The following is a 143,094-nucleotide window of genomic DNA, read 5'->3' on the forward strand; positions in this document are numbered from 1 at the left end:
GTTAAGCGACATGGGTCGCACAAGGAAACTTTGACACAGACACACACATACACAGATACACACACACTGTCCATTGACAAAATGGTGTCAATTAGAGTAAAATATTTGTTTACAGAGTGTTTCGTTTTGCGAACTGTCGTTCGGAGATTTCTTTGTCACAGGCCAACACGTAACAGCTCGCAGCGATAAATTTAGTTATTAACAGACAGCTCGTTGTGACAGAAATTTGTCGTCGTAATGAGCACCTGCAGTGCGACTGTCCTACTTTTGAAAGCAGAAACTAAAACTGCTCTGCTAATTTTCCTTCACGCTATCGCGTCGCAGTAGCTTATGGTCCCTGTAACGTTGTTAAGTATTGAGTCCGGACCCAAATTATCCTGTCAACTATAAGAGACGCACACGAATGATGTAAATACGATTTTGTGAAAAATTTCATAGTAAGAATTAAGTCTCCACCTCTGTTTAACACGTGACCCAGGCCTTTAGGGAAAAGGAAGGACTTAAAGAAGACAAACATAATTTTGATCCATTGAAACGCTAGGTATAGCGCTACTTACGAACATCTCTCGGTACACTCGGTAGCACAGGATGGTGTCAATGTGTTCGTGGTGTAGGCGTTCTCTACAGACATCAAGCACTTAACTGAAAGCAAAGAAATGTAGATAATGTATATAATTGAGCCGTGTACATCACTAGAAAAGGCGAAGAAAAGTCCAGTTCTCCGCCGGTGACGGTCAGGTTTTTCATTTACAATTGGTTAGTTTAGTTACCATTGACCGGGCATGTTGATGACAACGTGTGACTTGGCCAGTGCTAGCCTATGCTGTAGGGTAAATCAACATCATATCAGGGGGCATGTTGGTATCTACGCTCTAAATTAAAACCGCACCGTGAGACCAGAATTATTTCTCTCACGGAGGAGGAATCGGACCGGTGCTTATCAGGCGCGTCTGTAGACCAATTCAGGTGTGGATAAGTGGTGTAAGCGCTCTATGGTAATATAGAAAGACAGACTGAGATACAGAAAAAGGAGGTCAGGCAGGCAGGCAAATACCAGTAAAGTGACTGACAGACAGACAGACAGACAGACAGACAGACATGCAAAAGACAAACAGACAAATATCAAATCCTCACTCTTCGGAGAAAACGATTGACATGACAGTGGTCAATCGTAATATAATAAAAAACATATGAAGATAAGAAAAAGAAGACTAGAAAAACCGTTTAGCACTATCCACTGTACCTATGGTATAGGCATTGATTGAGTAAACAGTTAGAGACAAACAGGAAATCGTTGCCCATATCCGTAGATTTCTATTTAGCAATACTTGATCATGCAAAACTTGCAAAAATAACAATTAATACTTACACTGCGTGTGGTCATTGACCCAGCAAATATTGTACTTATTGTTATAATTGAACCTGTGATCTACGCAATTACATTGATCGACCACGTGATCATTATAACAGCTTTTTTCGCAAGCCTGTGGAAAAGAAATACATAGAGTCTGTATGTATGTTCCTATTGTATTCACATCTATCTATCTATCTATCTATCTATCTATCTATCTATCTATCTATCTATCTATCTATCTATCTATCTATCTAGTCACCAATCTATTCATCCATCCTTCATCCATGCATCCACCCATCTGCCCGTACGTACAATATTTATTTGATTATCGGCAGTCTCGCTTCTTTCGAGGGAGCACAAGTGTTCGAAATTGATACCAAAATAAAAGACCAGTTGAGAAGAAATTCGACATATCACCTTTTTCAGCTGTATTGATCAATTGATTACCATTACACTTACAGCTTAACAGTGCATCAGGCGTCAATTATTTCATGATGTCATCTAATTCAGACTGGAGCTTTGTGAAAGGCAATGATATTATCTGCCATCATTCGACACTCACCTGTTGACTATAGTCAGTTCCGAAGACTTCGCTGAATATATTATTGAGAGTGTGGCTATCTTTGCAATCACCGTAAGGAGATCCTTGCCTTTCTATTGACACCTGTTCATCAGAATAAATGGAAACGATAGCATTTTATATCTACCTATACCTACCTATCTAGTACCTACCTACTCTGTACCTACCTACCCGCTCAACTATCAACACACCCATCCGCCTATCTATCTATCAATCTGTCTGTCTGTCTGTCTATCTATCTATCTATCTATCTATCTATCTATCTATCTATCTATTAGTATCTATCTATCTATCTATCGTATATCGATACATTTCTATCGATATATCTCTATCGATATATGTCTATCGATATATCTCTATCTATCTATCTATCTATCTATCTATCTATCTATCTATCTATCTATCTATCTATCTGTCCGTCTGTCTATCTGTCCGTCTGTCTGTCTGTCCGCCTGATACCTGTCTCTCTATGGTGTATTTCTTGGTTTTGACACCCTTTCTGATAACTTATGTCTCTTCAAGAGCAGTATATTGATCTTCATTATTGCTACTTATGTGTCGTCTGTAGTATTATGTGCATAGTTCGCGCCTCGAAAATGACAGACTTTGACTTTTGCTAGAATTTTCTTCAAGCAAGTTTTCAACCATTCTCTTTCAAAATCACGAATAATAAGCTTCACCGGAGGTCGCCATCCAAATTTTGATACTACAGAAACAAAATGCCAAACATTATCTAGTATCTATCTATCTATCTATCTATCTATCTATCTATCTATCTATCTATCTATCTATCTATCTATCTATCTATCTATCTATCTATCTATCTATCTTCTATCTATCACTATCTATCTATCTATCTATCTATCTATCTATCTATCTATCTATCTATCTATCTATCTATCTATCTATCTATCTATCTGTGTGTCCTAAGTAATAAGTCAAATTTTGTATGACCTTTCTCAGACCAACACTGCTTTCTCGACCTGGGCTGATGCTAAAACCGTTGTCCTCCGGGAATGGCATGATGCTCTGCGGGTGTACGAGAACACGCACACCGGCCGATTCAGTGACGCTCCGCACGTACTCGCTCTGCTCCACATAGAGCTTCAGAGACAAGCCTGTCAGATTTCAAGTATTCAAATAAAACTGTCAATAGAGGACAGCCGTCGGAAGGATTCAAAATATACTGTCAAAATACACCCACTTCACTCATTGCACTCCAATAAACATATGATGAATGTAAATGAAAGACCATAGAAACTTTTTTTCAGATGATCTGTGACGAAACAGAGATCTATCGTCCTAAACAGTGTCCCTCACCGAGAGCAGAAGAAGCTGTGTGCATAGTCTTACTGTCATACGCCGCACTGTATGCGATTTGGATGTGTTCTCTTGGATTTGTTAACGACACAAAATCAAAAAAGTCCATGCTTATGCAACGAAGGTAACATGAAAATCCTCCCGCTGGAGGCTCATAGGATATTTTGCCTCTAGTTTTCCGTAGGGGACTGTTCTATGTGTTGTATATACTTTACGTATCTATTTTTTTTATTATTTTATTATTTCTAATTATTTCGATGCAGTTCTTGCTTCAGTTCGCGATTCCTCTAGATCACAATTTACCACTTACCGTAAAAGGGACCCGGTCTACTCGTCTGCAGACGAACTCCATCCCTCCCCGAGTTGAACGTGTAGCAGTTGCCATAAACTGGATTGAAAAATGTCGTAAAGTTACTGAAAAGAACCAGAGGAAACAGGTTGGTACTTAGCGTGACATCGCTGATGTACAACCCGGACGGAGAACTACGCGAAAACGTGTCTTTAGAGCCAAGGTCAACCATTCTTTGATGTCCAGGGAGGCATACAATTCTCCGAGTCTCTACACTATTCTTAATGTTCACTGAATGAAAACGGGAAAAGCGATTGAGTCGAACAATGGATTGAAAAAGATAAAAAACGAAGGAACTCCTCACTGTGAATGTAACATATCTGATAATCAGTGCCACAGCACCCATGGTACTGTTTGAGATGGCGTTTTGTCTCTGGAATCACCTGGCCGACAAATAGGACACGTTTACTGTTCAATGTTTCAATATCAGGGGTGTGTAAAGTGACGAATTGACCGTTCTGCACATTGGATTTATAACTTAGGATGACATTTCCCCACAAATGATAGGGTTGTATACGCTGGTGTGTATGAACATAGAAATGTATGATGTAGTCGACGATTCGTCAGGAAAAAACTTTAAAAAACTTATTTGTATATAATTTCCAAATTTTAGTCAGCTGCAGCCTGGCCCACAAAGCGAGTACAATCGAACGGCAAATGTGTAATAGATGAAGCGTACTTCGGCCCGCATGGATAACCTTGCCAGGTGCACTCGATGAGCAGATCACTGAGTTGGTGTCCAAGGGAAAGTTTTTCTGAATAGTTGAGCGAGGCTATGTAATCGTAAATCAGCAGAATGGTGTGGAAGCCCGAGTCCCGGGCTTCGTAGTCGATATCCATCGTGTCCCAGTTCATATAGTCAAAATCATCACCCTGTATAATGGAAAAGTGACGAAGTCAGTCACGGTAAGGTAAAAGAATGGAAATTGATGGACGGGGGTGTGTGAACACAGAACATTGAAACGTCAAACTCAGAGGAAGATTGTACGTGTATATGAATTCACAATGAGAACAACTCGCAACTCGACGGTGTTACAAAGTCACGTATGAACAAACCAGCGATTGCACACTTGGATAACTGAATGAATGAAGGAAGGAAGGAAAGGGGAAGGAGTGAACAAATATACCAACGAATGGAAGGGCGGGCGGACTTACGGACTGGTGGATTTATGAAATATGGATATAGATAGAAGGGTTGATGGACGGACGATCGAACGGGCGGTCTGACAGGCTGATGGACGGAAGAACGAGCTAGCTTTAAATGAATGAATGAATCGAAAAACTGAAGAAACGAGTGAAGAAAAGATGGATGGATGGATGGATGGATGGGATGGATGGATGGATGGATGGGTGGGTGGGTTGGTGGATGGATGGACGAACGAATGAATGAGCGCATAAACGAATAAATAACCAGAATAAATGAACAAATAAATGAATGAATGAATGAATGAATGAATGAATGAATGAATGAATGAATGAATGAATGAATGAATGAATGAAGACGGAATAATCATTTGATTCGTTGACTGAAAAGAAATTAAATCCCATGGGATACAAATGCACGGGTTATTTTACTAAAGAATGAGTTGTTAAATCTGAAGTGCGCTACTTATGAGATGCTCAGAAAATGATGAGAGATATCTCCGCAACGGCGCATGCAGTCAAATTCAAAAAAGCTGTTGGGGAGTTAATATGGACATGGGCAATACAAAATCAAAATAGAGATATCCAAAAGATGTTTCGTTCAAGAAGACCGGAAAGAACATTCATCGTATTCAGAAGGCGCCCCGGCCTCAGAGAATTAAATATCTTTAATGGATGGGGCCTGGGAAGGGCACCATAAGCGTGATAAATGAAGATCGGATGATTTGTCGCCTTCAAGTTTTATTATTTTTTTCTCACATCCAAAACCAATAAATTGAAATTAACAGACAATTATCTTCACTCTTTCGTCGAATCGCAAAATCCATTAGCGAACTTATTGAATTCGCTTCATTCACAGTCCCTTTGAGCAGTGATCTGTTCAACCGATGGATCTTTTATGAAGGTGGACTGTGTGCGGTGAGAAGCTGATTTACCCTATTCTTTCTAATTAACGGTTTGATGGACGTTTCTTTTCTATGGTTGACTCAAAGCTCATTATCGTGAGAAATCAAAGCGGAAATGTATCCTCATCAGATTCTCCATCTATAGGGTATATTCTAAAATGTTGATTTTAAAGTCTTTATTGTGTACATGTACATTTATGACTAAATATCGCTACCTGTTTTGAACTGATTTGTATCCTCAGTTCATTCCACGCTATTTTGCGATCAACTTTTTTCAAACATTACTTAATACTGATGTTATGACAGTGGCGGGCTCCATGCACAGCGATTGACAACATTAAGTTTTAATATTTCTTTCCATTTGCTGAGAGTAACCATAGCAACAAGGTATGGCCATTGCGTAATGTAGTACAGAAGTATCCCTTTGTTTTGAACGTGGAAGTGCAAGAACTTGTTGTCATTTTCACGATTCCATCACAAAGAATTCGGTACAAGCAATGTAGCTTAAAATATTGAAATATCAAAAAGGCAAGATGATTTCTCTCTTTGTAAAGAACTAGGAAAACAAAATGACGACTAAGCTGTTTTTCTTGGCGCGTCTGATAAAGATATCGTTGTGTACCTTCATTGCTTGGTCAGCAACCGACTTGTCTCGTCACACTATCGAAACTGCGGAGATCTCCACTAGGAAACTGAAATGCTTTAGTCTTAATCACCTTTCTGTATCTTTGAAGACTGAATTTTTTCATTATTGCAGAAAGTAAGATTGGAACACTATTTTTTCTTATCACGTTTTTTTGCCTGTGCCAATTGCTAAGTATGTCATGAGCACGGTCATCCATTTAAAGAGTCTGTTTTCAGAATCAAATTCGATATCTATGTCAGGAACCATTGGACGAACCCTCTGGCCTTATTCACCTAAAGATAGAATGCGTCCTGGCTAAAGACATCCGGAATCTCAAACTTTTATAACACTTTACAATTCTTTTTGCTCTATCGTTTGTGGGGGTTCATTTTGAATCTCACGGATTAACTAATGTTTCCAACGGCTAATTTTTGTGAAAATTAAAAATTTAATTTTCATCATAGAGTTCACATGGGGATAGCTATCGCAGTTCACTCCCATCTTCCATCAGGATGTCACCATGCAAGAGGTGAAGAGATGGTCGGCATACACGAGCAGTAGAGAGACTCTCAGTCGTCAAAGTTAACACCGGTTTTGGTCTTTCATTTAGAAGTTACATATCGACAAATGTGTTTAAAGACTCCTATACTAAACCTAATATCTCATTATATACCCTTCCAACCTAATTATAAATGCAAAAGATGTTACAACACACTTTCTCAACTTAATTATAAATGCATATTCTAACTCATTACAGTATAATTCAAGCGGAAACAACATGTGTTAAGCGAAAACAACAGATGTTACAAGCGGATGTCTACGCCTGAACTTCAACTTGGTTGTGTTGACATCTGCTTGTAAACACTAAATTTAACATGTTGACATCTGGTCGATGACTTTTTGGATATTTGTCACAGTTTCAAATTAACACATAACTGCTGAAATTCATGAAGTCGGCTTACGCAAAATGTACCGATGGCTTCTGTATACATAAAATATTAACCTTTGTACTGAATAAATCGACGAAAGTTCTGGAGGAGTGAGTCATCTCCGTATAATATGCCGGCCATTTTGAATTTCAAATATCGACAGATTCAATTAAGGATTCGAAGTTTGTTTCCATACCACGAAAATACCTTTTTTTCTTGATTGAGAAAGAGAAAAGAAGTTCAACTTTTTCGATTTCGAGGCGTGTTCTACCTTAAGGACCAGCGGAATTAGCAATAATATGGAAATTGAGACTATCAGGGCCAATCAAATTTATGTTTACAATACAATATAATATTTATTGTCCCATTTTGGGCAATTAGGATTGCGACAGAGAATCAGTCCTAGCAGCGTAGTAGTTGGCGAGGTTGAATATCACAGTGAATACATTGGTTAATGCGGACATAAGAGATTGAGACTGAAATTGCAACAGTCATCAAGCCATTTATGAATAGGATGTATGACAAAATATATCGAACTATACAATTTCTTTAAGCTTTTATAATGCTAACATTCGTTTGAGGTAAAACTCCTTTTAGTCTCACGTGCTCTAAATACATTTCCCAATAGTATTGGAGGAAGCATATTTCGTCAATATGGGAACTTTAAATATCGGCTCTGGCAACTTAGTATTATTGACATGCATAGATGTTTCTTAGCATTATTGACAAGCATAGATGTTTACAAAGAAATTCAACAACAGTCGGTTTGCAAGGGACCTAGCATCAAATTGCTTTAGTACCCTATGAATGAAAAGGAGTTTCCAATTCGAAAAAATACTACCATATTCAGGGTCGATAACTAAAGCTGACGCACGACAAGAGTAATGCCTTCGGGGTTTTTTCAGGGGTGGGGGGGGTGGGGGGTAAGAGCTCATTTTATTTTGCGATCATCAAAAGCGCATAAGGACTTTCGCATTACTTCCTGACCTTGTTCTTCTCCAAGTATTGAACAATGAAGAATAGGCCGAGACAAAACCGTCTGCAGCCTTGGATGTAAATGCGTGTACAACTCAAAGCCTGATCAGGAGAGGCGCGACCGACTAGCACATCAAGGCAGAACAAAAAGAGAGGATTAAGAAAAGAGAAAAGACTACTGACTTACACAAGTATTTGTATGTGGCTTTAAGCTGTCTGATGGTACCGAGTGCGACTTTAACTGCAAGCACGCAATACCATCTTCACGTTTATAGAGAACAGAAAGACCACAAAATACGGAGACGAAAAAGAGAAAGAGCTATATACGGAAAAGACGCAAAGGTCAAATGAAAACTGACAAGTTGACGCTTTTTCGCCACTGCAAACTTGAAATGTGTCAAACAATTTCTTCCATAGAAATATATTAAAATGTTATATCGCCTTAAAAGATAATTAATCGTGGATTGACCTTGAGTAATATGTAGTCACGGTATTGTCCTCTGTGGACATGTACAGTATATGGGATCCGCCTGTGTGCATGTAAGTAAAGGCATTTTTTCTTTTCGCATAAAAACTTTCGTTTTGAGAGGGCAGGGAGGGGGTGTCTACTAAAAGGAAGGAATTACCTTTGTCACGCGTCAGCTTTAATTATCGACGGCCCCTTTAAAGGCAGTGGACTAATGCGATTCTGTGCGCGATTGCGTCACCTGTTGTCCGATACAATAGCAAATTAAATGTGCACATGTAACTAGAAATTAGAGTTCAGTGCTGGCATTTACTTTTTTAGATGAAACAATAAAAAAATTACCAGACTATTGACCAAGAAAATAGTAAAGTAATTTGCATATATATTGACTAGCACGGCAATTGCCAACACCATTGACTTCGTTCAAGTTCCGGAAGTTCTGTGAAATTGATTAATTATTGATACCTTATGATGTTTACTCTAAAATCAATTTGTCTAAAGAAATTGACTGAAAAAGGTCAGTTACGGCGTAAAAGCTTTTTATTAATAAACGTTTCTAGCTTTGGCGATGGCGTGACACAGTGAAATTAATATTTTATCGATATCAACTATGACGCGAATGTAATGAAATAAGTGTATGTGATTTCTTTTTGAAGGGAGGATTTTAAGTCTACCGTAACATACAATCTTGATCCGCCAGGGAAATTTTATTTCGATACCGTTTAGAAAATATTAGTATAACAGAAAGTGCTTGTATTACTGTAATATTTTGTGTGACGTCATAATTTGTACACAGGTAGAGTATGTGTGTGTTAAGAGAAGTGCTCGAGTTATGGATTGAAGCAATTATGAATTTTGAGAAGACTGCACACATAATATATTTGTCAATATTTGATGAGGGGCTATGTTTGCTCTCTGTCGACAATATTAAGTTAACACTTAACGACGAGACATTTCCTTTAAAGCCCCATTTATGACTCAATGGCTTCAATTTTTTGTCCATGTAGTACACGAAGCGAAAGTATATGTAGATGTATTTAAACCAAATAAGTTTCCTGTTGAGGTAGAGCTGCACAAGGGAATATTTCTCATCTAAGATGACAAGGAAACCCCCTAATACTATACATTTCCAAATGGCAGAGTTAAAGTTTAGTAGTTTAGTATGGTAGCAATGCTTTACTCGAACGATGACGGGGGTATATATTTAGGGTAAAAAATAACAATTTTGGTGTAAATGATAAAAAACCCTTTATACTATTTTCCGAAATATAATATTTCACTTGAAACAAAAGTATATATAGAAAACAAAACGACTATGTTATTTTGCATTATCTATCCTCATTCTAAAAATGGCATGCTTTGAAAGACTGGCAATCAAAAAGTGATAAAAACATGACTAGCAAAATTAAAATTCCTCTTATTCAAAATGTGACAATTGTATTGCCAAACAATATCGTCGTTTTATTATACAGCATTTAAAAAACATAATGTGAAAATATAAGAAAATTTGACACCAGAGTGAAGTTAAGTTGTCTTTTGAAGTCTTGAAATTGGGAGAAAAGAGAACCAGGAAATAAGGTAATTTACATACATTTGCATAAATTAACACTTCTTTATCACGCAACTTAAGACTGCTTGACGAGCAAAAATGTGAACCAAACCAATAATTTACTCTTTGGTAAATAAATTACTTAAAATTAGAATGAATATTTGCAAAAAACAAAACAAAACAATTCTGAGCTAAATACGCTGTGTTGGGTGCGGCACCCCTTAAATAACAAAAGTCTCCTTTCATGAAGTCGGGAAAAGTTGTTAATTTTGAATGTATCGGGAAGGCTTCAAATTATCTCCCTAGAAAGAAGGGGTCGCCCCGTCTGCGACTGCGCGTGCGGGATCGATACAACGGGTCTGATGCTATGCACAACATGTCCCAATCATTACGTGCACATCAAAATTTTAAAATGGCGGCTGCACTGAAACTTGTGACCGCGGCGGAGGCAGCTTCGTATAAACGGAAGGACACAACGAAAGTTTATTCGGAAAAGTTTTACGCTGATTGGAAAGCTAAAACACCGGTGAAGTATTCACATTCATCAAATGCTGAATTTCAACATTGCACGACATTCATCACCACTTTCTGGGAAGGGGCAATGTTTATCAATATGAAAGTTGCGCAGCTGCGGACGGGACGACGCCTTCCTCTTAAACATATGCAGACTTACACTCGCTGGTGAAATATTGTTCCCGACGATATGATAAACTGCTGATGTTACTTATGTACCTCTCCACGGCATAGATTGGATAGTATATTGCGTCACCCGTGAGAAAGAATCTTACCCCAGGACAGCTTATTGACCAATTATGCCTTCCTTAACGAATTAATCAATTCCCTGAAGGAGTTTACGCATGATTAAATCACCAAGATTATCAATGTCAATGTCAATTTTTGTAGAACTTAAATTCGCGTTTGAGACTACATCATTCATGTTCATTACCGACACTCGTAACTCGGCATTCGTATACCCGTGTGCACAAAGGAAGTGACGACCATTTGAGGGGCGAGGACACAGCATAAATGACTAATTTGTTACGGGGTTGTAATACCTTAGTTTATCTCGCTCCAGAGGGTCTATGGTTTATGGCAGGACTTGCCATAACAACGGAGCCATAATCCCTTATTAATAGGAGTAAAATGCGACCGAACAAATGAAGATAAGTAAGTGCTTTCCAATAGTTTCTAACATTACAGCAGATATACTCTGAGAGAAATCTGGACAGTTTCATTGCCATGAAAGATCACCTTTCAAGTCGCTACAACATGTGCTAATGAGGGTTGCAATACTTGTCTGCGGAGTTTTATGTAGTCTCTGTTTACCTTGCACACCAAGTAAGTTTCCCTAACCTCCTGACCCCTCAAAATAAACACCAGCCGTTATATTCTCTATATCACTTGTTTCTATGACAACGTCAACGATTCGTACAGGTCATTGTGATGACCTCACTATTGCAAAATCAGATTCCAATTTAATCTCCTCTAGTCCATACTTGACAGATGAAACCGATAAATGCCTTTCGGGAAAACTCCATGAGGCAGGGGAAAGGAAGTGCCTCTCATGAACGGGACACACCATTCTTTGTGAATTGGCGTGATGGTATCCTATGAGTGCTCCCGTGTTCGCGTCAACCCAACATTCATTGCGGTAATGATTTCATTTGTTGACGGGAAATGAGGCCAGGGTGACAGAATTACAACAAGGGTGACAATAACCTTTGAATAAATATTCCGAATAATTGCAACATTCACCAAAATTGGCAAACTAACTCTAGATTTGGAAAGCTACTCATTATTGCGCACAGGTAGATGTAGGTGAAAACAGGCCAGCGAATCAGTGTCTTTAAATAAAAGATAGGTGAATGTATAAAACCCACCTCTTTCTGGAAATACAAAAACATTATTTTGCCCAACATCGTCACTAAATCAACGTGTCTGGGTTATTTTCAAACTTTATTACGCAACTTTTAGTTTCAAATTTTGTTATGAATTTGATGTGTGCATAGATAAATAACTTGTGTGATGGCAACTTCAAATTAAACTAAAATACCATATTTTGAATACAAATCTATCTCTTTTGCTTTATCTCTTCTGAAATGACGAATTCCGGAACACGTCAATCCGTGAATATAGTGACAGTCATATATTAGGCCCAAGATTTACACGGTACGCACTTTGCCGCGAGATATTTGTGCCCGAGCGCAAAAAAGGCGCCAACATTCCAATGGGTAGTAATACTGCATCACAACATAGACATTCTACTCGGAAATAAAGAATAAAGCTACACAACACACTAATAACACTGAGTCACTTTATATGTCAGAAGTGTAGAAAGGACACTTTGAATGAATCAAAATTGCTTCATTATGGAAAGTGGATTATAAGAATATCACAGTTTTATGTAAATCGATGTCTCGTCATTGGACACTGCGCTGTTCTGCGTGCATCTCGAACTCTAATGAAATATGTGTTGATAATTTCATAATCAAGATATGTCCATCAGCCACCAAAGATAGAGATGCGTCAACTTCTAATGAGTGCAAACGTTTCGATGATTTATTTCTGGGAGAGGAATGCTGACATCGACAGTTGTGGTTTTGTTAAACTGGTGTCATCACATCGCATACGGCGCGCCAGCGTCAATCAAAGAAATTATCGAACTTTAATAAGTTCCGAAAAGACGTCTACGCTTTTTGTCAGTAAGTCTGCACACAGCGATATTTGCGAATATGAGGACCCCTATAATCTGTACGAAGAAATCTACACTAATGATTCTCACCTGACAGAAAAATAATATTCAAGAAAAAGATGGGAAAATGGGCGACTATTAGTAACTGCTGTTACTGTCTAAATCATACGTACGTCTGTTGTAGGAGGGCTTGCCGTGGTGCTCCCCGTCTGTCCAGGTGTGTTTCCTGATGGCATCGTATTTGGCATCCCGGGCAGCATCCCTTCCCAGCCAAGAATATTCAGCATTTGTTCGTTTTTCATAACATTCGACAGCTTCACCGGATTTAAGTTACAGATCGTCACCGCCGGGAAATCGATCGCACTCTCGAATTTTATCTGCAGGCTAACGTCCACCTCGCGTTTGTAGTAGTTCTGTAAGAGCGTCGTTACCTGCCACGTGAACAGTGATAATGCGGCCAGAAACACCATGGACCAGAAAATCCGGCGGTAAGCGTTTCTAGCCGATTGGATTCGCGGTACCCCGTGACATGTTGTGTTCTCCAGTAACTCCGACCCCAACTCCTTCAGTTTCACCTCTTGGTACCCGCTGGCGTCGGCCTTCGCTGGCCCGCTGTCGCGGATATCCTCGGTGAAAGTGTTCATTCCGGTCACGCCATTCCCATACCTGTACTCATCCATGGTTTGTGGTGGGACCGTGGCTGAAGATCTCCAATTGACCGCGGGTATACAGACCACGCTATAAAATACTGACAGGACACATCGATAATATTAGTCAATCCGAGACACAGTTAATATCACAAGACTTCAAACTTCAATACAGGAGAGATAAGCGCCGTAGGATGTCTCAATCAGCAGAGACCTCAAAACTCGAAACTTGCCGCGTCGACTGCAGTGCGATTTGTTTGTGGCGAGGTAGGGATCGTCAAAGCAAAACGAAGCGCACACAATAGCGTAATTTGAAAGGTTATTATACCGGATGAATCACACCTACAGGGTCAGCCTTATGTACAATTCTCTTGTAGCTCTCACCTTCGAAGTGAATGCCAGGCCGGTCACGCCATGGCGATACCATGACCGCAGCGGTACATCAGCGGAAAGTATGCAATGATGACTTTGACATTGAATGTACGGTAGCCTGATTAATATTCATGAAAATAAGTGGCCTCGATAATGAGCAAAGATTTCATCGGTGTTTAAATTGCTTTTGTATCGGAAAGTGGGGTTTTCATCGATCACAGGTCACAATATGATAACAACTTTGCCACGGGAGGCATTTAGGACTGAAGATTTTCATGCTAAACACCAGAAGTAGGTCAGTTGGTTTCTTTCGTGACTATAGGAAATAATAAGCATTATACAGAAGAAGGATTAAAAAGGAGGAAAAAAATCACCATGGAAGATGTTGCTGTCAAAAAATGACTAGAGACCGTGGCTTCAATCATGTTTTAAAATCCCTAAAAGTCTTGACAATAAATGAATCGTGTGTATCCAAACACAATCTTGATCACGGCGCCGTTCTCTCTGCTACCGTAGATGACTTTGCAAAGAAGCAGCCATTTTGTCCACTGATTGAGAAAATCAGTTCTTGATTCGATTTTTATTCGATTGTTTTAATTACAAGTTTCAAAGGTTCAAAGGAAAAGACAAAATTGAAGATTATACAATCACATTAATTAACAGAGAAGAGAAAGGGAAGATATATCTTGTCAATTAACGTAACAATAATTTTCGATGCATTAATCGATATCGAAAACCTAATGTCGTCGAACAGAAAGAATAATGACTTTGTAATAGTCCCTGGAGATCGCCGACCAGCTGAGGGAAGTAAAAAGATTATGTATTTCATACGAATAAATAAGTAAGGAATCGAAGAATTGTCTTGAAAACGATACAGTATACCTAAAAATGCGCGATCTAGGAGAAGCTTAGACCAACTTGCAATCTTAAATCACTTTCACGTGTAATTAATACAACAAACAAAAGAAAAGATAAAAAAGAAAATGATGGATTATCTAGTTGGTGTCATGTCTTGTTTAGCTGTTTTGCCTCCAGTGCTTCAAACCAAGTTTTGTCAAAAAAATTGTTTGTGAATAAGAAAATCGCACATGCGCAGACGTAACGACCGTCGTTTTGGTGAAATATTGCAAAACCGATTGAAATCAAGAAAGACCTGTAATTTTCACAAAGCTTACGTCTTGGGTGAAATTTCGTGTAAAGGAGAGTATGCTTAGTTTTTGTGCTCTGAACGTGGGATCAGCTTTTTCACAATGGAAATACCTTAGCACCTCCACAATTTCGTAATTTCTACCATAGACAGTGTCTATGTTTCTACAGATAACAACACACCGTCGACAAAATATTACTTGCCGTCCCAAAAATCAGCAGAGTATGTTATACACTCCTTGAAGAAGACTTAATGCAGGAACAGTGCAAACGCAATTATATGAAATGTATCGGACAAAATATATATTTTGTAAGGGTATAAAATCGTGTATGAAATCCGTCTTCCCCAACATTGCCAATCTATTTCCTGCATCTGTCCTCGTGCAGATCGAGACGAAGTGTGTCTTTATGGTGTGTAAACATGGCTTTTCCTCATTATACCATTCAGTTGAATTCATCCATCACATTAGCCTAATTGATTGATTGAAATATTGTTCAAGTAAATTTGCACGTTATAAAAGCCTCTTAAGATAACGATGCGGTATGTACCTCTCGATTGCAACTCAGTTGAGTCACGATAGAAAGTAGAAATTTTTGGTGTCCATAGTCGCAAATATATGTGTGATCCGTGACGGTTCTGCAGAACGCATGCGCAGAAATTAAGAGAGTTATTAGCATTTTGTAGATTCTGACGGAATCAAAATATTTTTGTTACAGAATATTTTATAAATAAAACAACCGCTGAAGATACAAAAAGTATCATATTGAAACAGAGAGTAAGAATTACTAAAACTGTTAACAGATGGGATTGGTTACAGCTTTTGGTTTTGACCAGGGCTTAGGAAAGTAACCCAGGGTCGCTCAGTACAACCTATTGATGGCTAACACACACATCAGTATGAGATTTACACCGGTTTCGCTACAAGTAGCGAACCTTATTATTTCTGAGGTGACGGACAAAACTGGAAACTCTTTGGCATCCTCTCAACCGAGACTCTTGTGAATGCTCGCTGACCCGCATCAAGTTCTTTTTTTAATAGGGTTGGGTTTATCATCGCGTCGTCGGCTCCAGTTGTCTTGAAGGTCGTCTTTGTCCATGGCTTTGTTGTAAGGACTACGGTGTCATTGAAGACACGTCAACGACAAAGGCAATTCACGTTTGGTAGTCCGTGGACAGATCGATATTCATTACATTTTTGGAAAATCGAACAACCGACGGGGTGTACAACTGACTCCAACGTCCAAGAAGTACGTCGCTGTCACGATTTCTTATAGGTATTCGTAGTGTTGAGATATCGAGAATATTGGGGATTTGGAAATACATCGTATAAGAATGTGCTCAGTACTTGACGTTGTGCTAGAAGATCATCAAAATTAGCGCTCGGTTAGCTATGTAAGTCCCATCTTCGAAGAGCGCCCTCATTAGATGGAGCCTGTTTTCCCTTTGGGTTTTTCCCTCTGCTTTCAGGGAAGAAATCGGTCTAAAATACCGAGATAACTGACATGAACAAATTTTAATGTCAGCTGAAGTTTATACAGTGTCTTTTCGTCACTGAAAGTAAACATGTATGTCCTTGTCTGATTTTATCGGCTGAACGGTTCAGACTAGAATATCATAAAAAATTCCTGGTCACGCTATGTGGTGTACAGAGTGGTGATGACGGCCTGGCTTCCTTTGCCTTATCTTTCTTCCTTTTCTAGCCAGTCGCTATACTATCAAAATTGGCCCAGTTATACATATTTGTTTAAAACTTTCATTTCAAAGTTGAACTAAGTAAAGTAGCGTGCACAATTCTGGAAATGTCATAACATTTGGCAAATGTTCGGGTTTGTTTCTCAACTCGTTTTATGTTTTGATGTGCTTTGCAAATCTGTAAATTGCAATATGTGTCAGACGTGAAATATTTTACACCTTCTGTAGCTCTTTCCGAAGTGAAATGGTTTATGGTAAAGAAGAGGGGTCTGGAGTCCGGCATATGTGCGTAGAGGATAAAATTTCCCTTCTCGGGCGAAGAGATAGAAATTATGACCACAGTCACCTGTTTACTAAAATTCCGCTTTGCGCCTACGCGCCTCATAGACGTGTTTATATATGCCTTCTTCTCAGCATTCTCGTGAGCCAGAGCAATAATTTCCGCTCCGCTGACCTACGCAAAAATCAAGGGTAGCGCTAAGCTGTTGCCGTAAAGAGGCGCGTAGTTTACGATGATGTCTTCTCAGGTATATATACACACGTCTATTGGGCGAGTAGGCGCAGAGCGGAATTTCAGAAAACAGGTGACTGTGGTTACGATACTACCACCATACCCTGAGTAATCCAAGTGATATGATCAGCTACAAAAATGATTTTATGAAGTTTATCATATCCTTGCATGGTGTTTTTAAGTTCATATTGTAAATGTTGTCGCTGTTATTTTGAATTTTATTGTAGGAAATTTCTATTTTTCTCATGTCTACAATTTATGATCGGAAAAAAGAGCATAAAAATTAAATACGCTTCACAACAGCATGACACAAAGGTTTTCTGCACCAACATTTCCACTCGACGAAGCTTAATACTGTCGCGTGGTGGCCATGTTCATAGCTCTCGGTGCAGTCGCCAGGCGTTGTGTATGAGGGACCACACCCCGGGACCACACTTGAAGTTGTGGTTCAGTGTGTGTGGGTGTGTGTGTGTATACTAACCTGGTCTTAACTGTGCAATCATTGTTCTAGCTCCATTTTAACTCATTTAAAAAAAACTTTTGTTCGATTAATGTCATTCGGACACGTCTCTAAGACGAAGAATTAACTGAGGGACAGTTAATGAAACTGTTCATGAAGGTATCCGGAAGTGGTTTGGCGGCGGGAAGACATTTATTATATTCTCTCATCGGGCGGAGAAGAGGTCTTCACTTTTATGTCAGAGGACGGGGAAATATTTTTGTTTTATCAGAAAATCATGTGTCGATGAAAGGGCAGAGGGGAACTTTTGCCATGAGAAGAGAGTACAGAGGAGTTCGTGTGATGGTGGGGAGGGACACTTAGGAGTTTTGGGCATTCGACATTGTGGGTATATAGGGGAGGTTTTCAAATTATGATGGGCGGGCGGTTGCGAACAGCTTTCACTTTCCAGTCCAAAATTTTAGTTTGTCCAAAATTCTTTAAATGCTATATTTATGCTTAAAAACACTAAAATACACCGTTGGTTACATTTTTTGTAATATTCCGGTTGGCTGCAGCTGGTCATTGATGAAAGTGCCGTTCCGGCCATGTCCTGTGGTTCAAACGGTACGAGATATGATGTACAACAGAAAGTTTGCGTAATTGATTTCCATTGTTGATTCATACTTATGATCTCTCAGCGTTATTGACTGAGCCAAGTACTATAGCAGTGCATCCTCGAAGGGCTTCGATATGTTTAATGCTGTCATTTACCAAGTAAGTTACTCAGCCGACTTCGCTAAAATCGGCATGGTTTCATGCTTTGCTTCTTTTCTATCCAAATTTAGGAGATTGTTGGAATTTCCTATTTGCGATGATATCACAATAATAGGTATATAAGGAAGTAAAACACATGACCGGAAGCTTACATGCCAATAAGAAGTACTTCTCCCTGATTTTGTACTTATGGCTATGAATAGATGCATGTTTTACCCTGAAATACTATAATTCGTGAGAGGGTCATAAACGACTTAGCACATGTGCACGACAAACAGATCGGCGACATGAAGATTGAGTTGTGTAGAGAACGACTAATCCTAGCGTTGAAAGGAAGTGCCCTCTACGGTCGGAACACATAAAATTACTCTTTGTCTCATTTTTTAAAAGTCTTTATGGACCAATCAGAGAGACGACTTCCTGTTGGAATTCGAGACTGAGTTCTTCTACACTCGATGTTTGCAGACGAAAACAATTCATGTAGCCGAGGTTCTTCTGACATAAATTTCTCGGTTTATTCTGGTAAATCTTCTCCTAAAGGAAGGGTATGGTGATTTCCACGACAATCGATGAACCCCAAAGTACTTAAAACACCCCTTAAAAACATAAGCATTGCCAGTTCCTTGTTAAAATTTCATATGTGTTTAACAAGGACCCAAGTCCCATGCAGTTTTACTTTTTCATCGCAAAGAGTACAAAAGAAGATTATGTCGAGCTTCTGATCTGCGGCGGTTTAAATTGTGCGGTCTAGATCCAGCCTTCTCTTTAAATTATTAATGGTTATTACTGTAGTTTTCCAAAGAACTTTAGTTTTTTCGATTGTGTTCAAATCTTTCACATTTCAGTTCCATGAAATATTGACGCCAAGCGCACTATAGAAGGCAAAGTGAGAGAAAATAGACGAGTTAGCGGTCGCTCCTGAAATCAAAAGAACTTCGGCGATAAAATATACGTTGCCTGATAAAAAACCTATTTTAATTGATGGATCTGACAGACAATAGCTGTTAAGTAACATATTGCGATGTAACAGTGAGAAAGTTGCTAGTTCAATTGGACCAGGTCATCTGCGAGACAGCGCACGAGCCGCATTGTGTCAAAAGGGGAGAATCTGTAAACTTGAATGTACGCCTAATTTTTTTCTGTGTTTACCATATTCTCTGAAGAAGACCTCGGGTGGCAAGACGAGAAGTAAAATGCTCGAGTTGACGAACATTTTCGCTGGCCCAGTGACGTTTCTTCGAGCAGGCGCCCTCCCTCAAAACACTTTTTGTTAGGGAGACTGTACAGTGCCGACTCGGACCTATATAGCCAAACTGTGAAACAAGCGTGGAGATATTTCTCTGTGTTGTTGTAGAAGAAAAAATGAAGCAATTGTCCTACTCCAGAATAAAAATGATGCACGGTGTTCAGCAGACTCAGTAGGCCTGCAGTGGGCCCAAAAGTTTATGTGATATGCCTGTACAGTAAAACTCAAGTGTACAAACGCGTATAGAAGTACACTGATATCTGTGCACGTTTGTGCTCGTCCATTCGAATTCAGGCTTTTAACTTTTGGAAAAAGTAACTTTGGTTTCTCCTGTAGCGTTTTTTCCATACAGATTGGAAAGAATGGCGATAGAGTTTATTTTAAATGTGACGAAATCGCAGGAACACACTTTCCCTGGAGTTCATGTTTTCATGACTGTGCCATGCAGAATGTGAATAACGCTTATAAATACGATGTTTATGCCAACCGCTTTGAATTGATAAATACCCCTGAGTTTAAGGTAGAATTCGCCCCGCGGACAGATATTTGGACTCTCAAAATTTTACAATTCTTTTCTGATCTACCACTTGTTGGGGCTCATTTAAAGCTCTCGGAATAACTTTAGATAATTCGAATTCGTTTCTCTATTCCAAATTTTGCACGGTGGCTCCTGATATTTATGATCATTGACTCCATAAGAGAATGGTTAAATGATTCACTCAGAAAAGTTTGAGCAATCATTTAATTCTTCAACTTTCGAGGCGCATATATCCTTAATACATATTCTATCACACAGAATCTGTTGTCCGATAACGTTATCGGTTTCGCTATATCAAGCACGCGGGGAACGAATGGTTTGATGAAGGGCGCCACCGTCTTCCCCAGGAGCCTGTAAGCTTACCCCGTTCGCACGACGTGCAAATGAAAGGGCAGTGACTTTTGAACATCAAGAAGGGCACAGATTATGCATGGAAAATCAAACAAACATATGTTGATACTATATTTCTCTTTTGTTATAAAAATATAGAGTTACATTAATGAGTCAAAGAATTACAGCCGAAAGCCATACACAGAATTTACAAAAGGTTGTGAATTCTTTCGTAAATTTCCATGATACCAGGTCTAGTATGTTTTGTCTTTTCTATATGGTAACGTATGGTAAATTTTTTTTTGAGTATACGTAAAATTCAGATTTGTGTGTTTGTTCCAGATATCCCATATTTATGTATGCTCCATTTTCCTGATAATATTAGAAGTTGCATTACAATGTTATAATGTCAGTGTGACTGTGTTTTCAAAGGAGTCACCGAAAATTATGATTGGTGTTGTGATTTGAATCCTTTCTCCAATGGCTCTACAAATTGCACTTTTAATCTTTTCCCAACATCTTCCAGCAATATTACAAAATAAAAATCTGTTCTAAAGAATCTTATATCTTGACACTTTTTAATGTTAACGATTGGTTTTATTCAACGTTTACTTGTAGTAAATTAAAAACTCCATTTATTGTGATGAGAATTGGGCCAGACAGACACCGGGACACTTGAATCCCTAAATGATTGTCCCGATAGTGATTCATGAGTCAACGATAACATTTCATCCTGTACTGAATACTTTGTGTGAAGGTTATATTTCGACGTAATTTACCGGAAAAAGAGAAGATTCCAAATACACCTGCTTTCTAGAACGAAAAAAATGAAAACATTATTAAACGTTGCTGCTTATGGGGCTTTGTAGGACAAAATGGGAAAGAGCTTAGGGCATAGACGATGAGGGGGTACATTTCACTTGATCTAGGAATTTGAAAACAAAATTCAACATGAAGATCTGAACTAATTGATGACGAGAATTTTGAGATGAATACCAACAGTGTTAAAAGGACAATACACCATTGTACATTTTGGCGGCGGCTACGCCACAGCACTCCAAGGATGAGAACGCGGTAATTCACTTCTCACCTGGGACATCTGGCTACTTTGCCCGTAAGAGGATTATATCCTTCTTGACCCTTCCATTGAAAGTATGGGGAAAATGCATACAATTTTCCCCCATCCTTCCGTTCAAGTGTCCTGTTGTCTGTCTGGCTCAATTCTCATCTATAAATCAGGGACGCTCGCCGATATTTCGATAAGAATGTGTGAATGGACTGTTCACATCACGTTTTATACGGACATTTGCAAAGCGTTGCTATTTTCATACAACTATGCCAAGTAGCGAGTGACGTTCAATGATTGATGTCTGTAGTGCCTTTATTAGCATGAAGGCCTCGGGAAACGAATGGCACTGGCGGTGGCTTTCTGGCTGTCGCTTTCAAAAGTGACGAAAAATAACTAGCTTTAATTTTGTCGACTTAAAAAGTGCAACAATTTGGAAATTTTACATCAAAAGCATTTATGTCCAAGACGGAATGGCAGGCACGGCATTTATCGAGTTCGATGTAGTGTTTCTATTTAGCTGAAATTTACGGTGATAAAACAGATTGGTATGTCCAGAGGGGATTAAGAAGCCGGTCATTTTCGATTGGCAGTGACAGATGATGTTTGGTGGATCGCATTGGCTGTGTAATGGTTTCCCCATTCAATTGCACCGACGAAACGGAAGGAAGACGGCTCTTTCACCGGTCTTTGAGAGGAAAAGAACTCCCTGATACTATCTTGGTCCGATAAAGAATTCCAAACCGCCTCGCTCTGACGTCACTGCAGCTGCGTCGCTAAAACCGCGATTCGTGCCTGTTAGAGTCGTATGCGGTAAGGGCAACGTGAGAACCGGTTTGACGGGGGCTGGCAAGAAAATTCCCCGGTGATTTACAAGCTTACCGTGATGCATCATTAAACACCAGATCGACACCACAACCTTCACTTCTGTTTTGGCTTTATCTGTCGACACTTTGTTTAAAGTTTGCAGGGCTCAAGCACGAAATGTGGGGTCCCTAAAAACAGCGGGGGAGTTTGACCGTTCCTCTCTCAAACCACAACAAGAAGACCCCTGCCTTCAAAACATGTGCTAAGTTCGTCTCTCGGTAAACAAACGTCTCGTCACTCTTCTGTCTACCTTTCCCTCCTTGACCACTTCACGAACTCACGACAGAATGTACCGCGGTGAATATACGTCACACACCCTTGATTCAAGCACACGGTACAACGCTTGCGACCGTCTGCATGCCACACGTCCCTGACACGGGTGACAGAATCTCATTGACTGAAATCACACTTTCTATGACCCTCTTCCCAAAACGCTGAATCTCGAGCGAGGGCAGTCAAAAACCTAATCGATATCCAGCATTTGCTACCTATCATCTACAGTTTTTGACTGTGTGTGTGTGGTTCAAATGTTTAGGGGTTTCGCTTGTTGTGAAATGATCAGTATGCTTGTCGGGTTCTGGCGCGATGACATTTGGAGTGCAGCAATTTATCTGCAGGAGGAACTCACCCCTTTCTCAAATTTAGACCCAAACTATGTATAGGAACTCCGACAGAGATTTCTGTGGATCTCGCCCGGGAACTTCGGACACAGGTCACAATCAATCAGTGCATGCGCCATCCTTAGTCGACTGTTCATTGCCGCTTTTGTTTTTTACTCCAGTCCTTCAACGAGGAACTACGTAAACTTGTGGCGTCTAAAAATGAAAGCACGCCAGCGTAAATGTTTCCCTACGTGCGACCTTCCGTGATCACGTTGATATATCGCGACAAATACATTTAATTTACAAGAAAAGTAGATTAGTCAACTGAGAAGTTTAAATGCCAGCATCAACTTTTATTGCGTGTGTCCCTCTGTGATTCATCGTCTCACACCCTTAGCGTGACCAAGGCGAATAACTTACAATTAAACAAAAGATCAAAGCTGGGTAAATGTTGACTGTAAAAAAACCGTGATCAATTTGTCTTAAGTTGTCACAAGAATTTATTGGTACAGATAAGATAGCCTCCAACCTAGGCCGTTGCTGCACGTAACTGAGTTATTTTTCACAATTATATTGCAATCTCTTTCGCGCTAATCTCGCCAGAACACAAACGGAATTTACAGGCCGTGCACTCCTAACTTCTTGTTATGTCCACAATCAACTGTTACGAGGCGCGTTTCCAGGGATACGGCACTCCCGCATTGTGATGTTGACCGTGAAATGGGAGGGTCATAATGGATGGGGCATGTTTTCAGTACACTGGCCTGTGAAAGGGAGCCATTGTAGACGCACTCAGTTCGCTTTCATATTGGGTGGTACAATGTGTATCGATGGGTGCTCCCATGTTTTCACTTTTCAAAGAAGAAACTAACACTTTCCCTCCTTTTTTTCGGGGGGGGGGGGGGCAAAACATTCACCAACGCCTCCTGCCCTCAGAATGCATTCTCCGTATCCGAGATACCGTCGAATTGGGCCGCACTGATGCAGTGTGGATTTTCTAAGTGGTCGTAAAAACAGGATGGTGCAATTTTTTTCGCCCACGTGTTCATTTGGTTACGTGCTATGTCGTGGAGTGATATATCCGCGACTTCTGAACCGGGTTCTCCTCGTGTTTGCAAACAACGACCATTCGTATCTGTTTGAATGTGGTCATCCTGTCGGCCTGTCTGCGACTGAAATAAACCAAATCATACCCAACCCTTACGTTTCCCAATCGGGACAGAAGCTTTTTAAGTTATATGCCCGGATGACTGGCCATGCGGGACTTTTATAATTATTATACGTAACGGAACCTGAAGTGCTTAACACGCTGCGAATATATCATACTTCCATTGCTTAAAAACGAAATAAATACAGGGGCCGTTCAAAGCACGTCAAACCGACCGCGATGAATGGTATGGAAGGCGGACAATCACCCGAGTCACCGAGCAACCATCGCATTTAATTCCGAAACAACACAAGGAAAAAAGCCACTTTCATCTCATAGAAAGCTTCCCTATTGACACGGCACATGGTATTACTTAGATTCAAACGATTGCTTTCGTTCTTTCCGGTCGAGTTCGCCATGTTTTCAATTACTTTTGGAGGACACGGGGGGATGGCTTTCTCACTGACAAGCACGAACCGTAGGAATAAAACACGGCGGTGCATATGCAACAGCCGCAATAAGCAGTGATATTCATATCTTTGTCCGGATTTCTGACGCCAGCGGTCACGAATTTTTTTCAGGAAAGACCAGTAAATATTAAAGTCGAGTTATTTCAGTAATGTGCAAGTGTCGCGAAGTATATCATTTTCAGATTTAACGTGACGTATCTCTGGAATCGGCTTGGCTTGGTTCAACTGCGGTTGAAGTGTTACTAGGCTCGGCTTGGGGCAGCACGCAGCTGGTTCCGCTGACCAGTGTCCGTCAACACTGCATCGACAGCAGAAAAAGCTGACAAGTCGTGCATGATACTGCATATTAATTGCAAAAAAGGCAAACTTTTTTTACAATTTGTGTCACGTTTTGCCAAACGTTGCCCCAGGCATGTTTCGTCAGCATGACGTAATTGTCTTTTTCTTCTTTGCTCATCTTTTTTTTTGCCAACATACGTCCTGTGATATACAAGTCTCAATACAAATCAAGACGAACATTTTCAGCTGTTGATCCATGTGACGTAATTCAGCAAAGCCCTTTCTGGAGAGCACCATGTGCCCAACGAATCCCTTATTAAAAAGTCGGCGATTACTATACGTTCTACCACGTCACCTGACCGTTTGACCTTTGAAAATGCCAGGTCCATTAATGAAATAACTCCAAGTAAAACCCTTGCGTTACCATAGTTATTTAATAGTATCTGCATTTAGAGCTTTGAGATCAATCACGTACATTTCCCCCCGTGGTTGAGTGAGTCTGCTTATTGCCATGACAACATCACGAAAATAATTATTTTTAAGAGCAAAGTTCAAGGGAAGGACCAGAAAAGGTTATGTTTCTACGGTGATAAAGTGGCCGAGTTATAACGAATCCTATCAATGGTAAATATATTTTATCTAATATCTTTTCAATAGTTGAAATTCATACAGACATCCGTTTATGTGACCATATTATCACATTAAATGACAGTAACACCTGGGTCATCTCTTATAAAGTCAAAATAAAAGAACAAAATACGTGACTGGGTTACTTATTTATGACATTTAGAACTAAATATGGTACGTCCGCCGATTCAAAACTTTGTTCGTTTCATTATTGGGGGGGGGGATTATATGGCCATAGGGAACAGTGTAACATTTTGCATCCCCCCCCCTGCAATTTCACATAACTTTTGCCAAGGCTGATCGAGGTCAGCATGTTTGAAGTAAGGTAAACTGGGAACACGCTTAACAATTTTCTTGACCTAGGAATGATTATTTTGATTAAACGTATAGCAATGTGCCAATTAGTTTATATTGCTTGATGCAACGACTATTGTTTTAATGATGTCACAATTAGTGGTCAATTAAACCTCTACAGAGCTCATTCCTATGTACGTAAACTGTTGAAAACTTGATTCACTTCAGAGTCGTTTTGACTTTCTGCCTCCACAATACGTGGCTGGATTACTGGAACGCGCGCTTGTTTTGGCATGTAACAAAGGTTGAAATGTCAAGAATTTTTCGAGAAAAAAAACACAGGATATTCGTTCAGGGGGGACAATACTCTTATTTTATCTATTCAATGACTTTAGATTGCACAAGTGTTTTTTTCCTGGGTTTTCGCTATCCCTTTTATAAACATACAGCAGTCGAACGTGGTTAAGGTAATGTTTGATCGTGGGACTGACAGTCTAAGCTTCTCAAAGTTGTATATAAGAGATGAAAGTAGCCTTTTTTCCCATCCTTGAATATTTCATCTGGTTATACTTGGTCCTTGACAAGGGGAGAACGGCCCTTAATGGGTTAACTTTCACACGTTGACTTTAGGCAAAACTGTAAACATCGGCCCCCGTATGATTTGTTGTACCAAATACAGAAATGTATCTTGTCCAAATCCGCAATAAAAAAAAACACTCAACGTGATTGATTGGCGCGCTGTGTGGCGATAGCGCGCGCCGTCGTTCAAGTTGTCCTGGAAACTTAAGTCGAGATGTGTGATCTGTGTGGGAAAAATGATTGCGGTCGTTTGGGGGCACCCTCTGTGTTACAGGGTGAAGAATCGACGGGAGAGGAAAAAAACTAGATATAGTTGACATTAAAGCACATTTGGCCGAAAAAAGGCGAAAATTGCGAGTTTTTGTTGATCAGGGGCCGCCCAGTATGCTCACTACATCTTGCATAAGGTGTGCCCCCTTGAGTTTTCAAAGCGACTTCTATGCTTTGTGTAGATTCCGGTACGTGTTTCTAAAGACGGTTAGCCGTCAACTCTTAACGCTTTGCAGAGGCACACGCAATGTCGAAATTTGGCCCCTGACGTCACCAAGTCGGAGCGCATCGACGTGCAAATATTATCGGGTCGATCGGCAACACCTGGTGAGTAAAACACGCCACATTTCGTTTGCATCTTTCCGCTGGGTTGGCCGTACTAGGGGACAGGTGCGGGTGCTAATTGGAACATGGACAGACAGTTCCCGCGGAATTTCGATTCACCATGATGAACGAATCCCCAATGAATGGGCGCCCATGTTGCATATAAGGTAGCCGAAACGAAATCTCCGATCCCCATACATTATCAACCTTGCAGACGAAAATGGCGCTTGTGTACTTTTGTCACCACGACAACTCCAAAACATCAATATCAACTTCAACCCAAAAGCGGCGTCAGTGGTGTACGGGCGTCATCGAGCTCTCCAAAATGACACACAAATGTTACTCAATATGCGAGCATGTCACCAATAGCACAAACCGTCTCTGGCTCTTTCTCACTGACACATAGCAAACAAAAATATAGAAAGCGGCGGTCTTATTTCGATAGAAACGTGGCTCTGATAAAGTATTCTACCAGCCCACTTGGTGAAGGTTCAGAAGAGCTGTTTGGCAGGCACTGATGTCAGACATAGCCGCAAAAATTGAAGTGCCAGTTTTTACTTCGAAAGAAGACTCTTGTAACGGTCATTTATCAAACCTTGTTGACTCTACCCTGAACAAAATGTTTTGCTGAGGGAACGTGGTTTAGACAAGACGCGCGTTGCAACAGACGATGCTGTTGTGAAATTTGCCAAAATTTATATGTGCCATGTGTTCTACGTGTACTATGACGGAATGAAAAGACGGAAAAAATCCCCCACATTTGCAAGGGAAGTCATAGTTGAGGCGTTAGTCGTCAAATGCTGTAGTTTTCCCTTGTTTTGTTCCAGTCGTCGCCCAGGATATTCTCATGGGATATCGAGATAGCCAAACGAGTTTAGTACACCAATCAGAAAAACAACGGCCAGTCTCAAGTTGAAGACAAACTCATTATCGGCAGCCAATTACGCTAATTGCTTTCACACTTATCTATTTCATGGCATTCCATGCATTCGAAGAGCCTACCAATATAGCAATCCTGTCACTGGTGTCCAAAACAATCAAATGAACTCGTCCATACAGTTGTGAAAGAAACCTAAGAGGAACGACTCTTATTCAAATGAGCACCGCTGAAACATGTTTACATGCCGTACACTCGGGCAGATTTCTGTCTTATCCCGCAGGGGAATTGATTTCCGCAGTTGTATTTTGCGGTAATTAAGATTTCCAGAGATTCATGAGAGATACCGACATCGGAAAAGTTGACAGATATTGAAACTGATTAAAGTTGAAATCGGCAACGACCTCGCGTTCGGTCTTTTTATGAACGGACATAACTAGATAAGACGTGTGTCTAATATAACTGACGTAATACTCCGATGCTATGGGCGCATTGGGCAACCTTTAATTTATTGATACACAGTCACTAAGACACGCGGAAAATAGATATATTACCGTAAAACATTCATCATTATTCCCGGTGAATTTAGATAGCCATCATGGTAGAGTGGAGCGCACATCATTCATGTCATAATATTATCCGCAACCATCGTACTGGAAATGTCTTGAGTTTTCGGTAAATCTTCTGCAAGAAATTGAACATCACGAAATGGAATGTAACGTGCCCCTGAAGCGACAATACAATCCAAATAAAACAAAACAAGATAAATCAAATGGCATGTTCAACATTTACAGCATAATGTCGACACTAATAAAAGAAATGTCAGTACTTTTTGTAACATGTTGTTTTTGTTTTCAAATCTAAAAGAAGTAGCTTGCCGAACGATATACCGCCGGAGTTGGCGGGCTTGGTTGTGCCTGCCGAATTTGAAATATTGTTCAAAATCTCAAATCTCGAATTTGAATTATGTTCCTATGTCCCCCCCAAAAAAAGTCACAATCAATGAACTTTCAGTGCAGCTGATCTTGACGTCAGTTATAATATTCTTTGTCTATTTTGTACATACTCTTGGGTGAATATAGATCTGCTTAATTTTGTACAACATGACAGAGTCATTAGACAAAGTAAAATACACGAGGACAGAGTACTAAGTTGTATGGTCTGAAATAATTCAAATTATTATTATTCTAAGTCCATTCATTCATGAACTCTAATAGATATCAAATAGATGGGTTATTCACACAGACAGACTGACAGACAGTTCGCCAGTCAGGTAGACAGGCAGGCACACACACCAAATGGAATATGTAACAAGCCAGTACTATTTTACGAGTTAGAGAGAAGGCCAATACATTCATTGATAAATTTGTAAAATTTCGTAACAATCTTGACGTTGCACTAACGGAGACGTTGATAGAGAACTGTGCGGCCGGCTAGGAAGCAAAATACTAACATTTATTTCTAGATTGTTAAATGTTACAACTTTCCAGTCTAACCATGTTTAGAAAATCATGAGTGGGGTGTAGATAACTTCGAGGTGAATATTATCCCTTGGAGTAAATACAGAAGTAGAAACATTTATCAAAGAAACAAACATTTAAGGTTGGAAAAAGACACATAACAGTTGCAGAAGTTAGTATAATTCATCGATAGATTTTCTTGAAACTGAATTCAAGGGATTGACTTTGCATTGATCTCGACAGCTTACTTAACATGAAAAAATCAGTTGACTTTGAAAAGACAAAATGGATGATTACTTTCTATTTGCTAAAGATTTCTTACGAAAATTGTAATTTTCTGTTCTGCTGGTGTTACAGCAGTTTACAAGTTGAAATTTTGGCCAAATTTCGGCACAAAATGCGCTTTACTCAAGTTTTGACGACTATGTAAGCTCTGTGTACAGGGAGCAATACAAATTAGTTTTGTGTTTATTGCGCATTGGGTACAGTGCTCGTGACAACGACCCCGCAGACGATATTTGTGCAGAAATGTGTCAGACAGGGCCATCACCATAGTTGTTTTAATCATGGGTAGACAGGACCCTAGAAGATATATGAGAGTAAAGTCGCGATCGTGAGTTAAGTCAAAATATCTAAGCTCGTTGAAATGCGATACATAGCCCCATGCCCTCGTTGATGTGAATACGAGGTCTGTCGATGTCAAAACGACATCCATAACGGTCCTGCAATTTAACGAGTTGTCCCCGGTCCGAATTATTATTGCTTGTAGATGTGTTCACAGAGCAGTGCATAGACTTGGCCAGAACTGAAACCAAACGAAACGGTCACTTTGAGAGACACTCAGAGGGGAGAAATATCGATATATGATACATAAATATGACTGACTGCTTCATCCGATCATCCAGAGCCCAACAAGATTTCGTTACATTCGGCAAATCCGAAAGATGTTTCATCTACACAGATTTAGTATGTTTGGCAAGAATATTTATGGGTCTAGTTGCCTTGTATATTTGTCTGTCGTCTGACAAAATGCGTCGTCGGATTCGTAAAGCTATTCTGCGACCTAAAAGGGGATGGAAGACAAAGACGACGGAGACAAAATGCAGACAGTTATAAAAGAGTGACTCCGCCACAATGAATACGAAAACCTACTCTTTATTATCTCGCTTGCAGACATGATGAAGGTCACATCGCAAAATTGTCGTTTTCACACATTTCTTTTGTGATTGCAGTCTTTTTTTTTCAAAGACCCTTTTTTCAGAGGCTTTCCGAACCGTGAATAGAAGAGAACTGCCCTCAAACCATGATACGGCGGATTTGCCCTCAAACTTACGAAGAGGCGGTCAACAATTTGTAAAGACAGGGAGCCACACGAAACGCAGTAACGATGTTGACTTAAAACATGGATCGCGAAATTCCGCTGCAACCTCAGTCATATTTATTCAGATAATTATACTCTTTGAAAGGGCTATCTCCGGGTTACGAAAACCACTTTGGCCGCGTTGACAGAGGGTACAACGACAATAATACTCCAGCAATCCGGCAAAGAACGCCGACGTTGCCGGTGAAATAATGGCATGTTGAGTACATAGAGGACCAGCAGTAAACAGAGCTCCTTGATAAAAGGCATTCGTGTGGAAGTTTAGTTTTTCCCCCACGAGTTTTCGTTATTTGCCATTCCTTGGTCTATTGAGTGGAACAGCGAAAAAAAAGCGCCTTATTAACGCCTTGTTTGGACAAACAGTTGATGGGAGCTCTGATACGTGTGAAAAACCGCATAAACACTCTCCAAAGGAGCTTTCTCTCGGCTACTCAAAAGACAAAAGAGGGGATAGTTAAACATCTTTTCGAGTTTTAGTAATTCGCCGTGTAAACACCGCCCATTTGAGAATACCTTCTTGCACATTTGCTTCATTTTCTATTATAGTGGGGGAATTGTCTTTTTCAGACAGATTTTGGACTTACAAAAACGTACCTGATCTCTTTCTTGTTCAGCCCAATTTATAATTGGTTCATATTTAAAGCGGGAAAATCTTTATTTGTAAGACAGAAATATATCGCTCACTGTCGGGAGTTCAATATGTTGTTTTACTGTTACGGAAAGCGAAAGCGAGAGATCGATAATATGTAGACAAGTTTGATCAAAAGCAAACTGACATCTGACATTATAAAGACAATGTGACGTAATGTCTCCATGTTCGGTCGACGTCTGACAAAAAAGAACACCTTTTACTAGCGTGAGCCAGTGTGGCGGATGAACCCCAACACACGGGCCCATGCTGTTGAACTCGCCGACTTGTTTTTGACAGCAAACTCTCAGGTTTTTGCATATTTGCTCGACAAACATTTTTTGATTGGATACATTCAACCATAGATTACACCGCTACAAAAAAAACCGCTTTGATAGATGTGACCTCAAGATCGATGATGATCCAGTGTGCATATTTGAATATTTCGGATCTTTGTCTTCCCGTAATATCGGTTTTAGTTTTGCTTGCGATGGGCTGCGTGGGAATTTCTTGCGTGTGGGATAACTAACCATTGTTTAAAACAACATGAATACTTGATCGATGGGATTGAGAAATGAAGAAAGGCTAATTAATATTGGATAATGGATGGAGAGAGAGAGAGAGAGAGAGAGAGAGAGAGAGAGAGAGAGAGAGAGAGAGAGAGAGAGAGAGAGAGAGAGAGAGAGACTCTCACACTTTGACCAGAAAGCGTGTCACCTTTATCAGCTCAATATACAGCTTTTCTCGTCATTATTAAGTCCGCGTAATTTTCGACAAGCAATTACATGTCACGAGTTTAACTACTTAGATCGCCAGCAGCGAAACTTGGAAAACCGACAAAGGCTTTGCGTGAAGGGGATATCCTTAGTGACTGTCACACGTACCTCGGTTTAATCTCAACTCGGTGATGTATAGCTCATCAAGGCAGCCGATACCAGCTGCTTTTCAAGTGCGTGTAACGAGGAGATTTGTCGAGCCGGCTTCTGAGAAAGAAGGGGAGAAAAAAGGAGAAATGTGTGTAATGATGAGACTTGATTTGCTGTACGTGTCTGTGGACATTGATGAGATAGGAAGCAATCGATGGAGGTGTGCGAGGCAAATTCATGAAGACACAGCCGAGCGTGCCGAAACTAGGGTTTTGCTTTTGCAATTATTGCCTTCCTCCGTGGAGCGAGCTTGACAAATATACTTTGGAGAAAGACAGCTTTTGACTATTCAAAGTGATAAAGATAGCTGTGATAATGTTTTCAGAGCTGTTTTAATCTCAACTGTGGAGAAAACACCACGTTAATGAAAAAGTACCGACTCGTTCACGTCTCTTTTTTGTCCAGACTTCAGCATGCATACAAACCAACGAAAATCCAGGAAAACTGGATTGAGTTGTTTTTCTGTAACTTTAATTTAATTTCTGTTCGGTGATCTATGAACGAAAATTCTCTATATAATAGTTCTATGTCGATACTGCATGCACACAAGCCAATGAAAATACACGAACACCAGGATTGAGTTATTTTTCTGTAATTTTAATTCTGTTCGGTGATCTATGAACGAAAATTCTCTATATAATGGTATTATGTCGATATTGCCATCCCATCTACGAATGATGAATATTGCTGGTCGCACTGGTATTTTATAACATGTTCTCTGCCGTGAAAACAGCACTAAATAACCTGACTGTGTAATCACGTGGCCTGGCTGTTTTCTGTTTGCCATGCTAATGGTACTGACAGGGCAAAGAATCACATAGCAATTTGTTGAGTTTTGTTCAACAGCACCCAGAATTCTTTTTTTTTTCTAAACCTCCGCTAAAAATCATAAACTTTAATTAGTAATTAATCTTCGGAGAGGCTTGATTTTAGTCGCAAATTCGGGGCACTATGTTTTGTTGATGATGAACAGCCCATCGTGATATTTAAAGAGTAACTGTTAGAAAATAGAGACTGTATGTGGTACCCTGCAACTGAATGCACAGTTAACGTCAGGAAACCGGGGAGAATGGATCCAGAGCCGCTCATCTCTTCTACGAATCGTTTCACCGGATATAGAGGCAGATATAAGAGATGCTAATGCTCGGCTGCGATTGACATGCGAACACAAAAAAAGCGGAAAGAAACTTCATTGGTTGCGACTTCTTTTATTAATCTACTCCTCGGCGCAGGGATTAGACCGACACCTCTGGTTTGTTGTCGGCGACGTAAATCGCTTTGATATATGCCTGGTCACAAATCAGCTCCTAATCCTCAAGGATACCAATTCATGGCTTCTTTATCGAGTTCGTGGATTCTTCTAATCACAATTACTCGAATTAGTGTATGGAGCTCACTTCCTACCGCGCAGGCTGACAGTCAGTCACTCACTCACTGTTTTTGACAGAGTACAAGGGGGAGATGCTGTTGTGAGGGACGGGGGCAAAGTGTAAGCTTCATCCGTGCTTTCCGGCCAAAATATCGCGCCAAAATAACATAAATTTAATAAGCTCTAGGAGATATGGGCCGACGAAATGTTTACATGTATCGATGATGTAAGGTTTCGATCATATCCTTTATGGTGCCCCTATGAGAATCGTTCAGTGGTCGCCCAGTGTCATTAGAGTCATGCAACCTCAGTCCATAAAATAGTGATGGATGCGTTGTTAAAGGCTATAAACAATATTATCCGGGGTTTAAAATAAGAAGCACAGATATAAAAGTATAGTTTTTAATAGCGACAACACTTGTTCCGTTCATATATTTAACGGGACAATGCACCCCCGATAGGAAATTGGATCACGTGAAATGGTTAGGATACGAGTTCGTTCCATAGGCAACTCTCGCGAGGAAACTTGAGTTTAAACCTTAGAAGATCGGTTTTTCAACGAACTTGTCTCTTCCTCTTTCGAGAAGAATCGCATATTTTCTCGTCAACTTTCTGTAGCGTTCAAACAAGTGAAACCGAATTGTTGGAGACGATAACAATGACGGCAAGTCAACGTCGAAGGCATTGTCTCGAGTGATAATTAGTCATTATCAGTTGATGAGAAACTGTCAGTGCATATGTATGTGTAGGCACGTAGGGTTTGACCAGCGTGATGGGTACTTTGAGTGGCGATGCGTTTCACAAATGCCGACAAGTAACTCTCACTACGTGAATAATCAGGAAAATAGCCGCCCAGGAGCCATATTTGAACGAAACAAATTGACTTGATCCTGGTATGTCTTTCTTAATATTTTTCCTTTGGCCCTATTTCAACATAATTTCGGTTCAGGCTGGTCCTAGTTATGGATCGATACGTGAAAGAATTCAGAACAAAATGGCCGCTCAGCAGCAACATTTGATCCTCTTGCAAAACAAATTGACATGCGCAGGAACAGGAAGGTCAGAGTGCATTATCCTCTGGCCGCGGAAGTTCACAAAGAGTTCGCAGACAGTGAATTCAATTCAGATAAGTCTCAGTAATGATTTTGGAAATAAAAAAATCGGGAGAAACTGCAAAGTAATCAGATTGGATCGTTTCAAAAAACAAACCAACATGCAAATTTATTTATAGTGTGTGTCTCTTCAGCAGCGTTTCTATGAATTCAGCTGAGACATTTTGGTAATACCGCTTGACGTCATAAAATCCTAACAAAGTTGTCACATCGAATGTATCATAAAATTACATGCATATACGTGCTCTCTTGTTCTAGGGAGAAATGAATAAAGGCCAAAATTCAAGCACATCCGGGTAATGGGTAAGAACATGACACCCCAAGAAAAACAAAACAAGCAAAACAACAACGACAATAACAGCAAAACCAAACAAATTTTAACTAAGTGCCAGCCTTACAGCTCTCATCATGATACAAAAATGACTTGTAGGTCATAGTGCATTGTCTTTGTGCAAGGTTTAATTGAAATTGGATCAAGCGCGTGTGAGCAAACGACATAGAAATTCGTAACCTAATGATAAAAGGGCAGCCATATAGGACCGTATTTGAAAAAAAAATGATATGCACATTTGTCCCACAGTATCTTGCCCTTGTATTCGGTTTCAACGAATTCAGGCAAAGCAAGCTTGAGTGATGGCTGCAGACATAAAAAGCATCCTAAGAAAATGGCTGCCCCGTGATAACTTCGATTGCATCGCAACATAAATTGTCATGCTCATGTTGACCCCTCAAACTTATTTAGGCATGCCCGAGTAACGACCTTTGAGGATCGCACGCACACACCCAAGCACACACGCACGAACAGATACACGGAGGGAGACCGAGCCATGAGTCCCTTCGTACTAAGTCCATGGTGAACAAAATAACGAAAGAAAACATTCCCAAAGAGTGAAAATATACTCTGTTTGGGTCTCTTCAGTAAATCTTGTCTTTTTACCTGATATGTCTACGTATATCACAGAACTTAGTATTTTTGATCGCTATCGATGATGATGATGATGATGATGATGATGATGATGATGATGATGATGATGATGATGATGATGATGATGATTAATGTGTAGAAAAGTGTGTAAAGTGCGGCCCTGTACCCAGTACCTTCCTGGTATCATGGTGTATCTACTATATACTACTGTCACATAAAAGCTAGTTCCCTGGGAGCATACTTCTTGTATCAGAACAGCGGTTTGGATTCCTCTATTCTGTTACGCATTACTTGCGACAATCGAAGTGTCGATACATCCTTCTGTATGGACACAGCAGGACAATGACGAAACGACTTAGGTTTTTTTTTTTTGTAATTTCAACGAATGAATTGAGCCATATGTAACACCTATGCACAGATCCTGGACTTGGGGTCTTTGAACCATAAGAGTATGACAAGTTCGATTAAAGTGTTGCGCCATCTGACACTTCAGCACGTTTCACTCGAAGCAACAAGAAAGTTATCAATGGAAGGATATTACTCACGATTAGTTCAGTGAAACGGTGAATCACTGAATAGCACAATGCAGTCTCTTTTGTACAATCAAAAAACTCAAATTACCTGAATGTTATCAGTTTTGCAATATGGCCGCCATTGTTGACTTTTTTACGAAAACGAGATAGCGAAAATGATTTCGCTTTAGGTTTTATAAACTGACTCAACGCGTGTTTTATTGGAAAAAAGTGAGATTCGGTATCTTTTATTTATTATGAAAACCTGTCCTCAGGGCGCGTTCTCCCTCAATAAAAGGCAGTGTTCAAAAGATGGCCGACTTATCACCTTTAACCCTCCAATGACGCGTATTGACTTGTGTTCACGCTTTAATATTAGCACATTTGTCATCAAATTTATTGATTAAGTAATTCATCATGCGCCCAGACACTTTCGATTGCCGTAGAATGTAGCCTCGGGGCTTTCACGCCGTTGCCCGCAGACCAGTCTCCATTCTCCTTCTAGCAACGTCTCGTCAAAGAAAAGCCGTCGTTTGACACGCTTTCAAAGACCAGCTGCGGATGTTGCTGGCGAGGTGACATGGCTTATTGATTGCAACAAAGGCTACGTGGTTTGCGAAGCCAGCTGAAAGCATCTGAGCGTTCGGAGACTTTCGGTAAAGTACCCGGATGAGGGGCGCTCCCTACTTGGGCGACGCAGTGCTACAGCTACAAATCGAGGTCACATGACCTCCGTGGTGTTAATGCATCGATATAATGTAACACTATTTAATGAGTTGGATAGAAGTCTGATTAAATCCCGGCCCTTTTATCGGATTAGTCTCACTAGCGCGTGAAATATTTGATGAAATAAAATTATTAATCTGATTTCTTGTACCCCTTGGCCTCGAACTCGCCAAATTGATCGTGTTGTGGGCATCGTTTGGCCACTCATCTCTTTTCATATATATTTCTATGTCTCCGCATCTAAAACATTCTCTAACTTTTCAAGAACAAGCTACTGTTGCACAAAGTTTCTGGAGATTTTAATCATACAAATTTTGACATATCATGGCGTGAGATATGCAACGCTTTAAATTGCATTTCAAAAGAAAGATAAGAATGATGGTTTAAGAAAATCGTTGAAACCGGTTCAACGCTCACCTGATTCAAGCACAGTTCGTCATTTTATCATCTCAGCCCGAGCAATAATGTCAGTGTATAGTACTACGCATATGTAAATTTTTTTAATCATTGTCTCTGTCTGTCTCTCCAAATACCGTCAATGCATAGCACCACGTATATGTACAATTTTCGATCTGTCTGTCTGTCTGTCTCTGTCTGTCTGTCTGTCTGTCTGTCTGTCTGTCTCTGTCTCTGTCTGTCTGTCTCTGTCTCTGTCTGTCTCTCTCTCTCTGTCTCTGTCTCTCTGTCTCTCTGTCTCTGTCTGTCTGTCTCTGTCTCTCTCTGTCTGTCTGTCTGTCTGTCTGTCTGTCTGTCTGTCTGTCTGTCTGTCTGTCTGTCTGTCTGTCTGTCTGTCTGTCTCTCTGTCTCTCTCTCTCTCTCTCTCTCTCTCTCTCTCTCTCTCTCTCTCTCTCTCTCTCTCTCTCTCTCTCTCTCTCTCTCTCTCTCTCTCTCTCTCTCTCTCTCTCTCTCTCTCTCTCTCTCTCTCTCTCTCTCTCTCTCTCTCTCTCTCTCTCTCCAGAAGCCAGTATGTATGTATGTATGTATGTATGTATGTATGTATGTATGTATGTATGTATGTATGTATGTATGTATGTATGTATGTATGTATGTATGTATGTATGTATGTATGTATGTATGTATGTATGTATGTATGTATGTATGTATGTATGTATGTATGTATGTATGTATACATATGTACACACACACACACACACACACACACACACACACACACACACACACACCATATATATATATATATATATATATATATATATACATACATGTATATATATATGACAGTGAATATGTTAATAAGTAATAAGATCATGTGATAGTTTGCAATGGTTTGTACAAACGTAAGACAGCAGATGAATAGCTTTGTGATCCCTTACATCTTCTGGGCATGTTTGATATGCTGATATGCTGAGTAATATCCGGTGACATTGTGAAATAACTCTCTCTTCTCTCTCTGTTTTTTTTTCTTGCAGGGACGAGTCATTGGCAGGAATTCTCTGATGAGTAAATGTAAACACGGTGTGTGAAACGAAATAAGTGTTAATTACCGTGGTGTTGAAATCAAAGACGATTGAACACAATTTCCAGTCGGCGAGGTATCCGGTGCTGACCGCACTCGGCAAAGTACAGAGCAAACACTGGGAATTTGCATTGCATTCTAACTCCCCGCGCCCTTATGTAACGCAATTAGCCCCAGGAAAATGACCTTCTACTTTCATAGCGCTTTCTCCTTTTTTTTGCTCTGAGTCTTCGAGGAGAGTAGATTCGCGTATTCTATTGCACCTCGGAAAGTCGTCTTCGAAAGCACACAGATTCTATGTCACAGGATACGCGCTGACATAAAAAATCAATATTTCATGATATAGGAATATGAACCGGGTAATAATAAAATGAGTAGACCTGATAAAAAAATCGATCAGCTATTAAGCGAGGCAGCTTTTCCTGAAAATAAATCCTTTTCATCCTTTTTCTTATGTCTATATTTTAATCTGATGGACTGTATGATACTGGTCACGTGACACGCCGAATTCGAGCTGAACTGTAGGTATTAAATATCATTTTAAATTTACACACCAAAAACGTCTTGTTGTTATAAATTGTAAAGTCTCCTTGCTGTCTTTAATATATCTTCCATGTGTGTCTGACTCACAAATATCATTTCGCCGCCATTTTTAAAAATCCGTGACGCCTTGTTGTAAAACTTCGAAAAACGAATACGACGAAGGAAAAAATACGGCCTGTTGAGAAAAAGTGTCTTTGATCAGCCGGCATGGTCTAGTTTGTACATTACACGTTATCAGTCAACAAATCACTGTAAAAATGACGTAAGTGTTAATTCTGAGAGCTGTGAATATGTACATTGAACTTTCAGACGCCGCCTGGAGTGAATTATTTATTGAGTTGCCTTCAGTATGCCTTCTTTATGGATTACGATATGATTCATGATACTTTTTATCAGTTTTGTTAGAAAGCTCTATAATTTCTCACTAGTCAAGACAGTATTCCGATAATGAAGGCAGAAATCGCCTCTTTTTTATTTTCCTGCTGCGTACAATCAAGATCACTGAGTCAGATTTTATGAAAAGATTGCATTTCAGCGGGTCAAGCTAGAAGCCCCGATAAACTGCAAGCATGCATTACACTTGAGCAAAAACTCCTCTGAGTGGGGTTGGGGATCATAGAATCGCATCGATTGTTTGGTCGCAACACCAAAAGACAGAATGTATCTCGAGGATAGATATTAAGACTTTCAAATTTTTACAATGCTTTGGCCGATCTGCTGCTTCCCTGAACTTATTTTTTTGAAGTCTGTGGAGTGAATTAATTGTCCACCGTCTCGGTTTCGTTTATAAAATCGAAAATTCAATTCCCCCTCTCGCGTTAACATGGTTTACAGCGGCTATTTTGAATTTGAAATCTCGGTAAATATCAAGCAATGTGTATTCCTAATCCGAGACTTTGCAAAGTGACCCCCTGGTTTTAGGTGTTGATTATCAACCAGAACGGTTTCAAGTTGCACCTTGAGGAAAGTTTGAGCAAACGGTTAAATTTTCAGTTTCGAGGCGCGATTTATACCTGAAATTATTTATGCGCACGGATCGTTTGAAAGTTGAACGTATCGCGCCAGGCACTCGGATTTGGGAACTTTCTATTCAAGCAATTGTATGTGCTTGCTAAGAAGCGCTCCGAGGCTAACGAGACTATCGATTTTTATGGCAGATCCACCTGGATCCCGGTAAAATGTCACGCCTTGGGTGTTGTAACTCACACTCGCCCATCCCAATAACGCGTGTAAATCTAATCCGTGTTGTTCTGACGTGTCAAGATATTGATCTCAATGCCGTTTAGACTGGTGGGGGCACTGTGTAGTCTCCGTGATATACTGTCAAACACAAATAAACAATGATTACGCTGGGATTACTCCGTATCATACTGACAGCGTGATATAGGATAAGATTCATTGACTCGGATTGAGACAAATTGGTACCTTGTTAATTCTTATTTACGGAGCTGTTTTATGACTGTCACGAATTACGACGAGATAATAGGACAATTCATTGACATGCTCCGGTCCAAGAGGCCAGAACTAATCTGATCAGTGACCTTGAGGAATCTCGGAAAAAATTGCTTAATACTTACTAACGGCTGCAACTTGGGGAAAGGGAAAAAAAGAAAAACTAGGCTTGTCGTTCCCTACGTTACCGCGAATCTGACGTCAAAACCGTACCAGTCCCGGCGCTATATGCATATTCTGACCTGCGGGGTCGTCTTGTCCCTCGTTCTGAAAGTTGTTTGCTGAAGAATGATGCCATCATTGATTAAACAAAATTTTCAAATAAACGTGATATTGTAAAAAAGAATGCACCCTGAATCAGATGTACATGACGTAATTTTTCCATGACGTCAAAGACGTACCGACCAGTGCAAAAACTGAACCTCCGACAACAAAACACCACTCGGACGCAAGTCGATTTTCTACAAGAGAACTTTTGGTTTGTAAGCGCCATTATTTTACTCGCATAGAAGAAATTCTATCGTGTACTTCTATCTCTTGAAACATTCTAAAATTTATAGTAGCAAGCGAATTCCTAAAAGGTGAGTTTATGTCTGATGATCACTTCATACGTATACTTGTGCTAACACATATATGCATGTTTCACTACATGATGTATGTATGTATGTATGTATGTATGTATGTATGTATGTATGTATGTATGTATGTATGTATGTATGTATGTATGTATGTATGTATGTATGTATGTATGTATGTATGTATCATAAAATGAATGCATGTATGCAATATGGTTATCTATTTAGCTAGCTAGCTAGCTATCTGTCTGTCTCTCCCTTTCCCCTCTCTCTAATATCTGAATAAGGGCATGTGTATGTCGGTCTTTCTTCCTCTCCGTCCTTAACATGAGTCTAAAATTGGTTTATTGTGTCTATACATAGCTCCATTCCCCTTAGGATGTCTTAAAGACAAAAATGCTTGTGTGCTAGTGTTGAGCATATATATATATATATATATATATATATATATATATATATATATATATATATATGCAATAGTGACGACTATGCTCAAATTTTTGTTTTTCAAATTCTATTTATTTTATAAGGACATGATATCGCGACAATAAGTCAGAAAGCAGCATTCTGCAATGGCATTTATACGTTGACTATAAAAGTAATGCCTAGTAATACGTGTAAATTTCCTTAAATATCCTGGAGCCTTCAAAAGCAGGGGTGAGCGTAACCCTATACGCCATCAATAGAATGAGAATTTAAACATTTCACACGCAGTAGTCGTCAGTTGGTAATGATTCGACGTCTCTGCAAAATTACCTCGTGATTTATAAGTATTAGTCCAATCGAAGCCCCCTGCAAGCAAGTAGCCCAACAGAAGCTGTTTATCCCGTGCAATTGGCCAAACACTCGTTAAAGTATCAAATATCGCTAAAATGGGAGAGGGCAAATAAAATTGTTTACTCAATCGACGGGAGCTGACAGTTTCGGTAACACGTAATCTTATGTTTGGAACAAGACCAATAACAGAACTATTTAATTGGAGTCCTTAATCGTTCGGTTCTCCTCTAGAAATATCTCGCAATATCTCTTTCCTTCAGAAATATCTCACAGTAACATTTTCCTTGAATGTTAAAATACAGAAAAAATATGATAATATTCAAAATGCGTCTTGAGATATTGCGAAGAATGCTACGAAAATAAACAATCGTGCCATATGTCACGTGACTTTGTTGTATCATTTCAAATAATCATGTTGATATACGAGATATATGGCTCGGTGTGTGGGGTGCATTGTTGGTCGGGTGGTCGGTTATTGTGTTGAATCGAGTGTTCATCATAAAACCACTGACGTCAAAATAGAATGACCACAATTCCTAGACAAGGAACAGTGCATGACACTACCTGGCAGAACACGGAAGGGATTTTAATTTGAGACGGGCCTCAATATGTTGAACCACTGCTCTCTTGCGTGGCAAATATGAAACAGAATGGGTAAACAATATTTCTACAAATCCAAAAAAAACACGCATCCAACAAATCAGCATTCAAAGTCTACACTTTCGCGGCTGAAGGCAAGTACGCATCGTCGTTGGGCAGCAGGGAAGCACGCTCGCTTTCCAGCAAAGCACTGCCCAGACCTGACACGATTGAGAGGCCCGAGACACGGTACTAGTACATCCACAAATGATAACCGTAACAATGAATTCCAAAGAGCACGTGCAAAAACAACATGAAACATGTACGCCAACGACGACATTCCCCGGCCTGTCTTCTTAGGAGAGAAGACAAGTTGAGGTGGCTTGGAGAGTTAAGCCTGCTCTTAAAATTATGACTTTTGTCTCTGTGCACACTGACTTCGATCAACGCTGAGATAACAACAAACACAACAACAACAACAACAACAACAACAACAACAACAACAATAACAACATACATTAGTCGCTGTAAAGGGAATCTTTTCTATAATGATAGCGATTAAACCTGAAACGTGAAATTGATATTCCGCGTGCAAACCTATGTGTGGCTACATGTAAAGTTAAACTGTAATAATACCAGGCAAACTCTGTCTGCGTGCGATTTGCAGTCCAAGGATTTTCGTTTGTTTGTTTGATTTTTCCCCGTGTTTGATTTTCTTTTGCATCGATCCCTCTTTCCTTTTTGTCTCGGCTCTCTTATAATTGTCAAGGCTACCGCAAAAACATCAAATTGACGTGCCTGAGAGCGGGTTTCTGCATGAGTTTGGTTGGATTTTGTTTATATTACCCCTTCTTCTAGCAGCTGGAATACGTCTACACTGTTACTCTACGTAGAAGCACCGCTGGGACCACTTGCCTTGGTGGACGAGATAGAAAAATAACGGTGGACTGGACGGCGCCTGAATTAAACTTTTCCAATCACAAGTTTTCCACTTCGTCAAGCAAACCAAAAGATTGTCCACCCTTAGATTCAACTTGTGTCAGTGAAAAAAGAAAGAGGGGGTCACATATAGCATAAATTGTTGAAAACAATGAGAAAAGCCAACGTGAGACTCAACATAGTCTACTGTCGGTATTTAACAACGCACACATCGTGAGAGTACTCGTAAGGTCTTCTGAGCATATGAAGAGTCGAAGCAAAAAGTTTTATCAAAATGCCGGGACGCTGACTTGTCAGTTCAGGGGTCCTTGTATCTAGATTGACATAGGTTAAATCGTTTTGAGATGACTGAGTCGTGACCTTAAAGGTTGTCATCTGAATATTAGTCATAACACGGCAGTTTTCTTTGTAGGGTCAATTTGAGACGGTTCAGGGCAGGCAACCAACGCATAAAAAGTTCAAAGGTGACCAGACCTTACATCGGTTAAACTTGGAAGGTGTACAAAGGCTAGTATGTAATAAGGAACGGATCCCCGGTTCGAAAGTAAGAGCTTGTTCTTTGCAGGTAATAATTCTCCGTGCCCCGTGTCATTATTAACATGTTGGCTAAAAAGCATACGCCCCGAGGGGACCAATCCTTCCATAATGTCTTACTGGCGTTTTGCATTTGCTAACACTGTGTAGTGTTTTTACTAAAGAGGTGGTTCATTTCCGCGCTTTCTACATGAATAGCGGGGCAAAGTCCTGCTTGAATTACGCCTGCAGTGAGACATTTTTTCTCTCGTTAGACCCTTGATTATGAAAAGTTCCGATTTTATCATGATTTTCTTGTGGTGGTAGCATGCCGCTATAACGATATTGAACGCTGAAAGTTAAATGTGCGACTGGTAAAATAACACGGGATCAATTAAAGTCTTTGGTTCGCTGTGTTTTTCTTTCCGGTTACTTTTTTTCACTCCTAAAATGTGCTATTGTATAGTTGCAAGGATACACAAAGAAAGGGAAGCGGGAATGGGGACAAGCGGGGAAAGACGGACCGGCAGGGCAGAGATGGAGTTGGAAACAGACGAACTTGAACAGACAGACAGGGCATGTCAGAGAGTTTAGCCAATAGGCTATACACGTGAAAAGAGACAAACTTACCAAGACGCACAGACAGACGATTGAGAGATAGAAAAAAAAGAACAGGGTATGGGTTAGGGAGCACAGACAAAGGAAAGGTGATGATTGGCTTTGAGGGAATCCGTCTGCATAATCTTCTAATCTGTGCCGGGGCTCGAATCGTCTCTTTTTCCCCTTCTCTCCCCAGCTCAGTTAAATTCGGTTTTACTGAACTCTGCTAATTGCTCTATAAGGATCCTCTACCCCGTAAATACATTGCGCACAAAAAGAGCAACCAAAAGTCCGTGAGAAATAAAGGAGGCGCTTACTGAACGTGAAATTCGACTGAAAAGCACGAACACTTTCTAAGCAAACTTTTCACACGCTCTTCACACCCTGCCCTTTCAGCGCCGCCTGAAAAACACGTCCTTTCAAGAAGCAGGTTAGGGTTTTCCAGGATGGCCGTCTTGACAGAACGTGGGAACTAATGAAGCGACGCACGTGCAGCGAGTCCCGAAGAACGATCAAAAGACTGAAGTGTTTGACATAAATGGCAAACACGTCCGGCTCTCCGAGAGAACGACGACAAAAAAAGTGGATCGGACAGTTTCGGTCAGCGGAAGAGATCTTCAGCCAATGGGTGCGCAGGAAACCTTGACTTTAGCCCAACATTCTAGATACAAGGTATATAGTCTACATAACGATGGCCAATTTTACTAAACAGAACATAAAAAGGGAAGACATTTCATCATAACACGTAATTGTCTTGGGCCACCAGCACAATTTCTGTACACTAATCGCGCCCAATTGTACAGTTGCTTGTTTTTTGGTATCCCTCTATTCAAAAGTCGTTGCAAAGCCACCAATTACTGACTCCACTTCGCAGGCTGTCTTTGTTCTCGGCGATTCTTTACCGCAAGAATTTGGCGCAATAATTCCTTTCAAGTCCTTCAGAATTCAATTAACAGTTAGCACATTTAAGTGCTCTAGTGTTCCACTTGTGTCCAGGTGCAGTAAATATCCATTCTTAGGCCCCAACCTCTAAAAGCGTCAGCCCCCACCACAGTTCCTCTCCATGGGCTTTTTTTTCACCCCCACAATGTACATGCGAAAGTGGTGTGTCGCATAACAAACAAGCTGGTGGGAAACCCTAAAGAGATGTTAACAGATGCTACTTGTGTCTGTAAAATGTATGCTAAACACGATGTATGGGTTTTCACACCTAAGCGAAGTGTGTCGCTCCCTGTTCTGACAGTGCCCCCTTACTCAGAACAGAGTCCAGAAGTTCCCGCAGAAACGACCCGAGACCCAAACCCACCGCATAGTTCCTCCACACGGGACTGCTTACCACAAGCCAGGGTTGTGAAACCACGTTTTGCTCCTCAAGAATCTTCACCGTCAAGTCTCAAGCACCCAATCCAGGCTGTCACCCCTCTAAAAGTGCCCTCCCCTTCTTGTTTTATGGAATTTCTATGCCCGGGCCAGCTAAATGTAGCATAACGCGTAAACTCTCTTTGAAGGAAAGTTAACATACCTGAGCAGTGCCGAGCACACGGTGATTGCTCTGTGAAAACAACCGCCGCTTTATTATATACAGCTAGCGAACGCTTACCGTGACTTGGCACTTTGTTAAAAATCAAGTGGGCTTTCTTTATCCCCAGTTTTACTTTTCTTAAATCGTAGATCTGTTTACAAGCTGATGGGACTCAATTGATCGCCGCAATTGGCCTAAATCCCAGACATAAAGGTTTGAATCGGGGGTTAATAGTTACGATGCTTTTAAATTGCAGCATTGATGCCGGACATGGAGTGACCGCGGCTGCCCTATTCAACACTGTCACTTTCATCATACTGGGAGAGAGATGCGGGCTGACTCACCATAAATCAGTGGGGAGCAACTCCGTAAATGACGATAGCTTAAAAAAACGCGTAAGAAGCACGGCAATTTGGGACAACCGTGCGACGGGTGCAATAGTTGAGCAATCACGGGTAACATCACGGGAAACCTGCACTGAGGGCTGGGTGTTGAGTAGGCTTCACCAGACAGACAGACACTTATGTATAGTGTATGGTAATGACAAACACCCCGATTTCAGCTCTTTCTCATGAGTGCGTTCCAGCGACCTTAGTGTGTAAAAGCTCGGCGAAAAGACTCTCGACAAAAAACCAACAGAACAGACCTACTTCGGACTTTCCGATCACCGGTTGACCCTGGCCACCATTGAGAATCTCTAGTTTTCAGTCATTTTCATCATCTCACAATTAAGCAATTTTTTTCCGAGAATGACGTTTTTATTGAGCCATTCATCTGTCACCATTGATCAATTTGTAGGCCAGGCCCACACAAGTACAGTTCACACCCACAGCTTCCTTATAAAGCCCTACCAATTGGCCCTCAGCAGATAGAGTTGTCAACAACCGATATATCTCTCGAAACAGCCAGCAGCAATCGGTCTGTGCATGTGAAGCGGTAAGTCTCAATCTGAAATATCTCTGCTGTTTAAGTATTTGTAGCTGCAATTGAAAAGAGACCAACAGAGCAGTTAAGTCCATTTGATTGCTCTAGCCTGTTCTCAAGGCCTTTCTTTCATATCTACTTTGCGTGATTGACTAATAAGGTGTTGTCGGCCAGCTAGTTTGCCCGTCACGATCAATAAGAACGAACAGCTATTACGTTTAAACTCCTTCCAGTGTCAAACGTTTTGAAACAGATCACACAACCGGTGTTCGCTATTAAAAACTACCGCTGCGACGAACGAACCCTCCGTCCGGTTCGTGTCCAATCTCACCTCGTGGACTACTGGAAATCGGGCCCGTGTAACCCATACCCGCGCACTGTAAACAAACAGCCGAGGGGAATTCGATTTACACATAAACAGCCACTCCAACAGTAGCCCACGCGAACATGTTGCCATCTCCCGAGATTTTCCAGTGCCGTGACTTAACTGAAAAGATGAAAAGCGAATAGTAAAACCATTTGCCAGCTGTCAGTAAAAGCCAAGTGACATCTCGTGATTGTCGAGACTCGACCCCGCGAATACACTCAACCCGTGCAGACAGTTGTACGCGATCGGGGGAGTTCCTCCCGGCCTGCGGTGGCTAATTGGTGCTATCGTCATATCAATTGACCAAACACAAGTTTTGATACTGCTTTCAAACAAACTATCAATGACACGATAAAAAGAGATTAATTATGGGTATCATATCAGCGTTTAAAACAAGACGCTTAGACTTATTTGCCCAGCGGGCTCATCGGTGAATGCACCCCGGGGTACCAGAATCGATCTCTCGATGCTGAAATGATTTTAGAAGTGGCGGGGCTGCGAGATGGGGGCAGTTTGATTCGATGGGTAACTTTTAAAAACAAGTATACCGGCATTCCTGGTGAATGGGTTTTAGGCTGTTAGATTGAGGTCACGACAGACTTGACCCCTTTTTCCATCAATAGACTCGATATACAATGAAACATAACGCCAGAGTGAGTCCATCTTCCACAGTCAATTGATGGTGTAATGTCTAGGGACTGTCACGAATTGTCAGTTCTTCGTTTGCTGGGACAGACTGCGACTTCTTGACCGAGCAGTAACGACTTGGACACGGCAGTAGGGGGGAACGTTATGGCCGGCATACACACACATATTGCCGTCAAATCCTATTAGCTAGTTAACACTTGCATTATCTGATTATTTTCTCTAATAGCGTTGAATTGGCGCTAATTAATGCAAGATAACTCTTGCATAGAGGCGGAGGCAACGGACAGTTACTGGAGCCGACTGCGCAAGCGTGGACGGGATTCTGGCTTCTGTATGGTTGGGCGAGCCGTCCCCCGGTGATGATTAACGCCCGCCCATAGCTCACACCAACCCAAACACGCCACAGGCAATCAGTTGAAATTGGACCCACGTGAAACGTAGTCTGCTTTCAGCACGGAACCTGGCCCACGCTTATATATGCAAGGAAAGAGATTCATCGGTTTACTACAGGACTCCGCTGCTTTATTTACGCTTGTTGATTTCCTGTAAACTGTGTGCCGGAGCTGGTCTATTGTGTTTGCCTTACTTCTAACAGCTCCAATACCACTAGATTGTCCTTGTAAGAAGATTGTACGCTACGACAAATCTACATGGTAGACTTAACTCAAATCCAAGGACTGAGACGATTCCCTTCTGAGAAACCAAGCGAGTGATTCGCGCTGGTGATAGTTTTTGTGTTTTTTCTCTCACATCGCTCACTGCGATTTTACTCTTACAGAGGGGTTTATTCCCTTCACGAAACCTTTTTTTTCAGTGACACAAACGCTGGTCTTGTGACACCGCCAACAATGGTTCATCAACGTGCAAGTGACAGGATCCCGAGTTTGTTTCTTCTCACGCTTGGGCTCATCTACGTGGCCAGTGGATACAACAGCCTCGGCGGTAGCAGCAGTGTCTTACACCAGGTGCACAAGGACCCGTGCTATGACGAGAACGGCAACCCGAGAAAATGCATTCCAGAGTTCGTCAACGCCGCGTTCGGCATGGCGGTCAGAGCCAGCAGTACGTGCGGCGAGCCGCCGAGCAGGTACTGCGTCATGTCGGACGGTTCGGGCGGGGAGAGGGAGCGAGTCTGCTTCATTTGTGACGCCACTCATCCGAAGCGACATCATCCACCCGAGTTTTTGACGGACTTAAATAACCCCAATAACCTAACATGTTGGCAGTCTGAACCCTATGTACAACATCCAAATAACGTCACCTTGCATCTAGCGTTAGGAAAAAGATTTGAGCTCACTTACGTAAGTTTACAGTTTTGCTCGGCCAGGCCGGATTCTATGGCCATTTACAAATCTCAAGATTATGGCAAAAGCTGGCAGCCCTATCAGTATTACTCGAGCCAGTGTAGAAAAATGTACGGCGTGTCCAACCGTGCGGTCATAACGAAACAGAACGAGCAGGAAGCTCTGTGTACCGACAGCGAGAGCTCCATCGAGCCGACGACCGGTGGCCGCGTATCTTTCAGTACAATGGACGGTCGGCCATCCGGGTACGAATTTGACACCAGTCCCGTACTTCAGGACTGGGTGACGGCCACCGACATCAGGGTCGTGTTCAACCGACTCAACACGTTCGGTGACGAGCAAGAAGACATGGCCCGAGACAGCTACTATTACTCAGTCTCCGACTTTGCCGTCGGCGGGAGATGTAAATGCAACGGTCACGCCTCTCGCTGCATCCAGAACAAGGAAGGCAAATTGCAGTGTGATTGCAGGCATAATACGGCGGGAGCCGAGTGCGACAAGTGTAAACCCTTCCACTATGACCGACCCTGGGCCAGAGCCACGGAGAAGGAAGCAAACGAATGCGTACGTAAGTAGAGATTCCAACACACTTTTTTAAGCACGGAGAATACAATGTTCTCGATGCGAATATACTTTGCTTTGAAACCAAGAAGGTTAGACTCCCTTCGCCCTTTCAATTTTGTCGGAACACTGTTTATAAAGGTGGGAGTAGAAAGCCAGTCAGCAGGATAACGCTTCAACCCAAGGGGACTTGATCCATTCAAAGAAAATAGCGATGAGCTTTTCATGTTCTGCAACCCAAAACTCCGAATTCCACATACCTTTGGCTCACAAAATTCCAGCCCGTGACCTCCCGCTGCAAGGAAACCCCGCTGCCTTCTAATTTACCAAACTGACCAAAGAGGTCAAATCTTCCTTTGCCGGAAGATTTTCCGAATCTTTCGGCGTTATTTTTGTTGTGTCCAGTCACAAACCACTCTGAGGGGATATAAAAGAAACGGGGGTCAGTCAAAAATCCGAGAACGTAATTGTTTAATTTTCAATGTGTGACCGAACTCATCGGAAGTAAGACGCACCGTTGGAATAATATACTCCAGCACTTCAGGGGAGAGATCTTAAGTAGTATAGTTGAGTTACACTCAAGAAAACAAGTCCTAGTACTTGCCACTTGTGTAAGGCAACTAAGCTCACTCAATGTAAATTATACAGCCATTTCGCATAGCCCAACATCCAATCCACTCCACGCTTAAGTAGTTGCTTGTCGCCGGAGAAGAATATCCCCGAGTTCCCGTGTACGCGCGAGGTCAGCTAGCTGACCAAATTACAGTAGGGGTGAGCACTCCCCCATCGCTACGTGTCAACGATACATAGCTTTATGCAAGGGAACGAATTCCCGCGAGCGGCATGTTTAATCACGAAGGCCGCCAGTGGACGGTTTTAGTAAACACGCCGGCCGGACAACCACTGCGAAAATTAATTTCTATCCCGGCAGAAAGGTTAAATTTTATTTCGGCAACGAGCAGCCGGTTTATTTTGCCAGAGACTGGCTAAATCATTGCCAGATAGCCGAGCAGTTTAAACTTTTAACACGTTGTACTCGACTGACGGTGAGCCGCGCCATGTTATATACTTGTCTCACCATGGTCTTAACTTCGGTAAGGCGACAAGAAAACACCTAATTACACTCCCATTAACAGTTTAACACCGAGATAAGAGATCAATTCCCACTACCGCCTACAAAATGGCGGACGTCGGGAATCTGATTTCAGCAAGCCCGACTTTAAGTACCCGACCGCGACGTGAGTAACTTGCAGCCCTCATTTTGTGACATAAATTTCACATCTTACATACACAAAATTTCAACAGCTCGTGAAAGTTGAGCCTTGGATGTCTGCCACCGCGACGACATGTGTTTTGCTTTTTTCCTTTGTGCTTTTAACGTTATCCTTCTGTCGCGATGACGTTAGGTATAAGGTCAATATTACAGACACCCTCGACGATGACCCTATATCATAATCAGCTGGCGTGTAGAAGGTACAGAATTACCCTGATCCCATTCCAGGCAATCGACTCTTCTGTATCATGTGTCGGTCAAACTCAACTTGCACTGTATTTGAACGTCTGGGGAGCGTAAGACGTGATGAGAAATTCGGAGATGAAGAAATCACCTCCCGTCCAGACGAGAACATCCTTAATTTATACAGCAGATCGAAGTCGTAGACCTAGGCGGGGATCGAAGATCGATTGCGCTAACGGTATTCAATTAAGTTACAAAAAAAACCTGACTAATTTGTCGCGTGAAAATTTACCAAAGTTCAACGCGATGGAAAATCGTTCATCCGTTTGAGAGAAGTTGAATAGCGTCTGATTGACAATCGATATTCGTTTTTTTTTTCCATTCCAGTGAGTTGAGACGGAACAACTTTTCGCCATCATCAAACTGTCCGAACAGGGTTTTATGACGGCGAACCTTGTACTGTATTTATACGACCAAACCACGACCATAGAGTAATATGATATACAGTTATGCACACTTTATTATCTGTCAAGATTCCGTTAATATGTTACTTCCTCTCCTACGCCACTGCTAATTTTCATTTTTAACCCCAAAAGACAAACGTCAGTTGACTTTATACGGGTCAGCCGCTGCAATTTTTTAAGAGTCCACTGGCTGACAACAAGGACGTAATCTTTCAACTCAACTGCAGTTTTTTGTTCAACACGATAACCAGCTGTGAGAGATGTGTACAGCCGGGTTGCACGCCAAGTTGGTCATAGTTCTACATGATGTTCGGTGGTAGCAGTCGCTCCTAGAGCCACCCCTGACAACGCACTTTACGGACAACTTAAGAACAAGAAAACTTCCTCAGAGTCTGCGTCTAACTTTACGCATTTTAATTTGCTTCTGTAGGAAAAGTAGGCGACACCACGCGACTGTACTACCAGACTTATTAGTTTAGTCCAAGTTCATCTTTCGAAACGTGTCTTGAAAGACGCTGAGAGCAGCTTTGGTTGCAAATATTTCCAAAACATCTCCATACTCCTTCTGAGAAGGAAAAAGAAAAGCGACAAATTCTCATCTTTTGTGACGTAAAAACATCAGGATGTTATTTGGAAAAATGCCATTTGAAGACCACGACATCTTTCTACGTTGACCTCAATGCCATAGGCGTGTAAAGTTGGCATATCGTATGATGCGTATATTGCAAATATGTCCAAGTTGTCCTAACCTATATATTCATATACATGCAACAACACGAAAACTTACGGGGGGAGCGAAGGACACAAAATACTGTGAAAATGATTTTTACATGATTATTTTTTCATCCGGCACGTAATTATGTTGTTAAGAGGTATCTAAACGTAATCCTCATGTCAAAACATTCCGTAGAGTATCATCTTTGTCGTCAAATTCCGTCCCTTTTGAGCAGGTCGACAACGGCGCTAAAAGCGTAACGCACAAACAGAGAGTAAACATGGATGGGGTTTCTCCGTCGTCAGGTTTTGGTACCACCTCGTCGCATGTACTCCATTCCAGGTATTTGATCGGTCTTTCAAAGTGTTGTCATCGGTCAACGAGGAGCTTCGGCCCGTAAAACCCTACCGTGGTTCCACGGGAGTAGTCACGGGGACCGTACATAGAACGTAGTGTAAAATTCCCGTTCTGAACATGGTGCCTTAAAACCCTACACACGGGACGAAAAGAGAGTAACCAACTAGAATATTTGCACGCAAGAAACTGCACGGTTCGTTGACGACTGTCTTGTGGGCAAAACACAGTAGCACGAGAGGTTAGAGCTCGGATGTGTCTTGGCAGAGATCAGACCGGACGTGGTGAAAAATGGCTTCATTACTCGAAAAGTTATTGCCTGAGAAAATTAGAAAGGTTCAAATCATGAATGCCAGATAAGTATCAGTGCAGGACAAGGTGAACAAAAAATTCCGGGCAAATAATTCGCAGGTTTAGAATTTTTTGAAGCCCATGAGCGTACGTTAAATTTCAGGAATGTTACAAGAAGTCACGACAGCATATCTGTTGATGGTATCAGCCATGGATCCCTTAGTCTTCCAAAAACATACACAGGGCCGAGTAAGGCGCCTGTCTATGATAAATCGCTTTGCTAGTTGGGCTGAAAAAGGTTACATGTGCAAAACTGAAAATTGTCTAACATTTCCACTTCGTCAACTATCGGACGGTATGCTCATGCTCTCTTATGATAACTGTCTACATCAATTGCATGGTTATGTTGTCACGTTTTTGATCGCAAATAGCGCAATCAAACCTGCATATCCTCGTCATTGTTTTGTCTTGTAAGTTTTGCCTCGTATATATTGGCATAGACTTCGGTAAACCATCTTGACTCCATGGAGGAAGAAATACGACAAACAAAACTTTGGTGTGCTTGAATGATTCAAACTCGACGACCAATGGCAACCTGCAGTTTTGATGAAACAACCAATGGAAAATACTCTTCCATGTACGCACCGCATGACCCGGACTCAACCCAGCATTTTTCGGATAGGCATAGGTAGCCTTAGAACAGGCCACAGGGCACCATTTCGATTATTTTTATAAAGTGGTGACGGCTAGTATCGCAGACACATCTATTTAGCATCCTTGTGAGGCTGCCCATGCCATGTGAATGTCAAATAAATAGTTATGGATGGCCAAACATGTTAACCGTTGTTCCCCATGGCGTATTGCATAAAAACGGGCCTCACTGAGGACACCGTTCATGTGCTGGTGAAATTTACTGATACAGTTGCAGTACCCGTGTCCACATAGCCAAATGTTTTTAGAACCATGAAACCGGAGTCAAATTAATAATTAGAAATTGTATAAAGTGAAATAGCATCATCTACTGCATCATGCTTCTTAGACTTATTCGAATGAAACTCACTATCAACTGTATATTCCGGCTGTAAAGAAATCTGACATGATTTTGTTCCTTATTCTTTCGTCCATCGCTATTGGCTGACTGTGAATGGGGAATATCGTGAATGCCAGCCAATGAAAGGCGGGATAGTGGGGTTATTCCATGCTCGCGGCATGAAACAGCTTCCCCAGGAGCCTGAACGTCTGATGACTTTCCTGCTAGGTCAGGTCGTAGGAAAATTATCCGTAGAATTCTTTGTAGATTTGTGCTGTTGAAACTCAAATGAACTTTGACCTACTCTTTCATGCAATTGTCATCACGTGACTTATACTCGCATTGTGATACATTTCTTCGGAGATTGATTAATAACTGTCGATATTTATGATAATTGAAAATAAGAATGCCGCATAGATACAAAGATGGATACATACATACATACATCGCTAGATACATAGCTACATACATAGATACATAGATACATAGCTAGATACATAGATACTTAAATAGATTCATATATACATAAATAGATACATAGATACATAGATAGATACATAGATAGATAGATAGATACATAGATAGATAGATAGATACACACATACATACATACATACATACATACATACATACATACATACATACATACATACATACATACATACATACATACATACATACATACATACTGCCATAGGGATTGCCAGAGGGACGTGCATACCTGGAATGAAACTACGTCATCTTATTTTACGTGTTCTTGTATGTATAAGTTGACGTCCCGTTAACAAATTGAATTTCTTTATACCTTTAACATAAATTTACCCGTTTCAGCCATGTTAGACATTGCGCAATGTAATAAGCCTTTCTACGGGCTATCACAATCTCGACGTAGAAGTTGAAATATGACCTTTTATACAACCATCTTGGATCATATTTCTGCCGCAATTGAGAGTGATTTTCAGTGTGGTACGGTGTTTCTTTTAAAACGCAGTTAGGCCTCAGAAAAATCTCATGGACGTTTCTCGAGATTACGGAACGTCGCGGGTATCTGTTTCATCGTCTTTCGCCGGGGAGAAGTTCTGAACAGCAACTTCAAAATTGAATTCGACAGCCTCGCTGCATCTGACTCGCGGACAACAGCCCAACTCTTTTGCTCCGCATCCAAGCATGCAGAGAGTTTGTTCAGGGCGACTCTTCTCCCCTCGCCTACAAATGATCCCCGTGTTCGAAATTGTTCCCGTCCCTCCGTTTTGTCCTCTTTACGACCTCATGATGATAATTAATTGTCCGGCATTCATGGCTGATTACCATTTTTCGCGAAAGTTTAATTGCAGGTGATGACACGGCACGCTACACCGGTAAGGTTACCGGGGTGTGGCGATTTGTAAACAGAGTGTGGTGGGTACCCCTTCTGTCCATCTTCAGAGACGCGCAGTTTGGGATCGTTGGTAAAAAAATGATTTTCTTGCCAATCAAAGCTGTCAAGTTAGCTGAGGCTTGATGTGTGTGTATGTGTGTGGTGTACACACATACTCTCTTGTTAATTAGTCACTGTCTTTGAATTCAGAGTGTGATGGAGTGACAGCTTGGTGGAGTTTTCTTAACCCATTCTCACTCACTCGTCGTAAACAAAAGGCAAGGAGATTCTCTTTTTTGTGTATGTGTTGACCGCTTGTGACAAAGAACACCCAGGGATGCGTGTTTCTGACAGTATTGAAACTCGCCATTGTGCTGGGGATAATATTTACAGTGCGGGACTGCAGGAACTGAAACAGATTGGGATTCAAACATTGATGCCCATGCCAACCCTTTGTGTCCAGGTGTGATGCAGAGGTAATAGCTATTATTGGGTTTATTTAGTCAGAAAGCAGGCTCTCCATTTTGTTGTGTTTTCAAGCGAATCCCGGCCCTTTTGAAACCATTTGTGACGAGTAATTAACAGCTAATGGGTCTTGTCACCCTCACATAAAGTAGTATGTGACTACAGACTGTTTTTCTGTCCAGGTTTTTATGCCCCAGGGCTTTTTTATTGTTTTAGTTCAACTCTGGCTTGTCATTTTTTGGTCTAAAAACCTGCTTTTGGACTTTTGCACACAGACACGACAAGTTTTGAGGGTTCATTTAGGTAGGCCTGGATCTCCAGTGATTGCATAAATCAGGGCACTGTACCAATCAGCTGCAGGCGACGTTGTTTCGTCCGTATGGCTTCATGTCAGGCAAAGAATACTGATGCGACGTGACAGAGTTACTGTGCGCAATTTGTCGCTAACTAAAATCCTCTCCTTCAGATAGCGGCGCGATCAATTCGGCTGGGATCTCAGGCTGTATTGCAGCCCTTCAGGAACAGTTCAGGCACATAATGGCCACTTCAGTATTATCAATAGGCTTGCTAGTCGCATAGATTTTTTCCCCTTCTTTTCTCCGCCCAATCTCTGACCTTTTTACTCCCAACCTCTTGAAGTAGTCTTAGCTGTGCATAGTATAGATTACACACGTCCCTCACCGAGAAAAATTCTAACATGTTGCTCACGTCCTGCTAGATAGGTCTGCTCTTTATATCTTATATCAAGGGAGAAAATACTTGATAGGTAATATAGATACTTCTGATGTGTTACGCAAACAGTAGTATTTCTCCTCGATAAGTAGCGCCGATTGTCACCATCTCGTCATCGCTAAGATTTTCACATATTTACAGACTGCTAAATGTGTTTATTTTGAAAGATATTCGAAGTGTTAGGAAGCAAACTTCAAAGTAGAGAAACATTATTCGGACTCCATGTAAACCAGTCATGTCAACATATCTCAAACGGGGATAAACCCTCGTATCGTAAGATTTGAATATGTTTGCCCCACCAAGAAGCGGCTTCCGTCAGCCAGTTGTGCCGAGACTGTCGCGAGAGCTTTGCGATAGAGTTCTTTGATAGCCCTCTTTTTCGTCGGTCTCCAAACACCAGTGGCGATTTAAAGGGATAAGATGCGGGAATGTACACAGGCTGGAATATTTGGACATTTATTTTGGTATCACATTGACGAGAGATTAGTCCCGTATATTGTGGAGCGTTGTCCTTACCTGTTACGCATGCATGTTTTCTGTCGGGCTCAATGGTCTGGCCAATACACACTCGTCACCTCGGGCCTCTTATCGTCGCTTCTAGTGCAAAGTAAACACATTAAAGGTACTGTGTGGGACGCGGTCGGCATAGCGGCCACTTGAAATGTTCGGTGCTAAGTGGCTCTCCTAAGTAAGCTAATTGAGTTTTATCAAGATGATCAAATTATGGGAGTCAACAAATACAGTGGCTGTAAATTGTAAACTGTAGTCCAACCATTAACACGCACTAGCAGAGCGTCGTGGGGTTGGTCGTGGTGTAGCCACGAGACTTCAGGAATGTTTCGTGTTATATCGCGACTTTCTGGTTTTGAAAAGTCTACTGAAAGTACGGGAAAGCAATGGATCTCATGCTGTGTGCTTAGCACCTTTGCTAGGTCGAAGCCCCTCCACCGAGCGGAGGGGGCCACGTTTTATATTCGCTGATTGGATTTCACGACAGGAGGCGCAGATACTTGGTCCACCTTCCCTCCACCCACCGGTGGGTGGAGGGACGATACTTGATCCTATGTCTGTGTGCGACACTGCATATCAAATCAACGCACTGTTTCTGTGGTTCCGTCAGGCACCATACCGCTGAAACTACTTTCTGTAATGCAACTCTTTCCTTGGACATCTCGAAACAGTGATCAGATATTTGTCTTGGATAGAGCTAACATGCTTTTAGAGGTTAAAGTTTCCTCGCAAATATTTAGCAAATGCTTCCCCTCTCGAGATATTTCCTAATCCTGATTTTGGTATCCCGCTAATTCAACATTTTAAGAATTACGAATCAACAAGACGAGTAGGGCTATCGAGCAAAGACAAAAACACCAAGTCGGATTTTTGAATCGACGCTGTTTTATTTTGCGTGCTTTCCAAAGTCAACATATGAGCATTGCGTTGTGTGGTATTTTGACGGTTTTGATGACAAACCGTAATTAATGTTTGCCGTGAGTGCTCCAGCGAAAATCACACTATTGACTCGAATTCACACAGGTGTTGACCGACACAAAAGGGCTTCCCCTCGCTGCACATATACACGTCGATTTTCAACTTTCTCGCCCGCCTAGGATAATTTACCTCCCAAAAGGGTGGGTGTGGGCCTTCCTACCTGGCAACCTTTGGACGGCCATTCATGGAATACAATACTGCGAATTGTTCAATTAAATGGCTCCCAAAATAAAGGAGGTGCCACCCGATCGGCTGCAAAAAATTTAGGACATCATACACCACCTTCCATTGGTGATATGGGGTTCTGGCTGAAAGCCCGTGGTTGTAATTTCAGGGGTATCCTCTTTGTTTTGACAAGAAGTGCAAATGACTTTCTTGTGTTCAGCAAGTTTTCAACAAAGGGCGATTTGCTGTAAACAAACACGGTTCAGTTTGAAAAATGGTCGCTATTTGTCGCGTTTCGAGGGTAGAATCGGTGGACACCCAGCGTTTTAGTAAAAAGAATCATCAAATGCCCGCTATTGTTGCGTCAGTCAGGAAGCAGATCTTAGCGTGTACTCAGTGCTTCGCTTTTTTAACGTTATTTTAAGAAGTTCAGACTTGTCGCTGGAAGGGCTGTTTTCCTGAAAGCCAAAAAAAAGCACAAAAGTGACACAAATTACACTAGATACTGATAACGATCTCAGGTGTGGATTGTCAGAATTGTGCACCACGTGTGGTCTCAGTTTCAATACAATCAAACAGCAATGTCCAAAGAATGACAATATTTGCAAAACAATACAAAAAATACCAAGAGTAGGAATGTGTGTTCAGCTGCCCAAAACTGTTGCCAACGCTTGGCTTCATGACAAAGCAACTATTACACTTCGCAGTAAGAATTACAACTAATTAAAACGTGATAGTTAAAGTGGATTTACGCAAGTTTTTCTTGGTCATTTCAAAGGAATCTGTTTGTCGGTCGTGACTGGCAACGAATTCGTTTATCTTCCCCTTTTTTAAATAATAGAACTGTATAACTTGTCAGACAGTATTTAAAACCAGACGAGTACCACACGACGCAAATTGTTGACTAAAAGATCAATGTCTGTTGCTTAAGATGTTTGCAGCATCAGATATGCACGCTTGACACTCCTCGTTAATGACAACAATTGATTTTGCGCTGGTATATTGTAGAATGCAAAATATTCTCTCTACTGCCCGTCTTCTTGATACGTAAAACTTGTCCGAATGCAAAGAACTTTTTTAACGAACATGGCAGAATCGTTTTTGACTAAATGCGAAAAGAACACAATCAGGGCGCGGACAGCAGCTAAGGTAACTCCAGACACGCCATGTTTTAATCACCGTGGTACACCGTAGTGATGGAAACACGGGGTGTCATAAGGCATTTCGTCAGATCAAGGCTACACTATAAGCATCATTTTTCACCCCATGTTCTGAGCCTCATCTTCGCGTCGTGTTTACCATTGAGGCAAAAAAACCCTCCATATTCAGTTCAAACCATGGAGCGAAACCTAGAGAAGTCAGTGATCAAATGCCGTTGGGACGCCGTGCCGTGGATTTAGAAGTTTATTTGCATAGACTTAGACTGGCTGTCTCTTGAATGCGTAGACAAATTTAAAATAAATGGATTGTTAGCATTCAAGTTTTGTTCCATGATTTCTTAAATCTTCTCCTTTTTCTTTCCACCCGAATCTCCACAGCTTGCAACTGTAATCTCCACGCAAGAAAGTGCCGATTCAACAACGAACTGTACGATTTATCCGGACGGGTGAGCGGAGGAGTGTGCCTGAAATGTCGTCACTTTACGGCTGGGAGAAACTGCCATTACTGCAAAGAGGGTTACTACAGGGACCAGAGCAAAGCCATAACCCATCGAAAAGTTTGCAAAGGTAAGGGGGAAAAACACTGCGCTTTGGCGAGGTTTGGTATCCTTCCGCCCCGAGGCAGGGTGACGGTGCTGGATAAATGTCAGCTCTCAGAAATCGAGGTCAGAGTTCATAGCCTACAGAGTATAGCGATGTACCAGATGTATTACAGCGAAGACGTTTTATCAGTTTAATATCAGAAAAAAATCTCTTAGGGATGAGTTACAAACATCCCGGTAATGGCTGGACGCGGCCACCGTGTTTGTAAATAGTAAGCTGATGAGTATCACAGAGTCGGGGGTAACTCAAGTCCTTCAGGAAATATTTAGGGTTGGATGTGTTGAAATTTAAAGAAGAAATATCGACGTGAACATGTGGCCGAGGGTTACAGCACGCTGTAAACTCAAAGACGGGGTCAAGTTGACGCGTCGACATCAAGAACCACACAAAAGCTAGGCTACACTTGCCAGAGCCGTATTGGCTCGCCGGAAACATCAAACAGAAAATTATCTTATTTACGTTGAACTTTTGGGCCAGAAACCGCGGTAAAGAGAATCTGTATTTCAAATTATCCGATCGCGTAGCAATTGATTAATTTGACCCCGGGCGACCCGCGACTCGGCGCTGGAAAGCAATATGCCAATGATATTGGATAAGTCACAGTCCTTCTGTACTTTACAAGTACGCAGCCGGGATAGGGAGTTATCGCAGCTCCAGACTTTTTGGTATAATGCCCGTGGCGACCAATATTTCAACCATGTGAATGTAAACAACGACATTTCCAGTGTGACTTCTTCGATCAGTGTAAACATCTCACCGAAAAAGACGTAAATTATCCTTGAGTCTTCACAGTTTATTTTGTGTTGGCCTTTTATAACATGGGAAAGTGAGTTTAAATCGATTGAGATAGGCCTTTTAAAAATTCTCAGGTTTCTTGCCGTTCTCTTCTCTTGCGCCACTAGCCTGAGTAGCTCGAGCTGTTTTCTCTTTCCGCGGAGAGTATATTTTGGTTTATTTTCACATTTCAGGATCTGATCTGTAGTAAATATTGCATATTTTCTTTTTCTGATGACAACGGTTGTTTTTGTTAGACATGAAATCCTTCCAAGTTATCAACAAAATAACTGCCACTCAAAAAGTGGTGGCGTTCACCATCGCCGTGAAAGTCGACCGGAGTTGCGGTTCACATCAAAAAACAAACAAACAGACAAACAGTGCCTTTTATACTGTTTATCTTAAGGTTGTATGCGCCTCGAAACTGGAATACCTGAACTTTTGCTCAAACTTTCCTGAAGGAAAATTTCAACCATCCTCTTACCAAAACAAGAATAAAAATTTAGGGTCACCGTGCAAAATTTGATATTAGAGAAAAAATATCCATCATTTATTTATCGATATTTGAAATTCAAAATGGCCACATCCCCCGGTGTTAACTCAATGAGGAAAAATTTAATTTTCGATTTTCAAAATCACAAAAAAATGAAAACTTTAGTTTCTCAAGAGCTACAAAATGAACCATCCATACAAGTGATAGACTAGAAAAGTATCGGAAAAAATTGAGAGTCCGATAAGCTATCAACTAATATTATCATCATTCATACTATGTTTTGTTTATTCAAAAATAGCTTTTCTCTCTTCGGTATACTAAGTTGACACGCAAATCAAGATGTTTAACTATCCACTCAAGGCTGTACATTGTATTCTGCGCATCCTCAGCTTATCATTGAAAAGTGAAATTTTCAGTCAGGAATTACAGTCAATTTGACAGCATCTTGATACGCATCACGCTTTACCTATTGGGTACCGGAATGTGTACACCTTTCAAACGTCTAACAAAACACGTACCACGCTTCGCCAAGCATACACACCCTCACTGTGAAATTGTCGCATGTCTTAAGTGTTGAGAAAGTCGACATCAAAAGTTGCGACTCTTGTTCTGCAGAACAAAACACGGAACACGTAGAACGATACCAGACAGACAGACAGACAGACTTACATAGAAACATACGTACGTACAGATATACATACATACATACATACATACATACATACATACATACATACATACATACATACATACATACGTACTGGCCTCTGGGGGAGAGAGAGAGAGAGAGAGAGAGAGAGAGAGAATATTTTGATTAAAGTCCCATCACCACCGCACTGAAGTTTGACAAATCCCTTCATTAGATTGTGCTGGGGGTTAGCGACATACTTAAATAGTGAGTGATGAGTCGAACATATCGAAAGTAACATATGGCCGCTGTGTCGGGTTCGATTATGGCCATGAAAACTCACTTTGGTACGCATATATCCCACCTCCCGGTTAAGAAGTCGCCAATACCAGCAATTGAACAAAGTACTCCGGGACATCTATCGCGTAAATATTATGTAATTTAAATACCGCAGCCAATCGGTGTTTACGGTTCGCATGGAAACCTGTCCGCAGATTGCAGTCTGAAATGTCAAACAGTAGAGGCACTATATATCTAATTTGGCGTTCCGAAACGGAAAACAAGGAGGTGGTTCGTGCTAAACCTGGCGTTAGCCATGCCCGGCCAGTCGGCTTATCCAAATTCTTTGCCAACGATTTATGTCCCATGACTCATGTCATCGGAGAAATCGCCTTTTCCCAGCATACCCTGCGATGTGCAGTCATTAGCGATGTCATCAGAACATTAATCAAATAGTTTAATTTTCAACAATAATCCCCTCAGCACAACGCAATGTAGTGTTGGGCAGCGTTATTGGTTACAGGACCTATCACTCTGCATAGTCCCCATTCCCCGGCGATGGGTTCAGGTAAACAGTATTCCAATGTGGGGGCAAAACAACCGCGCGCTCCTTCCTCTTGTAGCCCTCATTTAGCCCCCATGCATCCCCATTTATGAGTGTTTTAAACGGTACAAAGAAGGTGAGAATGCGCTCAGATGTCTTCCATGTCCCTTCCATCTTCTGTGGCTATAAATACATCAGACCGATGTTTAAAGAATTGATGTTGGATTTAGGTCTACCTTAACATGAACCGCTATCGCGAGTTTCGTCGGTGCGGTATATAATAAAGCCTCCGATACCCTTGGACGACCAATGCCGATCGCAAGAAATCAAGAGTGGGATTGGAAAAGGGGTGGATAGAATCTCCCCGTCAGTATGGCCGAACTTTTTTCAACCGCGTTGATGAAACTACATCCCGCCCCGCGGCAATCCATTGTTGAGACCTATTTGGCCGAGCAATCCTTAATATCGTTGACCCACTGACGTCAAGACTGACTGGGACCGCGGCTGGTGTTGCAGAGCCAACTGCAAAAACTTGAGATGCACTGTCGGGCAGAAGTATTCGCTCGAGACATTACGTATACCTGTCATTGGCAAGTTGGAATTAAGTGTCAAAATATCAATCTCAGGTAGTTTGAATGGGTACTCAGAACACCGATGAAGACCAAAACAACCTAAGGCAAATAATAATTAATGAAGCAATAAAAAAATATACCGATAAATTAATTGAACCCCAGTGATATGAGACATTCAAAACAATCTGACATCGCTGACTGGAACCATATCATTCCCGCGCTCATGAATTCAGTATTCATCGTAAAGCGTTCACCTACTTAAGAATTTAGCTATATGAGGAAGAATTATTAGGTGCTTATGGGTTGATATCACTACCGACTGAAAAGCACACCGTGTTGGCAGCTGTAGTAAAAGCTTAAATCTGCCCTATAAAGCCTTTTGGTGCGATGACTCATGCTGAGAAATTGAACGACCTTGGAAAATCACAGCTGAAGCAGATTTCGGAGTGGCTGGACCCCGCAGCACTTCTGGACCAAGTCGGCGGTTTCATATTCCAACCCTTCGCTTTAAATAGAACATTCCATAGTCGCACTTCGACGAGGAGATAAGAGGATACATCCGGAGCGGGATGACAAATTGCCCCCCAAAAGATGATTGTAAAGTTTTATTTCATAATCGTGTGACGTTTAGCGTTGATATTTTTAATTTAACTTTCTGCGGAATAAAAAAGCGTGGAACTTCCTGCTCAGACTAGCTTGGAGACACGCACGGTTTCTTGGAGTGCAAGTGTCAATAACTGAAACGTCTGTTGGCGACGGTACGCGAAAAGTGTGGAAACCGACAGGAAAGGTTAAATAAGATCATTGTCTCGCATCTGGAAGGCGTGAAACCACCGTGGAAGCGCTCTGAAATTTTATACGAAACAAAGTGTCACGTGACCCAATTAGCGTTCTTGGGTTTACGTTCACCTTACGTGAACCGCGCCGATGAATGATATCGGGAGATACCGCGTGAAATTATCTACCATTCAGTACAAGATAGCGCGCTGTTTTGTGGCATCGTCGCAGCATCTGAAATGATAGAAAGCAGACAGTATGTCTAGGACCACTTCCATATACGGTACTGATTAATATTCATGACGCTTTTTTATCACTTGGGAAACCAATCAGCGGCTCTGATTTATTTTTGTGGAGATTATACAGGTCTGGGGTCACTCCAACAGTGGGGGATTTTTCTCGGCTCGTAATCTTACGGTGGATAATAGTAGTGCGGGGTGGATTACATAATAGTTGAAGAGATCGGCCGAGTAACACATGCAAAGCTTGTCTGCGGGGTTCAGATCAAACAAATGTGATTGATTAATTGCTAGGAAAATATAACGGATTGGCGAGGATAATTTAGCGGGCTTTGCTCTTTGCAAATGCCATCACACGTACATACCGCGCTCGCTAATTAACTCTGACACTGTGCCCCACGGTAACATAACTCTCTGGCTATATCTGTTTCATAGAGGACCCAAGTTTTTGTGAGCAGATATGGGAGCTGCGGTAAATTAAATCCCAGAATCGTTCCATAAGCTGTCCACGATCTGAAATAGAGTAATAATTTGCCCGTACATCTCGTATAACCTTATAAATCACACTTTGATTTTATTTAAAGTTTCTCAATCAGAGGTGGGTCACGATCCGCTGATACGATTTAGTGGAGACTACTTTTATGGTCGCGCTGGTTGTTATTTGCCGAGTACATTTATCACCCGAGGTAGATTAAAACAAACGAGTGAATTGGAAGCTGTTAAAACACAAATTAGAAGCGCGAAGATTAATTTGACTCGCTGAATCGTGCCGGGAATCACCGAATGTGTCCCCTTTGCGGCAGTGTGTAGTACTTGTCGGAGGCTAGGTAAATGATCAGACCTAGGTTTCACTCGCTAGGCATTCGCAATTCAACACTGCATATTAGACACTTTCCGTCAGACCAACGGTGAAAACTTTGATGATCGCTCAGAGATTACTATTGGCTTGTGTTAACCCTACAGACAGAGTTTCCAAGGTAGTTATTCCGACGTAGAGAGACAAGATTTACTATACCAAGTCGAACATGTCTCTTGGAGCATCACATAATTTCCATGCTTACCAAATTCTAAGTTACGATCGATTATATTTCTTTGCCAGACCATTCGTACATCTTTATAAATCTAAACCTTGTAGCCAGAATATCTATATTTATTTTGAAGTGAAGCAAAGAAGGAAACAAACCTAAAACTAAAATCAACCCAATTTATCGTATCTACTAATTATTGAATCAGAGGGGAAATTCTAAATAACCTTACAGATCACGTTCAGTGATTTTCTCCAGTATATTCAAGCAATGTTGAGTAAAATACTAGTAGTCCTGTTGCCTAAGGAAGCATGTGCCGTATGTACAGCAAACGTTTAATTTGAAGCATTGACAAAAATTGTGTATGACTATCCAGATATCTGGTTAGAATTTAGTACACACTGGCACTTTGATAAAAATTCGTACTTTTTTGCCCTCCTGTGGCTTGCATAATTAAAATTGTTTTGCATAATTAATGATTTTGCAATGTCTCAAAAATTGCACGGGCGAGATTTTATTCGACTTTGGAATTATTTTAAGACCAGAGTCGTGGTTTGGTTAAGGATTGGTGGGCGTGGCGTATTGATTGGCAGCCAATTTTCATATTCACGAAATTTTGTTATTAGGCCATACGTCAAAATTAATACGTGAATTTGATAAGACTTCAGATGTACATCATGCCTGGGTGTATTAATGCTGAAGTTTGATGGATATGGCATACAAATTATTAGTTCACTCGCAGATTATACGATTTTTTTCTGTAATAACGCCATAAATCAGAACTGAATCTACTGACTATCATCGTACTGAAGAGATTGGTTAGGTTAGTTGAAAGTTTGATGGGCCTAGCATAGCGATTGACATCGAATTAGCATGTATACCGAGTTCTTTGTTATTATGTTATATATCAAAACTAACAACACTAAAATTCAGACGATTTCAGCGTTACGGTTGTCATGCTTAGTTTCAGTTATGCTGAAACTCAGTGTGGTAGCCGTGGCATACTGATTATCAACTTATTTGCATATTATTAAGCTTTATTGGGCCATGCATCAGCACTCTCTGTACTGAATATGACAGGGATTCAGAGGTGCATTGGTCTTACTTAGGTTTACATTATGCTATAATGTTTGTTGTAAACTTAGTTGCATATTTAAAAGTTCGTCTGCAATTAGCTTATTGAGAACGAGTGACCGTATGCGACCCTTGACACCCTGGACATTTTCTGGAATATACTTAGTCCTCTGCCGTTGTTTGCTGCATTGTGATGGAAGTAATAAAATCAACTCAACAATATGTCCCAGAATGCTGCATAAACCTTCACCAAGATTAACCAACACTGAATGTCCTTGAACTTCAGCGACGGAGTTGCCGCAGGAAAGCTTTATCATGCTTAAAAAGTTTGATACCATCGAGTCCCAAATTGTTTAACTGTTTTAAATCAACGTAGCAAAGTTTTTTAAGCACACATGGCCACTGTTATTCTGTTTTCTGTTATATTATAGACCTTTTCACACGTGGGCAACTCGAGTCTTACTTTGATTGAAGGACGAGTTGACGTTTGCTAGGTCTATAAATACCGCGGACACTATTTAAAAAGCAAACAGTATTTTGATACTTGGAGAAACGATAGGATGGTTTCACCTCCAGTAACGCGAGGTTTGTGAGATGTATTACTCGAGCCAGAGAGTAGGTGGTCTCAGACTGAGAATATCGGTGTACTTTCCACTCGTGTATATATTTGTTGTGCTGACATGACAGGTTAAACAGCTGTTAAAATTGACATAAGTTGTCGACGAGGTCACGGATGATGGAAAAGCGCCATGGAAACTGTCCAGTTTATCGCGGCAGGAAAGAATGACTCGTCAAATCAGAGAGGGAAGTTTGTCGCGATTATCTCGTGGAAAGGCAACCATAATTCAAAATGTCCACCAGTGGTGCTCACACAGAAACCACAAAACAAATCATGTTATCGTTAAATGATGATAAGCTCGGATCTGAAACTTCCCCGGTGTTTCATGTAATCTGCTTCTAATTGAGAAAAAATACTTTGTTTTCCGTCGCTTTTCCTGTGATAAATTGCGGGCTGCCACTTTTGGACGGCACCTTTGACACCGCCAGCCTTGACTGCTTGGCTTCTTTCAAGTTGTCGTCTGCTGGTTGGTGCACCTGAATTGAACAGATGGTTTTCCCATTACTCGGTCTGGACTGGACAAAATGAAAACTCGCAGAAATGAAAGAAGGGAGCTGGGTCTCATCGCTTCAGAACCACGACCGTCGTTATGTACGCCCACAGGAGTAAAGAGCGGACAGCAAGTAATTTATTATAGATTTCAATTTTATTTCCCAAACGCTCACATCAAAAGAAGCTCTGATATTCATTTTATAGGAACAAACACCGAAAATGTGGCGATTTTAAGACTTCCAATGCAGCTCTTAAAATATCTGAAACGGCCGACTGAACAAAAGTTCAAACATACCTCATTGCCGTAAATTCACTCCTCAGACACGGTCCTGCCATTAACGATCTATGCACTTGCCGTTAAACGCAACGCGTTGGAGCTTTAGCATCAAAACGGGGTTAGTGTTCCAAAACACTTCGGATCGGTGTTTACACATTACACCAAAAAAATCGCGCTTTTTTCATTGAGAAAAAGCCACACCTTAGAGCTAGAAATATGTATAGGGATCTCCGAACAATCATGGAAAAGACATGAAGGGCTCGTATGTGGTCATATTCAAGAAGAATTCCCTGAAAATGTTGATTAAACTCGCGGATATCACCGGTAAAGTCACATATTCTGCACATCATCTGGAGGGCCGTCAATGTGTCAAACAGTGATACGTCACAAGTGTCTGTTATGGAGCTTTAAAACGGCATGGGTACGTCCGTTGGTAGTAGCATCACCTTTTAGCCCGGAAAAACGATTACATGCACGGCGATCAGTTTTGAAAGATGGCCCTGTCCTCAATTGAATGTAACATTTCGCACTCTGCGATCTGCGGGGATTAATAATTGATGTTTGTTAACGTGATATATGTTTCCAGAGAGCAGTACACATAAGAGAGAGGTTGCTGTATCGCTCACCCTCGCAGAGCGATGGTACTATAGTTATGATCTTCTAACGTTACAAGCTCTTAAATTCGCGGATATGCTTTCAGGACGTCTCTCTGGGACGTCAAACTCTTTGCCGTTCAAGCTACATAAATTGTCAGAGCTATAATTTTAGTGTAATGGGGAGACAGCCAGTTCGACTCACAAGTGAGAGAACGTTCGGAGGAGTGGATGAGTTGCCAGGTATGTGCAACCGAAATATGTCTCGCAGACGTGTTTAAAAACCGTTTAGACAGATGGACAAATGGACACGTCTGTTTACTGTGAGTGCGGTGCCGGTTGTATATAAACATTTTGCATTCATTGCACATATTTCGATACCGTATATTTTAGTCATCACCGAGAATAAACTGAATGATATCTTATCTTTTGATAGCAAGTTAGCGCTTTACTTGCGGCTTAGCATTGAGTGAGTTATTGTAAGACAGCTGAGGATATTTCTCTCCTACGAGACAAGAACTTTTATATACCTTGGGAAAAGACCGTTATCAAATTTGTTATGGAAAAATGGTGCTTGTATTAGGGGATTCATATCTTAATTTGCATAGAGACATATGTACCCCTGCCAATGTTACCATTATGGAAACGTTTTCAACAATATATATCTATACAGCTCGAAAGGAAACAAACTTGTTAATTTCACTAAAGAAACCACTTTGTACGGTAATACAGCGGCTGAGACTGTAAATATAAATTTGTACTTCACGCTGATTTCATGAAACTTCGTAAAGTTGAACGTTACATCCTCTAAAATTGAATAATGCTGCTCGAATGACTTGGGATCACGCGAGCGTTATAATTTAAGATTGATTTTTTGTTCGTGAAAGCTGTCTCCCATCGATTTTGTGTGCGCGAACACATTAATCCCAACGCATTTATTTCCATCTGTCAATACTGAGACTTAAACGCACATACTCCCGCTAGGTACCCGCTCTTCGTTTCTCCCATTATCACCTGACAAATGCGGAAATGTCAGGAGAGGACAGCTTTATCTTGCAACCGAATGGCACACTCTGTGCGACAGTGATCTTCCGAGAGCGTAAATATCGGCTACCCGCTGAAAAACAGAACCAGTTTGAGACCGACGTTCTTCTAAAATTGATGCGGTTTGAAGAAGAAGAAAAAAACGTGTGCTTTTAACATCTGACGTTAGTTCGTAATTCATTGTGAAGGCTCTTTCAAAACTTGCAAACGTAAAGTTAGCATTATTGAAGAAGTATAGTAAAAAGTTTCATTGGCATCATCAACGCTCACTATGCCATCAATACGATAATCAGCAGAAACTCAAATTGAACAAACTTTAAATACCACTCATATATATATATATATATATATATATATATATATATATATATATATATATATATATATATATATGCACGCACACACACATATATATATGTAAGTATACAGATATGCTCGATGCTAAAGTAATAATATCTGGACATTAAGTTTCTTGCATCCTGCAATCTTCGGACAGACAGACAGACAGACAGACAGACATAAATATGAGAAATGGTAGATGATAACATTCAGAAATCTGTGCTTTTCATAAATTGTAAAGAATTATGCAAGTATATTTGCAATGTTTAATGTCACAAGTCGATTACAAAACTTTTGGAGGTCAACTTTACCAATTACGATACAGTTTCATTTGTTGGGTATCTTTCACCTTACGGTCGATGCTATTAACTATCGCGGCTGCAATACACCGCTTGTTCCAGAGTACCAATGACAAGTAATTGTTTTGACAAGTATTTCGTCAACTTTTCACCTCGATAATTCCCTGTTTTGGTTCAAGCCTCGAAAGCCGTGAAAAACAAAGTCCAATGGAGGTTTAACGGTGATATACACAACGTAGTTAATACAGTAACGCTTAGGAACAACTGGATCGGTCCCTGGTGGATATTTGGTTCGCGATCGTTTAACCCCACCCCTCCTTATAGAGGGCTAACTTTGCTGTGCCGAATTTGGTGGTAAAAAGGATCAACTGCAGAATGTAAATGTCCCCCATTAAGGGCAACTGTGTTAGAACTCCACATGACTGGTATAGTTCTTCTCGAAACATAGATGAACTAACTAGACTACCTGAATGCTCAAATAAATTGAAACATTTTCACTGGGCGTGAATGTACATCATATCACTCTCATCATAATGTAAAGGGCGTAATGGGCGCAAGTGCTAATCGCCAATGATATTGCCCGGATATGGTCCTGATAATCTTATCGTTCACATATTGGTGATTTTGCCATCGCATACTGTTTCCCAAATGGTATGGTTGTATTCACGGCAATAGAGGAGAGGGTCTGTCTGTTTGTGATCTAACATTGCTTTTTAATAAATCGTTATTGTTGTTGATTTGCCAAAGTATAATGTTATGTCGTGCCGACGTCTGTCGTGTGTAACCCATGCAAGAATTGTAACAGGCCTTGTGCATTTCGAAGTTTAAAGCTGGTGAAACATGAGAATATACTGCAAAGTGTTAAAGGGTTGTGTGTTTTAACATTATGCCTTTGATAATTTTATCTCCTAGCTTGTGAGTGTCACTTAGTCGGAGCGTCGGGCACAGTGTGCAACCAAACTACCGGACAATGCCCTTGTAAGGATGGCGTCGCCGGCCTGACGTGCAACAGATGTGCAAAGGGATACACTCAGACTCGCTCACCAATCGTCCCCTGCGCCAGTAAGTGTATTTCTTGTTCAAATAGCATTCCCCAGAAACATGTGCATGGTGTGCTGTCCAAGTATATTACGTCATCGGACTGCAGCATGAGCAAAGAGCAATGTTTTTTTTATTATTATTGCAATGTCGCATCGCCCGTTTTGATACAGACGTATTGCATGTTTTGTCTCTTGCTATGGAATATGCACACTTGTGCTTGTCGTCTATGGAATGTGCACGCATGTTTTTTGCCGTTTGGTACATCGACATATCTAATTGGCGTTCTGGGCATGTAAAATGTATGGCAGGGTAACACTTGGTTCAGAATAAGCGACGTTTTTTCTTTTAGGTGTAAAGGTTCTATTAGTTGGCAATGCGATCGACCATAGGCATGCTACTTAATTGTTGAAAATCATGAAATATTTTTCGATTACCTGATAGAAAGACACATTACGTTTGTTCGAGAATTTAGAGTTGGTTTGAAGTATAACTAACACATTACGTTCCTTTTCCGTAAATTGTGCACGGGTGCTCATACATCTTTGAGGAACGTGTGCATGCTAGGCCTGGAGGACTTGTTAAAATCGATTCGATAGTCTGAATTTTAGTGGGTATTTATACACTTAAGCGCGCGGTATCTTGAAATCTCCGATAGCAACACGGACGTCGTCCAATTAGAAGCGTTTCCAATTTCAAAACATCATTCGCACTGAAATACCTGGAGACATTTCCACCGAGGATACACCGTATTTTCTGCTTTTCTGAATTCTTGCTGTCAGCGAGCGAGGTTGCAATCGGTGCTGCAGGGCCACATTTTGAAATTTGTCGGGCTGCGTACACCTTTCAGACTGAAGCTATACAGTGAATTATGGATCAGCATTTGTAATTTACCTGGATCAAATATCCATTCTGGGGGAGATATGTACTCTGGTTCTTCCATACTTTCTGTTCGGTTTTTTTTTCTGGAAAAACGATTCTAACGAACCAGGAAGAGGAATTGGTGCTAGCTGAAACATAGTGATAAATCTTTACTATGACATGTTACTTTATTTGTTGAATTGTCATGCCGTGATTTTTAAGACGTTAACATATGAAATATCATAATGAAACCAAACTCGGTGGACAATGTTCTGTGTATGCCAGTGCAAAGATGAAAAGATGATGAAAGTAAAATGGTTTTAATATCAGTAGGAAGCATGCGCATGTTACCACTGTATGCATATACGATTACGATAGCTTTTGAAAATATCATTTTTTTTCTGCATAAGATCATTAATTGTTATCCATCTTTTTTTCTTTCTCTCTCCTTCTCTGTGCACAAATTTGACCTCTCTACTGAAAATGTGGTAATAGAAATAGGTAAACACTCTATATTCCAGCTTTCAATACAATCTGATGAGGAATGTTTTCATGCCAACATACAAATCTTTGAAAATGATTTCGGAAATATGCACCCGCAGAATTCGTTTCATTGGAAAAAAAATGTGTACAGTCTCCAAAGACATTTTAATGCCTTGACACGACATATAAATTGTATAAAGTCATTATAAACTTTTTTAAAGATTTCTAATATCCGTTTATGAAATAACATAAGAAAATTTATGGAAATACTTCTATATGTACTGTATATATATATATATATATATATATATATATATATATATATATATATATATATATGCCACATCCTTGCTGTAAACTCGGTGTTTTTTAAGATATATTTGAAAAGTAACTGTCGTTTATATAAGTATATGTGTTGGCATAAAACATTGTTCATCATTGTCAGTATATCTTTCACTTTTTTGTTGCCTTTACGATTTTAATGCAAATATCACACGCTTTAATATCAATGCAGAAGGTTAAGTGATGTTTGTTAGACACCTTCATGAGCAGTGATTTTTTTTATGAATTGAAAATTATTTTTGTTTGTTTGTAAACATGCCATTGCTTGTCACATTCCTAAGATAACGCTGGAGTGTATGTGTGTTATGCTCTATAATATGGGAGAACTAAATTTTAGTCCTGATGAATAAATTTGTGACTGATATTACTGCATATTGTACACAACATGAGTATTTTGTGTATTTCAATAATACTTTAAGGAGACGAAGGCAAACAAATATAATGAAAATATCAACAATACATGTTACCTTCAGGAAAAGCCTAGAATATTCTTTGTGTCAGTACAGTATATGTAATTTTTCACATTGTGACTAAATTCCAGTCTGAGTACAGTATCCATTATACCTCTGCAACTAATGAGACAGTTGCTGAAACTGGTGACAATACTTTTAATTTCGTATGCGGTTCTATAAAACCAACTAAACATATTCATCTCCCTCAAGTAAGTTAAAGTATGAAACATTAGCCTCGCAAGTGCAACGCATTGCACACAATATGCAATATTATTATTGACAAATTCTTGTTTGTGATATAACTTAATCGGACACTACACACGTGCAGGCTTTGTTGGCTACATAAACTCCAGACATAGTGACATGATTTTTTGAGTAGAGCAAGTTTCACGTCACATGTACAACAAAAGGAAAACTAGTGAAAAATGCATCGACTGTTGCAGATAATTGAGCTGTACAACAGCAATCATTTATTCTAGAAGGCTTGCACGAACAAGAGAGGATTTTAATGAAGTTGCAGATTTCGTGTATAGACGGAGTAGCTTGGTAGTTTTACTGTTGCAAGTGTGCCATATTGCTTTACGTCAGCTAGTAAGAGTGGTGATTGAGTGTCCAATTCAGAAGGGTAGATTAATAACAAATACTTTATAAAATAAATGAATGAGCAAATAAATAAATGAATAAATGAATAAATAAATAGGTAACTATACAAATAAAATAAAATAAAAGATACATAAAATCTAGATAAAGAGATTTTGACAAAATAAATTAAACAATGAAAAAAGGTCACACTTCAGCAACAATTAATCAGCTTTTCAATTTTACTGTTCATGGGACAGATACAAATAGTATACACTACCAAGTATTCTCTTCTGACAGAATATTTTCACTACTGGGATTTTTGTCACTGATTATGTTTCGACTATTCAATTCACACTACATACCATTATTGATCTGTTATAAAACTGCTTTATTACAATTTTGTTTGGATGAATTTCGCTGATAGTTACCAAGTTGTTGGCAGAAGGCATAATTGTAGTTGGGTTGGCAATGAATGCATACTTAATATGGTCATACCTGCAGGGGAACATATCTGAGTAATTCAGTGAAACAAAGATGTACATAGGAATACAGTTAAAAATATATGTTATGATTTCTGTGTCTTAGAAGTTCTTTCAATGATTTTGCTGCGGCAGTTATGATCTCCTTACAAAATTGAAACCTTTCCCGTTTTTCAAACATTTAAAATCCTATTCCTATGTTTTTCATTGCTTAGAAACCACACCAGAACCAGTTGAAAGAACAACTCCAGAACCGTCTGCAGGTAAAGGTAAGTGTCTCTCTTCCACCATAAGTTTCAATTTCAGTACTGTAAAGAGGGCAGCATCATCACATCACAGGGGGGTTTAGAATTGCAATATATTATTTCCTTTCAATGTTTTCCAGATTTTTAATTTATTTTGAAGTTGTCAGTGTCAGAAGTGCAGAGTTTTCACATCCCACTTATGTGAATAATAATTATTTTTGCGAAAGAAGCAAGCCTAAAAATTCACTGGACAAACTTTCATTCTCCAGATGTTTTATGTTTTTGACCACTCCCTCTCAAGATGCAAAGGTCAAACCCTAATATTGAAACACTTCCTGTGCACGTTAAAGTCTGGTTTTCTACTTGAATCTTGGAGTTTCATCACTCATTGGAGGTATAATTATTGATCCGAAGAGCTTATCAACTCTTTTGCTGGTGAATGTCACCCCAATTGGCCATGCGGCTCCCCTATGCCATATGGTTGGATGTATGGGAAGGGAAACCTACAACAAAGTTCATAATCAGTGTGTGTGTGGATATGTTCCCTACAGAAATGATAGGCACTGTCAAATTGACCTTGCATCTCATTTTTTCTTCAAGTATGTTCCACACTTACTCAGTCTCTAAGCTACTCAACAATTCTGGACCATAATAATTAACAATTACGTTTTCTGAGTCCGTAGGCTGCATAATTAAATCACTGCAGAGCAGCAGAAGTGATTTAATTTGTGCTTAAACAAACACCCTCTTAATAAAGAAGAGAAGTAGGTATTGATTAAAATGTAATTAGCTGATTAATATTCACAATTGTCCATTTCTGCCCATGTCTCATTACATAAAGTAAGGGAAATGAATTACTGGCTGTTTTTACCACTGAGTTTTTTTTTTCCCCAAATCAATGGTGGGTAATTTTGTACATATCTATTGGTCTGCTACATTGGTAGTTTTTAAGTACACATTTGAACATATGTCACAAAAGTTGGAAAACATGCAGCCATAAAACAAGGCAGGTTTTTAAGCAAATCCTTATAAATTAAAGTCTTGTGAAAAAGTAAAAATGATGGCCATTCTAAAGCTTCTCCAAGATGTGTCACTTGCACATAATCTGATATTGGTCTGACAATGAACATGGGTCCTGTCTTGTCTATTTCATCTCTAATATTTTGATGTAAATCTAATGAACGGGGACATCATCATTGTAATAAGATATTTTTCCATCCATTTGGAAACATTCAACATATGAATATATATATATATATATATATATATATATATATATATATATATATATATATATATATATATATATATATATATATATGGAAGAGGGGCTGATGCACAATCTTGTCATGTTGATGAATTTTAAAAATAAATTGAAAGTATATATATATATATATATATATATATATATATTTATATATATATTTATATATTTTTTTTTCAATTTATTTTTAAAATTCATCAACATGACAAGATTGTGCATCAGCCCCTCCAGGGCAGTCCACACACTTGTTTACATATTGGCACTGGCATTAGTAGATTAGGCTAATTAATTTTTTATTATTTTTGTTCCACATGTCAAAGTTCTGAATTTTAGCCAAAATAAACTTAAAGTCTGTTAAATGTTTTGAAAAACAATGAAATGCCCTTCCTTGTATTGTTAAATTATTTTTTCCCTATAGTTGTTGTCTTGTCGATCACACAGGGAGGCAAGATCCAAGGTCTGGCTCCCATGTGCATACCTGTTCTTCCCTTGAATTCATTGGCCCATGCATGTATATTGGCAATGAAAAACTCTGTTTTGTGCTAACATGGTGGCATGCAAATACACATCACAGTATGCTTGCATATAACTGCAATATATAAAGGTCTGCAGTAATGGCCCCTAGGAATGTTACTCTTTCTGTGGTTTCTTACACGCAGACACACACTGACACAGACACACACTGACTAATAATGCTAATTTTACTGACGAGATTTTATAATGTTATGAATACAAGGAATGCCATTTCATTGTTTTTCAAAACAATATACAGACTTTATTTTGGCTAAAATTCATAACTTGACGCATGGAACAAAAATAATAATAATTAATTAGTGTAATCTACTAAATGTCAGTGCCAGTATGTAAACAAGTGTGTGGACTGAAGGGGCTGATGCTCACTCTTGTCATGTTGGTGAATTTTAAAAATAAATTGAATATTTTGAATTCTAGTTGCTCCAGTGTTCTCCCCAGGCCATTTTAGCGTAGCGGTCCCGCTACGCTTTCGCCTCTCCCCGCTACGCTTTGATTCTCCCCGCTACGCTTTAAAATATTCCCGCCATCCTTTAGTTCACACGCTAGCGCTCTGCGTAGCTACCAGCTGATGCATGTATTGTCTACACATTAGCGCTCACAGCAACTTTCACCTGGTGAAAGAGTGGAAGGTGTGAAGTATGGTATGCGTCCGATAACTTGTCCGTAAGTGTTGAGAGGAACGTTAAAACAATAGAAGAATCGGCTGGGTTGTTCACAAGTTTTCATTCTACAACGACTATTACGACCAACAAAGACCTTTAGTCGGTATACATCGAGGACAAGTATTCACAGAGTTAGGCGGTGTAGCACTAGCGGGGCCTTTGATCACATTCCCATGCTTTGATCAACGAAATGGACCGCAAAAGAAACAAAAGAAGCAGTTGACTAGTGAGGTCGATTATGATTTTACAACGATGATCTTTTTTTTGTCCGAGTACGATCACGATCGCGATCGAGTTCACATTGCATAAATTCCAATATGGCGGCGGCCATGTTGGCCGACGTGTTTATAACGTGTTGACATTGATCCTGGCGTCGCGTGTGGTTCCACTCTGACACGTTCTCTGAAAGATTTTACACCTGATTTTCGAGTGATTCTAGTCGTACTTAGTTCATGTCTTGTGATCATCTTGGTGGTATTTTTAAAATCAAGAATCGAACGACGATGTTCAGTGGCAGTGGTAGTTACGCGGGGGGGGGGGGGGGGGGGGGTCGGCTGGTTGAAATTGATCCCCGTGATGAAACATTATTCGCGGTGTTTGTCGTTCAAAAATGATATAAAACTCAATTACATTTGAATTGTGTAAAGCTTAAACTTATGAATTTTCCTCTTTGTTGGCAATTTTTGACAATTTTATTAGCAATATACAGCGTGTTCATTTTTAGCCGGATGCCGGCCAAATTGACCGGCTACTTTCGTATATTGGCCGGCTACTTTTCAGCACTGTTTCGCTCTCTGGCCCGGAAATTCTGGTTTTGATAACAATAATTAGATTTTTTTGGTACATGGTGGTCTTGCAAGCCGCAGATAATATTTCAGAAGTGCCGATGTGGCTATATGTAGTCTAGCAATTTACGCGGTGAACTTGTTGCTATCACTGTAGTACCGCGATCAGCGAACGTGGTGTACTATACACTGGGAATCGCTCTCGAGGTCAACCTGGCTCGCCCGATTACAGCCCGAATTATTCCGACGTTCACATCGGGTATAGCCGAAAATTGGACTAACATACAATTACGTTATGCCCGCAAATAGCCGACCATTTCCGAATGAAGCCGATTTTTGTTTCGCTCAAACGCGGAAGAGAAAATCGACGCTTGAGAGCTTTGGTTTTCTGCGTAAGAGTAGGGCCTAGTCTGATGGGTTTGGTAGGTTTTTGATCAAATCTAAAGCGACCACAAGTTACTGAGTCTCATTTTTCATACTTTCGAAACGCCATGTCAATCTATATCCATGGTCGATCACGATGTCAATATTCAACTCAGTCGATCGACATCGCGTTTTGTGGAGGGGCCGTGGTTGTGTGCATCCCGGAAGAGAAAGTCGACGCTTGAAAACTTTGATTTTCTGACTTTGTCTGTTGGTTTTGGGAGGTTTAGATCAAATCTAAACAAACAAAAAATTACTTGGTCTCACTTTTCGTACTATTGAAACGCTACGTCGATCACAGTGTCAAATTTCAGGTCGACCGATATCGCGTTGTGTGTACTGTCACTGTGTTACAATTGACTACCGGTACTTTGTACACACACGGCGTAGTACAGGCTGGCGTTCAGTGTCGTTAGTTTGAGGTTTTATCAAACATGAACACTGAAATTTAGCTCTCTTTTTCAATTATATTCAACATCAGCAAAAAATCAATAATCAGCTCGCGGATTCGTTTTATTGTGAAATTAGTACAGTGAATTAAATTCACTGAAAATTGTGTTCCTATAATTCATTGAATTGAATAAACTCTTTGATTTTACTGTATCGTCAATCACGTTTATTTAAATCAGTAAAACACTTTGTACGGCCAGGCTGGTCAGGATTCTAGCGGATCATTATCTGGATTGTGAAAACCCTAGGCCCCACGTTCTTATGATTTATTTCAAAATGTTTGTTCAAGTCATGAGCTAAACATAATTCTACACAACAGTCTGGTGAAATTTTGCTGTTATCCTTGTCAACTGAATGCAGTTGACAGGCCTGAGTGATATCAAATTAATTTTTCTGACTTTTCTTTTAAACTTTATCCCTTGAAAACATGTTGTAATTGGCAATGATAATGATTATTCTGTATACTGAAATGGTCTTTAATACTGTACAAGAATGCATAAAATTACTCCAAAATGTCTTCAAAATTTAAAAAGTTCTTGCCCACCCCGTCCCTGAAACCCTCCCCCTTGTGTGTGTTGAAATAACCTTTTATACACTGTATAAGAATGCATGAAATTGCTCAGAAATGTCTTCAAATTTAAATATAATCCTTAACACTCTCATGCTGAAATGGTCTTTCATACAATCAATAATGCATGAAATTACTCCAAAATGTCTTCAAATTTTAAAAATTTCTTGCACACAGGGAGGGGACCCCCTCCCTGAAACCCTCCCTACTGTGTGTACGTTGGAATAGCCTTTTATACACTGTATAAGAATGCATGAAATCGCTCAGAACTGTCTCCCCCCCCCACCCCGCCCGCCCAGGGAACCTGGTTGCACACAGAAGCTAACCGCCTACTTTTTGAATTTTCCGCCTACTTCAAAAGTTTTTGAGAACCCTGAATATATGTATTAATGAAACTCCGACCAGACGAACCATTTCTTGCTTTCAATCTGAACTTGCTGTTACTGTTTGAATCTTCTATTTAATAGCAATTGTACTATACTGTGCAGTGTGATAATTTATTTAAGTGTAATAAAGAGTTTCCATGATGTTCAAATTGCATACTTGTGTGTCACCATTGCATTTGTTGTGAGTGTACATGAATGCGTGGGTGCATGTGCAAGCTTATATCCGTATGCAAATATAAATTAATGATATGCAAATGATTATGCAAATTAGCCGCTACGCTTTTGCTTGATCCTGGGGAGAACACTGTGCTCCATGCCAGCATTAAATTTAGAAAGGGCTTGCCTGAGTGATTTTACATAGTAACCGAGATCTATGAAAAAAACTGCAGCTGCAGTAACATTCCTGTGGACCATTACTGCTGTCCTGAACTATCTACAGTCACATGGCTGTTTAAATGCAGTTATTGAGTTGTGTGTTTGCATATGACCGTGTTAACATGAAACATAGTTTTCCTTGCCAATATAAATGCATGGGCCGATGCATTCAAGGGACGAACTCACATGCACGTGGGAGCCAGATGTTGGACCTTGCCTCTCTGTGTGTTTGACATGACCACAGATACGGAACCCGTAATTAAGGCGTTTATAAAACCATATCTAGACATATTGTGTTCGATCCCGTCTGGCTGAAACATTGTCTCGGATTAATGTGTATGGTGTTGTAAGCTGCTTAGACAGTTGGAATATTCAATCGCTGCCAACTACTGGCTGTGTTGATCTCTCTTGAAGGCTAAATCAAAGAATAACCCAAGGTCCACGGCTTGGACACACTGCATACCCCGATACAAGTTCTTTGTTGCTACTTGGAGCTGGTCAGTCGTCAGATCTTCATGCTTCACTGGCTTAATGTTTTTAAGGTGGACCAACTTTTAAGGCCTACTCTTTTGTCTTTTTGTGGAGTGGTCAGACCTGGCATGTTGTGGCATTGATTTTACTTAATTGGTCCTCATTAATGTAATTGCGTCATTCTGAGATCGTCGATTACATGTTTACTGCTTTTGAAGAGCGAAGTAAACTGTACTGGAGAGGACATCAAACAAGTCAGGGCCTATGCCAGATTGACATAGCTGCCCACCGCTGTTTACTCCTGATTCTATGCAAGCATATACAAAAAGAATAGGAACAAGAAAAACACCATCCCCCAAGGCTATTCTCTGCAACAATCACAATCATGGCACACAACTTTTCTTTTTCATTCAGAATGACCGTATTAGAAGTCATAGTGTGATATATTTGAGAGGGGGGGGGGGGGGGGTTGTATCAGATACCCAAGTTACCAGAAGCAATGCTACTCAAGAACAGCTCTTGTAGTAAATATTGACTGACTTTGCATGATTGCTGTAGTGTTTTTTGTGTTTGCCCTTGGGGCAAAACTCTGACAAAGGAGCGGCTTGATGTAATGAAGTGGAATTACCTGTGAGTGCTGCTGATTACTTCCGCTAGTCTCAATTTTCATTAAGTAAAAACCGAATATATGACGAGGTTGGAAATGCCCACTTTCAGCAATCAAAGTTCACAGTCGGAACATACAATTCTGAAATCTCGTGGAATGATTTTGACATTGACAATCAGTGCAAGCTCAGCAAGTTAGGAAAGAATTTGAATCAATATCTCGTTTTAGTTAAATGTCACCTCCATTAGCATTTTTGCAATTTGCTAATTTGTGTGTACCTAATACAATTAAATCATGTAAACAAAGGCTTCCATCTCCCCAATTAACAATTGAACTAGACGAGTACAGTTCAGTGGACAGGGTGTCATCCTTGGTGGTGTTTATATCTTTCATCATGTGTGCTGTGGCAGTTTCCATTGCTTCGTACATCAAATCTGTACCTGGCTTGAGTCTGAAAAGGAAATTTGATCATTTCTGATTCAATCTAGTCTTTACCATGAGCCAACCATACTAGATTTCATTATCTCCTTTTCTATGTCTCCCTTATATGCACAGGACATCATATTACACTGGGATTAGCTGATAAAAAATATTGGATAAAGGGAATTCAAGATGATAAACACATACTCTGAGACTTCAAATGTCAATAGCCTCAGATTAGTCTGATCTCAGTGAAAGTGCTTATTGAAAATACAAGCGTGAATGCAATTGAGTGTAGAATTTAACCCCAAGACGATACAGTTGCTAGGTTTATTTATGAATATTGATATGCTCTGTTGACTTTTTGAATCAGACTTTGAATATTTGTGGTGTGGCTGTCAGCTTTATACATCACCTTGGGTGTGTAAAATCTAATATTCGCTGAGACTGAATAGCAAAAGCCCATATAATGTGTGAAAGGCAATTACGTTGCCCAAACGCAGCTGATCAATTTGAAACTCATGGAGGTGGACAAGAATGCATATGCATGATTATGTAGCAAGGCAAGATCAGGGTTCCTGACCCTTAGATTATCAATCATTTATTGCATGGCTCAACTATTTAATACAATAACTAGATGTTGCGTACCTAACCGAGGTCTCCAAACAAATTACTAAAATTCAACTGAAGATCACTGTTATAAAACTTTCTCCCTCTTAGCTTATTGCTGTGATAAATCTTCGGTTATGAAGTACATTATTGTCCATCGCTGACACCTCACTATTTGCCTTCTTGTCACAGCTTGTTGTATGTATTTCTTGCCGTCTATGTTGACAATATTTACCAAAAGTATACATTCTGTATATAGAATGTTGTTGAACTGAACTTCACAGCCACTAGTATTTGCATATTCCTACATCACAATAAAACTATACATTCTATCTATTCAATGTTGTAGATATGAACTACATTGCTATTTGCATATTCCTACATTATTTAATAGCAAGACGGCTGCATAAACTGAGATTTGCATAACAATTGCCCCATTCTGGGAATGTGTCTAGTTTGACTGATGGCACTCAATGTGAAACTTGTGCATTGTGACTCATTAATGTGCTGTTTGTGTCAAGACTGCATTGAAAAAAAATCTGCAGGAACTTTGTTAGACACGCCAGAGCCTTTGAACTCTTTTCGGGACGCTCTGAATGACACATGCTGATCACTCTTCGACTGCCTAATGGGTGGAAATAACCACAGCAATTTCAAATCCATGGCAATGGCTAAGGTTCCCTGGTCTGTGTGTGTGTTTTACCGCTGAATATACAACCAGTGGTGGGCTTCTCTGCTGGGTGGTGGTGTCTAGCCCACTTGTGGGGAACCAGCGTTGAACCATTTTGATGAAATATCCAGACTGTTCCGTATTCAAATAGAAAGTTCAGCACATCAGCATGGGCATGGCCAATCATCTTATTCACCAACACATCTGGAAAGTTGACCTTTCACACATTTTGGATAAAAAGGAGTAGCAGACCTCATATATCAGCTTTTGCTGAACTGATGTATATGACTCAGCTTAACTTCACTTATCCTTGCCCTTATTATTCAGACGTTACAATATAGTTTGTTCCCATCCAAGGTTTAAAGTGGCAATAGCTGTATTAAGTTTTTTCATAGCATTTTCATTATTTTTTTGTTCTATAAAACAAAGAACTTTTCATACTCTCCTTCCAGAAGTTTGTTGAAATACAAAGTACATGTGTAGACCTTTTCCTGGTTATCCCATGATGCATTGCTGTGGCTGTACCAATCACCATACATATACTGATTTAGAGGAATGAATTCTAGTTATAGGAACAGTAAATGTGACTTTTGATAATTTTTCAAAACTTTTGTTTTGTATGTCAATTGAAAGTTGTTCTACTCCCCATTGCATGTTGAAATATCAACTATTTTAGCTTGTCAACATAGCATCTATACATGTAAAATGTGCTGTTATTGCTTACATTTGAATTCTAGTCTGTACCAAAATTCACTTGTCAACAATAACAATGCAGTTTACACATGTACAGACCAGGTTTATAACCTGAATAATGTGCATCTTAACATGCTTTTGGAAGTAGAACATGAAGTAGAACATGAAATTGTAGGTGACACTGAAAAGAAAAATTGTGACAAAATCATCAAAAGTTACAGCTACTTGCCCTTCACGCAAGTTCAAGACTAAAACTTCAGTTTTTCACCAAATATGAATAACCACGGTCATTACATACATAGAGACTGTGTTGACAACTTTAGACTGAACAAAAATATGTGAAAGTACATCAAACGTTACAGCTGATGGAACTCTTTAACTTTGAATAAAATCTTACAAAACATCCATCACCTGCCCATTCCACTGTACATCACACTGTAGTCCTACTTTCCTTGCACAGCTCCCAGATCAAACCACCTGCCTGGAAACACAATATCTGTACACCGTTGTAATGCCAAGGATTAAACTGACAAACAGTAGACTTCTTCTCCCCATTAACTGGTGTACACTGTTTAGAAATATGCATTTCCTATTAAACATTTTTTCTGTTTTTCCTTTTTCTGACTCGACAGAGTGCAAGAAGTGCAAAGGAGACAAGCGATCTGTCAGTGTTTCCAAATACTGCAAGAAGGATTACGGTAAGGGTCACTCTACACAGTATTTTAACAAAACTGTTATGATAATCCACAACTCACTGACCAGACACCAAATGAACTCCTATTTTTGCCAATTATTACATCCTCAATTCATTTCTTTCTCTTTGATTAAAGTTCTGTTAAAGAGGGATAGTGGAGAAAATTGCGTTGAACATATCAGAGACGGTGATATTTGCAGTTGATGCCCTATGGTCAAAGTTTAATTTCTGAAAAAGAGAAAAATACAAACACACAAATAAATACCCTGTAACAAAAAAACCCTAAACTCAAAAAAAAAAAGATAATTCATTCTCAAGATTGAATAATATTTTTTTTTCATTTATCACTCAACAGCTGTGCAAGCTCAAATACTGTCTCGTGAACAGACAGGTGAATGGTTTAAATTTACAATCAACGTAATGACAGTTTACAAACATGGCCAGAAGAAGCTGAAACGGGGAGACCAGCTGCTCTACGTCCCCGTTAATGACATTAACTGCAAGTGTCCAAAACTTAGGCTGGGCAAAAACTATCTCATTATTGGAAATGAGAAGAAGAGCGGAGGCCCCAATGGACTTGTGGCGGACGGTAAAAGCTACGTCATCCCATGGAGAGATGATTGGAGTAGACGAATGAGAAAATTACAACGGAAAGCCAGAAAATCCTGTTAAAAAAATATATCTATCTTTTACTTGTGAAAAGAGTAAAGTGATTATGTAATGTTATGTAAATTTCCATAAATATATATTGACTGTAGCGTAGGGGTGATATGTCGTACTTGGAAATTGGGATATGTGGATTCTTGTCTAAGCATTCGAACCATGAATTTTGCCAATACCACCCACATGAAAAATAAAATAAGGATGTTCATTCCACACTTTGGAAAGCGACCCCCTCACGATGGAATGTGGAAGAAAATTCCGACACGTCGCTGGCGGTGATTTAGACTGTAAGCCGGATGCCAACATCGGTGAGTTGGCAAAGCACGGCACAAATGAACTCAAAAAGGAGTGAGTGTGTGAGAGAAAAAGAGAGAAAAATCGAAACAAACATCTCTACAGTTGTGAAGAAACTGTTTTCGTACTTAAAATCATTTCCTATGAAGCATTTTGATACAGGGAACGTCTTCTGAAGATCACAGATAAAATAATTATGATCAAGTGGCATTGTATTTTATAAAAGAGAGAAGTTTTGTAATTATTGTTCAGTGTGCACCACTGTAGACGTTGTGGACGATGCATTGTGGAAATATTACAGATTTATTTACTGGCTAGCGTACAAAAGTGCTCTGAAATGGCAAGATGGCAAAAAATGTGAATGCAGACCGTTACACTTGACTGAAGATTTTGCAACGTAAACTGACAATAGCCACTGGCAGGCCATTTTTCAGTTTGTCATTTGAAATCATGTCCTTATTTTCAGACCTAAGAATCTTCAAAATAGCTAAAAAATCTGCTTTCTTTTTGACATATAAAATATTATTATAACAAGGTGCTATAACCTGAGTATGCAGTTGTGTCAGATAAAAACTGGGACGACGTGACACAGACATATTAAAGATGTGAGAACAGATGACCCCAATCTTTAAATTTTATGCAATTTATTTTGCCTGCTCAGCCCAGACATCCCTAAACTGCATTATGGACATGCTGTACATATACTGGAATCTGATTTTATAAACTATACAAAACTTGGGGTGTCAGAAATACAGATTTACCGACGTGCAGAAAACCCACGAGTTCTGGCCATTCAGTTTGTGTCATATCACACTGTGATAGATGACTTTCTCAGAGTGTTCTTTCACAAAACACCATGCATATGTGCTCCTGAACTCAAATTCCACCCATCTATGAAGACCCCTGCATCTTGGGGTCAGAGTAAATCTTTCAGGACGAACACCCTGCTTTTCCAAACAAATACTGCCAACCCTACTCTGTAAATGGTTTACAATGAGGAGCTTTGAATGAAAGCTATGTCCCAGATACAAAGCATGTGAAGAAAACCAATTATTTTGCCCAGGAAATTACCATTGAATATATATATATATATATATATATATATATATATATATATATATATATATATATATATATATATATATATATATATATATATATATATATATATATATATATGCGCTTCAGGACAGTTACAGCTTCAGGAAATGTCTGAATATCTGAATACATATACTCTTGTGTATTTTCAGAGCACAAATTGAGTAGCTGCTTTGGTGCTATTCTTTTACATTGTCAGGTGCCTTTTACAAAAAAAAAGAAAAAGAAAACACAAAAAATACAATAACACTAACAAGATATCCTTATATTGTATGTGTCATTTATGTTACCTACATTTGTGAGGTTGTCCTTCAACATAGCATGAAGCTTGGGAGCTTGTTCAACTGAGACCAGTTTGTGTGGTCTTTGACGTGTATTGTTTACAGTCGGGCTGTAATACTGTATGTAGCCAAATATAGTTGTAGTTAAAACAATATACAGGCAATTGGATATGAATGTTATTTCAAAAGACTTTTTAATCTACAATATGTTTATTGAACAGAGAAACGGGAAGGGGGGAAAAGGAATTCAACAGAAAATTAAATTGTGATGTGTTATTAATTCGTATACTTGTCAAACTTGTGAGTCTTCAACTCTTTTAACAGAATTTAATAAAGTAGCAAACAGTGCCTTTGGTTGCAAATTCGCCCTTCCCTAAATTTATGTATGTGGGTCACACATTGGAAAGACGTGGCTTCCAACTTGATAAAAAGTTTTTTTGAGCGGCTTGAGTAAATAAAGTTCCTTATTTATATTTTTAGCAAATTCTGGCCTTTTTTCCCCCTGAAGAATAAAAATCTGATGCTTGTGAAATAGGCTGATTCCTCTGCACCATCTATGCTTGCTTGCTTGATTAGACACGATTCATGATGGCTGATGTTGAAATCACTGATTGTAGATCTTGCAGTTCTACAGCAAACAGCCTGGATACCATCTTCAGATGTGGTTCACCCTTTGTCTCAGGCAGTTAGCTGTGATATGAAACACTGTAACACAATCGCTTCTCCATGCATGCTGAATGAAATATCCCCCTTCCCCCCCTTGAAATCAAAGGTACTGTTCAGTAGGTTCTATTTATATTTTTGAACGCACAGAGGGAAACACACTTTACTGTGTACTTGTGAAATGAATGGTTGAGTGTAATGAGATTTTCCCTCTGTTCAGAAAGATTTATGGTAAAAAGTTTTCCGTTATCCTCACTGTCACATTTATATAGTGAGTCATCCAGCTAATGGGAATACTAGGAATATGACACAGCTGACATGACAACTATTTTAATTATACATTATATATAAATATATTCCAAGTGGTTTCATGGTCCTTTAGGTGTCGAATTATTAATAAAAAATTTTGCATTCACAGCTCAACCCACCAATGAATTTTACTGCTCATTGTCAGAGCAAAGATTTCACAAGCATAAAATGAATGTAATATGCGATGAATTTTAAAATTTTATGATGAAAGAGTGCTTTTTTTTTGACATTCGAAGAAAGTGTATAAATTTATAAGTTTGTCAAAAAAGATGTTTTATCTGTAGAATGGACGAACAAAGGGAAAAATATACACATTTGCCTAATGTTGTAATATGATAAATACTCTGCCTTTCATTGCGTATTTGTTTTTTCTTTTGTATCAAACTTTATTTATTTGAAATGTATTCAATTGATAAAAAGTACACTGGGTAGAGAGAAAAATCATGTTACCCCTCCAAAAGTGTGTATGTTTGCTGTGTTTTCTGACCCCCACACACCAACACACACCACTTGTGCATCAAACTCAATTTGCTGCAATAGCTCACAGCGATGCAACATAATATAGAAATCACAATACATGTCGGCACCACTCAAAACAGCATGAGGCAGAATGGGAAAAATCTCACAAACACTAATGTAATACTCTTGATTGGACACTTCAGAAAAGAAGAAAAAAGCTACACTTTCTATACAATCTGTATCCTATAGACTCACAATTTTTTCCCCCTTTCACTGGAGCAAGATTACAGTGGCAAAGAAATTGCTATCACGTCGGCAACACTGATGCATTTTCAAGTGGCTAGTTTGTATTCTTCCCTTCGTGACCTTAATGAACTATTTTACACCTCTAAAGATTGCAGTGACAAGGGGATTTGCTCAATTTCTCTGGGGCCGCGTTCAGTAATAACACTCGGAATTAAGGGATTTCTGTAATCTGGCTTCTATCACAACAGAGAATTCACAATGTACAACGGCAAATCAGACTCTAATCCCACACACACCTGCCTTTTTTCCAGATTTCTTTCCCCTGGCTATACACAGACCTCCGCAGTGAAAAATGCCCGACTGCGTTAATCTGAATACAGCTCTGTCCAGGTCACAAAGTCCAGCCAGGTCAAAAGATGACACTACTCTTCCCATGGAATTTGTATCTTCTGAAGTGTCTACACATCTTTATTTTGAAATTATGTTCAGCCGATGGTGACGACATGATGTGAGGGATCACGTTGCACACTGCATCCAAGTGAATTGAAGCCAAAAGGCTCTCTAGTCTTGTGACTTTAATCCACAGACCCCCTAACCTAATCTACAACACCACTCAATCAAATTGACCTATTAAAAAGCCCCACAGCTGTAACCTTTGATATAATATTTTCATTCTGTTTGAAACATATTTTCTTACAGCACTTCAAAAATTGTTGTAAAGGCTAGTGTTGAACTTCTTAAAGAAACACAGACTTTTTTGCAAGTACCACAAAACAGTATGATACTGTTGAGAAATGAATTAGTCTAGCCTAGAATTTATTCGTCAACAGTAACATGTTGTACACAATGAGCTATGCTTGCATGGCTAATACTTAACAGTAAGGTAAAGATGAAAATGTATGTGTTTGCTTGAACAGAATCATATTCTCAAAATCTGCAGCTGTTGTCGTTTTTTTAAATCTATGCCCCATTTGACAACTATGGAAATCAAAATGTATAGCAGAAAAACACATTTTTTGAAGTATTGCAGATAAATCAGGCAAATGTTCTGTAATCTTTATTGCATACCACATGCAACAAAGTTTCCAAAAAGCATATTTATTACGAAACGTCAATGAAATTATAAAAATACTTGTGCAAGTACAATCAAATCCATGACTTGAAAGCCTGGGTGTACTAAAAATGACATAGCTTGTTTGAAGTGCTGAGTACCTTCAAAATGAAAATAAAGATTTTTACTCATATTTTTGAGAATTAACAGGAAAATTAAAGTCACTGAAAATACTGTTATTCAGCAGTTCAACTGTCCAGGACTTACCAATATTTTGAAAATCTGAATGCTTGCCATTCACTTTGTTGTTTTTCATTAAAGCAAAGCTGTGAATTCCATATTTTCTAATTTTGAAAATGGCCGCAAACAAGCTTTGATTCAGAAATGACTTGAATCTTCTTGTTTTCTGAAAACAGTCCACCACTCCCCACTACCAAACTGAAAATCTGTAACTTTACCGCAGGGATTATTAATCTACTTTCTCCCAAAGGGTTAGAGTTCACAAGGGCCAGATTAATTTTGAGTGAAAGTTCATCAAACTTTGGCTGAACCTACTATCCCCAATAAAGTCTGCCTTGATTTGAGAAAGCCATCCTTCTATGCCCATCAATCATCATAGAGATGTTTATTTTTGAAATATCAAAATAACACTCATGTTCTCACTTGTTTTGAACTTAAATTGTAAATTTTTACCTGGTGATATCACAAGCTAAAAAACAAACATTCACCAGAATTCAAACTTTTGTGAAAAGAGAAATAAGCTGTGCTCACTGTAGGTCAAGGATGACATCACTCCCTTCAATCATTGGTCAAGTTACTCAATCACAGCAAATTTACATACATCCATATATGGTGAAAGAGGCAAGATAGATACATGTGAACCAATTCCTTATATATGTACATATAAACTCATGATAATGGCCAAATATGCTTGGTCTAGCTGCCTGAGCAGGTGTTTTGGTGTTCTTGCTGTCCTAATCATTCAGATATGCAGATGAGCATGTATGGCTAGCTTCAAGTGTTTATGCAGAGCTCCCTTGCCTGAAGAACAATATGCCTTCTATCTGTGCTCCTTGAAATACTAGTATAGAAAATTATGGATGAATATCAAAATTGTGCAATTACCACATGCTTTAACATTGGAGTTTGCTTCTCTGCAGCTAAATCTCCAGCACTGCAACTTGTATGTCATATTGTACACTGACATCACACTGTACAGCCTTGCAGAAACCCTGACAAACACAGCAAAGCACAGGTTTTATACAGAGTACATACAATCACTGGCCTGGAAGGTGCTAATGACAATTTCAGCAACATTTCAGAAAAGGTGAAAAGTTGACTGGTTTAAAGTAAGAGGACACACCTACCACCTACTTTTACGTCGTGATTATTTGAGGATTGCACATTACAATAGGAAAGTAAAATGACAAAAACGTGATCATCGCGCAATGAAAACAGATTGTAAACTGGGCAAGCGGTGAATCTGCACTGACTCTTTCCATCAGAACTTCGGTTATACATCTGGCCACTTTGAAATGTAAACTTTACATGTCTTCCTCTTCAAATAAATACAATGTGGGTTGCACAGTGACAAAACAACACCTTAATTTACTTTAGCGACATACTGAGCCCATGCTCAGCTGTAGTACAATCTTAGGGAGTATGTTTGTATTTGTTCACCATTGACAGTACCCCTGAACAAGTAGGAATTGTAGCCTACTGTTCCGCATGTGTGCCAATTCGACATGTGCTTGGTAAAGACTAAAGTAGTCTACCATATCAGTGAACACTTCTATATGTATAAGGCATAAACACTGTTGATAGCATCTTATAAAACTTTCTTGAAATTACATCCTGATTTCAAATAACCCGCATTGTAAGAAAACAGTATTACACTTCAATAGCTTCTTTACAAAATTCATTTTTTCTTTTTAAAGTATCTGCACTATTTGATCCCTGGCATAATCTAACAACCCTGACTGTAAACCATGACAATACCAATGACTACAAAATAATCTCTTCCATGGAAAATTATAAACAGCTTCCTAGATAACATGATTCTGTCTTGTTTACTAATGACAACAAATGAAACTATATCTGAAAAGACACAAGTAAACTTGGAAGCATGCTAGCCTTAGTATAAATCCTGGATAGTATATGTTCAAGAAAAGGTGGTTTTTGTCATTGGGAATCTTGTGTGTCGTAATGCTAAAAACAAACTTTACTGTTTCTTGTGATCCATAATTTGTAGCAAATATTTACATATTGCCAGGCTATGGTGTAGTCATATATTACAGAACACATCCCAGTATGACTTAAAGTTACTCAGCCACTGCAAATTTGCATATATCCAAATATGGTAAAAGGAACATGTCAACCATGTTATCTTGTAGGAGAGCATTAGCACTATACAGTATCGGTGGCGCACTTTTTTTAAATGGCCATCCAAGAGAAAATCAGTGATTGGCTACTCTAAATACAGGTGACTGAATTCCTTTAACTTAAATACACATATACATACACCCTGAGGCAGTCTCTTTAATAACAAAACAGCCGTGATCTGTACATGAGATGACAAAATAAATTTCGTTACAGAAGTATATTCACCTAGGTCTCTGAATGGCAGGTGCTGACCACACCATGTCCGTATTTCACACAGATCAACATTCACGCTTACAGTTACTGTTATACATACAACATACTTTCAAATTCTGTGATTCTTCATTAACTACTTGAATGGAACAACTGCTACCACAACAATGGCGATCAGAAGGACAACAATTATCACCATCATCACTGGAAAAGTAATATACAAAAGAAAAAGACAACATTAGGCACTGTTATCAGATGAGAATGGTAGAATTACCTTTTGTAATGTGTATTCATCCTTGATTTGAGAAACAACTATCATATAATTGATGTGTACATGAAATTACTTATCATCTGGAAAATCCCGCTTGCCGGCCTCCAAACAATCTGACTTGAACTTCTGAGTATAAAAGTTGATGACACACCACACCAGTTTGATAAAATCATTTCCTCACACAAAAAACTGACAGATGATATAATTTGTTTCTCAACTAGCTCGCACTGTTATCTCTAGTCTTTTTTGGTGTTTTTTAAACATATGCAAGAACATTTACGCCACAAGAGTTACGACTTGTAAACAAACGTACATTTTTGAATAGTTTGTGTATTATACATTGTATTTCCTTACACGCTAGTACATGTACAAATATCATGCAAGCTTTAACATCTTTGCATCATTTACAAAACAGTTTCAGTGTTATTACACATGGTAATTGGTAATCTTATCAGAGGAAACAAAGTTGTTATTGCTTTCAATCTGACATTGAATACTGGCTCCTTGTCACAACTGTTAAAGTGTAACTGACAGGCTGAAATCGGATTACACTTGCAAAAGCACTGGCAGAGCACTGATTAGGAATGTAAACTCCCCGATACAGCCAAGGTTCAGTATACATGGAATTCTCCGACCCACTCTACCGTAAACTTCCACTTCACCTAGCTCTCCAAATGGGGAAACAATTTCTGAACGCTGAAACATCCTGCCACAGAACAGTGATACCCACTCAGCAGGGTAATCTAAAACTGCCTTCCTAGCAGGAAGTACAATTGGTTTTCTGTTTAAACACACTTGATCCCACTCTACCGACCACCATGATATGCGGGTCAAATACAGACCTTTACGTTTGTACTCTGGTGATCAGATAATTGGATTCAGCTACACAGAAGCAGGGCAATTTGGGATGAATTGCCATTGGCTTCTTGCTTTACAAGTCATGTGATCAGTGTATTGTGACAAAGTTTTCCTGGAAAAATATCAACTGTTATCATTGAGCACTATGCTCAATGTGATCATAGCGCAGGGATATCAGTGCAGGTGACATGTAGTGCCAATGTCCAAATGCATACTTTGTGGTATTTTTGTAATAACGTTTTTATTATACATCTTGCATTCATGACTGGGGCATCATATGACATTGAATAGTGACTGGGCAATGTGAGAGAAATTTTTCATCCAATTTCCACTGCCAGTGTGGAGCATGATCTAAGACATGCTTCTAACAGCCTGTGCAACTATATGTAAGCAGCATGAAACGAATCATGGTAAGTGTCCAACAGGTTCCTTGAAACTGTCCCAAAGGTAAATTGCAGAGGCATCCACAAAAGGTACTGTGGTTGGGGCACCTGTAAATAGTCAATGTAATAGAACAGGTGTTCCCTATGGCTTTTTCAGCACACTCAAAATCTATTATTCTCAATGACAGATTTATAATGATAACTTTGATCATATATGCAGAGAATACAGCTGCAAAGATGAGCTTACCACAACTTCCACTTTTCTTGTCAATTTTCTTGATATGCTTGGTTTCCTTGAGGAGTTTTTGATCTGCCCGGCCCATCTGTCCCGTGAGATCATCAATAATTTCTAAAATGAAATGGTAGAACATATAAGTGCGGGAGAGTTCTGACAAACAACCAACAAAATAAGCGTAAAAGAAGCTCTAGATGTTCAGTTATTTCACATTACAGTGAATGAAAACTTACATGAAAATCAGATTTTTGTTTATCTCCTAAGTTTTATGGTGATGAAAATACATATGAAAAATATTTTTGTCAAAACTGAAATTTTACACCAGTCTCTCAACCCCTCACCCCCCACCCCACCCCAAATCAGACTGGCAAATCCTTTGATGAAGTTAGAACGTCTTGGGGACAGATATTCCAACTCTTAAAACTTCTACAGTACTCTTTTGAATTACCACTCGTGGGGGCTCATTTTGAAGCTCAGGTGTAACTGAAGTTTTAACCGGCTTTGTGAAAATAGAATATTTCATTTTTCCCTATACATGTAAACACTGGAACTGTCAGTAATTATTGAGTAGTTTGTTTTCCTAGTACCAAACTTTGCAGAGTGACCTGTCACTTTTATTCTTTATTTTTTTATGAAAGTTTGAGCAAATGTTTAAGACTTTCAATTTTGAGGCGCGTAGTACATTAAGATGTAATGTATCCATATAAACATAAAAGAAGATGCCAAAGGTGACACCAAAGCATAGCTTTCAATATTAGAAATTTCAAATTCATCACTTACTGTGGCACCATGCCAATATACATGTTAGTGTAAGAGTACCAGTCATTTATTTTAAGAAGTTGAACACTGAAAAGTGTTGAGGACTGCATTCCCACATGTGAAGTGTCTAATTTACTTTTATATTTATAAAAACACTGGGATTTTTTTCCAACTGTAGCAGGTGAAAGATCATTCTAACAAAATGTGGGGGAAAATAAAACATCTGCTGGTGAAAAGTTTTGTGTATTTATTTGAAGTAATTGTTTTATGGTTACAATGATAAAGACACACAACTGAGATGACAAGCGGTGATCTTTGGAGTGAACAAGCCATTTGTGTAAATTACTGCTAACACTCAATGACAAGAAACGATACTTGTGGTACTGTAAATATGGCCGCACTTGCATGTGTGGGTTCTCCACCGGGGTAAACAAAAGCGTGTCTGCCAGCACACGTCTCTGACGTGAAGATGAGCAGTAACCCTTTAACCCTAATTCACAGTATACAGATCCTGGTACATGAGGGTAAACAACAGGGGTTGTACCAAACGATGGTGCTGAAAGGGTTAAGAAGAGGGTGTTAAGGTTGCGACACCAAGGCTATTAATTTGACAAACAATCTCCAAGACATGAGTGTCGGACTTTCAGGACAGTGTAACATCTGCCAAAGTTCCCTGTTGTTTTCAGATGGTGACTGATAAATATACTCTCTCTCTCTCTCTCTCTCTCTCTCTCTCTCTCTCTCTCTTGTCTATATGTTTATCTGTCTGTCTCTCCTGTATCTCTAAATCTGTCTTTACTTTTCTGTATTGTCACCATCTCTCTCTCACACACACACACACACATAAAAATACCAAGATTCTAAAATAGGTAATGTATAGGTTGCCTTGTTGAGATAAAAATCTAATGTTCACATAATAACTCAGAGTGGCTAAAGTAAATATTTTTTTAAAAGATGCCATACTGATAGTATGTAATTAATTAATGGGTGACAAGTTTGAAATAAATTTTTTTTTTTAAATATTTCCACGCAATGGAAGAAACCCAGTGTTTCTGCTCACCACTGCTTTCTAGTCTCTGTTGGACATTTCAAACATAATATACAGCATATGTACGACACTTTGAATTTCAGATTTGGTTCTTTATGCGTGACTGAAAGGAAAGTTCAGCAATCATGGAGGTTGATATTTTGATTTTATACGGTATGTTCACTCTGCATGCTTGGAGTCACTTCAGCGTCCTGCCAGGAAATCAAGATCAGTGCAGTCATCCTGAAATGCCTGCTATGCGCTGGATCTAAAAAAAAAATGCTGCACCTAATAACATCAGCCACGCTAATCAGACAGCCTTTCAGAAACCCCGGTGATTGCCCCAATGACCTGGTCTTGATTAACTCAGATTGAAGCTGACACAATCAAAAAGTATCAAGGACTCGCTTGTGAAGACAGAAAAAATTGGTGTGGATTATTGGTGCAAGAGTAATTCATCTCCAGTATCAAAGCTTTGGCAAGAATCAAGCTCTATTGCATCACCACAGAAAGCAATCATTGCCCAATGAAAACTGTCCTGATTAAAATTTCTTCATTTGATTTGCATATACTTAACCTGCGTTATACAAGGCTTTACTTATATTTTCATATTTCAGTATGGAAAATGTCAGTATTTTATTACGCATGAACTTTTATCTTATTGTAAAGCTGTCTGTATCTTTACTGGTATATCTAATTTTTCTCTTTTAATTTCTGCTATCTTCTCATTTTTTCATATTTTTCATTGAAAAGAGTCAGATTTTAAGGCTAAAAGTACACCGATATTTGCGTAAAGTTGTGTCTCTTTGTCTATTTGAGGTTAAGTTGGCCTGTAAAATGCTGATAAAAGCAGCATCAAGGTTTTGACCAGCCAGCTTTAGAACAGAAGCATGCATGAAATTCACTGCACAGCATCAACTTGGCAATTGAGTCAGCAGGAACCAATGCCCATGTCATTTGGAAATGCATTTAGATGCTGCAGAATGTGGGAAAACTGACACTTTTCATTAACGATGTGTGCTAATTTAAGCCTGACCTGCTGCGGGTACAATCCGAGCACAGCCAATGCAGCCCGGTTAAGAATGTCAGCTGTTCAAACCACGCCAGCTTTTACAATACTAATTCTGTCCACAAAATATGTCAGCACTCCTTGGCCCAAGGATATTGGATGTCTCGTCCACATTAATCCCAGGCAAATCCACTGAAACACATACATCACAATGTTGCCTCCTACGAGGAGCACCATACTGATCTTCAGGAGTTAAAAGTTTAAGGCAGCCCAGGCATCTAGGCTTGATTGAATGATCTCAGTGCTTGAAAGTGTTCAAGAGTCAATGGAGTTAATGCAACACACATATCTTGAAGAGAAAGTCTTAAATTATATATTTCACGCCTTGCTGGCATCAACTTTAACCCTAATCCTTTTTCATTAGGATCAAGTTAAGAAATCAGCTATACTCATGGAAGTGGTTGGATTACCGCATCAAATTCTCTCTCCTTTTTGCAGATATGTGAGATCCAAAATGGCAGCTTGCAACTGTTTGAATACAGGAAACATGGGCATTCTGAGACTAGGATACTGAACAATGCAAAACTATTTCTTCAAAGCTTTTTCGCTACTTTTGCACGGTTTCATATACTCCACACTCTGTGCAGCAAAGATGGGGGGAGGGGGAGTGACATAACAGTATGCCTGCTACTAATGAGGGAATGGACTTCAAACATTTGAGCTTTTCAGTTGACTTGCTAATCATTCTCCCCAAGGAGCATTTTAATATAAATATATATTCCATAGTGGAATTACACAGGCTCATCCCAGGGGCTCATTAGGGAAAACATGATTCCTATTTTCCTTCCTTGGATGTACACGTCTATTGTAGCAATCTGCTGACAGTATCTGAATAATGGCATTTTCACCTGGGTTGAAGGTCTCCCAGTGTCTACGAGCAGCTTCTTTCAATGTGAAAGCAAACCTGCATACCTTGTCCATGGCTTCATGTCCAAACATTTCCAATGTTACAAAGTGATTGATGGTTTCAACAGGACAAAGCGTGAGTATTCCCTGTATTCTGATTATATTCCACATCTTAATTTACATCAAATTTGTCACATTATACCACTATAACCTGCAACACTATCCTCAATAAAAACAGAACAGCATTCACGGGTTGATCCTTCAGTTTCTGCATCTGGGTCAAACTCTCTTTTATTTTACTGATTTACGACAGAGCTCTGACAGGGTTCATGAGTATGTGCATTGACATTTTGACCATCATTCATGGTGTGTGATCAATGTAAATAAAATGTACTTGTGATATATTGAAACTTTCATATTACCAAATAAAGAAGCTGTCACAAGCCAATCCTTTAACACTCTCTGTAGATTGCTATACAAATATATACCAATATGCATATATTGTATATAAATATATGTATACACCAAATATTTATCCATCCATCTATCAATCAACGCATAATACACAGAAACACACACATACACACTTGCAAAAAATTCATATATTGAGCAGGTAGAATAGTCAAAGATGACATTTATGCTGTAGAACTCTATTGAAACCTGGATTTAAAAGCTGGAAGTTTAAGAGTAGGCTTTATCTACACAAGCTGCTGTACGATAAGATGGCTCAATGTTCTATTTTTCCCAGTGAACAAAAGTGATGTACATGCCAATGTTATCTTTGACCTTTAAAATATTCATGTGCTACAATACAATCAGACAGGATAGCGGTGACCGCCCCCTATGAGTCAATTTTCTGACGTTGAGGGCAGTACATGTAATACTTTTTACTGTAGGTAAAATTTTGAATGGGAAATACTGATGATGACAGTAAATTGACTATTTTCGATGTAAATTCACTCCTTCTCAAATCTATCACTATCAAGTTTGTTGTCCAATCTTACTGTAAAGCTATACTCTTACAGGAAAGAACGTATTAGACAGAATTGAATTGCTGAGGTTGTACCATTATTGAGCTCAATAAAGTCTGATAAAAATTAATATAAGACTATACATCTCTGCAGAAGAATGTACCTTTGGGCCAAAATGATTAAATCTTAACACTTGCTTGTTCACCCCAGTGCATAATTACATTTACGGACAGTTGCAAACAAATGTCAAAGGCAAATGTCAGCATTCACATACATCATTTATCTGAAGATTATGCTGTATAAAAATAATTTCACCAAGCAATTGTCAGAACTGGAATATGAATCCACAAGTACCGTATGTAGAGCTACAGTATTATCATAAACAAAAGATGAAGAATGGCAGACATGTCTATAGAGGGCGCCTTCCACCATCTAGTGCATATTCTCAAAACCAAACATATTCGCATAAAACTTTATGACATACTGAGAACAAAGACAGATTCTGGGCCCATCCTGATGTAAATATCTGATCTGCTCTTACTCAACAAGCAACTCTTATCCAAACTAAGGATACTGGTATATTTGACAAAGTTTTGAACATGAATACTTGTATGACCCTGTTCTGGCATGTTATTGATCATTAAAACCTGCATAGTTTTCAGCTAATATTTTTTATATTCCTTTTATAGTGTTGTGTAACTAAAACACAAGTGGGTTGAATTCAAGATAGAGTCTCACTGTTATTTATTAAATCACACAATTACATAGGATTACTCGCAATGCTATCGCTTATCAGTGTATGAATACTTTATACTACAAATAAACTGACATCATCAGCTAGGAGTATAGCAATTTTCTGGATAACATTTTTGATATTCCACTTACAGCATTTTGTAAAGCAGAAATAAATTCAGTTTCAGATAAAGTCTGCACAATTACAAACATGTAGGATTATTGGCAATGCCATCATATATGAGAGTAAGAATACTTTAATACTTAGGCCAGGAAGAAAAAATAAATTGTTCATCGGAATCGCCGCTTTATTTTGGCATGTTTGGAATTTTTTTTTTTTTTTTGATCGCGGCAAATTCTTACTTCCGCACTACAAATATTTTTGTACTGCCGCTGGTGGCGCCCTACACTGTGTCGGGTTTTCGCGGGCACGGGATTTTGAATGAGACTTCATTCGTGTTCGGACTTAGTTGACCGCCAACACGTTGTTGTTACGTCTGAATTGGCAAATCACGACGCAAAGTGGGTCGATTTGGCCAGAAATTTGCTCGTTTTGTAAAGGTTAGTACATGTCACATGAGTATTAATTTGATCGCCAACATTCGACGTGATGGCCAACAGTTAGTTCCAGAGACGCTATTCAGTGTTTGTCCTGATATTACGTTCGGCGATTTGTTCAACAAGATCGTGACAGCAGATGGACGGTGCATCCGATTGAATGAAAATTGCATCGAAAGTATAAAAATTTACGGCAATGACAAAACACATGGTTGCGTCGATGTTAAAGTATGATCTGAATGATGACTATATAACTTCACTCCGATCACAGTACAGTGTTGTTAGACCATTGTGTAAAATGTGTAGAGACAGTGGTAAAGAGGCCAAAACATGGGGCCAAAGTAAAATGAAAAAACTCAGATGCTAGGTCCCACCAGGACAATATTAAAGGACAATACTGAATTGTTGAATTTCAGTGATTTGCTGTACATTTCAGTTTTATTCTGAGAGAATGTTGAAATGCTCAGAATATGTTGTGCAAACACTAACTGTGAATGTAATGGCCTATGTTATTGTTGGGAAATATAGTATTGAATTCAGTTACCAGTATCAGTGTTTCTTGTCTGAGATATTTCGGTAAAAAGGGAAACAATATCTTGCCTTGTCTGCATCTGTGCAAAAATGCCAGAGAACCGCGTTTACCTTCAGCCTAAAAAAAATAAAAAAAAAAATTTTCGCTCGCCGCTCCTGGGACTTGGTCCAAAAAATCCGATGAACAAGATTTTTTTTTTCTCTGGCCTTATTACAATCAAACTGACAACATCAGTTAGGAGTATGCCTTTCTGGCTTCATGGGATTAGAAGCTATTATAAAGTCACAGACAATACTGGCTGGATGCCTGACTTAAATTTTTCATCATATTAGGACATTCTTCAATGTAAAGAGGTGGTTACTTACCATTGTGTTCCTCCAACTCATCGCCGATATGTTCGCCCATCTGCTTTTGTCGAGCAATAACTTGGGAAAGGGCTTCTAAACCGCGATCTTGTTCTGCAGGATGAATGTACGAATGTTACATTATCATCAGTGAGGAATGAATCTTGATCAAAATGATGTCGGTCACAGTGTTGATAAACATTTTGGTGCCTAATGGGTTTGATCTTGTGTCTCTGTTTTCGAGGTACATGTACCTCCATACAATGAACATTCATGTGACTGCATACAAAGCTATTGTTTGTGTTTCCCATTTCAAAAGGAACAAGTCTAATAAATAAACTCTGGTTTGACATACTGAGCAATACCATGATATTCAAAGGTGATTATAATGGGAAATACAAACATGCATGTAGTTTCATACAATAGAGGTGCTGCTTATGGTTTTACTATGGTTTACCAGAGGACTGAAATATGTTTCTGATTATAAAGGAACAATTTTATGGATATTTGTCCTTTCAATAGGAAAAAGTATTATGCAAATTTGGTTTCTTACATGGGCTAGAAATTGGGGGCAATTTTTTACAATTATTCAAAAATTTGCCAACATCTGATGGCAATCCCATACATGATCCTCGTGTTACTGTTCCCTCTATTTCCTTTTAAGGAGATCAACTTTGCAGAAGGAATTTACAGAGTTCTAGGGAGGAGGAAACTTTAAAACTGGTCAAATAAACTGATGATAATGCTGTGAGGTGTGAAATGTCAGAAATTCAAATGCTTGCCTTAGAGATAATAGATTTAGGGTGCATAAATTCTAATGCATCACGGTATGTTGCAATTGAGTGAGTGTTGTTTTATCAAACAGCAATGACATTAGGGGGGTACATCTATAACCATCAAACTGAATATGTGCTCAATATTTGGTTGGCTTGCAAATCAAACTCTCTTCCATCTGATTCATTTGATATGATAAATCTGCTATTCAACGCTCATCAGCAGTCTTAATATGGATGTATATTTGTGGAGTATTGAAATTCTACTCAGCACTATGAATGCTTTAAACTTGAACTTCTCACATTCTTAAGGTTGTCTGGAGCACAGATGAGATATTAAAAAATAATTAAACTTCAATGGTAAGAACAGGATTGCTGGCCATGACTAGCTTAAATACTTATATGATACAGTTTACAAATATATATGTTGATGAATAATTAATGGATTATAAAGAAACTCTGCTGTGATGTACCTGCAATGATGTGCTGTTGTTGTTGTCTGATGTCAGATACAGTCATAGTACTTGTCTCTTCAGACTCATCCATGTCCCACGGATTGGCACGACTTGAGCCAGGGCCCTGGTGCAGAAGGCTGGTCCTGGGTGAAACAAAACTGCGCAATTGGAGTAGAAACATCATTCATTTTGATGTTCAACACCGAGTTGTCATAGCGACGGCACAGTAAATACTGAAAAAATAGTGACTGGCTTTGCATTTGTAACAAAACAAGTGTTATCAGAGTTGTTAAGAACATAATGATACGTTGTTTACACAAAACTTTTACCTATATTTTTGTTACATTACTTTTCATGACTAGCAACAACAGAAATTGTTACAGAAAGATGAAATGGAACATATACATAGAATTTGTTTTAATGGCAAGGGCATAAAGAAACTTTGCCATTGACATATTTGAGGTGAATCTTGCTAGACAGAGCATTCTGAATGAGATGGACACACACTCTTTCAAGAGCTGATGTTGTTAAAATTCTATAGCATTCTTTTGCATATTTTTTGAAAGATCAGATATGATTGGCAAATTTTTAGCTTGCTTGGCATGTCAAGAATTTTGAGTATGATGTTAATAGTCATTTGTGCAAGAACACATTGAACATGTTTGGAAAGCAATTACTAACGATCAACAGTTATGCAGCAGTTGCTGCTAGGTTTTGGATTTCTTTGTTACAGGACATTGAAAACAAACATAAATCAAAAGGCTTGTAATTACTAATGACATTTTCTACCGAGGGAACAATAATACAGAGGGAATATCTGGTCTTATCAACCTTGATGAGGACAGGGATATTGTGAACAGGAAAACTACGGCAGGACTAATTTTAGACTGTACTAAACCACCCTGAGGTACCAACTCCCACTAGAGTAATGGTATCATACTATCTTATGGCAAAGTCGGAGAAATTACAGCCCGTATTTGATAAACATTTTGTAACATTTACAAAATAATGAACCTGTGACATTGAACATGGGGTATATGAAGGTTTCTACTTCACATATATTGCTCTTTGAATGAGTGGCTGAGTGACATATGAAACAATCATGTCCGCTTTGACTTCTTCAGGAACCAGACAGTTGTTCTTTTTTCATGTGTGCCAGACTACACATTTTCACAAACTGCATTGTACACATTACAGAAAGAGAAGCAGCAGATGGCTTGCAATGAACTGGAAGGTGAATTCATACATTATCTGAAAAAGTAGGCTTGAAGAGGTTATGTGTGAAAGTAGAAAATGCATGAAAAAGAGCACCATATTACACCTGTCATGAAAATAATTTTTGTAGACAATTTAGCATTGTTGTAAATGTAGCTTCAATTCCCTCTTATATATGATCCAAAAGATTTGAAATATATAAAACCCACACATTTATTTGAAAGAATATATGTTCTTAATTGAGAAAAGTAGAAGGAAATACATATGTTTTTATCAATATACTTTATCATGGAGACATTTTTCTTTAGTGTATATCATCTCATCTTTATACCTACTTGGCACTGTCATGTGTAAAATTTTGCATCAAAACTGAAAACTATGGGATTACATCACTGTAACCAACATGAACGGTTTGCATTTCATTTCTTACATGGCACATGGTGACCCATGTATATTTTTTGTCCATTTTATTATGCTCCTATCATACAACATTTTGAATTACTTATACTATGCATAAAGGAAATCAATAGAGTGTACCGGTACTTGCAGCCTGGCTTAATCAACTGATCCCACCCATTAGCTAAAACTAGGCTTGCCAGTAATATCATTTTGTTTGTAGTATAGTTGACTTGTTGAGATAAATACTTTTGTACACAGCGTGATTCATAAATGTTTTTAACATTTTTACCATGCAAACTGTGACACTCACCTTCCCATGTTACTTTGTAAATCATTCTTAAAGTTATCATTCAGCTGCTTCTCTTTGGTAACAAGGTTATCTAACAAAACTTGCCTTCGTTCAACTTCTCTCTGTGTTCTGAAGTTCATTTTAAGGATAATTGCACATAATTTTCTCATCAAAAATGTGTAATGTAAAGCTTTTAGATTATTTTTGAATTTTCTCAGGATAGATCAGGTGAACCAAACATGTGTCTGGGTAAACATCTTTCTCTATTGTTCTGCCAATTAATTCATTATCACTATTTTTTCCAACTCAGCATTGCTTCTCACACACTGAACCAATTGATGATTTAACCTTTGAACCCTGATGCCCTGATGACCTATGACATCACAAGCGAAGATTACAGCTGATCAGGGTACAAACAGCTGAAGGTTTGCTATACTTGTATGTATGTTATTAGTTGGGGAAATTTTTATCATCAAATCACTTGTACAGACAGTCATTCACTCATCAAGCAATAAACCACCCAGGGTGACGGTTATACCACAAGATTTTAACCAGTACCAAGATATATAGTGAGTGCCTCTGTGCAGTGAACTTATCAAAACTGAGTGGTATATGAATTGAATGGGATGGTTTTTGCTATAACGTAACAGCATATTGAAATTCTTGTGTGAAACGTTAAGAAAAGGATCTTTCTCTATTAGAATATTCATGTGTTCTAACTGTGCTCTATCACACATATGGCACTCTTATTGTTACATCTCTATCGATCAAATTACAGTATTTTTTGCCATGAATAAGCTGGTATGACATATATGTTACAAATTTGTGTCATGTAGACCCTGGCATTCTTACATGCAAAAAGTCCCTCTCATCTTAAAGCGCAATACACAAAAGGATACAAGTGGTACGAAGTTGATGCTCTGATCAGGTTCTGTCTCAGATTGTTCAGATCCTGGGAAAAGTTTTTCAGCGCAAATCGAATTTCACTTGATATCTGTGTGGAAAGAGAATGACAACAAATTACACCTATAAAAATACTATATAGACATACACTATACAGGAAATGATTTGCAAGCTTAGTGAATGTTAGCACACATTCAATAAGCTTGAAAGTTTCAGTTGCACATTGACACACAGACTGAAAGTGCAGAAGTATGGTTTGTGCAATTGAGGAATGGATGGATAACTTGGACAAAGGTGCCAAGTAACTGGTGAAATAAGAAAGCAAGTGGAAAATGAGAATTTTTCATTGTTTAGAAGCCCATTTTTTAACATCCTGGATAACAAAAAATGCACAAAGTTTGGGATTAGATATAATATTTGTTCATTTTCACATGAAATATTTTTATACTTTTAGAACAAAATCCATCCCTGCATAACTTGTAAATTCCTTTTTATTCTTTTTGGTTCCATTGTTCCAACTAGTGCAACTATACCAGTATCAGCCTGATTGAAAACTTCTTTACAACATGCATTCTGGAGCAGCATTCAGAATACAATAACATGGTATTCTGAACAAAGGGGTTGAGTGATAAACTAAAAGACTATACATCTGACTTGCCCCGAATCAAATACATGTACTGTAAACATCAATATTGGCATACTAATTGATCCCACATAGTATTCTCATGCAGCCACATGTTGCTGTTCCTATTCTCCATAATGAACTTTTGGCTTCCATATAGACTACAGTGCTACAACTCTGGACAATAATTGGATTTACTGGATGTCGAGCCTCATGTGACTCAACAAAGGAATCTTCATCTAGAGTCATAGCCTGGTACTGATGCCGTTGACTTCATTTTGATCAAACTGTAATCCAGAAGAGAACTGCTATGGTATGTCCCATGGTGGTTGGTTGGAAATTTCTATACATGCTATGTCACTAACCAGACAGTTAGACTAACCGGTGAACAATTCAAGACCATTTTCTGTGTGTTCTACATGTGCATGACTTGTTCAATATTGCACCGTGCGGAAATATTTCTTCGGGATACAATGTACTTACCTTGGAGTGGCTACTGCCCGTTCTTTGTAACCTATTACGTTCATTGATACTTTCCATGATTTCCTGTGCTCTTCTTTCACACCTATCATACTCAGAGAGCCTTTAATCAGGTTGAGAAAACAATACATAGTGAATGCACACTAGGTTATCATGTATTTAAATCTTGCCATGATTATCTGGATGCAGTTGAGACAGATTGAATATATATTATTGTAGGCCACACACTTCCATAAATCCATAAATTAGCTAGAATGTAGAATGCCCTATTAACCCTAATCCTGCAAGACAGAACACTTCACAATTCCTCATGTGTCAACTAAAAGACAGTATTGAGCCAAATCTATATGAATTTTTGTCTACCTGGCATGGTATCTTCTTGCAGATTTACAGTATCAAAGTATTCAGTGGCCTTAAAATATTCAAGTTTTTGTTAAGAATTCGGACGCGCACACGCTTTAGAATGTTTCTGCGCAGATTTAACTCCAGCCTGCCGCAAATGGGTTATTTTGTAGCGCATGTATTTAACATCACCTGTCATTGTTGAAATTGCGCTTTTACCTAATTTTTTGACCCAGTGTCTTAGAAATGCATGTGACCTATAACCTTGTCATATTTTGACCCCCTAGGAAGCTGGTTTTTATTCAATATGAGCGAAAAATTAACATTTCTCTCCCATTTACATGGCGCAAATTACCCATTCACCTGGAGATATTGTAAAAAGTAGCGTGGTGACACCCTTTTATTAAAAGTGTATACTAAATGGTATTATGTCAGGAGTTTATTCGCCAAGTTTGGTCAAAACGACACCATTCAAAGCGACAGGAAGAAAGTTCGAAAATTATGTAGTGATATAATTTCGATATCGTCATTTTGTAATCGATACTTATGTTAAAATTTCTTCACAAACATCATGAAAACTATACGTTCGATAGATATGGATCTTAATTCTTGGTATTTATTAAAATTAACTCATTTGCTTAGCGTTTTATAATTGCTTTCTTTAGTTTAAGTGAATTATATCATTTTTATTTATTTCTAACGACGCCATTTTAAAGTCCGTTTCCATGGAAACGAGCGTGGTGACCCCCATTTTTTATTTCATTTTTGCACTTGCATAACTTCCAAGGATATTTGTGCAAAGTTTCAAGAAAATGACACCACAACTTAATTTTGACGTAATTCGTAGTACTTCACCTTAAAATGCACCATACGGGTCTTGTTATACTTCACTTGTTTTAACCAACTCAGCCTGATGGTGACACATGAACTTGGCAGAATAGTGCTTTTAGCTCCAGAATAACTTTTGATAAAGGGCAGATTTGTAGTTGGGAGAGGTTTATAACCATAGTGGAAGCTTTTTGCAGTTTTTTCCATGATTTTTGCTTCAAACTAAAGTTACATAATTACATTATTATTGGGAATGCAAGGATAAACCACAGAGAGTAAACATGTAATTTCTGCATATGCAACATATAGGCCTAAAGTGTGTCCATCAGCGAGTACGGTCTTTTGAAAATTTTGACATGAACAGTTGGTGAACCAAAGGTAAAAGCAGAGAGAGTCAGTTTGTCCCTCTTATTATTTAAGATGCATTGCTTTTTGTTGTTTTCTCAATAATTTTTTGTAGTTTGTCAGAATCACAGAAAATATGAGCATGCATGCATTTTAAATTTGCTTAATGTACAAATTACACTATGACTGTAATTTGCAATGTTCAGTATTTCCAGTCGCAACAGTAAGCATGGATGTACTATGGCATGTCCAAGCAATATGTGACCATATATGTACATTATCCATAGCCGAGAGAACATGGGCCTTTGAACATGGCCACAGTTGGCATCATTTGAGTGTGACTGATGGCAGCTCAATTATTTCAATCCATGCTGCGACTATAGGTTTTCAGAAACCCACGTCGAACATTTCCTACTATCCCAGTATCGCTTGGCAAAAACTTGATAAATCTCTCTAAGATAATAAATTAGTAAAAAAGATCTGTAATCTCTTTCTTCAAAAGGCTTGTAAAACCATAGCAATTAATCATTTTGTTTTAACTACTTCTACTTTGCCAGCAAAACAACACCATAACTTCAGTTATGACCCAGTGAACATCGTCTTCTTACGCCATACGCTTGTGTCAGTCTCGTCCGAAGGACACAAAGCGTGAAAATCGACTGGAAACCAATTTTGCAGGACAATAGATTGCTGACATAAAATACTGTATTGCAAATTGTAATACAGTTTTGATCATCCACGCCCAGGTGCCTATCAATCATGGTTAGCCCTGCGTACGATGCTGTGTGTTCCGCTACAGCTATGAGCGGGGCTATTAGCTGTAGCGGAACACACAGCATCGTACGCAGGGCTAAATCATGGTTTGCTGTTGTATTTTGCACTGTTTGTGTCCCGTCGTCTACTCGTGGGATGTTTTATCGTGTTATCCTGGACCTGTAACATCTTGAAGATTCAACATACATGTGTACATCAAGTGTCTTCCACAACATGCATGATTCTGAAGTCATCAACACGTCACGTGAAACAACAACTGTCGACTGTCGTAGTGTCGAAAAACCAGGAAGTGGTCCATTCATTTTGCTCAGATGAAAAAATTGCGGAAAATTCTGACCAACATCTCTAAGAATTGTAGCAAAGAAACTGTCCACAGTCAGCCTAGACACAAAAACCTGAACTTTTGACAAATTACGGAGAAAGTAATTATTTTTGGCTTACCAGGCATCACCTCCCGGCGCCATCTTGATGAGTACGTCCTACCGCAATGAATCATGGGGGAGTCATGATAGGTCATGATGACAAATAGACCGGGGGGCGCGCGCCCATGGAAAGTTTACCGAAGTTATTGAATCACACACGAATTAAAAAAATGTGTTCTGGAAAATACATGTTAAAAATAACTCGGGATTTGTCACCCAGAAAGCAGACATTCAATGTATTCGTTTCCATGCAGTAAGGTAGGCATGCGATCTGTAGTCGGATCTGGATCTGGGTCGTGATTTGCTGCAGTACAGTAGCTCGAGGTTTTGCCTGGGTTTTTGGGTCGACCCAAAAACCCAGGCAAAACCTCGAGCTACTGTACTGCAGCAAGGTCGTGATAGGCCTATTGGTCTGAGCTCGCACTGCAAACCTTTTCCTTTATCACGGTACATCGGTAAGCTTATGGTGTGATTAGGAGAAATATGATATTATACGATGATTCTTGAAGCTGCTGTATGTTCAATGGAGTAGCCATAGGCCTACAGGACAGAAACAGGCCTAAAAGTACCACTGGTAAGTGTGCATCATAACCGACATCGGCCTATCTTATACTATAAGCTTTATATGCTGCACAGTGACGTCGGAAGGGGTGCAGGAGGTCCCGTAGCCTATATCATCGCCCCTAGAAGAACCGTGCGTATACCTATATGTACCATGGTTTTAACCCATTTTTCGTCTTGTATAGACTTTTGACAGAAGAAATTTTGAAAAACATGTGAATTAAAACTGTACTTTGTGTCGATGTATGTTATTTTGGCTAAAGGCCTATATGTCCTTTTCAACTCAATGATATGACAATAGAGGTACCTCCATGATGACATAATACACCAATGTTCACATGCGTTAACTCAACCATGTCAAAAACTCCGCTACTCTTCAGTGTAGATTGTACACGTCCATCGAGGGTATCTATGGTCAACTGCGCAGTTTGAAGCACAACCTTCGTTTTCACATCGCCTCCGTTACTTCTAGAGTGCATAAGCTTACAATATAGCATATAATGAAAGGTCGTCCCGGGGACGTTTCTATGGCACAGTAATTGTAAACACCGTGACGGGAACGCTCGCTAAGGCATCTCCATTTTGTAAACAAGGCGAAACAGAAAGCATAAAGAAATATGATATTGTCTTTCATCGACTGCTTTCTTACGTGTTATATATTTAATAGTCAGCCATAGATCAAGATCAAATGCCACTACTCTACACAAACCGAAGGGGTAGAGACAACTCAACTTAACTTACGTTACATTGAGGCAGCATGTTCTTTGAAACTGAAAGATTTAAAACTTTTGCTCACCTCCCCCCCCCCACAAAAAGAACTCCATTATTTTTTTAATTTTCTCTCTTAAAATCAAGGATAAAACTCACTGAGCGGCCGTGTAAATTTGGTGACAGCGACATAAATGACACAACATTATCAAATTATCATCAATTGAGCAATAGAACAGAATGTATTGTGTCTGTATTGAGTCTGAATATCTGTCATCGAGGCGTGTAATACCTTAAACGACATGAAAAGTGCAAGGACAGGAGGCTCAGATGTAATTTTGTACGTTTAAAATGATTTCAATGACAACAAATGCCGACTCAGAGGGTATTGCAGCTCTGTGCGCAGCCGCTGAAGTAATAGTACCCGACTGTATTACCACTTGGCTTAACGCGGTTCTATAATATGAAAAAAAATTCGTAATTTCAGGATTTGGTTGCACAGCATATAGACAATGCGTAACATCTGTGACCAAATTATCTTCGATGTGTTGTTACATTCACACGTTTACAAGATGTCACATCTTGAGTTTCTATAAATAGGAGATGCTTTCAGTTAAAAACCAGCACATACCTCCGCGAAGTAAAGTACACTTTTCATCATGGATATCCATGAAAAGTGTATGGAAGTGTTTGAGAAAATCAATAAAGGTTACACAAAATTATTATGAATATTAATATACTAGTGAAATCAAGGCGGGGAATGACACAGTCATTATATTAAGATACTGAAGATAGTTCGCACCTCGAAAGTGGCAGACTTAAACTTTTGCTTAAACTTTCCTTGAGGAATCTTTCAACCATTTTCTTACAAAAAATTATAAAAAATAAAAAATCAGGGGTCAGCGTGCAAATTTTGGTACTAGGGAAACAAATAACTCAAGATTTACCGATATTTAAAATTCAAAATGGCCACCATCCCTGTGTTAACTCTATGTAGAAAAATAAAATATTCGAATTTCGAAAACCTAAGCCGGGTAAAAGTTTTCTTACACCAAGAGCTTTAAAATGAATCCCTACAAGTGGTATATCAGAAAAGAATTGTAAAAGTTTGAGAGTCCCCGAGGCGCGTTCTTAGTAACTGACAAACGATTTGGAATTTTCCCCGGGGTTTTTATAACAGGGAAAGCCCGTAAGTTTTGTTTAGTTTCAACGAATGTAGTAAAGAAAGACTCCTTCGGACAACAGAGATAGGTCCAGGTTATCGATTATATCCTCTACACGGAAAAATATCCTATTTCATCCACTTATTGTTTACTATATATAGAGCCAGGGTATTTCTCGCTGTATGCAGGATCCCACTGGATTGGACTGATGTCACGTGATAGAAGTACAAACCAATAGATATTTGAACAACCCTGGCCTGATGTAACAATGGCTTATAAAACGATCTATTACCAAAAAGTGCCATAGCACAGTCGGGATGTTCGTGCTGTGAACATAACACTTTCTCGGCGGCTTTTGTTTCTGTGTGTCGCTAAGAAGTGCAGAATTTCAAACTTTTCTGTGCATCCATGCAGCGCGGCATTATCTGCTATTGGCCGAAATTTGACGTCGGGTATAATCATATCAATAATAAGTTGACGGTTGTTTCGATGCACGAAATTTAGGATCAGAGAAATGGATCCACAAAAGGAAAAAGGTAAGTTAAAAGTCTGGATGTTTCTACAGGTCTCTAAAACCATTTTCAGCATATATTCAACAATGCACAATAGCAAGAAATCGAAATTTCGTTATTAGCCTTATCCGCCAGTTGAATATCGACGTCCCATTGCACATTTAGTATGCTCTAGAATACCCACCGCACACATGCAGCTAACCCAAGGAGTCACGAAAACGTAACGGTCGGTTTATCTTAGTTACATCGCTTGAATAAAACTGCAGTAAATATGCATCACTTTGTATATGTTCCCAAAATCGACCGTCAAACTCATCGAGTTGGCGATTTCATGAATATCAGGCATCGAAACACGAACGTCGTTTGCTTTCTGCTCAGGCTGGGATGGATGCTTGCGAGAAATAATGCGCGTCGAACGGGCAATTAAGTTTTCAAAGCACAATGCTTTGTTCAAATCTATGGCTATGTTTTTATTCTTTACGGTAAACTTAAAAAAGGCCAAGTTTAAAGTGATTCACACTGTTTGATGACCTGAATACTATTCACAACGGCAGCGGCACGGTCTAAAGGAATGTGTGAGTATTTATTTCTTTGTTTCTGTTATTTTTTAACTAATTTTCAGAAAAGCCGCCAGAAAAGAAGCAACCAGAACCGAAACCCCCGGAAAAGCCTACTTCACCAAAGGGACCACAACGTTCACCAAATTAAATCCCGCATTTCCCATTGGAAGCCAGCGTCAACGACCAGCAGGGCTGAGTATCCCCTGACGACTGTCAATCATGACGACAGCTACCTAAATTTAGCAATGCTGTAATATACGATAGTTTCTGTACGTGATGATCAGCACGACGTGTTAGTATGTACCTTTTCATTCTCCGACCTGTCAAAAATTAAATGAAGCAAGCAGCCAAAAGTTCCTCGAATCGAACTTCACCCTCAAATCAACGAAGATGATTCAACGCAACACTATTTCTGTTCTGAATAACCTGACACTTGTTTTGTTTAATTCAGTTTTTTCCGTCCGTACTTTCGTTTTGCACTATGCTCGGCTACACCCATCGTTTGCCATTGAAGTCTTCTGACAAACAGACATGGCGATCAACTGTCGCCGAGGAACATGCCATGGGAACAATAAGCTGTATACCAGTTTCAGCATTACATATTTTAACATATTTTAACAGTGAATAGCCTAGAAGCTTCGTTTTTACTATTTCTAACGTATGCCTTGATGACATTATTTATTTAGTTTTTCCAACTTGTAAAATCGTGAAGTTGTATCCAAAGCTAAACTGTAAAGCGACTTGTCTTTTTCAATAAATGTAGGATAGCCCGCGTAAAAGCAATATAAAGAGGAGCGGTCGAATCAGAGAGAGAGAGAGAGAGAGAGAGAGAGAGAGAGAGAGAGAGAGAGAGAGAGAGAGAGAGAGAGAGAGAGAGAGAGAGAGAGAGAGAGAGAGACAGACAGACAGACAGACAGACAGACAGACAGACTGACAGACAGAGACAGAGAGAGATTTCGACACAGAGACAGATAATAAGACGGAAACCGAAATCGTCTTGCGCGAAATAGGAATGTTGCTCGTTCACCTACTAGTACTTTTGTTTTGGACTGGTAATTGCGAGCCTCTCGCTGGTAATTTGGAAAGAACCTTTCAACAACGACATGACGTCAAAATCAGAATTCGCACCTAACAACGCCCAGATAGTTCAGATAGTCGATGTGATCGAGCTTCTTCGCTATATTCGATTTGGTTGGGCAGCAGACAGCGCGTAACATCCCTTACAGATGAATATTTGGCAGTTTATCGACACGTTTAGGAGAGGCTCTTAGTTCAAACGAGGCACAAATTTAACCCTTTCACCACCATGGTTTAACCCAAATCCATCGTCTTCTATGGTAAAGTTAGACCTGTACACAGGGAACTGGGGGTGAAAGGGTTAAAGCATCTGCAACCTAGGGTACACAGAGGATATTCCCCTAAAAGTACGAAATAATGTCAAAATGCTAGTTCAACAGTTTCAATTGCCCTCTATACCTACGGTCGACTATATGGAGACCTTTGTACCGACAGTACATTGGTGAGATAAGGACAAATTGTACAAGAAAAATCTGAAGTCATAATAAGGCGACATATCAAATTGCATTACCTGCAATTCCAAATTAAAAACATCAACTTAGATGAAACATCAATCTTTGGTAGAAATAAACGAATTTCAGACTTTTAATATAACTGATTTCCTAATCTCTGATTCGGTTTTGCCTACATCTAAGGGCAAATGCTTCTTCAACCGCACCCATCATTGACATACAGGACAGAAAAATTGAAATAATGAATGTTATAAAGAGAATCCTTAGGACAGTAAAGGTTTTACCAACTTATGGATACTGTCCCCTACAAAGGAACACACTATCCATAATCAGCCTCTTATATATCATCTAAGGAATTGCGCAAATGGTCAAGTTCTTAAAGTGTAGTCGTATATTCTCTTAATTTTCACGTAGGTTCACCTGGGTCTTTGCAATCTTTCAAACCGAAAAAAAGGAAAAGATGATAGATGCTAATCGTATGAAAATTACGAACACACGACTCATTATTTGCTGCCCAAAATGGCGCGATTATTCTACATTGAGGGGCGGTATCGTCTGGTTTTTCGAAAATATTTTTCAAACCTGCCAATCATGAGATCACATGATTTAGGAAAAAGAGGAATAGCCAATAGTGTGACTGTGATATGCATATCCAACAGTTATCACGAGGCCGTAGTTGCTGATACACCGGCAACCAACTATATTGCCAGGTAGATTCCGGTGTGAGGACCGTGAGATTGCTACTTTCGTCGGCTTTCGTGCCAGGTTTTAACGTTTTCTGCATATCAAGCTTACCTGTAATCAGACTTTAGTTCGACGTTGGCTGAAGCCATCGACGATCATAAATCAATACGCTGACGGTTGTTTCGACTGACGAAGCTTTTGCTCACAGAAATGAATCCGGACAAAAAAGGTAAGGTCTTGATATTTCGAGAGAGGTCTCTAGAATCATTTCCAACAAATATCGGACAAAGTTCATCAGCAAGAAGTCGAAATTTCGTTAGTTGTCGTTGATATATCGCCATCCAAACTGTGCATTTACTCAACGCCCACTAATAAACGCACCAGCAGAAATGGCTAAAGAACGTAACGGTCGTTTTATCACGGTTACCTAAAGCTGTTATAAAATAACAGCAAAAACATCTTTGTACACGTAAGTCCATAAACCAAGTTAGAACAGACAATTTATGAATAACTCGCAGGCAATCATAAAACATTTGGCATTCTGGCCAGGCTTAGTTGGTACTTGCAAAAACTGTGCGTTGGGAACGATTTAATTCTCCAAGCACTGCGCCATGGTTGAAATCTGTTATTTTCCAATGAAGGACTAGGCATCATACCAGAAGGGGATGAAACACGAGTGTAATTGAATATTTTAGTTAATGCCACTTTACGAAAACAAATGAAAAGACCAGGCTTTAGTGCGATTCACTCCATTTGTTGACATTGGTATGTATATTGTGCATTGACAGCAGCATTATTTTAGGGAATGTGTTAATAAAAAACGTATGTGGTATTCTTTTAATTTTTCAGACAAGCCACCACAGCCGAAATCACCAGAGCCGAAACCACAAGAAAAGCCACCTTCACCAAAGGGGCCACCACGTGTACGAATATAAAACCGGTATTTGTCATGGCTACTCAACGTCAAGGGCGGAGAAAAAACAAAGTGTTTGTTTACGTGGCTACCAGCCGGTAGCCAATGACAACCGTGACGAATCGACGATGTCATTCCTAAATTTAGCAATGCTGTAATACACTATAGTCTCTGTACGTGATGATGAGCACGACGTGTAGTAGGTGCACCTTCTCTTTCTTCAACTTGTCAAACAATAAATGAAGTATACAGGCTACCAGCTCCAAGTTCCTCCAAGTTCACCGCCAAAGCAACGAAGATGATTCAATGCAACACTGATTTTTTCTTTTCGTCCGTGTTCTTGATTTGTCCTAAGTTAGACTACAACATTTGCCAATGGACGTCTGCTTAACAGTCATAGCGTTCCATATATGATTGTTTCCAAATGACACGGCGTGGTACAATTACCTGTACATCATTTACAGTAGCTCACATTATTCCTTGATTGATTTTAATAGTGAATAGCCGTTTTTATTTTATCCATTTCTTGATGAATTACATTGTTTTGTTAGTACTTGTATTTCAAATTTGAAAATTCGTGACAATTAAGCCGAACTGTAAAGCGACCTATCCTTTCTAATAAATGTAGCACTGTCTTGCCTAAAAACAATATAAGGAATTTCCTGTCAATAAATCAATTCATTGTGTAGAACGCAGTGTACATACACGATTTCATTTCGCCATGTTGATGTTGTTACCAGCTACTCACTAAAAATTAGTTACTACTTTCAAGATATGGATGACATGCGTGAAGTGTTTGAATTACCATTATTGCGCACTCCGTTCTGCTTAAAAGCTAGGCCTGAAAAGATGTTATATCAATAAAAACCTCGTTTAGGAACTTATTTCTCACTTACAGAACAATCAACAAGACAGTATTATAAATGCATTACTGCATGCTGTTGGTAACGGTTTTCTATCAAGGAGGCAACTGTCGGGGGAGAGAGAGAGAGAGAGAGAGAGAGAGAGAGAGAGAGAGAGAGAGAGAGAGAGAGAGAGAGAGAGAGAGAGAGAGAGAGAGAGAGAGAGAGAGAGGAGGGAGGGAGGGAGAGAGGGAGTGTGTGTGTGTATTGAGGGTGTAACAATTACAAGCGACAATTTGCACTGTCTGTCATCAGAATTTTTGTCTTATGGTAGAATGCACCTCGGGGACGGATATTGGGACTCCCAAACTTTTTATTTTTTTTTCTGATCTATGACTTGTGCACGGGAGTTCATTTTGAAGCCCTCTTAGAAAAAACTTTCACCGTCTTAGCTTTTGGAAATTTGAAAATTTTAGTTTTTCTCCATAGAGTTAACACAGGGATGGCTGCCATTTTGAATTTCACATATTGGCAAATCTTGGATAATTTGTTTCTCTATTACCAAAATTTGCACGGTGACCCCTGATTTTTATTTTTGATTTTGAAAGTGAATGGTTGAAATATTCCTTGAGGAAAATTTGTGCAAAAGTGTCTTTCACTTTCGAGGTGCATACTACCTTTAAGTGAACGCTGAATGATTCACAAACCTGGTATTTAAAGGAGAATTGGAATCGTTCAGTTCGCGCAACTCCGACGGTCGATGTCAAATTATTGGCCAAAAAAGAGTATTAATGCCGTCTAAGCTTTGCTGGAGTTGATGCCACTAACATTTGAAATAGCCACTTTGTGAAGACTGACTTTTTCAACAAGTTTAAAATCCTTCTCTCTCTCATTTTCTGTTTCTTGAGTGCAAAGCATTAGAGATTGAATGTCGACAACACCACCGTAACCCTTCATTGTAAATTCCCTTCATTGTAAATTGTCAATAAGTGCAGCGGTAGACAGCGCCCTCTGTGGCGATCTATCTAACATCTGACATCATCCATGCCCTGTAGGTAGGTAGGTAGGTAGGTAGGTAGGTAGGTAGGTAGGTTACCACAAAAAACGTTGAAACAGCCGCATTTATTTCTTAAATATTTAGTGCGAAGACGCATCAAGAATCGCATGTGTGATTTTATTCCAAATGGTATGATGGTCCCAAAACATTAAAATGAGCTCAGCTATGTAAAAATCATCAAAATTCGAAAACTCGAAAACATATGATTCGATATTTGATATGTGTAATCCTAGGGATTACTCAGATTTGTCGAAATTAGCATTGGATTAGCATGTCATTGTCGTCATTCCTCATAGCTTTACATAAAGATGTTCCGTTTTCAGAGGTTCAGACTGTTTCAGCTGTTCAGCTTCCTCTCTTACAAATTATTCGGTGTTTTAACTAGAGACAAAAAATCTTACTCTTTTTCTTGCTTTCAGTCTAAAATTTGCACCCTTTCTGATTTTAGCATTTCATAATATAACACTTCATTTTGAATTTCCGCATTAAAATAACTACATTTTGTCATAGATTACATCAACATACATTTGTCTCATGTCTAGGCCAGTCTTCTTTTTCACAATTTCTGTTTGCTGTTGCAAAAGTCGATCACTGGGGTCGGTCGAACTCATCTGTATTAAAGTCACGTTGAATCATAGGGTCCTCGATCTCCGATGATGATGATGATGATGATGATGATGATGATTAAATATTTAAAAGTGAAGAAAAATAAAAATATATTTGGACTCAGTAAATTTGTTGTTGTTGTTATTACAATTGTTGTCGTTGTTGATAGTATTTAAAGAAAAGAACAAAGTATGCGCTGCAAAATTCAATTCAGCCTAACTTTAAAGTTAGGCTGTATACAGTAAATGACAGAAGCTAAATGATATTTTAAACCTTCGTGACTTTAGGTTTGTAAATAAATTTTTTGTTATCCATAACATTACTTTGCGTATACCAATGAACACCCATGTGAGATTGTTTGAAACCTACACAGGCGCGTGCAAGCCGACGGTACACATCTATACTTTGATCAAAAGTAAAACGTTTTTACTGGTGTCAAGTATTTGGGAACGTTGCATTAGCGGCGGAAGGTCAGTCATCCAACAAAACCTAATAATCTGTAGTCGAGACCTTGACATGGCCGATTATATTGCTAACTTTACTTTTCATGCTTCAAACAAATACCAAAGATTTCAATAAATTAACTTCAAACGGGCCAAACGGCCGAACAGGGGTTTGGTTGTTTTGGGCTGTTGTTGTCGTTGTTGTGTTGCTGCTATTGTTTTTTGCTTGTTTGTTTTATTTGGGGGCCTCTGAGTTTTAAAATAAGATGGGCAAGGGGAACGTACGAGTCAAGGAGATTGTAGTGGGTCAGCACAATGGAGAGAAGAAAGGGGAGTTTTTGGGTGGTGTGAGGAGATGGTGAAAAATAGGAAGATGGCGGGAAGCCTAAGAAAGTTTTAAATCCTAGTGGTGGAGAGTCACGAACAGATATTATTAACCCCTCCAAATGTTCATTGAATTCACAAACATTAGAATAGTATGTTTGCATGTAAAAACAGCTACAGTTACCAATTTTAAGTCGGCTAGTTCATTCCGTAACAGTTGCCTGCTCAAACTGGAATGATATCTGTGTTCTATATTTAGCAGGCGTAAAGGGCATTTCGGGTCACTACACTAATAGTATACTTAATCGTTAATCATTAAACCGAAAAATGACGCTTATTTTGGGTCATCTCAATTCCGTTTTTGGGAGTTGTATCAGGAAGTCCCAGTATTTCTGTTTACGATTTAACGTCTTACAGCTTTCGAGTACACGACCAAGGGAAGGATAACGGTTACACATGATAATTGGCCGATGTAAGGGACTTGCGTCATAAGAAATCCTATCATTTTTTTGTCCCTACGATGAACTCGTGGTCATAGTTATGGCGAGCGAGGTGAACTGCGTGCGAGTTATGAAAGGATACGCACGACGCGTGGATTACAGAAGTGTCGAAGGTTTGGTAAACGCCCGAATTGTGACTTGTGAGCTAGAAGACAGACAAGCTGCCATTATTGAAGGTAATAACAAAGTTGTACTCATTCATGCCGATAAGTCTACACACTGGCTTGATGTACAAAGCGAGGTTCACTGGGTCGGCCATGGAGCCTCCGCCACCATCTTCAATGTCCTGGGAAAAGCTAAAAACACCCTACTGCCGTGTTTTAAGAAAATTAAGGGTATTTCGGTCAATATCTACCATGACTCGACGCAACAGATTTTTCACAAATCGCGTGCTTCAAGAGTCCACGTTGTAATACGGGAAAACAAAATCACAGAATCCGGTCCAGTTTCACACCATGAAGAGGGGAACAGTGATGGCAGCATTGACAGTTACAGTTGCACATTGTCAAAACTGTCAGATATCGAAAGCTTCCTAAGAGACAGGCACGTCCGGTTGGGACCATTTGTTCTAAAATGCTGGGATGATACGACAGACGAAGGGGAACAGCGAACAATAGAAGAAGCCAAAACTTGCGTTCGAGACACTTTGAAATGGCTGCGTTTTACTGAAGACCACCTGAAAGCCGAGGACAGCTGTAATGATTTGATGAATCTAGGCAAGCATATGAAAGACAACCTTCGACATAGGAAGCTCTACAAAAAGTTACCCGATGTGGAACTTGAAAAACGTTGCAGACAGTACGTCCTTCTGCTGGATGAACAAGATATTTTAAAAGTAAATAAAGATGACGTCATGTCATGGGTATCATTCTCAGCTGCCGGTTTGAAAGTGACAGAATCGTCAACCGCTCAATAAGTCTCATCATGTCAAACTCTAAAACAAGAAGAATTAAATTTTGTAGCTTGTGACTCCAAACAGTATTGTGACCTTTAATATTTAACTCGTTGCAAATGTTTTACAGTTACACGCATTCCGCCATAGATTACATATCAATATCATCGCCTCAGTTGACCTTTCATAGCCACTAGTTTATACATATACATTCAAACATACATACATATTTAACTCGCTGTGTTGCAAATATTTTACAGTTACACGTATTCAGCCATAGATTACATTATAGAAAACATCGCCTTAGTTGACCTTTCATAGCTGGCTTTTACATATTTATATATATATATATATATATATATATATATATATATATATATATATATATATATATATATATATATATATATATATATATATATATATATATATATATAGTATATACACACATGCCTGGATAAATTTGGTTAAAATTATTTAAGGCCATGGCATAATGAATACGATAAGCCCACATGCAAATATTACAGTGAGAAACATCAGGTATATAGCATACGATGAAACTACCTTTCAAGGCTTATTTTTAATAATTATGTGAATCATGTAGTAACATACACACACAGACACAGAAATATAAATTGGATTTTAGGTTTATCTTAATTTACGATCGAAAATTATCAGAGCATACCAGCCAAGTAATGTATGTATCATACAGGAGCTAAATATCGCCTTGGCAACATGGGCGGGTAATTCTTGTATGCAAATACCTGCCCACGTAGGGTACTTCCCGTTTCTCAATCGAATCCCACATCAAATGACGCGTGAGTGAGCTAAAAGTAAAGGAAGTGTGTTTTTATAATAATCGATTAAAGCACTCTCGTGTTTTTATTCGCTTGGCGGAGTATAAAGCAATTATGAAATCATACAGATAAGCGTGAGGCATTTGAAGTGTATGAAAAGCTGTGAAATGTACATACTCTTGTGTGTGAAATGGACACTGAGTTCTAACAGATTAAGCACACTAGACTGTCGACAGTCCCTTGTGCCTTTTCTGTCTCTCGTTGTCTCTCGAACCGTTTTTCATACGACGGTTGGGGGGGGGGGGTTGCAAGCGTAGCGCCGAAGACACGAGCTGGAAATTTCGAAAGCATACATTGACGGCACTCGCGGCTCGTGCATTAGGCGCTTCGCTTGTGATTCCCCCCGTCGTCGTATGTGCGAGAGACTACACCAATAAGGCTGCGTTCACAAATAACGATTTGGGGGGGGGGGGGCTGGAGGAATCTCGATTGAAATCTTATTTTTTTCAGATCCCCCCCTAAGTACCCTAAAAAAATTTCAAATGCCACCCCCTCTATATGGTCAAAATTTTTCAAGCCCCCCAACTATCACAAGCCCGCATATTTGTAAAGGATGTGAGCGCAGAAAAAATAAACATGTATTGCGCCGTTCTGCTCAAAGGTGTTCAACACTACCTGTATTAGCACTTTGTATAGTCATATTCCAAAGGCAAGTTCTTTAAATGCATCAGTGAATTTTTTAGACTTATTGGTCTAAAAGCCAACTTGAGTTAATCCAACTCTGGCCAGGTCAATTGCTCCTGCTGAAGAGCACACAAAATGACAATCATGAGAGAGTATAGTGATAGTAGGCAAACTGTGAATTCTGGCTAATTGCCATATTGTAAAAAACTCAGCACGGTGACTTACCAAAAATTTGTTTCAAAACTACAAGACATATATGGATTAGATGCTACTCAAAATTGATAATACTGGAAAGTTAAAACATTCCATCAAATAAATGTTTTCATCTCTGAAATTTTGGGTGTAATAATTGCAAATTTGGTTAAAAAATAAATAATTCCATTTGGTCAAATATTTTTTCTTTTAGTCTTTACTGTTCAAAGTTTTATTTCTGTATCATTTTATAACAAGAATGTGAAAATTTAGAAAAGCAAGCATGGTGACCCCATCTTTTTTCTTTAATATTTGATTATTCTCATATGCCAGAATTCAAAAATTTCTATGTGTTCTTCCATGTGTTGCTCTCTGGCCTGATCTTGTGTATGCAAGTATGTTTCACCGTCATGAGCATCATTTGACCCAAACTCTTCTTCAACAACCATATACATCAGAGTCAGAGCTATCTCTGTCACTGTTCAGGTATGCAGTGACAGTGACACTGCAGTAGCAGAGCATTAATGATAGTGACACTACCCAGAGGCAGTAGCTGTATTAACTTTGATAATTTTGCAATATTTTTGTTCAGTTTTACAACTTTGTTCTTGTTCTACTCCCTAGAGCATGTTGAATTGTCTAGTATTCAGCTCGCTATCACAGCCTGTGTATGTGTACCATTCATTTGTATCACTGACAACTGACTGTCAGTCTGGAATCCAATTAAATTATCACCAAGTACATATTTATATTTATATATACAGGCTTTGTCAACAAACCAAATATTGTGTGTTTGAGCATGCTGTAGGGAGATAGCAAGAAACTGTAGTTGTTATATTGCATAGAAATATTGCAGAAATCATTAACAGTTGCAGCTTCTGCCCTGTTACTAGGCTCAAGTTTGTTTTTTTACGACAAATCACACGTTTAGATTTTTTCAAGATAAAAGTCATGAAATGTGACAAAATGGTTCTAGAGTCTGTTAAATTGTTACTAACATTACAACATTTTGATGACATAAAAATGGTATTCATTTTTCATTGAATTACCTACAAAAACTTGGAATTGGAAAATGTAAAACACAAAAATGAACCAAAAATTTTCAAGTCCCCCCCTACAGGTAGAGCAAAATTTTCAAGTCCCCTCTCTACTACCCCCAAAATTTTCGAATCCCCCCTGAATTCCTCCAGCCCCCCCCAACCGTTTTTGTGAACACAGCCTAAGAGACAGAAAAGGCGAAAGGGAATGTCAACAGTCTATAAGCACACCTGATCTAGTAACATTCTGTTTCCAGGTCATGAACTATGCAAATCGTTTTTCCAATAGTATAAAATTTTGGCTGGTTTTGTCTTACAAGTCGAGTTGCACTGCATGTATCAATACGCTTATCGAATGCTGACACTGATTAGAGGATGTCAATACTGCGTAATTGTATCCGCATCTTTTGATAAGTTTACAATTATGTTTGTCTCTTTGTCAATCATAATTTCTTCTTCAGAGCATCCTAGAGCATACCCTAAATTCGATACATGCAATGTTAAGCAGGCATAAATGACAGAAGGCACAGGAAATTCGGAACCAAAACCATCTTAGACTTGTAATAAAAGAGATTTCATCATAAGTTTAAAAATAAAATCGGACTGAGATTATCCCCTTGAATCTACATACCAACTTTGCTATTTTGTCGTAGTTTCAGATTTTTGTTTCACCATATACTGCTAAAAAATCTCAAAGATCAAAATATGCAACTTTGATATGACGTGAATAGTTCAAAAGTTCAGCCATTCTTATGAGTATGTCTACAAAATTTCAACTTTCCCTCATCCAAAAAGTTGATATACGCACATATATTTGATAAGCTCCGCGTTGAAGACGATAGAACAAATCTCTGTCTTTTTCTTTAGGCTTCTCCCGCTACTTGGTGCATTTCTCCATACTTTTCTCGAGTATAAACAACGGTCAACATATTGGAGTCGTCGGTCGGTGAACCCTGGTATTTTTGGCTATTGAAGCCAAATTTGCAGCAACATCAATATGAATGAAACAACATCAATAACAAGTTAATATTCTTCAATTTTATTAGCAAGTGCTAGCCACCAGATTACTCCATTCCGAATGGCGTAGATTTGTCTGGGTATTTGACCATATGGTTACTTGTTGTACGATTGAAGTAAATGTTAAGTTGGCGAGTTTATTGACAAGCGGGGTGATTTGTCGTCTTGCCCTTTACCAATATTGTCATAAATAAGTATTAAAGAACGGGGACTCTGAGATGATCTTGGTACATGTACACATAAAGTCTTTCCCTGATGCATGATTCTGGAAGTCATCAACGTGTCAGGTGAGAAAACACAACTGTCGAAAACAAGGAAGTGGTATGCTAACCTGAAGCTAGCAGAAAATATTTCCATGCCACTTTTCTTTTATCTTGTCAAGGCAAGTGCGCATTAATCTCTCATCAGCATTTCCTGTACATGTATCCATACATAAACATCACATATATGTCTTTCAAGAACTGATTTCTTTGCATAAATTATCGGATTTATATTAACACTACTAATGGCAATGCCCACACAGACTAAAGTATTATTTGCCAGATAGAAAGAAAGATTGTGCATCTAATATACATTTATCCATACTAACAGACAATTAACACATATCTTATTTCTTCAATACTTTCTTTGCATAAATTATCCACCTATACATTTGCTATGCCCAAAGAACACAATGTCATGTCTACTGGAATGAAAGTGTGCATTCATAACACCTAGCCTGTTACACAGTATGTAAATATACTAATTGTAACATATTATCCTAATCTGGCTTTAAGCTGGCATATAGGTGCTACTTATAATAAATACAATTTATGCAAAGAACTTTAATAAAAGTTAAGGTATACGTAATCTGTTAGTATGGCTGTGTATGCACAAGAGAGGGCAGGTGACATGGATGCTATCATTCCAGCAGACCATTAATTGTGTTCTATAGCCACAAGGTAGCATATAGGTGCTAATAATGATAGAGATAATTTATGCAAAGAAATTAATTAAGAGTTAAGGCATGCGTATCTGTTAGTATTTTATGCACAGGACAAGGTAGGTGACATGGATGCACACTCTTTCTTTCATTCCAACAGACAATACATAGTGTCTCACCGCCGTAGGCTAGCACACAGGTGCTACTTATGATAAATATAATTTATGCAAAGAAATTAATTAAAAGTTAAGGTATGTGTAGTCTGTTGGTTTGGAAATGCATAAGACAGGGCAGATGAAATGGATGCAAACTTTCTTTCATTCCATCAGACAATCAATTTTGTTCTCCATTGATAAGCTAGCGTATAGGTTCCAATTATACTTATGCAAAGAAATTAATTAATAATTAAGGCATCTGTAGTCTGGTAGTAAGCTTATATTGATGTATATGCACAGGACAGGGTAGGTGAAAAAGATCCAGACTCTTAAGGGTTAATGTTGTTGTGATCAGGCAGGCAGCGTTTGCTCTCTGAAGGTATTGCTATTGTGCATTTGTATTAGTGATGTTCAATTTGCATAATTTACGCAAATTTAGAAATTAGTCAGTGAATGATGTTTGTGTTAATATATGTACAAAGAACCTTCTTCATTAGATGTGCACTTGCCTTCAAAATATAGGAGGAATTAGTGGCTTACAAGTTTTGGCTGCTAGCTTGCACACCATAGTTTGGGCTGCTAGCTTCAAGTGCAGCTGTGTCTTCAGCCGAGAGGCGTTCATTTTGCTCGGCCGAAACGTTGTTAATCATTTGTTCAAGATATCTCAATAATTTCCAATAACAACCAGCTTCGGCATATCTGCCTGAACTTTCACCAAATAACGATTTATGGAGAGCATTGCATTTTTTCGCTAACCAGACATCCCCCTCGGTATGCTGTGTGGCCATCTTGTTGAGCAGGTCGTACCGCAATGAATCATGGGGGAGTCACAGCAGGTCATGATGACTAAATGGTACAATCCCAACACAAGTTTACTGAAGGTCATTTGCACTCTCACGGAAAGTTTACCTGGCTTATTGAATCATACACGCAAATTGAATAAGTATTCTTTTGAAAGTGATAAAAAAACTTGGGAGTTAACCGGGAAAGCCCACATGATTCACTAAATTCCCAGGTAAAGTTCAGTGCAGCGCCGCAGCTGAACATTCATTTTTGTTCGTTCGAGGCTGAGAAAGGCTGTGTGATGCCCGGGCGCTATGTAGGGAAATGTTATATTGTCTGATGTATGTTCTTGAAGCTTCTGTACTACTGGAGCCCTGATGGGGAACGGAAATAAGCCTACAAGCCCCAGTGGTAAGTTTCTAAGTTAGGCTGCGTTCACAAAAAACGGTGAGGGGGGGGGGGGGGGGGGAGCTGGAGGAATTCAGAGGGGGATTCGAAAATTTTGGGGGTAGTAGAGGGTGGGACTTGAAAATTTTGCTCTACCTGTAGGGGGGACTTTGAAAACTTTTGGTTCCCTTTTATGTTTTACATTTTCCAATTCCAAGTTTTTGTAGGTAATTTAATGAAAAATGAATACCAAGTTTATGCCGTCCAATTGTTGTAATGTTAGTAACAATTTAACAGACTCTAGAACCATTTTGTCACATTCCATGACTTTTATCTCGAAAAAATCTAGACATATATGATTTGTCATAAAAAACAAACTTGAGCCTAGTTACAGGGTAGAAGCTGCAACTGTTAATGATTTCTGCAATATTTCTATGCAATATGACAACTGGAGTTTCTTACTATCTCCCTACAGCATGCTCAAATACACAATATTTAGTTTGTCGACAAAGCCTGTATATATGTATTAGGTGATAATTTAATTGCAGTCCAGGCTGACAGTCAGTTGTCAGTGATACAAATGCATGGTACACATACACAGGCTGTGTTAGCAAGCTGAATACTGGACAATTAAACATGCTCTAGGGAGTAGAACAAGAACGCAGTTGTAAAACTGAACAAAAATATTGTCAAAATTATCAAAGTTAATACAGCTACAGCCTACGGGTAGTGTCACTATCAGATACTACCCTGCTACTGTAGTGTCACTGTCACTGCATACCTGAACAGTGACAGAGACAGCTCTGACTCTGATGTACATGGTAGTTGAAGAAGAGTTTGGGTCAAATGACGCTCATGACAGTGAAACATACTTGTCACACAAGATCAGGCCAGAGAACAACACATGGAAGAACACGTGGAAATTTTTGAATTCTGGCATATGAGAATAATCACATACTAAAGAAAAAAGATGGGGTCACAATGCTTGATTTTCTAAATTTTCACATTCTTGTCATAAAATGATACAGAAGTAAAACTTTGAACAGTAAAGACTACTTGAAAATATATTTGACCAAATGGAATTATTTATTTTTTAACCAAATTTGCAATTATTACACCCAAAATTTCAGAGATTGAAACATTTATTTGATGGAATATTTTAAACTTCTAGTATTATCAGTTTTGAGTAGCATCTAATTTATATATGTCTTGTAGTTTTGAAACAAATTTTTGGTAGGTCCGGATCCTGTGCTCACTTCGGATGGCAATTAGCCATAATTCACAATTTACTTAGAACTCTCTCATGATTGTCATTTTGTGTGCTCTTCAGCAGGAGCAATTGACCTGGCCAGAGTTGGATTAACTCAAGTTGGCTTTTAGACCAATGAATCTAAAAAATTCGCTGATGCATTTAAAGAACTTGCCTTGGGAATATGACTATACAAAGTGCTAATACAGGTAGTGTTGAACACCTTTGAACAGAACGGCGCAATACATGTTTATTTTTTCTGCGCTCACATCCTTTACAAATATGCGGGCCTGTGATAGTTGGAGGGGGAACTGAAAAATTTTGACCATATAGAGGGGGCATTTGAATTTTTTTTTTGGTACTGAGGGGGGATCTGAAAAAAAAAAAGATTTTAATCGCGATTCCTCCAGCCCCCCCCCCCTAATCGTTATTTGTAAACGCAGCCTTAGTGGCACACTGGTTGCACATGATATCACTCATTATGGTCTTGATACCTTGCAGAACATTGAATCATATATGTTTCACGAAGTTTCCATAAAAAAGGTACACGATTTTTGTAGAGCACAGTTACCAGGCCATGGTTATGGTTCGGGTGAGGGAAAGCGCCATAACGTCACTGAGTGTGTGAAGAAACTGTATATATTTTACCCCTGTGACTTGGAAATCGTTAATTTTTTTAGTGCTGCAAATTGTACTACTTTTTTGTGCGCATCGTGAAAATTCTCACCTGTATTTCTTCAACAAGGATATATAAACAAACTGTTACGCCTGTTAAATTCATTCAAAAGGTTAGAGTTCTACTTTCATTAAATAGGAGCGTCACTTTATGATATTGAATAGAAACTGCCAAGTGACGATGGCCCTTTGTTGAGTATTTTTCAACCTGAAGTTAGTAAGATTAAGAAATATAATGACATATATTGAAATATTGTTTAAATTCAATATTTAAGTAATATAATAGCCACAGTACTCCTACAATGAGGTCTGTAGGAAGAACTTTTGAACGTTGTTTACTGTTAATTGGAGTGCGCATGCTCGAAATCTGAGAGAACGGATGACCGTGTCACAGATTATGTAAGCTTCCAATATTTCTAAAACTTTCAAAAGAACACCTGTGTCGGGTTTTCTACTGATGTTCAATATTTACAATATTTACTTTTCTGTATGAATTCAAAGTTAGCTCTAAAACTTTTCTATCTTGTTTACTCCTGGAAGATTCGATGTGATTTTCCCACAATGCATTGCAAACAGCGATTACAGCACAGTTTTTATTGTATTGTATTGCACCTCTCTTTTCTGACGCGAACCGATAAAATTAATCCAGTGATTATGTTTTCTGCCACATAGAAGCCAATCCATTGGCTGTCATCCAGTTTATAACTACCCGTTCACTCTGCACGCCCATATTGATTCTTGTCTCTCTTGATTTTGGCCGATGAGCGCAATGTGCCTGGATATAAACTAAATGGGGAGAATAGGATATTGGAGTATTTTTTGTTTAATCAGCAAATATAAGCTCATCTAATTTTCTTTTATTGCAATTCACTCGTATTCATTGGTAATTTGTAAAATTGCAACTTTCAGCTATACGGCACCCAACACGTTTGAATAATTAAAAGATCATATTCCCCCAACTTAGTCCAAATCGGATATATGTATCTAGATGTGAAATGAATATAGTAGGCTGTGCTTTGTTAAAAGGTTCCTTGATATGACGACGCAAATAAACGCCATCACATTAAACAGCTATGTTAACACATGTTTATCGAAGACCACAACATTTTCATTTTCAGTGGCGTTATGAATTTTCATTCATTGTGCACTAAGTAGTCGCGTATTCACTACATCGCCGTAGACGCAGTTGAACTTTCGTTTTAAGAGGGACGTCCCTCACGCCAAGCTGTGAGCTTTGGTCTGATTAAACGCTGACACACGAACCAAAATGACATTGAAATATGATTATTTGGAGTGTAAAAATGTTAATGTTAATAGGAGAGGCTTCAATGTGAACAGCAGCACATATCAAATCATCTTCGAGCTAGGGTACGCGGAAATTCCCCAGAATTCGTATGCGATGAACTCTTTCTTTTGGCCACAGATGACGTGGGGATTGCCGGTTGTGTTGGTCCATAGTGCCAATCAAGATGTCAAGTGATATTATAAATCAATCCTTTTCCTTCAAAATATATAAACTCGTCAATGATCATGACGTCAGTGAATGTCAATTAGCTGGAAGAGAGGAATAAGCCAATAGTGTGACTTTTATAAGTGTGGACCGCCCCTATCGCGTGGTAACTGGCTGATATACTGAGATCAAAATCGCTCACCAGACACAGCCTGAGAGTGAGGACACTTCGATGATTTTGTTGCCGTGTGTTTTTAAACATTTTTGCCCATCAAGCATTGCCTACCATCGGCTGACGGAACGTGGCAGTAGCATCGGTGACTCCAAAAGCAATTTGTAGACAGTAAGTGGTTTCGACATACGAAACTTAAGATCGGAGACATGAATCCGGTCAAAAAAGATAAGTCTTTTAGAGAGCCCTCTGAAATCATTTTCAACAAAAAAACCCAGTTCACTCGCAAGAAACCGAAATTTCGTTAGCTATATATACGTGACATAATTGTCCAGTCCCGACAGCAAATTTACCTGTATGCCTTTTGAATGCCTATTACAAACGGAGAGCAGCACATAATTAAAATGTCACTGTTGTTCCTATCATGGTTACACAAAATTCTAATAGAAACAACAGCAAAAGTACTTTGATTCATGCATTAGCCTGAAACGAAATTGTCCTTCTAATTTATCGAACTATATAACTGGAAGCGAAACATGCACGTTGCAGGCTTTCTAGTCAGGTCGAGATATGTATGCTTGCGAGATATATTGTGCATTAGCAATACATGTATGAACCTCCCAGCGCTATGACTTAGAGATCAAGCTTTTTTTTCAATAAAGAGGGGCTGGGATTTATACCAGCAAACGGAGCTAAGGCATTACTAAATAGTCATCGTTTGGTCATTTTACAAAAACAAATGAACAAGGAACAGTTCAAATAAAATTCACTCCGAGAGTTACGGTGGAGTTTAATTATGATTCACAGTGACAGGAGCAAGGTTTGTGACTACACCACGTCTGTGTTTTTTTTCAGACAAGCCAGAAAATCCAAAACCTCCAATAGACAAGCCACCTTCACCAAAGCCACGCCCAAACAAGTAATCTCGTGTTTGTCATGGTAACCTAACGTCGACGAAAACGTTTGGGTTACCGAACATTACCGGTAGCCCGAACGGTATTGCAATGTTTGGATTACTGGTAACTAGTGGCAACCGTAAAGAACGATTACGGCGCACCTAAATTTAGCACTGCTTTAGAAAAGCTTCTGTTTCTCTACGTAATAATCGGAACTATGTCTAGTGACGCATCTTTCACCATGACTTGCCAGCAGGGAAAATCGAAATGTTTAATAAGACCACCGTTCCTCGTACTGAGATGTAATAGACTGGTCCTTGTGACGAAGATGATTTATGGCAATGTTATTTATATCCTGGATATCCATACACTTAATTTGATTTATATTCTGGATTTGCTCCATACATGCTAGGCTACGTCCATCGTTTGCTACTGGCGTCTAGAGTCGTGGTCTCAGGACAGGTTCTATATGGGTTATTTTATTTTGATACGTATGACTATGATATGTATTGCCTATAACGATTTATACTGCCAACCTTTAATTTGGTGCCTTTGGTCTCGCTCCAGGGCCTGTTGTCTTATGATAGCACTGGTTTTGTAACGATCGCTTTCTTTTCTACCGTCGCTGTGTCATGTATTTGCCCTTTGACAATCTTATGAAAACTTTTATCACTGTGCTGCGTCTATTATCTTATGCGTTTGATTGCCTAATTCTCCAAAGCAAGCAAAGTCTTTCTTTCATTCTGGCATAGGGTACCTTTACGTTAATCCATGTAAGCATTGTCATTAATAAAGTCCAGATGCGAACATCAGACGAATGTTTCGACTTGTATTACACTCGGACAGAAAAGTTCGAATATGAAAAGCGGTCGAATGATTCATTTGATGACAGACAACGTGTACCATCTCTGTCAAAGTCTCTTTGTTTCGATTTAACACTGACACATGAATCAAGATGATATTGCAATATGAATGATTACTTGGAGTATAAACATGTTTATATCAATAGGAGAAGCTTCAACGTGAACAGCAGCACATATCAAATCATCTATGAACTAAGGGAGCCATCATTATTTACGGCCTGGGGGTCGGAGGAATTTCATCAGAAACTCTGAAATTTCGAGTAACTCCCCCCCCCCCCCCATCCGCCAGCCATGATGAATTTGAGTACCCCGTCTCTAACACAGAAATTTTGACTGAACCAACCTCCTTAGAAAAGTTAAATATCAATACATGTATTTGTAAAATTTACAAAATTACAGTAATAGTAAAGACCTTTCAAATCCTGGTGTACCCTACTAGAATATTATCGGTTATCTCATGACTGTTGTAAAAGGTGAAGCCGACAAAATGAAATTTTAAGTCACAACGAAATATAGATATAAAAGCTCATGCTAACCATATAGTATTGTTTAATTTTGACGGGTATCGTGACACGGTTTTCACTAAGATATCTAACAGGGCAGAATTTGAGGGGGAAAGCGTCAGAGAGGATGTCTGGTGCAATCTGAGAGGTGTTTTCAATTCCGGTTTTACTTAAGTAATGCTATTAGAACACTGCAGGGGGGGCACGAGAGGAGGATGTCCCCCTCTCGCATCGAAACTTTTGAGACATTGATGTGTGAAATGGGACGAGAATGGAAATCTGAAAAGTGTTTCGATTTATTTTGCACCAAAAATTGAGTAACCCCCTTCTTTCTCTCCACATATTGAGCGACCCCGCCCCCTTTGTAACTTTCAATTTTTTGAATGACCCCCTCAAATTCCTCTGATTCCTAGGCCCTAAATAATGACGGCTCCCTAAGATACGTGGGAATTCTCTGGAAATGTGTATGAAGACAGGCATTTCAACAACAATCGATGAAAGTGAGTTAGTTAGTTTGCAGGATTACAAAATCACCGAGGAAAATCATCTTAGAATGTTACAAACAACAGGCGAAGGATGTAGAATTTTACCCGTTGCATTTTGTAACGCGAATCATTTAGGGAAAGCCAGTCACACACCCGAGCATTTTTCATGACACCATACTCACTGTATTAGAATCGACCGAAATTTTCCAATCACGTAGGGAGCCTTCAGTAATTACAGGTGGGGTGGGCCGGGGGAATTGGGGAGAGTCACTTTTTAGAAAGCTGTCCAAGGAGGAGGGTCATTTTTGCACACAGACTGTACCAAAATCTCGTTTACAATATGTTGATCACTCAACACTGCCTTTCGTATAGTGCAATGGACTCTTTCTATTGGCCAAAGATGACGTAATTGTTTAGGGGGGAGTACCGGCTATCTTGCTGTGATGGTTCACAGTGCCAATCAAAATGTCACGCGATATCATCAAGAAAGTATTAACCAATCGTTTTCTTTCGAAATATATGAACCATGACAATGATCATGACGTCAGTGAATGCTAATTTGTTGGCAACGCAACGCAGCGACCAAATATATCCAGATCGCAGTCGGGGTGCTAGGACTACGGCGTATCTCACTTCGCGTTGCTGCCGGCACGGGTTACTGCGAAGATATTCGGCATCAACAGTAATTAAGTAGACCTTAATTTGCCGTTTGTTGTAGCCATTGGCCACTCCATGTCAGTACATACATTGACAGTCGTTATACATAAGGTTTAGAAATGGATGACAAACAGCAGGGGGATAGTCAGAAAGGTCAGGTCTGGTTGCAGGTAGAACGACTGCAAACATTTTCAACTAACAATCGACACAGATCATTTGCCGAAAAATGGAAATTTTGTTCGCTTCTTACTTTCCTGTAATGTGTAGGTTGTCGGGTAGTATATTCAACTTCATAATAAACGGTAGCTTTTACAGAATTACAACTAAATAATTCAATAAATGCTATCTATCTCTTCTTTAATAAACTGAGCCAAACATTGAGAAAAATAGAGCAATTTAACCCTTTATTGAATCTCGTTGACACAAACCTATTTTTTCATACTCGGATTATATACCAAGAAAAGGGACATAGGAACTATAGAAAAAGGCCACTGTTTTCATTGTTGCTATAAAACGTCTTTTTTCCTTCTTTGGACAAACCAACGATGATCCCGAAAGACAAGCCAAGCGATCAACCAAAATCTGTTGGTCCACGGTCACAAAAGTAAAAGCCTGAAATTGTCATGGTTATGTGTTGGGATGGCGAGGACGAAGACACGCCAAACGCAACGTTTTGTGTAACCACTGACAACGGTGACGTAAACCAATGATGCCCTCACCAGCATGTTTCAATCATATCTAAATTTAGCATATCTTTAGAATGTCTAGTTTCTTTACGTAATCATAATTTCGATAGAAATACAGTTCTATACGTTTATTCGACCTGTAGCACACAATATGATGATCTCAGCTACCTTCCTTGGGCTATTTTTTAAAGTACTGGAGACAATTTAGCTCAATATCTGTCCTGTAAACAATCGGCTACACGTCTCTGCATTTTCAATTCAAGTTTTCTCACAAGTTGCCATGGCGATCACGTTGCCAAGGAAGACGGCATTGAACAATTACCTGTACATCAATTCAGTATGTTACATCTTTCTTAACTGATATTGAAACTTCATCGCCAAGACGTTTGAATTTGTATTTTGCCTAGAATATATATAATTTAGGCTACTAAAATGTACATATTTTTGTGTGCGTTATTTCTTCTGACAGCAGCTCAACCAACGCTATAATACTTGTATTCATATCAATCGCAAATTACATCCTCGTACAAATTTTGTTTTTAAAAGGGAAAGTCCCTCAAATCGCATAATTGTCACACTTATGCTCGAGAATAGTTAATCAGGTATACAATGAAAGGTCTTGGCGGGGCGTTTTCATGGCAACATGTAAATAAACCAAGCCGCATACGTCAATATATAAGGTCATCTATGAGTACTGAATACAAGTCTCTATGGAGACAGTCAAACGTAAATAAGAAAACGATAGCATTTGTGATTTGTGCATATTTAAAGGTATTTCAGAGATAAACTGTGCCGAATCGGAGTGTTTATCACAGTTTTGTTGGATAAGGTCCACTGAAGCAAATAATCACTTGACTCAATACGGTGCTGGAATTTATATATATTAATGAAATGGTCGCAATATTCAGGCGTTTATTGGCAGCAACAATCCCTGACCATCAGCCTTTGGTCTAAGATAGCATTCAGTGATGAAATGTGGTGACAGAATGAATATACTTGTTGTATCAGCCGGTTTCGTACATATCAGGAGAGATTCTCACTTGAAGTGCATCACAAATCTTAGGCATTCGTCAACTCAAATAATCGCCGGGGATTACCCTCAAATGTGTATTTAACAGAGATATATGAAAAAAACCCGTCAGCAATAAAATTCAAAGCCACTCAGTGTTCACAAAGATAATAATCGAGGGCGTGATCATGCAGATCTAGACAAATGATATGGAATGTTCCCAATGATTTAATTTACTAAAGGGAAAGTCCGCTCTATCGATTTATACTATTCTTGCCACAATTGCAAGGTTTTCACAACACCACGCATCCACCATTAGCACTGCACGATTCTGGCGTGAACGAAAACGACCGAGAACTTTCAGTCATGTAACTTCCAGTTAATGATATGTTTTCGTGTTTATCCTGAGTTCTGGGAACGTACAGATGAAATTCCTTGGTGGAGTAGCTGTGCTTGAGGGACAAAGCTCCGTCCTGTGCAGGAGGGACATTGGTACTGAACAAACAATGTCGTCTCTGTCGTATCGCTTCGCACTGCTTTCAATGAGAGCAATTCAATTCTTGATCAGCCTCTCACCATATAAGGCATTACTCAAGGTTTGTTGACTCCTTGGCATTCTGTGAAACTCAAAAATAGGACAATAAATGATAAATGCTCATCATAATAAATTATGCAAATAGAACTCGTTTATTGGTCAAAGATGACGTGATTTCTCTAAGGCGGAGGTTCGCATCGTCTTGTTTGATAAATTATTTTCCATTGTGCCAACCTTGAGATCACGTGGTTTACAGAGAGGAATAAGCCAATAGTGTGACTTTTGCGCACAACCTTTATCACGCGGCCACTGCCTGATATACCTAAAACGATATCAGGTACAGGGTGTGGCACGGTGAGGACTGCGAGATCAACATCTTCGGCTTTTGTCGCTGTTTTGTGCTAAACAGTGCGGTTTTGAAACATATCTGCACATCCAGTGGTACCAAACATCGGTCGACGTCGGCTGTACCACCGTCGATTCCAAAAGGCATTGGTTGACAGTAATTTCGACGGAATTTCCGAACGAACGCATCGAGATGCCAGACCCAGACCCAGACAAAGGTAATGTACCTTTCAGAGAGATTTCTGAAATATCTGAAATCATTTCGACAAAAAATCAACAAAGCTCGCTTGCAAGATGTGTCTGCCCCACAGCAGATGCCAGACAATATCCCAGCAAAGAGAGCCAACTTGGGAAGGAATTACAAAGAGGTCATGGTTTCTGTCATTCCACGAAAACACATGAACAAGGACAGTTCGAATGAGATTCGCTCTGAGAGTTTCTGTTGAGTTTAATTATCATTCACGTTGATGGGAGCAAGGTTTGTGACTAAAAGACTTCTCTGTTATTGTTTCTTTGTATTACAGAAAATCCAAATAATCCCAAACCACCAGATCCCAAGCCCCCTTCACCAAAACAGCCACGACCAAACAAGTAATTGTCATGGTAACCTAACGTCGACGAAAATATCGGAGAAACCCCTGTAGTGTTTATATGTTATGAGATGTAACACCTGTAAAGAACGATGATGTCATATCTAAATCCAGCACTGCTTAGGAACAGCTACTGTCTCTCTGCGTGATGATCGGAACTATAGTTACTGACGCCTCTTTTGCAACGACCTTCCAGTACAGAAATAGAAATAATCAATAACGCCATCCTTCCTCGAATTGAGACGAAGATATTTTATGACAATGCTATTTATGTCCTACATATTCTTACAGTTGCTTAGGTGTTAGTTGTCATTTTATTCTGGATTTGCTCCATACATGCTAGGCTACATCCACCGTTTGCCAATGAAGTCTACTGGGAAATAGTCACGGCGATCAACAAACAGCTGTTGCCAAGGGAGACGGCATGGAACAATTCCCCTTATATTACTTTCAATACCGTCATATTACCGACATATTTTTCTCAACTGTTATTAAAAATGTTCGCGCAAAAACTATAATGTATTCTCTTTTGTTGTTTGACATTGTTGTGTTAATTTGTCACTATTATAAAATCGTAAAATTGTATCCAAATCTGAACTCTAAAGCTATTTGTCTTTTCCAATAAATGTAGTAATATCTTGCCTATATGCATCAGTGATGAAGATTTTTTTCGTGGGAGAGTTAGAATTTTTCCTTTAGTGTGTTTATTCTTCTGATGGGAAGTGAATCGACGCTTGCGATATTGATCACTGCAGAGGTATTCCGTTTGTGTTCTGTAGGCCGGGGTAGTGGGTCTCGGGCAACTTTGGCCAAAATTCAGTCTAACTGAACGTACACAGAGTATTTCATTTCGCGTAATTCACTCTGCTTGTAGGTTACCTCTGAACAAATGTCAAATTGATGGAACTTCCCTTTCTAACAGCAGTAGAGCAATCAACCTTACCTTACCATGCGTGCAGTCAAGTATGAGGTTTGCAGTTTAAGAGAGAGAGAGAGAGAGAGAGAGAGAGAGAGAGAGAGAGAGAGAGAGAGAGAGACAGACAGACAGACAGACAGACAGACAGACAGACAGTAGCATTATTGTTTGATCAACATATGAAACATTACTTTCAATTTGTTAATGGACTTGCACGTGCATATGTACAGTCTAGTATTGAAGAAACAACTCTACAGCTACAGAACATTAACAACACAATTTTCCCGTGACAACACCGCAATTTTAGTACCCTTAGATTTCTTTTAACGTTGGTCTCGCTCTGTCCCTTTCGGTAATGTCAGAGAAGTCTTCGTAAAACGGGAAGGGAGAGTAGAAAAAATAACATTCAGTTTACGGCAACAAAAATCGCATTTATTTATGAAAAGAAAAACATTAAAAGGAGAAAAAGTGCAACTTTGTCTGCAAGTTGCTAAGGCGCGAACTGTAACGTCCCCACCCCTCAGGTCCCCATTGCTGGTACAACTGGACAACTTTGTTCTGACATGTTTGGAGTAACTATGTTGGCAGGGTCAAAGTGATGTTAGATGTGAGCTCATCTGTATTTACCTGGTGACCATGGTACCAAAACATCACAAAAGCGCATGTACGTGCTCTGTGTTTCTCAGAGTTCGTACTTTGATGTATGGTGACACCCTTCAAATACCCATCACGTTTTACATATTGGATGTGTCACAATACTGTAAGATTTGCACTCGCCGTCATCAGATTTTTTCACTTAATTACAGTGATTGGCCGGGAGTCTATCGAAATTTTCAAACTGTTCGACCACTGAAATTTGTGCAGAGTACCACAGGATAACTTAGTGCACCTTATCGATGACTATCTCACACAATAGTGAAAGGTTTTCAAATTTAAAACATCAGCTTCGCAGCTGGTAGCGAACTTAATCGAGGTGACAGACAAAATCGAAAAATCTCAGCCTACTCTCATCCGAGACTCTAATAAATGGGCACTGACCCGTATCAGGTTCTTTTTATCCGTGCTTCGGGTAGAACAAGTGCACACGTACACAATGATGTCGTGACTATTCACATGATGTATCATGGCTTCGCTCACTATGGCATAAACCATTGATATTGGCAAACTCAAGTACCTGTCAGGGCCAAGGAGAGTTGGGTCGTTCTCATCTTCTAAACGGAGCAGTAAGTGAAGATTTTCTCTTCAACATTTGAGTGCTGGCAAGATGGACGCCAAGTCGGACAACCGCTGCACGGTGGCACATTTTTTTTCGATCGGGCTTCGATTATGGGACGCATGTATTTATTTTTTTTCAAGTTTCTATCGACACCCATTCGTAAAGAAGAGCTTAAATGCTACAATGCCATAAAACATCTTTTAAAAAGTCCAAAATCATTCCACGTTCGAGTGTCAGGATTTTTTCCAAGCACGTTGATTGACCTTCAATTAACTTAGCACCCCTATTTAAAACTGTCTAACGATCTTTTGGAATCTGCCACTAGATTTTGAATTTGAAAGGTTCTTCATATATTTCTGGAACAATGGAATATGTTTATTTCCTAGAGATGGTTTGAAATGGTGTAATTGAATATGCTCATCTTTTGGAAGCAGGTAGAATATTTATTATATCTTTTTGTCATTTATATTATTAAATATGACATTTTTTGAAGACATTTTTTCAAACCATTCGTCTGTGCTCAATGAATTTACCATTCCTTTGAAAGAGGAGGACAGAAAACTGCCTATGTTGTATTGGATACCTAAACTGCACAAGAACCCTTACAAAGGATCAAGCAATTGCACTACCAAACACCTGTCACAATTATTGACTATAATTTTAACAACCATCAAAAATGTTCTTTTTCGATATTGTGACAAAGTGTATGAAACAAGTTGGTTGAATCAAATGAGGATACTAAAAATTCAAAGGAATTGTCGCTTGATTTAAAAGTCAAGAAAAACATGTACAGGTTCATCCGAACATTTGACTTTTCCACATTATAAGCTTACACCACAATTCCCCACGATGAACTTAAGACAAGGCTGTCATCTCTTGTTAAACAAGCTTTCCTGCATAAAAATGGCAGTAGAACGTACCAATACATTACCATCAAACATAGGTCAGGTTATTTCAGTAACAACATGGATGCCAGGCACAAACACACAGATGAAGAAATTTTTTAAATGCTTAATTCCTTAATCGACAACACATTTGTTAAGTTTGGTGGTATGACATTTCAACAATCTATCGGCATACCAATGGGTACAAATTGTGCACCCCTTCTTGCTGTCTTATTTCTGTATTCATATGAAGCAGAGTTCCTACAATCTCTCTACAAAGCAGGGTCTAAAAAACTTGCAAGATGTTTTAACAACATGCACAGATATATTGATGATCTGATTAATGTGGACAATCCAGACATATCAAATTACTAACATCATATTTATCCTGATGAGTTGGAAATCAAAGAAACAACCGAGGGTAAGAACTCTGCTTCACATCTAGATCTGTTCCTGCAAGTAGGCACTAATGGGCTACACACTAAGCTGTATGACAAAAGGGATGATTTCCATTTTGAAATCATAAATTATCCCCACTTGTAAAGTAATATTCCATCTGCACCTGCTTATGGTGTGTACGTGTCTCAACTTCTCAGATATTGTAGGGCTTGTGATTCCTACGCTGATTTTCAACTGAGACACAGTTCATTGGCATCAAAACTAGTGAGACAGGGATACTCATCAAAAAGACTCATTAGGACTTTCAAAAAGTTCTACGGTCAATATGACGACATTGTGGCCAAATATGACACCTCGGTCACACAAATGATTAACGACAGCATTCCCGGCTTTGACTTATTACAGTGATTCATATCCTGTATCGTTTCATACAATATTTAGACAATTTTGGACCAATCCTGACGGGTGTAGCATGCTAGCAGGGTACGCTTACTCATTCCGGACACCTGGTACCACCTCTAACTATCAGTGGTTCAGGATGGTCCTACTTAAATTTTTAAATCACAAATGTCCCATGGACCTTGTATTATAAATATATTGCCTTGAATGGAAATTATTATTGGACCAGTTTAATGTCATGTCCTACACATTACCAAATACTTCATACGTTTGTATTTTGATTCCTACCTTCTTATCATCAAATTATTATCATAGCATTCTATCGCCCTTTGAACACTCCGAAGATTGTACCAACTAATCCTTGGGCATGCGCAGCGAGACTAAATGCTGATTCAGATGCCAAAGGAAAAATCGGTGGATAAATGTATCATTCTACTATTTGACAAGTCTTTTGAGTACATACACCAGATCATTTTCTTCCAAGAAGTGGTTAAGGACTAAACTAATGAAACATGAATCATAAGTTTTCTGTAATATTGGCCCAAAAGTATAAGTCTTAGGTGTAGGCTTAGAGCCATGTCTCATAGGTAAACACTGCCCAAATATTAATTAGATTGTAATTGATATTGAAACTTCACCTAAATAAAGTACAATGAATGTATCATCCTAAATGGGTTTTACTTTGATACAGATTTACAATGGATTCAAAGTCAAATTAGGATCTGACTGCTGGTTGCATTATGTGCAGAAAGCTTACAAAGATGCACTATAGGCAACGCGGGTAAAAAGCAGTATAATTCCCGTCCACGCACCGGGCCCTCTGGACTTTTCCATACGATTTATCAACCTCTATGACGTTATGATGATGTCACACTCAACATCTCAGTGCTATCTATGAGCCTACTTTGACAACGTAGCAATTCGTTTTGCAGGATAAAGTTTACATTTAAATCGATTTCTGAACGTTATATGTACCCAAGACCGTTGGAGTGCCTGGTACTGGGTAGGGCCGAACCCTGGTATTTCTGGCTATAGAAGCCCAATTTGCAGCAACATCAATATGAATGAAACAACATAACAACAGTAAATTAATGTTCTTCAATTTTATTAGCAAGAACATAGATATCAACAACCAGATTGAGTTCCCAATGGTTATTGTTGTAAGTAACTGTTGTACAGTTTGTGAGTTTATTGACTAGCAGGGTGATCTGCCATCTTGCCCTGTACCAATAATGACATAAATAAGGACTCAAGGACTCATTTTGGTACATGTACACATAAAGTACTTCCCTGGTGCATGATTCTGGAAGTTATTAACATATTACGCGAGACAACACAACTGTCGAAAACAAGGAAATGGTTTACGCTGAGCTGAAGCTAGCAGACACATCTTGCATGCCACTTTCCTTTTATCTTGTCAAGGCAAGTGTGAATTAATCTCTCATCAGCGTTTCCTGTACATGTATCCATACATAAACATCACATGTATGTCTTTCAAGAACTGATTTCTTTGCATAAATTATCGGATTTATATTAACACTACTAATGGCAATGCCCACACGCTGAGGTATTATTTGTCAGATTGAAAGAAAGATTGTACGTCCACATACATATCCTGTACCGAACACACACCCCTATACTAACAGACACCACATATCTCGTTTCTTCAATACTTTCTTTGCATAAATTATCCACCTATACACTTGCTATGCCCACAGGACACAATGCAATGTCTACTGGAATGAAACTCAAAGTGTGTGCATTCACGACACCTGGCCTGTTATATGCAAATATACCAATAGTAGCAGATTACCCTAACCTCACTTCATGATTAATTTCCTTGCATATGTTATCTTCATTATAATTAGTATCTGTAAGCTTATGCTTGCTATGCTTATGGAAGGTATTGTCTGCTGGAATGAAAGAAATAGATTGCATCCATTACACCAAGGGTGTCTTAAATACACATATCCATAATTGTACAGAACATACCCCTCAATTCATTATTTATTTCCATGCATAAATTATCTGAATCATAATTATTACGTTTATGCTTGCTTTGTCTATAGACTGATCATTTATTCAATCTAGCATTTGTATGATAAGTACAGTCTGTAAATATGGACATATGTGTTAAGATGGACATGTGTAACAGTGCACACTCTTCCTTTGATTCCAGTGAACGATATCCTATTCTATAGGTATACTAGCATTTACAGCAAGCTAACATATAGGTGTTAATTGTAATATAGGCAATGTATGCAAGGAATTTAATTGAAAAGTGAGATTTATGTAGAGTATTGATGAGACAGAGTAGGTGTAATGGATGCACACTGTCAGTATTACTAGCATTCTGGAGGACCATACAATGTGTTCCATCAACACAGCAAGCATATAGATGGCTTATTGTAATGTGGATAATTTATACAGACAAATCAATAACAAAATGACATATGTATAGTATGTTGGTTTGGGTGAATGTTTGTGTGTGTGTGTGTGTGTGTGTGTGTGTGTGTGTGTGTGTGTGTGTAGGACAGGATATGTGAAATGGATGCACAGTCTTTCTTTCATTCTGGCAGAGGGTACCTTAATCCATGTGAGCATTGCCATTATGAACACGATTGGAACTAATTTGGGATAATTGGATGGTGAAGTAATGTCGATTTAATCTACAAATGTAATCTCATCTGCTTTTCTTTTTACATTACACACTTGTTTTTGTGAGTAATTTGTAATATTGCTACATTAAGCTATAGGGCACCTAACACTTTTGATAAATTTGAAAAATATGAAAATCCAATTATCCCGAATTAGTTCCAATGGTGAATATGTACTAATAAATGATAATATTATGCAAGAAATGAATTATTAAAGAAAATATATGTGATGCTTGTGTATGTATGTCTGGATGCATGCATATCAATGATTCCATCGCCAAAATGAATTAATGGTCATGACCATTAATTCATTTTCGCGATGATTTCATTTATCGTTTCTTAAACTGGAGTCGAATATATGCATGGTCACCCATTCATTCATTATCTTTCGACATGTCAAACAATATAAGTAATATCTCGTATCAAACAAAATTCATGAGAAATGGCCGACTTTGTCCCTTTAAGGTGGAGGTTTACATGCCGAAGCTAGCTGTTATTTGACATACACACTGGGATATCTTGACAAAATGATCAGCAACATCTAGCATCTAGGCTGAACAAAACGAACCACTCTCAGCTGAAACCATAGCAGGAAAAACCTCGGCTAAAGCTAGTCGGCAGCCAAAACTATGGTGTGGAGGCTAGCAGCCAAAACTTGCACATCACTTTCCTCCTATTTTTACAAGGCAAAAGCATATCAGTCTAAGGAACACGGTTCTCTGTACATGTATTAATGCAAACATATCATTTACTAATTAATTCCTTTGCATAAGTTATGCAAATTAAACTATACTAATAAGTGCACAATAGCAATACCTTCACAAGAACAAGATGTTGTCGGCTAGATTAAAATTAAGAGTGTCCATCAATTTTATGTAGTCTGTCTTGTGCGTATACATCCAT

At 39.2% G+C, this 143,094-nt stretch overlaps 3 protein-coding genes and 2 long non-coding RNA genes across 6 annotated transcripts in view; 3 read left to right on the forward strand and 2 right to left on the reverse strand.

Moving 5' to 3' along the window:
* LOC139151805 (amiloride-sensitive sodium channel subunit alpha-like) overlaps positions 1-14,021 on the reverse strand; it is a 19,731-nt gene extending 5,710 nt beyond the window's left edge. Inside the window, exons 1-8 of the mRNA XM_070724800.1 lie at positions 13,919-14,021; positions 13,061-13,635; positions 4,283-4,476; positions 3,565-3,668; positions 2,889-3,052; positions 1,917-2,018; positions 1,370-1,484; positions 558-642 (exon numbers count right to left, since the gene is read on the reverse strand). Coding sequence (XP_070580901.1) covers positions 558-642; positions 1,370-1,484; positions 1,917-2,018; positions 2,889-3,052; positions 3,565-3,668; positions 4,283-4,476; positions 13,061-13,635; positions 13,919-13,961 — 1,382 coding nt within the window. The 5' untranslated portion in view covers positions 13,962-14,021. The remainder of the gene's footprint in view (positions 1-557; positions 643-1,369; positions 1,485-1,916; positions 2,019-2,888; positions 3,053-3,564; positions 3,669-4,282; positions 4,477-13,060; positions 13,636-13,918) is intronic.
* Positions 14,022-46,810: 32,789 nt separating this feature from the next.
* LOC139151817 (netrin-1-like) lies at positions 46,811-85,830 on the forward strand. Its single transcript, XM_070724816.1, has 7 exons — positions 46,811-46,940; positions 48,170-49,815; positions 59,864-60,052; positions 71,069-71,218; positions 74,609-74,662; positions 84,188-84,253; positions 84,605-85,830. Exons 2-7 carry the CDS (start codon positions 48,792-48,794, stop codon positions 84,919-84,921), a joined length of 1,800 nt encoding a protein of 599 aa, XP_070580917.1. The 5' UTR covers positions 46,811-46,940; positions 48,170-48,791; the 3' UTR covers positions 84,922-85,830.
* A 2,871-nt stretch (positions 85,831-88,701) lies between these two features.
* Positions 88,702-108,411, reverse strand: LOC139151819 (syntaxin-8-like). 2 transcript variants are annotated; one of them, XM_070724819.1, is made up of 8 exons: positions 108,357-108,411; positions 105,630-105,729; positions 104,521-104,615; positions 103,643-103,750; positions 101,737-101,861; positions 100,512-100,604; positions 93,665-93,766; positions 88,702-92,109 (listed from the first exon to the last, which is right to left on the reverse strand). In XM_070724819.1, the coding sequence occupies exons 1-8, from the start codon at positions 108,377-108,379 to the stop codon at positions 92,042-92,044; spliced, it is 714 nt and encodes a 237-aa protein (XP_070580920.1). In that variant the 5' UTR covers positions 108,380-108,411; the 3' UTR covers positions 88,702-92,041. The 2 variants fall into 2 exon arrangements, with proteins under 2 accessions (XP_070580920.1, XP_070580919.1); XM_070724818.1 differs by having other exon boundaries at positions 101,737-101,876.
* Positions 108,412-114,070: 5,659 nt separating this feature from the next.
* LOC139151820 (uncharacterized) lies at positions 114,071-115,674 on the forward strand. The gene is made up of 2 exons (XR_011556496.1): positions 114,071-114,283; positions 114,904-115,674. It is a non-coding gene; the product is annotated as an uncharacterized lncRNA (long non-coding RNA).
* Positions 115,675-135,054: 19,380 nt separating this feature from the next.
* On the forward strand, positions 135,055-136,367 carry LOC139151806 (uncharacterized). The gene is made up of 2 exons (XR_011556493.1): positions 135,055-135,348; positions 135,655-136,367. It is a non-coding gene; the product is annotated as an uncharacterized lncRNA (long non-coding RNA).
* Positions 136,368-143,094: the final 6,727 nt, after the last annotated feature.

Source organism: Ptychodera flava, chromosome 15 (assembly GCF_041260155.1).
Source record: "Ptychodera flava strain L36383 chromosome 15, AS_Pfla_20210202, whole genome shotgun sequence".
Lineage (NCBI taxonomy): Eukaryota > Metazoa > Hemichordata > Enteropneusta > Ptychoderidae > Ptychodera > Ptychodera flava.

What these genes read in the sequence shown, in the direction of transcription:
- LOC139151819 (XM_070724818.1), bottom strand. Translation starts at nt 108,379, where the DNA reads ATGGCGCCGGGAGGTGATGCCTG. An exon ending in GCATCAACTTCGTACCACTT is followed by an intron (nt 103,751 to 104,520) that starts GTATCCTTTTGT and finishes AATGAACTTCAG; the next exon opens with AACACAGAGAGAAGTTGAAC. An exon ending in TTACAAAGTAACATGGGAAG is followed by an intron (nt 101,877 to 103,642) that starts GTGAGTGTCACA and finishes CCAATTGCGCAG; the next exon opens with TTTTGTTTCACCCAGGACCA.
- LOC139151817 (XM_070724816.1), top strand. Translation starts at nt 48,792, where the DNA reads ATGGTTCATCAACGTGCAAGTGACAGGATCCCGAGTTTGTTTCTTCTC. An exon ending in CCATCGAAAAGTTTGCAAAG is followed by an intron (nt 60,053 to 71,068) that starts GTAAGGGGGAAA and finishes TTTATCTCCTAG; the next exon opens with CTTGTGAGTGTCACTTAGTC. An exon ending in ACCAATCGTCCCCTGCGCCA is followed by an intron (nt 71,219 to 74,608) that starts GTAAGTGTATTT and finishes TTCATTGCTTAG; the next exon opens with AAACCACACCAGAACCAGTT.